This window comes from Peromyscus maniculatus, chromosome 18 (assembly GCF_049852395.1).
Source record: "Peromyscus maniculatus bairdii isolate BWxNUB_F1_BW_parent chromosome 18, HU_Pman_BW_mat_3.1, whole genome shotgun sequence".
NCBI classification, from domain to species: domain Eukaryota; kingdom Metazoa; phylum Chordata; class Mammalia; order Rodentia; family Cricetidae; genus Peromyscus; species Peromyscus maniculatus.
The window spans coordinates 23,088,443-23,232,621 of record NC_134869.1 but is presented as its reverse complement, the minus strand read 5'-3'; the positions used below and the strand labels follow the sequence as shown (position 1 = coordinate 23,232,621).

At 37.1% G+C, this 144,179-nt stretch overlaps 1 long non-coding RNA gene across 1 annotated transcript; it reads left to right on the top strand.

Moving 5' to 3' along the window:
• Positions 1–39,212: 39,212 nt before the first annotated feature.
• LOC121823709 (uncharacterized) lies at positions 39,213–136,240 on the top strand. The gene is made up of 3 exons (XR_006065242.2): positions 39,213–39,315; positions 51,553–51,601; positions 135,446–136,240. It is a non-coding gene; the product is annotated as an uncharacterized LOC121823709 (long non-coding RNA).
• The last annotated feature ends 7,939 nt before the right edge of the window (positions 136,241–144,179 follow it).

Here is a 144,179-nt window from a genome sequence, read left to right as displayed (position 1 = left end):
CAGGGAGACACCATCCTGCCATCCAGAGAGCAACATGTAATGGCACAAAGGTAAATCCACACATGTGGCGACATATAGACTAATAGAAATGGGCTGAGTTTAGTTATAAGAGCTACCTAGCAAGAAGCTTGAGTCATAGGCCATGGCCATATAGTTCGTAATTAATATAAGCCTCTGTGTGTTTATTGGGTTTGAGCAGCCGCGGGACCAGGTGGGACACAGGAAGACTTGTAGCTATACAGGTGGATTGAGCAATTCCAACCATGATGAATCCAGAAAGAAACAATCAAATTACTGTATCTTCCTATGTGTTATTTCATTGCAGTTGGGACCTGATGATTTATGACAGAAACTATCTGCATAGCCAGTGTGTATGTGGGCTTGGTAGGATTTAATGTAATTGTAAGATAATTCATCTCCCCAGGCTTAGATTTAAATCAAACTGTAAAAAAATTTTTTTTCATCAGGAAAGAACGTTTTTCTCTAAACAATAAGAATAATTTGTTCTCTTCTCTCCTTCAAGCCTCAGTAAATTTCTGTTTGCATGCATGCTCACTTCCATCACAAAATGTAGCCTGAAGTTTTTCAAAAACTAGTCTATTCACCACCAAGAACTGGTTCCTATGAACCCTAGATGTGTTTAATCAGTAGTACATCATTATGTATTTAGAATGTCTCAGAGTAATGAAAAATTTAGACGGTGGTCAGCTGCAAGCATCTGTGTTAACATACATGGCTATAGTATTCTCTTGTGTGTGTAGGGGTCTATCAACAATGGCCTACATGTTTTCAGCATCAAATTCATACTTCCTTATAGAGTATTTGTCAAGGCACCAGGAATTCATAACTTTCCTCACACTGCTCTCACACAATATCTAAGTAATTTGAAATTTTAGAGTGTATTTGCAAACATTTATTCTAGCTTGCCTATATTTGCTACCCTTCTCTAAAGAGAAGTAAATGGGCAAATACACAAACAGAAATTTTGTAGCTTTTTACATGGGGTATATATAATTCTCTTTATCTAAAATGGAAGGTTATTAATCATGTATTCAGTAATGAGCTTTTTAGTCTGCAGGAGGAAGGGGTTCTAGGAAAACCATGAGTGATTGAGATCTCCTTCCTTCCTTCAAGGAGCTCATAACCCAGCAGTTTAATTAGGACAGGAGGAAGAACAGTTAGTTTTAACAAATTCCTAGAAATGACTGGAAATTGCTAATAGCTACTTCTACTACACTTTCCACAAACTGGCATTGTATTTGGTAATTGTGATGGACATTCACGACCATCTGGAATGACAGTCCCAGGGGATTCCATGCCCTCTTCTGGTCTCTGAGGCACTAGATTGCAGGTGGTGTGCAGACATAGACACACAAGCAAGCAATAACCAAACAAACAAAAAGACCCTTCCTTCCACATTAAAAACCTGCATGCAGCAACCATAAACATGAAAAAAAAAATTAAAAGTAGTTTAAAACTTTCTCCTTAAAGTCCAGATGTGAGCAATCTCTAGGATTTCAATCAAGACCTTCAGTCATGAAAACCCTAGTCATTTCTAGATTCTGTTCCACTAATATTAGGGTGTGGCTTACTTCTCCATGCCAAAATCAACACTCATTTGAAGGGTCAAATCCTACAAGGCAGTCTGAAGAAAAGAGGCAAGGCAGACATATACTGTCAACTTTTAAAATCACCCAGGAAATACTACACACAACGCTTAAACACCAAACCCATTGGCCAGCTTATATTCATTAAAATGACACCCAACTTCTGAATGGACAGTGGTTACTTCCAAGTTCATTAATACCAGTGGTTTAAGATAACAATTGGGAATTGCAGCAGACAAGTGGGAATCTTTGTCATAGTTTGTATTTAGGTATTGCAACTGTATACTCATGTTCTTTATGTATTAACCTTGAGCAATAATCATTTTTCCTCTTCACATTACAGATATGGGGTACAGTGTATTAGCCTTTGTGTCTTCTATGTGTCGTTGAACTCACAGAGATCCAGACGGATCTCTGCCTCCCAAGTGATAGGATTAAAGGTGTGTGCCACCACTATCTGGCCTCTATGTCTAATCCAGTGGCTGGCTCTGTCCTCTGATCCCCAGATAAGTTTATTAGGGTGCACAATATATCACCACAGATCTCCCAAGTCCAACTTTTTTGCTGATTGACCTTTTGTTATTTGATAATTTCATACATGAAATTATGTATACTGATTTATTCCTCCTCTCAAACCCTTTTATTTTCTTCCTACCCCTGTCCACACCTCTACTCCTTTCCCAGATTCATTATTTAAAGTTGTGCTTTGTGACCCATTTAGTTTAACCAAGGCTACCTGTGTGAACACTGGATTGGAACTGTCCCTTAGAGCCTGAGGACAGCATCTCTGGGTAAGCGAATGAAGACAATGCTTTTCTCTTTCCCCAAATCTATCAGTAGGAAGTAATTAAGCAGGATACTGGGAGAGTGTGAGCCCTGGAGCCTCTACTCTTTCTGTGACTGTCAACTGGCCTATTCTGATGTTTTTGCAGGTAGCCTCAGCTGCACTGAGTTCATGATTGTAGTGACTGTGTCTAGATAAACTCTTGTGCAAACACATTAGCTTTCCTGTATGTGGCAACCTGCTGTTAAAACACTTTCATAAAACTACTAAAAATTAGCCAATGAGGAAACATTGCCCTGGACCAGTAAGAAGGTGGCTCAGCAGGTAAAAGCATTTGCTGTTGAAGTCAGATAACAAGAGTTAAATCCACAGAATTACTGGGGAAGGGAGAAAACCAACATTCCAGTGTTTTCCTTTGCCCTCTGCATACAATGTGCCACCCCCCTCCACATATACATCATACACGTATACACTCAGTGAACACAAAAATATTTTAAAGATGCATATCAGAATCTCAACTCTCTAAATCTGATGGCTTCATTTAGAAGGCTTGAACTCTAAAGTCTGTTTTTTTTTAATTTTTGTTTTTCAAGATAGGGTTTCTCTGTGTAGCTTTGCACCTCTCCTGGAACTCACTTTGTAGCCCAGGCTGGCCTTGAACTCACAGAGATCCTCCTGGCTCTGCCTCCTGAGTGCTGGGATTAAAGGTGTGCGCCACCACTGCCCGGCTAAAGTCTAGATTCTTATAGGGAGTGGGTACTTACTATTTTTTAAAAAAGATGTTAAAACTCACCAAAAACTAAAAAGTAGATTTTAAAAAAAGAATCAACTGACCTTCTTTAAAATTCTTCTTTTTTAGAAATAAATACCTGTCTAGTGATGAAATGGCAGCAGGGTGACATTCTAGTTTTAATGTCATGAAGAGCAGACTGTTATGCACCTGCTGCTGCCCTGGACTAATTTTTTCTGTGGCAGTTCTCTATTGTAAAACACATGTCTCTGCAGGGAGGGAAGTTCTTTAAGAGTATTGCACACTCACTTTCTTCACTCACCACCTACCTTATCTGCCTGCTCTCTGGGATTTCCTGAACCTGATTGTCCTGGACCTGAGGATTCAGCCTCACCATAGGCTTTTTTCTTCCCTACTTAGTGGGCTTAACTATTGAGACACATGACACAAGTCAAGTGTAGGTTGCTGTATAGAGTCCTTTCTTGATTGATTCTGAGTCACATGTTGGATAGGCATGCTTCCACACCCTGGCAGGCATGACACATGTCTGACTATGTCTACTTAGACATCATTGACCCAACAAACCAGCTTCCAAGTTCTGATCTGTATGACTGCATTTGTGCTAAGGTCACAGCTTCTGTAGGATATGTCTAGTCAGTGATTAAGTGTGGTAAGACCATGACAGACCTTTTCTCAGATGTTTGGGACTAGTAATTCTTCCTTTCCCCATTGACTGCTCTGCTTTACTGGGCTTGGGGCTCATAGTAGGCTAAGACAAGCTCATCCACACTCCATCTGTCTTCACTCCATCATACTGGTATCATAATCTAGCTATTTCTCAAAGCTCTCTACTTATTCTTCATTATATTTTAGATGAATTTCCTCTATGGAAATCATTGCATATTTAGTCCTGTTTTAGGACAGGGTTAAATCTGCTTCTCACAAGACCCAGAATAAAATGCAATATCTCTTCACATATTGTTAACTAGGCCTTCAATTATTTCATGTTGTACTCTCACGTTTCCCGGTTCCTTTCTACACTGGATTATGATCATTTTGTCTTTAGGAATTGGCAGCTTTTTCCTCTACTCTAGTTCAATATTTATGAAGCGTTCAATATTGTTTGTCAAATGGAAGACTAAATCCCTCACTTCGCTGAGCTATCAATCCTACAGACAAACATGAATAAATCTATTTAAAAATGACTTACTCTAAGTCATTGTGGTTGCTACAGGATACCGAAAGCTACTAAGATAGATCTCCATTTTTTTTCACATCTTAATTTTAAATCTGGAGAAGAAATATAAATATGTTATTTTAAAGGTGCATACATACAAATGTCTGAGTTGGCATATGTGTATGTATTTGTGTGAAAGAAGTGATGTCATGATACTTAGAGTGAAAATAGTAAGAATTCATCTTGGATTAAAGATAGTGCTCAGTTGGTGATAGTACTTCATGTGGTGAGACACAATTGTTAAACCAGATAGTGAAAACAGTACATAATAAATAATGTGGGAGAACTTCCTAATGCAGGCGATCATGGGGCCAGTGGGCATAAGCAGACTTTGATGCCCACCATGAAGTTAACTGAGGATACTAAGACTATGGGCAGCTTTAAATGCCACACTAAGGAATTGTTTCAGAAGCTCTTTCCTTCTATTCTCTGTACAATGGCTACCAACACTGACCTCTTGCTGTCCCAGGGATACTACATGTAAGTGTACCTCAAGGCCTGTTCACTCACTTAAGCTCCAGTATGATTAATTTTGTCTTTCTTTGGCTTTTTACTCAAATGTTATTTTATTAACTCTTCATTTACAGGCCATTCTTACTAAGTCGTCAAACACATTCTAATACTTTATGGCATGCTACATTAGTATACTCCCCCGTGAGCCTTCTAAATATTGTATAAAGTTGTTTAATTTTATATAACCATTAAAATGTCAATTCAATGAGATCACATAATTATACTTATTCATTATTGTATTTCTATTACAACTAGTAGTTACTATGCAATCAAGAATTAGTGTCTGAATAAATTTAACTGAAGAATCAAATGGGATGCAAATGTGGGTGACAGTTGTGTGGCTTGATCTGTTTGTGGGGCCCTTGGCAGTGAAACCAGGATACATTATCCTGGGTACAAGAAGTAGCTTTTTAGTGCCCATTCCCTATGGAGCGATGCTTTGCTCAGCCTTGATGCAGCAGGGAGGGGCTTGGTCCTGTCCCAACTTGGTATGCCAGCCTGTGTTGACTCCCCAAGGGAGGCGATGCCCCCTATGATGAGTGAATGGGGGGTGAGATGGTGGGAGGTCGGGGGGAGCTGGAGAAGGGGCAGGAGGGGGAACTATGGTATGTAAAATGAAAAAAAAATTAAATAAAAAAGAATCAAATGGAAGTTTCCTTATGAAGATAGGTAGATTATAAATAGTACAGTGAAAAAATGCATGCAGTTATATCATATATATATTTATGTTATATATTATATACTGTATATTGAAGAAATGCATAGGTAGATAGATAGATAGATAGATAGATAGATAGATAGATAGATAGATAGATAGATAGATAGATAGATAACCATTAGAATAAGTCACCTGGAGCCAGAGTTACAATGAGAAGTAAAGAAAGCAGGTAGTAGTTGATCATTCTAAGCCAACTATGGTCAAACTGAACATGGTCACAAATAATAGAATTCAAAGTAGAATCATCATCAGTGAGTGAGACAATTCTAGAGAAATCTCCTGTCTCTAGTTCACATCTACTAAATCTGAAAATTAGAAAATAGTTTGTAAAAGCTTGTATTTTAACAGATTATCCAGTGATTCTAAAAACACTAAAGTTGGACAAAAATACATATCAATATCTATGTATCAATCTGTTTATCTATGTATCTATATATGTGTCTATGTATCTATCATCTATCTATGATCTATCTATCTAGCCATCCATCTTTTTATTATCTAATATCTATCTATCTATCTATCTATCTATCTATCTATCTATCTATCTATCTATCTATCTATCTATCTATCTGTCTTCTATTGTCTCTCTCTTCTCCCCATCTCCTTCTCTCTCTCTCTCTCTCTCTCTCTCTCTCTCTCTCTCTCTCTCTCTCTCTTTCTGTGTATTGGAGTCAGCTTGATTATTTTATTTCAATTCATATGTACACTAACATGAGCATTTTGATATATGACAGGAGATATATGAAGGATATTACTGAAAATTACTTAAAAATTAGGAATCCTGCATAGGAAAACTAACAGTTCCACTTAAAAATGTAGAAATATAGAAGGGTAATTTTAAGGAAAAAACAGTATTTTAAAATTACATTGCAGTTTGTCTATCAATCATTGATCTACCTATTTATTTGTGTGAAGACAGCTACATAAATATATTGTGAAAGGAAACTGTAGTGTTGTATAAATTTTACCAGTTTAATTCATTGCACACAAGGTGTTTACTGAAGTCCAGCTTAACAAATGACTCAGATCAGGTACTTAGAAACTTCAAGGACTTCTTTGAAAGAGTTTGATGATTCCTAAATTTGATGATGTCCTAAAACACCAGCAGTTCCTTAATAATCTCTATGGTATTTTCAGAAAAAATGTTATCAAGTTTTCCTAGATCAGAATCAAAGTTGTAAAGGTCAAAAAGAGCCATGTCATACAGCCAAACTATACAGTAGGATATCAATAATGACAATGTCTCCTATAAAGTTATCTTACCCAGGACCAAGGAACATCATTTTAAAAGTCTTGCATTTTATGAATAAGTTGTATTCCTTAATTTCATTTTTTAAATAAAAAATTTATATTAAAATGTATATCATTCCCCCCTCTCCCTTTCTTCCTTCTAACTTCTCCTATGTATTCCATCACAATCCCTATCTTTGCTCACCCAAATTCATGGACTCTGGTGGGTTTTTTTTCTTTGTTGTTATTACACACACACACACACACACACACACACACACACGCACACGCACACGCACACACACAAACACATACACACACACACCACACACCATGTAGATCAAACTTCCTCAGAGTATATAACGTTACTTGTATGTATGATTTCAGAGGTGTCTCTCTTCTATTGGATGACAAATTGGGGTGGGGGCACTCCTACTTGGGGAAGACCATTTCTCTTGTTCTCAGTATTCCATGGTGCCTTATGGTTCTTTGTCCAGGGTTTGTGCATGTGGCATTTACCCCTTCTGTGTTAGTGTGTCTGTTGTTCTTGTTCAGGTCTTGTTTAGACTGCCTAAACTAATATTTAAAGGAGGAAAAAGATGAAAAGAATCAGTTTCACTTTTCATTGTGGACTAAAACTAAGGGAAGAAAAAGAAGTCCCTCGATATTTTCCCACATATGGATTCATTGTAAAAACTGTTTCCATAAGTGAGCAGAATTCCACAGACTGAAGATTGTTTGGCTTTACTTACAGGGAAGCCACAAAAGAAACCAAACCATTTTGTATTGGGGTGGGGGTGGGGGGATGTTAATCATAATTTCCTTCATGATTCTTCTGAACCTTAATCAATACTTCCAAGCTCAGTAAATCCTTGTTCTATCTTGAGTCTCCATTTCTATAGATGTGCATAATAACAGTTATTTCACAGAACACTTTTCTAAATGCTCATGCTGCTAAATTACTGTGGGAATAATTTAATTCAAAAGAGTAGCTGCACTTAGCAAAGGCGGAGTGCTCAGCTGGCTTCTACTCAAAAACCTACTGTAGAAGCCGAGGCCCTAGATTCCACTGTAGTCTCCAGCTCCTAGCATATTTTAATGGATACTGGAAGGAAAATAAATATAGGTTTACTTGATGAGTGCCTGCTTGAAATTTTCAAATGGAAGGAACAAAAACATCCAAGGCTTCATTTATTTTCTCATCAACTATTTCAAAAAAAAAAAAAAAAGCAGAGAATGAAATGACTGAACATGATGTTTTTATTGCAAAACTGAACTGTTATTGTTTTTCAAATATTAGCTTTACTTTCTCATAATGAGTTTTCACACAGCATTAAAAAATGCTTCAATCCAATCTTATTGATTTATTTAACATGTGATTTTTATAGCTGTAGAAAATTGCATTCTTGCATTATGATTTTCTGCTTTTTTTCTTCATTAGATCAAGTATTTGGGGGAAAAGTTTTGCTTTGTATTTCTAATAAAGCATTCTCCAAAAAAATGACTTAGCCATTTTTTAAAAATTATTTAACCAAAAGAAGAAGGCGATTCTACAAATTTTTACTCCTTTATTTACCAGATGTGGGGGTAAAATTCAGATGATCATGTTGACTTAAATTTATACACAATATGCTAGGAGTGTACTACCCTCTCCAAGAACAATTTGCAGCCATTTTATGTTCTTATTTCATTTGAATCTCAGGGAAAGACTTTAATTAGGAATATATTGTTCCAGTAATTAGAATGGAGATCTGAGAACAGGACAGATAGTTGTTTCTTCTTGGAAATATCATGAGCACTGGTTGCTAGGAGACATTCAATTGTGATTGAAGGTACCGGATGAAATGGATTCTTGGCCACTGAAATCTACACAACATTTAAAATAAAAAAAAACCCTGTGTATGCTCTGAAATATGCATTTGAATTTCCTAATGGCACTAGTAGTAGAAGACATGAACATGAATTTTCCATTGTTAAGTATGAGTTACTTCATTTTTCAATTTCCCCCCAAATTTTCCTGATTGCACTTCATAGTCTTTATTACTATTTATTTGTTTGTTTGTTTGCTTGCTTACTAGCATGCACAGAATTTGCAAACAAAATTGTTTTTTGTTTTACTTTGTCTTTTGTTTGTTTGTTTTTTTTTCCCCCTAACTTACATTGCATCCTCTACTATCCTCTCCTTGTAACCTCCTTTTCATTTTGCTTTTCCTCATGTCGTATTATCTTCCCTGTTCCCTTGGTGCCTCTTTCCCCTCTTGTGGATGGCTTTCTACTTTAATAACCTATACTCAATGTTTTCCCCACTCTCATTAATACATACAAACCTTATATATGTTTTCCATAAGAGACAGAATAGTAATTTTTTTTTTCACTCTTGGTTGGAGCTACCTTGCTTTGTGTAATGCTTTACAGCTCCATACATTCCCCTACAATTTAATGATTTTATTTTTCTTTATTGAATAAAATTCCATTCCATATTTGTACTGTCAACATCCATTTTTCTGTTGATGGTCCTCTACACTGGATCTATTTGTTTGCTGTTTGAATATTGCATCAACATCCTTGGATATACTGGTTTCTTTGTAGTAGAATACACAGTCCTTTGGGAATATGTCCAGGAATGAACTAAAGTCTTATGGAAATTCTCTTTATCATTCATATACCGATTTCCACAATGAGTGTACCTACCATCCTACTCCTATGAGCAGTGAATAAAAGCTCTTCTCCCCCTCACCTCCTCGTCAGCATTTGTTACTGTGTCTTTTCTTGACAGCAGCCATTCTGCTGACGGTGAGACACATTCTCAAAGTAGTTTTAAGAGTCTTAGACATTTTTAACTGATTACCCATTTGAGATTCTTCTCCAGAGAAACGTCTGCACATTTTGTTGGATAAATTTTTGAGTAGAAAGTTTGATTTGGGAGGACTTAATTTTTGCAGTTCTTTGCATGACATAGGAGGATATTAACCTCCTATCTCGTGTATAGTTTTATTCCCATTCCTTAGACTGTTCTTTCCACAGATCGTTGCCTTTGCAATACAGGAAAACTTTAAATTGAATAAAATCCTGGTTGTCAATTGCTGTGGCTATCTCCTGTGCAAATGGAACCCTGCTCAGAAAGTTCCTGTGGATAGCTTCATCTTGAGGAGTCTTCCTTATTTTTTTCCTCTAGTGGTTTCACCATTTTATATTAAGGTGTTTGGTCAACTTTAAATTATGTTTTATGCAGAGTGAAGTTTGGATTCATTTTCCTTCTAATTATTGTGTTTGCTCCAGTACCACTTGTTGAATTGGCTGTCTTTTTTCTAACGTAACTTTTCTGCACTACTGTCAAAAATGAGGTCGCAATCTCTGTGTGATTTTTTGTCTGGTCCTTTCTTAGAGTCCACTGGTCTGGATATCTGCTTTTATATCAGTGCTAAGCGGTCTTTTGTCACTACAGCCCTGTGGTATAATTTGAGATCAGGTATTGTTCATCCTCCAATAGCATACTTTTGTGAAGAATAGCTTTGACTTTGTGATTCTATACCAATTTTAGGATTTTATTTTTGCTCTGTGGAGAATGTCACTGTAATTTGTTGAGTATTGTATTGAACCAGTCTGTTCATTTTGGAAGTATAGCCATTTTCACAATAGCAATTTTGCAAATCAAAGAAAATAATAGTTCTTTACATAATCTAGTGTCTTTGTTTCCTTGTTTAGTGTCTTAGTGTTTTATTGTAGAGTTCTTTAACTAGGTTTATTCCTAGGTACTTTATTTTTTGTTCCAGAGATATTTTGAATTGACTATCTTTTCTAAGCAAGCTCCTTACTGATATATATGGAAGCTAATTATATTATGTCAACTATGTCTCTTGCAACCTAACTGAAAGTGTTTATTAACTCTAATCATGCCAACTGCAAATAGGCCAATAGGTTAGTTTTATGTCTTCCTTTGTTATTTTTAATCCCTTTTATATTTTCTCTTGAGTTATTGCTTTTTCTATGTTTTTGAATAATATATATATATATATATATATACACATATTATTCTATATATATAAGAATAGAAAGAGTAAGCATTCTTGTCTCATTCCAGATTTTAGGTGAAATGGTCTTAGATATTTCCCCATTTTGCATGTTGTTTGCTAGAGCTTTGTCATATATCATTTATTTTTAAATTATCTAGGACAAATTCAATGGCATGTTGAATTTTGTCAATTGCCTTTTCTACTTCAGTTGAATTGCTATTTAATAATTTTCTAGTTTTTGAAAATAAGTATTTGTCACTGGATTGCAATATAAGAAACATTTGTCAAAAGCCAACATGGTAAAGTCAAGAAATAAATTACAAACTACAGCATTCTAATAATACATATTAAAATTAAAAATGATTGTGAAAGATCTATTTTTTATTGTAAGGGAATGGAAAAAATGTAATAAAAGTATAAGCAAAGTGCAATGTAGATGGAAAATCTAAATCGTCAATCATAAGTTAGTTCTAAGTGACTAAATAAAGTTGACTGATTCACTCAAAGGTGGAGGGGAGAGGGAGTGAGAGAAATAAGGAAAGGGAGAGGCAGAGAGTGAGAGAGAGAAAGAGAGAGAGAGAGAGAGAGAGAGAGAGAGAGAGAGAGAGAGAGAGAGAGAGAATGAGAGCATGAAGTTGGGAGGGAAGGAGGTAGATGCAGAAGAACTATTGGAAAGGAGAGAACACCGGGATGGGTTACATCAAAACACATTATACATACTTATGAAATCCTCATTAAAAATTCAAAGGAGAATACACAGGTTGCTAATATTATCGATGAGCTGAGGATTGTTCCTATGGAACTATGAACCAGACATACATCTCTAGAATAACCAAAGGTTGTTGTGAACAACTCTATAAGTACAAACTTAACAATGTATTTGAAAGTGTCCATGTAGCATTCATTCATCCAATCTTAGTAGAATACTTAATAACCATATAACAGAGTAGGGACATTGAATTTACAATTAGAAAATAACATAAGGAGAGAAATATCAAGGCTTACATACTTGCAATGAAATTCATTAATGAATTGATGAAAATAAACATAAAGTCAATAACCTTGACAGAAGTTTTTCCAAAAATAAGTAATATTAAACATGTGGTTGAGTCAAAAGTAGAAATATGCATATTAAAATGGAAGATGGAATAAAATCAGAGATACCAAACTACATATAAAGTGTAAAAACATTTTCAATATAAATGGTGTGTTAAACACTTCAAGATCCCATTTTAGTGATTCCTGTAGCTTGTTTTGAACTCAGACATCTCATATTCTGGTAATGCCTCAATTACAGACCATGACTATTAGCATAGATCAAAATGCTTTATAGTAATCATAATTAAAATGGAAATGTAATATGATTTTACAATTAAATTAAACTTCTTGATTATTGATCTGTTAAAAAAACAATCTAAACAAAAACTTGATTTGAATGAGTACATAAATAAGAAATACGAACAATCATATATAAGGCAAGTGTAAACTTAAGTGGATTAAGGTGCTGATTATAATAGATACACTAGATGAAAATATGTTTGAGGCCAATATAAAGGTGGTGAATCATATTCTTTTAATAAAATTAAAACCAGAAAAAGCATTACTAGAGACTCAGTATGAACAGTAAATCACATAAATCATAATTAATATAAATAAACGAATTAAACAAACCATGATACCAGATAGCTATTCATCATAAATAACTGAGCAGTTCAAATTAAATAATGATATTAGTTGGGCAGTGGTGGCACATACCTTTAATGCCAGCACTCAGGAGGCAGAGGCATGCAGATCTCTGAATTAGAGGTCAGCCTCCACTACAGAGCAAGTTCTAGGATAGCCAGTGCTACATGGAGAAACCCTGTCTCAAAAAACCAAAATAATAATAATAATAATAATAATAATAATAATAATAATAATAACTGCACAAAGTTTGACTGACAAACTTTTTAATAGCCTGGACTTTCAGGCAAGAAACATAAGTTAAACTTATCTACACATATGGAAATGACCTTCTTTAGAAACATTAATTTCTACAAGTTAACAGAGATTCTGTCAACTCTACCATGAAAACTAGCTGGAATCCACATATGAATGTGCTCAGGAGTAAGCAGTAGTTAATGTATGAGGTAAACCACTGTGCAGCTGTGTGGACAGCTAGTTACTTCACCTACCTCCTTTATAACTTCTGTAGAATGACCTTAAGTGAGCCCTTCCTTTCTTGATATTAATTGTGCTTCTTTCCTGACAATAATTTCTGTAGAAAAAAAAATCCAGCTCCCCAGGTCTTATCCCCAGTTTCATAACCAAATCCCAACATAGTTCTTAATAGAACTTGGAAGGACAATATTCAGCTTCATATGGAAACACAAAAATTAGGATAGCAAAAACAGCCCTAAATAATAAAAGAACTTCTTAGAGGTACCATCAACCCCAACCTCTAATTGTATTTCAGAACTATAACAATGAAACAGACATGTTGATCAGTGGTATCAAATTGAAGACTCAGACATAAGTCCACATAACTATGAACACCTGAATTTGATAAGAAGCCAGAAATTCATACTGGAAAAGAGACAGTATCTTCAACAAATGTTGCTTCTCAGTCTGGAAGGCTGCATGTAGAAGAATGCAAATAGAATCACCTTGCAAAAAACTCAACTCCAAATGGATCAAAGACCTCAATATACAAGATACACTGAATCTGACAGAGATAAAGTGGCAAATAGTGTTAAGATCATTGACACAGGAGAAGACTTTCTGATCAGAACACTGATAGCCAGGCACAATTAACAAATTTAAAAAATGGGACTTCACACAGAAAGTTTTCTGTCACAACAGGCACCATTATTTGGAAAAAGCAGCTGTCTACAGAATGGGAAAAGATTTTCCCACTACACATGTGATAGAGGGCTAATATCTAAACTATATAAAGAGTCAGAAAACTGGACATCAAAGAAACAACCCAATCTAAATGGGCTATAGATCTACACAGAGAAATCTCAAAGGAGGAAACTCAAATGGATGAGAAACACTTACATATACAACATCCTTAGTCAGCAGGGAACTGCAAACTGCAACTAATTTGAGATTTCATTTTCCACCAGTCTGAATGGCCAAGATCAATAAAACAAATGACAGCTCAGGCTGGTGAGGATATGGCATAGGGTGAGCACTTATCCATTGATGATGGGAGTGCAAACTAGTGCAACTGCTATGGAGGTCAGTGTGGCAGTTCCCTAGGAAGCTGGGAATAGATACACCCCAAGATCCAGCTATACCACTCTTGGGCACATACTCAGGGGACCCTTCCTCCTACTACAGAGATACTTGATCAGCTGTGTTCACTGCTGCTCTACTCATAATCGTCAGAAATTGGAAACAAGCTTGATGTCTGTCAATGGATGAATGGATAAAGAAAATGCGGTACATTTACACAGTGGAATATTACTCAGCCATTAGAGAAATTATATTATGAAATTCTCCAGGTAAATGGATGGAGCCAGAAAAACATCTGAGTGAACTAACCCAGATACAAAAGACAAATATGGCATATACTCACTAACATGTACATTGTTAAGTCTTTAGAAAGCAAGCTACAATTCGTATCACCACAGAAGTTAGATATAAAGTAAGGTAATGGGGAAGGAGAGGTTAATCTCTTTAGAAATGGGACATCAAAGAGATAGTTACAGATAGGTGGGGGAGGTGGGAATAGAAGGATCAACATGGAAGGGAAAGGAAAAAGAGGGGCAAGGGAAGGCATAGAGGAAGTGACAGCTACTGCTCAGGGCCATTTGAGGGGTAGTATGGAAAAATAATGTAATAGAAGCTTCCTAAATATATGCATTATGAAGGCAATCTAAACGAAATTGACAAATAATAGAGAGACAAAGCCCCAACTGGACATCTCTGTTCACTGAACAATGCTCCTATTGCTATTAATGAGTTACTTCTAATCAAATTGTTGGCCACAGGGACCCCATGGTAATCCTCAAACCACTCAAGCTAAGGCACAGGTTATTTGTTGCTCTCCACAAACTGGAGGTAAGGCCCTATTGCTGAAAACAATGCCAACACAGCCCATTGAGAAATAAAGATGATGCACAGATATCTACAGCAGCCATCCCTATTGGCTAGTATTGCTACTGGAAGGTACTCTACACATTGTCAATGGAGAATGGTAAACTTTAACCAAGCTACAAAATCTTTTTTCTGCAATAGTGTCCCACCTGCAAAGTGAGCTAGGGTAATAGTGGCACAAACTTGTGGAGTAACAAAGTAATTAATATCTGATTGGATTTAAGGTCCACTCCATGAGATGGAATCCATGCCTGATAAAGCTCAGATGACCACAATCAGAGACCAGATTGGTCAGGGACCTAGGTGGAAACCAAGTATTACTGTTCTGCTATATTCGTAGATCAGTTTTTGCTCAGCTATCATTAGACAAGCTTCTTCTTGCAGTAGTTCAGAACAAATATAGAGACCCAAGCTGGATGATTTACATAAATATATAGAAACAGAGAGGGGGGACATAGAGACATAGAGACAGAGACAGAGACAGAGAGACAGGGAGACTTTGTAACACTCAGTCCTAAATGGAATGTCTTCTTGGAATGTCTCCATCAAATTTCTCCACTCAGGGCCCAGGGAAAACTGTGGAAGAGGAGGTAGAAAGATTGATGGAGCCAGAGAGTATGGTATTGTACTCCCCCAAATATTGTGCATGCTAATAAACTTATCTGGGGTCAGAGACAGAGCAGCCACAATATTAAACATAAAGGATAGGCAGCGGTAGCATATGCCTTTAATCCTAGCATTCCAGAGGCAGAAATCCATCTGTTCAAAGATACAGGCAAGCATGGCGACTCACGCCTTTAATCCCAGAAAGTGAGCCTTTAATCCCAGGGAGTGGTGGTAGAAAGCAGAAAGGTATATAAGGTGTGAGGACCAGAAACTAGAAGCATTTGGCTGGTTAAGCTTTTAGCTGGTTAAGCATTCAGGCTTTTGACCAGCAATTCAGCTGAGAGACATTGGGATGAGAACACAGAAGCATCCAGTCTGAGGAAGCAAGACCAGCTGAGGATCCGGCGAGGTGAGGTTAGCTGTGGCTTGTTCTGTCTATCTGATCTACCAGCATTGATCCCCATAACTGGCCTCAGGTTTGATTTTATTAATAAGAACTTTTAAGATTCATGCTACAAGAGAGGATGAAGGACACTAAGAATAAAAGGTCCTCTAAACATGGCAGAAACTACAGACGTATGAACTCACAGAGACAGTGGCAGCAGGCCAAGGGCCTGCCTGCATGAGTTTGTGCCGGATGGTCCTAGCACAGAGAGAAGAGGACAAAGGACCCCATCTCTACCCTTGGAGTGATCTCCAATTGATAACCAATCACAAATGAAAACTCAGTTCTCTCCAAGGGAGTCTCTGGATATACACGCCACTTTTAAGACCAGGGACCATGACCAGCATTAGACTTAAGGTTTTGATGCTGCATTTTTTTTAACTTTACAGATCCTTTATGTATATATTATGAATTACAGTTTTGTGGTTCTGGTGGATTCCTGTGGGTGTGAACATGTGTGTCTCTGAGTCTACTTGTGTACCTTGTGCTTTTTCTTTGTATATTCTTCTGTTTGCTTGTTAGTTTTGTACTATCCTAGGGTTTTGTTGGTGTTGTTGTCTTATTTTGTTTTATTACTATTATTTAGATGCCTGTTTGTTTTCTCATGAAAGACAGGAAAAGGTGTAGATTCCAATGAGAGGGAAGGTAGAGGCATTTTTTTTTTCTGAGAAGTTGAGGGAGGGGAACCATCAACAGGATATATTGTGTGCAAAACATCTATTTTCAATAAAAAAGAAAGCAATTAAAAGAAACGGAAAGCATCCCTTGGATATTGCACATTAGTGCACACAAGCAGTGGATGTAGGTTTCAAGTTTCTACTCCAGAATAGCGGGTAAGGAGTATGTCTTACCAAGTGAGAAACGTGTGACTTTTTTCTTCACATTTCACTGATGCGTACTTTGGATGACAGCTCAGGAGTGCTATAAAGTCCAATTTGGTGAATGGTGAGGCCCCTGGAATAAATATAGTAAGCTCTTCTCGATAGGTTTTTAAATGTTCTCTAGGTCATTGCTAGTTATTTTCTACCTAATTGTCTAATAAAATGCTAGCAATAAATGAATTTTATTTTCATATGAAAAGCTTTCACATGTCATTGGGCAAAGAGTTTTGTATAGGACTTATTATTATGTATTATTAAGAATTGAATTAAATTTATATTTGATTTAGTAATTAGCCTCTCTAGGGTCTCTAGGGAAAATATATTACTCATATAGTTCATGGTCACTTCACACAACCTGAAGAATTCAGTCTTATTTTGAGTGATGATGGACAAATCACCTTTAATTGGTGACTCAAGAAATAACCCGCCTTATTATGAACTAAGTATAGCGAAGCATAGCACCTTTCACTTAGGAGTAATTACAGTCAGACTTCTTATTCAAAGCGAAAGCGGAAAGGCCACTGCCTCAGAGCCAAACATTTAAACTAGAAATGAACAATTGAACTGTATTGAACAAAGTACTGTTACAAGTTCATTAAACGGTGTGTTGTTTGTCTTGGTTGCCAGGAAGTAATTCTTAAGAAGTAACAAATTGCAATTAATTTGTTAATCCCTGGGGCTCTAACATGCTCTGTTCTTTTAGTAATGCCATTTTTATGCAGATCTAAATGCACTAAATATTCAATGTAATTATTTTAAAAATCTCCCCTGAACGCCACCATCATTCAGAATTCAAGAAAATATTTGAATAGTAAGATATGAAATGGTGATGTTTTGATATTCATCAAAGAGAAAATTAAAACGAAAGTCCCAAGGGAAGTAAAGCTGAATATCTTCATTGTAACCAGTGTTGGTTTAGTAAAATAAACAATTAAAACCTTTTGTCTCTCCTGTATTTTCATAAGGCTGACTTAAAAAGTAGTACATGAACACAAGATTGCAAAAACATTCTGAACATTCTCTTCAGACATTTGCGGTAGGCTTGTATCCAATACGAAGACTTCTATTCTTTTGAAGTTGGGTGTACTTGTTCACTACTCTACCCAGGGGGATTCTCCTGTCACATTTAACTAGGATGAAAAAGTGCCCCCTTTCAAAGACAATAACATTTCTGTTCATTTCATTTACTATGTGTCTTCTGTCTGTTAGAATATATGACAATATAATTAGATATTTCACAAATTTTTTAAAAATTCAAAAATGCCAGTCACTGTTAAACATCTAAAGTATCCTGCTGTTTCCTATCTTAGTATTTGTCTTGCTCTTGGTTATTAGTCTATTACTCATGAATATTAGAATTCTTAGATCATACATAATAATAATAATAAAACCCTACAAGATGATTACAGTACTGATATCATCAAACAATAAAACATCAGAAGTACCAACCTTTTTAAACTTATTTTTGTATAGTGTTTTGTATTTTATAGAAACACATTAATAAAAACTGTTCATTAAGCAAAGTTAGAAGTTCATTTACTTTGAAGGAAAAGCCCACACTCACTGTTCATATTCCCACAATAAAAATAGACATAATATATTGAAACTTTTGCGAATGATCATTTTGGCTGGAGATGCAGCTCAGCAGTTGATTGCATGCCTAGTATGTACAACATGTGAGAAGTCCCAGCTTTTATCCCCAGACATAGAAAAAAGTAAAGTTGATAATTTAAATAAATTGAATAAAAATAGTAAAAAAGGAAAATATCAAAAACAAACACTCTTAATTCTATGTTGAGTAAGAGCTTGAGGATTGGTTGAAAGATCTGAAGTATAGTTCATTGGTAGTTAATACTCTCGAAAAATGTGTTCCTTATTATGGAGCACCTGCAATTTATGAAATTAATTTCACATGTGTATATCTTTGCATGTATATTTAGGTGTTTACCCCCCTCCAATTCATTAAAACAGCCCCTTGTGTTTTTTATAGGAATTTGCATTCGTTAAATTGCTCATTTAATTCCTCACCTGGCATGATGCTGAGACAATGATCAATTTTTCATTTGAAGCGATTACTATTATTTCTTTAAATTCACATTTTATTTTACCCCTCTGGTGACTAGTTCATTACTTCTACAACTCAGATGATAATAACAGTAAACTCGAGGACTTTTGGAACTGGGAATTTTCCCCAGGCTTCTTGTTCCAATGTTGACTTTCTGATTGGGCATCCTCATGTGTGCCCATAGCTAAGAAACAAATGGTTATATCAGAGTGTTAGCTGTTCTGGATTAGAAAAGGAATTAAGGTTGACCTTCCTGCTCTCTCTTTTTTTTGGATCTAGTTCATAACCTAAAGAAATGAAACATATTTAATATTTCCAATTTATTATTTATTAAATAAATTTGTTGTTTTGTTACTTAAGATATGTGTTCTCAGTGAAATTTCTTTACTATGAAACATTTGTGAATCGAAAACTAGTTTGGCTGTTTCAGATGTAAGTTAGTTTAACAAAGAGATCCATGAAGTTACTTGTGAAGATATAAGTTTAAATTATTCTGATTGTGTGCATCAACATATATAACAGAGGAAGAAAGGAGTTGGATGACATAGATTGAGTGATGCTCATGTTTCCTTTGATCCTACATGTGAAAATTAATGAGACATTGTTGGTGTAATGCCATAATTGCAGAACTTTAAGTTTTAATATTAAATGTTTCCATTTAAGATTCAAGGTGAAAATTTTAGAGACCTAGTAGCTATCTGCTGAATCCCATGGAAACCTCATTTTCAGAGGCATATGCTGTGTAGTTTCTATAACCCCCATCACTGCTTATTGTAATATTCAACCTGAAACTCTTTATTTTTCATATTAACTGCCTATCCTTTTCAACCACTGTAGATTCTCAAGAAAATGACACTGTTTATGAAGTCTGGTTCTTCCAAAACCACCATTTGAAGATATGTGCAAGAATAAAGAGAAATATTGGACATTTGATGAACTTCATACTCCCAGCATAAGAGTATAGATTTGGGAAAAGTTGTTAGAGAGTGTATTCTATAGTATAATGAGAAAAGGGGGTTCAGTGCCGTGTCTGATTAAGCAGTGACTTAGGCACCACTACACTAGAGTTTAGCAAAACAAATATGAAAATTTTATAAAATCTAGCACCTCTTTATTAAAATGAATAGTATATAACTGCCTGAAGAATTATTATAATGATGGAGAAGATCGGAGCCTAACCAGTCACACAAACTTTTTGATAGTGCATATGTACACCTTTACGGTATGTTGAAAATAATATTTAAAAACCATGATCATACAGTCATTAAGTTATTTGCATATCATTTTAACTTATGCATTTCGAAATAGTATTAGAGTAGGAAATTGGTCCACTCTCATTACAAATGTCTCCCAAAATCCATGGTGAAAAACGGCTGCTGAAGAAATTAAGCTCTGGAATGGAAGCTAACATTTTTATTGAACTTACAGAAAACACATTTTTACAAACACCAGAAATGAAAGTATGAATTTAGGACTACTGGCAATGGTTGAGAGAAAGCCCAAACTGACCTACTCTGGTGATAGGATGGCCAAATACCCTAACTGTCATGCTAGCAATTTCATTCAATGGCTAAAGGAAGCTGTTGCAGAGATCCATGGCCAGGCCTCAGGTGGAGCTCCAGGAGTCCAATTGGCAAGAAAGAGGAGGGATTTTATGAGCAAGAATTGTTGAGACCAAGATTGGAAAAAGCACAGGGACAAATAGCCAAATGAATGAAAACACATGAACTATGAACCAATAACTGAGGAGCCCCCAACTGGATCAGGCCCTCTGGATAAGTGAGACAGTTGTTTAGCTTGAACTGTTTGGGAGGCACCCAGGCAGTGGGACCAGGACCTGTCCTTAGTGCATGAGCTGGCTGTTTGGAACCTGGGACTTATGCAGGGATACAAGATCAAAGACCTCAACATAAATCCAGCTACTCTGAACCTGCTAGAAGAGAAAGTAGGAAGTAGTCTTGAATGCATTGGCATAGGAGATCACTTCCTAAATATAACACCAGTAGCTCAGACACTGAGAGAAACAATCAATCAATGGGACCTCTTGAAACTGAGAAGTTTTGTAGAGCAAAGGATACGGTCAACAAGGCAAAGTGACAGCCTACAGAATGGGAAAAGGTGTTCACCAACCCCACATCTGACAGAGGACTGATATCCAGAATATATAAGGAACTCAAGAAATTAAACATCAAAATTCCCAACAGTCCAATTAAGAAATGGGCTATAGAGCTAAACAGAGAGTTCTCAACAGAGGAAACTCAAATGGCTGAAACACATTTAAGGAATTGCTCAACATCCCTAATCATGAGGGAAATGCAAATCAAAACAACTCTGAGATACCACCTTACGCCTGTCAGAATGGCTAAGATCAAAAACACTGAAGACAGCTTATGCTGGAGAGGATGTGGAGCTAGGGGAACTCCTGGGGGGGGGGGAGGCTTTGCCCTGGAGGAGGTGGGAATGGGAGGTGGGCTGGGGGGAAGGATAGGAGGGTGGGAGCGGGGAGAACAAGGGAATGTGTGGCTGATATGTAGAACTGAATTATATTGTAAAGTAAAATAAAATTAACAAAAAGAAAATTAAGAGTAAATAGAAAGAAATACATGTAAATTCAAAGGATGTTTCATTTAGAAAGTGATATTCACAAAAATCACCAAAATATTACTTATGTGTTTAGTAACTGATAGGCATGTGAGACATCTCTTCAGACTAATTTCTTGTACATTTTTTTTTCAGCACAGCTTTGTGCTTGCATTTTAGCTGTCTCAGTGCTGAACTCAGACTCAGTCTTCGATTAAATGGGGCGATAGTTGGAGAGTACAGAGAGATCCTAGCAACAACCACCCTTAAAATTAATTAATGCTCTTCTGAATTTATTAGCTTCTCTCCATCACAGGCACAGGCAGAGCGTCTTAAGAAGTACTGTTGTCTTTCTTCTGATGTTGCAGGATTTTCTCCAAACTCTCTAGAGGGATGGGGCAGGGGCTGCTACTTATATACCATGCTTTTTCCTTAGCTATTATCCCTGTGACCATCCTGCTGTTTTTAGAAATTATTTCCAAAAGAGATAGGTGAATTTTTGCAGTATGGAGATATGGCTCAGTGATTTAAAGTAAATATTGCTTGGACCTGAGTTTGGTTCCTAGCACCCACTTCAGGTAGCTCACAATGGCTTGTAAGTCTAGCTTCAGGGTGTTGTGGACTCCATAGGCACCTACCACACATAACACTGATACACACACACACACACACACACACACACACACACACACACACACACACACATTAAAATAAGTTAAATCTAAACAAAATAATTAATTCAGAAGTCTCTGAATTTTACAGATTTATACTACAAAGACAAACCTGTCTCATGAAAAGAAGTTCACATATTAAGAATGTTTATTGGGCCATTGAGATTGCTCAGTGTGTAAAGGTGTTTACCACCAAGTATGATGACCTCAGTTGGATCCCACACCACACATGGTAGAAAGAAACACTTCCTCTTTCTACAGGTTGTCCTCTGACCTCCACACACATGCCCTGACATTGTTGTTTGGACTCTTGAGAAAAAGGCCTGAGTCATTTGGTGATGAGAACTTTGAAGGAAAATTTCAGTTCACCATCCAAACTGGTTGAACAATTCCCCTCCTATCCCTATAGCCTCCCCCTAATGTTCTAATATATGTATAATGTTATTTCACTGTGATCTTAATTTTTAATTTCCTTGGTGAATAGCTGTGTTGAGTATATTTCAAGTATGGTTCGTCTTTATTTCTTTTCTGAAATGTATTCAAATCCTTTGAGTTTAAGAGCACTTGATGTAACTGAATGCAAGTTCTTTCTCATATAAAATATGATTTGCAAATATATTCTTCCATGTAATGGATTGTATTGATCCATTTCACGGCATGTTTAAAATGATATAACTTTTAAAATATTCATTCACTGAGATCAATGTTAATATTGAAACAAGGCAAAGACATTTGAAACATAAAGCAGTTGTACTTCATGATCAATTTTCTCAACGAAAGTACTAGCAGTAGAATATAGCTCACTTGTCTCTGTCTCTCTGTCTCTACCCCGTGTGTGTATGCGTGTGTGTGTGTGTGTGTGTGTGTGTGTGTGTGTGTGTGTGTGTGTGAGAGAGAGAGAGAGAGAGAGAGAGAGAGAGAGAGAGAGAGAGAGAGAGAGAGAGAGAGAGAGATGCCAGGAATAACTGGTGTCATAAATTTCTGTCTACAGGAATGCTAGAATATATCTAGAAATAGGACCTTTGCATAATTGGTTATTGATGTTTAGGGGGATCTATTGGTTTAGGATGAGTCTTTCCACGAAAGATACAGGCACGTGTAGAGTGATTTAGGTCACGTCAAGGAAGAGTCAGACACTGCAAAGATGTGACTTGCTGTGAAACAGAGACGCTCCAAGGACATCTGTGTAGCCACAGGAAGTCTGGAAAAGGCAAACAAAGTTTCTTAGCTAGATCCATCAGTGGAAGAACTTGTCTGCCGATGTGGTAATTTCAGAATTCTTGTCCCTAGAACTGTGTAAGTTTCTGTTTGTCAACTCAATTTGTGGTAACTTGTTAAGGAAATCCAGAGCAACAAATAGACAAGGGCAGTTCATCATTTGAAAATCATCCATTTTCACTTACCACATTAACAACTAAATATTACAAACCACAATTATTATGATACTAGCAGAAAAAAAGTGTTTTGAAAAATGATGAAAATCTCCAAATGGCTAGAGCAATGGCTTAGTGGTTGTGAACACTTGTGGCTCTTACAGAGGACCTGGGTTTCATTTCCAGCCTCCACATGTGAACTTACAACCATCTGTTTCTCCTCTCCAAGGGAATCTGATTCCCTCTTCTGACCTCCGTAGGGATCAGGTATGTATGTGCACATACATACAGGAAGACTAAACATGCATCAACAGCAAATAAATAAATAAATAAATAAATAAATAAATAAATAAATAAATAAATAATAGGAAAATAAGAAAAGTCCATTGAGATCTTTTAAAAACTTGCAAGCAACACTGTACTCTCTGCTTTTAGCCTATGTCCCAAACAAGGCAGTATGTTTTCTCTTGCTACTCTCCTGTGACATTATACTGGAAGTCCTACTGTGGAAAGGAACATTAGAGGAGCAAACTCATAGATTTGATAAGCCTGTTTTTGTTTGATGTGGATGTTTATGTAGGAAAACCTAAGGAAAGTACAAGAGTAATTTCCCAAACTTTAAGTAAATGTAGTAGTGTTGTAGATTCAGATGCAGTTAATGAAGCCAAATGTATTCCTTCCTGCCTTGGCTAAGCTGGATTTCTCTATGTATTTGAGGGTAGCCCTGAACTATAGAGATCCTTTTGCCCCTTCCTCGAGAGTGCTGGGAAAAAGATATGCATAGCCATGCCCAGTTGTATTTATTCTTAGTGAAATGTTTTGTACAAAGTTGTGGAAATTAATATATTAAATGTCTATGTTACCTTTTAATTGACCTCAAAATGCAGATGTGTTATAGATAGATTATAATGAGAGATAATGACAGATAAATAGCAGATGGATTTGCAACAAATATAACCCATAACTTGATCCACTGATTGCAGTGGTTTGATCCTTCTTAATCCCAATTTATTTATACCTTCTCAGAATTTACTGCTGTTTTACATTTACAGTGCATTAATGCCACTTTTTGCAATTATACTACCTAAAGGTTTGTCTATAGTTAATATTTTTTTTACCTGTTACAAAAATGTATATAAGGCATAAATATTATTTCTTCTCTAATTAAACTGTTTGTTACTTGTTATTATGTTGGTGATGCATATTGCTGTCGATACGAGTAGCTTTCCTCATTTGTTTGGATCCATTGTGTTTATTTTTATGTTGCACATAAGGTTCTGTAGAGGGGATTTTTTTTTTTTTTTGGTTTTTCGAGACAGGGTTTCTCTGTGTTGCTTTGCACCTTTCCTGGAACTCGCTTTGGAGACCAGGCTGGCCTCGAACTCACAGAGATCCGCCTGGCTCTGCCTCCCAAGTGCTGGGATTAAAGGCGTGCGCCACCACCGCCCGGCCTTGTAGAAGGGATTTTATGAAAACTGTCATCATGAGTGGTGTTTTGCATGTTTCATTATGCACATAGGTACTAGGTTCTCTAGAACAGATTCCTGGACCAGGAGCACCACATTGGTATTTATACTGGTTAGTTTTTATTATCATCTTCACACAACCTATAGCTGGGAAGGGAGACCCTCAATGGAAGAATTGCTTTGATCATACTGGCCTTTGGCTGTGTCTAAGGAATTACCTTGACTGATGTTTGAAGGTTCAAGCCCGTCTAGGTGGCACTATCCCTATGCAGGTGGACCTATCAAAACAAAACAAAACAACAACAACAAAAAAAAAAACAAGCAAAATGTAAGCCAGAGAGAGAGAGAGAGAGAGAGAGAGAGAGAGAGAGAGAGAGAGAGAGAGAGAGAGAGAGAGAGCATTTCCCCTGTGAATTCCACTACAGGTTCCTGCATTGAGTATCTTCTTTGACTTTCCCCAGGACCATGTATTAACACTCTCTCATCATCATCATTAGAGTCATCTTTGTTCCACATCATCTCTAACAATTAATATCTTTGTATTATATGCATCAGTCTGACATATGTGAAATGACATTTTGTCTAATTTATATTTTCTTATTTTAAGTGCAATGGAATATTTTTCATGGATGTTTGTTATGCATTCTTTAAAATTTATTTGTTTGTTTATTTATTTAACATACTGGCTGCAGTTTCCTTTCCCTCCTCCCCTCCCAGTCCCTCTCCCCTGAACTCCACTCTACCCCTCTATCCAATTCTCCTCCATTTCTATTCAGAAAAGGGCAGGCCTCCCATGGATATCAATAAAACACAGTATATCAAGTTGCAGCAAGACTAAGCTCCTCCCCATGTATTAAGGCTGGGCAAGGTGACCCAGTACAAGGAGCAGGGTCCCAGAAGCCAGTAAAAGAGTCAGAGGCAGCCTCTGCTCCCACTGATAGGAGTCTCACAATAGGACCAAGCTACACAACTGTAACATACATGCAGAAAGCCAAGGCCAAGGTCAATCCATGTAGGTTCCCTGGTTGTTGGTTCAGTCTCTGTGAGTCCTTATGAGCCCAGGTTCGTTGGTTCTGAAATTTTTCTTGTGGTGTCCTTTTTTTTTTTTGGTTTTTCGAGACAGGGTTTCTCTGTGTAGCTTTGCACCTTTCCTGGAGCTCACTTGGTAGCCCAGGCTGGCCTCGAACTCACAGAGATCCGCCTGGCTCTGCCTCCCGAGTGCTGGGATTAAAGGCGTGCGCCACCAACGCCCGGCTTGGTGTCCTTTTTTAAAATGTGAGTTGTAAGATTTTATAATTTGCCAGAAACCTTTAAGTTAAAAGTACTGATTTCTAACTAACTTCTAGATTCCTAAAAACATTGGAATTTCATATTTTCAATTGTTTGTTGTCCATATAGCTACACTTAATTAATGGCCTATTTTGATAAAAGTTGTCTCTAATATTACATTAGATTACAGGCATTTCTCTAAGCCAACACATGCAGATCTAATATGCTTTATGTGTACAATGTGTGAAAATTTATCAAAGCATTCCCTCATTGGTAAATATATCCATCAAGGTCCCAGTTGGAACAGATGGTTTGTCCAAGCAGAAGATCATTTAATAAAGGAATTTACTACGTAGAAGTTACAATGATACAAAGGGGCTGGACACTCTAGAATTCTGCTGTCATGAGTAGAAGAAAGGAGCAGATGTTAGAGACTAGAGGTCAGGGTGATTGTCAAATAGGGTATGAGATCTTCCAGCAAAGGAACAACACAAAAAAAAAAAAAAAAAAAAAACAGAAAAAGTCTAGAAAGTAAATTGGTTCATGCTTCTATTTTTCTTGGCCTCAGTTACTCCATTGCATTGGAAGAGCCTCCCAGAATTCGTGGGAATTCTTCACGTGATTCTTGCAAAGAAGCTTCCTGAGTTGTAGACACGGAGAAATGAATAGGGAAGGTCTGAGGCATCCAAAGAGCACAACAACCATTTGTGGTGGCAGGAAGGACCTCGCTCATTTAGATACCACAGTGACATGTTCAATCAGCATGACTAAGTGTTATATTTACATCACAGTGCCAAAATGCTTTTTTTTTTCTTCTTGTGCAGAAAGCTTAAACCAAATATCTTCCCTCCCCACCAATGAGACAATTCATACCAGAAGTGGATAAAATGTTGTGCGATATCCTAAACTAAATTAGGGAGAACTCATGAAAGTTGGATCAATGGCTGTGGAGCCTGCATGGGACTGGACTAGGCTCTCTGCATGGCAAGACAGGTGTGTAGCTTGATCTGCTTGGAAGGCTCCTTGGCGGTAGAATCAGAATCTATCCCTGGTGCACAAGGGGGCTTTTTGGAGCCCACTATCTATGATGGGACACTTTGTCACCCTTGAGACGGGAAGAAGGTCTTGGACTTGCCTCTACTGGATGTGCCTCTCCATGGGAGGCCTTGCCTTCTTGTGGGGGGGTTAGTGAGGGGGGTTAGGAGGGGGAGGCTGGGGGGAGTGGGAGGAGGGAAGAGGGGGATCTTTGATTCATGTGTAAAATGAATGAAAAATTTTTCTTAATTAAAAAATAAAATAAAATAAATAGGTGGGCAATATTGATCAGTTAATTCACTGTTCACATTTCTCTTTCTGTAAATATTTCCATTCTCTAATTACTTTTCTTATATGATGGTGTGTAGATGCATTATAGATTTTAGCACTGTTGATTGCCTCCCATTTTTCTTCTAGTTTATTGTTTTTAATTATTATTGCTTATGGTGGCAGACATATGGAATATGACCACTGAGAAAATTATCTAATATAAATGTTTTAGGTGATTTTGTAGTGGAGTATATTCTAGCAGTAGCTATTTATAATTTATAGCACAACTTTGCCTACATGTTTCAGCACAACATGGCCTTATGATATTCAAGCTGGCAGGAGTGCTCAGCAGCTTAGTGTGCTTCTGAAACTGACAACCTAAATTGGGTATTGAATCCCACAGAGTACATCGTGTACACACAAGTACACACACACACACACACATACATAGACACATGCACACATGCACATACACACTATGTCTATAAATGTCTTAATTTTATGATTTTAATGAATGATATGAATTCACATTTTACCACTGGTAATCCCATGCCTAGGTAAAGTATGTTGGACGTTCCAAGAACCAACTAATCAATAAGGAAGAAAAGGAAATTTTGTGACATGCCAAGGTGAAAATTTTTAGTGTAACCCTTTCAGTCTAGAAACATGAATGTCAGAGTAATTTGTTCCATACTCCCGCCTTCCATCTCATACTCCTTTCTGAATGCCATTAAAAATGGACAGCTCAATCTGAGACTAAGGAGTTTATATCAAGAGCAGCACACCTTTTGTTCTGTCGGCTTACCTATAAATTCTACTGATGTCAACAGAAGTTACCAGGTTACCGAGTCGAGAAAAAGAGGTTGAAATATTTTCACTATGTGTTTCAGAGTTTTGAGAAATTATTTATTTACAAAAGACATTAATTTTTCTCCCTTTACGAGGTTAAGTCAGCTTTTTTTCATTAAAGTATAATAATAACATCAAATTTAAAAAGTGAACATTAATAGAGTTGATGCACTCCCTGGATCTAAATGTCAGTTTGGCTTTTGAGACCCCTGGTAACCAGGGCACATTACAAAAGGCAATGCCATTAATAGCTCTCATGTTCTTTTTCTTGTCTAAAAAAAAATAACTGAGATTATACTTCAGAAAGTTAAGGATTTTAAATAAGTATAAGACATACTTTTTCAACATTAAATGGTAGCCCTTAGGAACTTTTTTCATGTGTGTTTGAAGCCTTACTACAACTACTGAATCATTACATCCTTCATGACCATTTCTTATTTACTAAAGTAATAATTGCTAGCAAACTTTCGCCCCCAGAGGTTTCTCCTTTCTTCCAGAACAAGAAGCTAGAATTCACTCAGTTTAGAAATACATCATGCCTGTGACCAAACAGGTTCTTAGGCAAACAGCGAAACTAATACCAAAGAGTAGTGACTCCATACTAAAAACAAATTTCTAAAGAAAACATATTCATCTTAAAAAAAAAATTCTACTCCACCATGCTCTTTATTTCAGAGACTTTCAAGTTCAAATAATTTCAGTGTTTGCATTTGAAAAGCTATGCTTGGAAGTGCTAATTGCTGATTGTTAATGGACAAGGCAATAGGCAGATGGGAAAGCAAAAAAAAAAAAGATTAGAATGAATCTTACTAATTAGAATTAGGAAGAATGAATTCAATGTTGAGTCAAATTACATGCCAGGAGATGAAAAATAAAAATGTAAAAGACAAACACATACGGATAAGGTGTGAAGCTTCAGCGTTTGTCAGGGGATGTGTTTATCAACAAAATGAAGAACAAAAGCAGAGTATTTGCACAGGGTAACAAGCTATTGGCACTTCATCCTTGGGTAGCATAGTCTTTGTTTATTATTTGTTCAATATGCTTTAAAATAATAAAGAGGATAAAGAGAAAACAAGGGACAATTCTATGCTTACATGCACCAGATAGTTTTCTTGATAAATTAAATAATTTAGTCCTCAAAGATGCATAGAAACCGAATGCTGTTATTATCCCCTGCTAACATATGAAAATCAGACACAAGGATTCCACTGCTCTCTCACAATGCATGGACAGTAAGTATGAGAACATGAATCTGACCTGAAGATGCTGAACTCCAGAGCTTGGGCTGTTGGTACCGATTTTTCACTCAACGGTTTCCAGAGAGAGACTGGGCCCAGTTTCAGTCATGTTTTTAGTGAATGCTTAAGCTCTGCCCAGTGCACACCAATTTCAGTAATTTGTGGAAGACAAAATAATATATGGTTCCTTTGCTTCTTGGCTTAAAAACAAGACACATTTTTTATATTATAAAATTAAATATAAATGATATAAAAATTATTCTGTGTACATGAAAGAAGGGGGAAAGGAGCAGGAAGCTGTGAGAGCTTCTTCCCTTCTGATTTCTCAAATGATAAAGTAGACCATTTACCAGCTCCAGCAAAGTGGTTTCTTCCTTTTGATTCTGCAACAATTCTTCGAATTTATTACAAATGCAAAATGCAAATATTACAAGCACAAATACAAAAACTAAGTTGTAACTGTCGATTTGGTATCTGCAAAAATAATAAAACAGACCACATATTTTTTCAACTGTGAATTCCAGAATATGATACAGTGCTTTTTAGATGGAAGAGAGTGTTACATACTTAAGTTGATACATTAATGATGCACAACATCTAAGCTTAATAGATCTTTCAGAAAAAATTAGACAAAAGAAATTCACTATCTTGGTGATATGTCCTTTAGAAACATTGGGTTTTCATTACACACACACATACACACACACACACACACAGACACACACACACACAGGCTTGAACTTGACAATTTGGATGGGATTTTTAGTAGGTAAACTGCATTGAAGATTCTGAAATAATATAGATGCTATGTTTAGTTAGAGCCTTGAGGAAAAAAATTCTGACATGGGGGAAATGATGTCCTCCAAAAGGATGGAGACTTTCTCATCTCAAGTGGACTTAACTCAGAGACTAGAGCTCCATAGTCTCCGAAACCTAGTCAGTTGCTGTGGGTCCTTTTCTCCCCAACTCAATGTGTTTTATGGACAAGGAAGGGTGAGATTTCAAAAGGAGTTTTACTATCCGGAGGAAGCTTGAAGCAGGAGGATGAATTGCAGAGAGGAAGTAAACATGCTTCCGTATAGTGGGGACACTCGAAAGGGTTGTAGGATTAATACTGGAGGTGGTTGCCAATGAGGAACTTTGTCTGGGGATCAATAGGATTTCTTCCCTTTAAAGGAAGTATACTCAGTTTTGAACTTAGTTGGCCTAAGGTGTGGAAAGGTGGGCTGGCAGGTCCGGCCATTCCACTGAGAGCATTCTATGAGGTGTGTCTAGGCACATTACCATGCTAGTGAGTGTATTGGGGGTCCAGGTCACAATTCCAAGGACCCATGAAGTGCTTGGTTATACATGGTTTCCAGTCAACTTTGCTCATCGGGTTGCTGTCAAAAGATGGAAAGAGATTAAAACCTAAAACAAGGGCAGGATATGAGCCAGTGCCTCTGTGCATCAGCCAGAGCCTGTGTGTGTGAACTAGCACTGCTGAGTGTGAAACAGCCTCTGTGCATGAGCCAGGGCCTCTGTGTGTGAACTAGCACTGGTGAGTGTGAACCAGCCTATCTGCATGAGCCAGAGCCCCTGTGTCTGAACTAGTGCTGGTGAGTGTGAATGAGTATCTCTGGGCATGAACCAGAGCCTCTGTGTGTGAACCAGCCTCTGTGCATGAACTAGAACCTCTGTGTGTGAACTGGTGCCACTGAGTGTGAATGAGTACCTCTGTGTATGAACTAGAGCCTCTGTGTGTGAACTAGCTTCTGTGCATGAACCAGAGCCTCTGTGTGTGAACCAGTGCTGGTGAGTGTGAACCAGTACCTCTGTGCATGGACCAGAGCCTCTATGAATGGACCTGCCTCTGGGCATTATTCTCTGGCTTCTGGCCAGGACAGAACTACTAACAGAAAGAAGGACACCTCTGGCCACGACCAACTACTCATCGAGTACAGTAATAAGAACGGTATTTTCCCCCCTGAGATTTCTGCCCTAACCATCACCTGTTCTCATCATCACCACCCTTTCTGCCTTTACAGGGAAACCTTTTGTAAAATGGGAGAAAGAGGGAAAAAGGGTATTATGCAAAACAAATTAAATTGTAAAGATTCCAGTGCAAATCTCTGACAAACAAATGATCAATTCTTGCTGGCAGAAGAGTCCTGGTTTGTGGAATATTTTCAGTAGACTATACCTAGTTGATATTATTTCATAAGAGATGAAAATTTAGAATTAATGGTTTATATGGTATAATTTTAGGAAAATTTTATTATATTGAACATAGAGTAGAACTACTTCATTATCAAAATAGAAATTCTTGAGGAAATGATGGATACTTAGAAACATTTATTAGTCTGTACCAGACCACATCATGATATAGTAAGAAAGAACAGAGAGTCTTGTTCTCCACCTCTCTAATTTTATCTGTTCCTCCTTATTACTTTGAAGTGATCAGAACAAATTGTGATTGAATGATACCATTGTTTATATATGTCTGATTATTGCTTTTGTTTGGCAGGATTAGTGATTGCACTGATTGTCTCTTGCATGTTAAGTGTGTTCTTTACTACTGAAATGTACTCTTTCCTTCCCTTTAGATGACTGATGTTTTGTGCTATGTAAGGGCCCTATACAAGCTACTTTAAAGATGTTGTGATTTTTCTGAAGGAATTATGAAGTTGTTAGCAATTTAAAACAGAGAGTAAACTGTAGAATAGGATGTACAAAGCAGAGAAATAATATTACAGGTATGTAAGGAAAGTTCATGGTAGCAGACATAGGTACAGTGGTCACGGTAGAAAAAAGAATGGACCTTTCAATGTTATGGCACAGAAGCTATCAGAAATGTTATCATTTAAATTATAGCACAGTAGGGGACATCTACAAGTCGGATTTTTAGGTAAACAATAAAGGGATTCCAGACCAGCTCACAAAGCTGTAAAGAACAAGCTATTAAATCATTCAGGTCCAAGTACAAAATGATGATGTCTTACAAGACAGGGAATTTAAGACATTGTAAGCAGTTTTTTTTTCATGGCTCAGGTAGTATTAATGAGAAGCTGATAGATAAGCTTAGCTTAGTAATCGAAGCTTTTTTAAGGAAATGAACAACAAAGTGATACAGTTTAGTCTTGATGAACTGACTTCCAACCAGATGAAATAAAGACTACCTCAAAGACAAACTCTGTAAACAATATGATCAGGGATACACCAGTCTACTTCCAGAGCAATTTGGTCCTACTTTTGAGGTATTCTACCACTGCATTTTTTTTCTTTAATGTCCTTGCAATTGTAATTAATTTTGGGGAAGTTAAAACATAAATGTCATATGTGTAAACATATGTGCATATACAGTTTCTCTTTATTTATGTTTTCTTTTGAAGAGAAAAAATTCATCCAAAATAATGGAAGAAATTGAAGTGTTGCTAGCATGCAAACCATACCTCAGTAGTTCTGAAATGCATGGGAACATATAATAATCAATTATTTAACCTTATTTTCCTTCTAGGTCATCTCCGGAACACACTATTTGGTCATTACAAAAGCTCTCCCAGTGAATGATTTATGAGATACTCCTTCCATAGGTACAAGAATATGAAGCTCCATTATATTATACATTTGGATTCACCAGGGAGTGCATAAAACCACCGAATGATATCCTGTTTAAATGTAAGGGAAAGTTCTGGGAAAGAAACTGAACCAATATTTCCAGATAGAAGCTACATCTTACACTGAACCTGCTACAAGATTGATTATCTGATTAGTGCTCAATGATGTGGAAAGGTTGAAAATTTGTAAGTCCAGAGCCAAATTATCTTGGGCTAATTTTAGCCCCTTGGTATCTCCATTTACTGCTCATCTCTGTCTTTGACCTATCATCCTTGTGACGATGTAGTAAATTCTTTTGACTGTATATACAGGTCTCTAGTTTATAACAAACCTTAAGATAAGAAGAGTGTCAGATTATATCTGAGACCTTTAACAGAGAGAGCTCTACCTATCTGATGACCTGGTGTTTTCCACTCATGTATCTGAAAAGTGATTTGATTTGTGACTTTTTAATTATGTCTTCTCGAAACTGCTGTCATGTTGGAATAAAGAATTTGAAGTTACCTAAATCTGTGTTCTACAAGCTTGTCCTCAGAATAAAATCCCTTATGCCCTTTGAGAAGCAAGCTATGTTTCTAAGTCAACACAGCAGGAGTTTTCCTAGTCTTCTCTTCACTCTGCAATATATTATATTTGTATAACCAACTTCTTACCCAAGTTCTGGAAGATGACTTGCCTCACAGAGTTGAACTGTAGTGGAAGTGAACTTTGTTCCATTATTGGTACCCTGTCTTGGACGAACAGACATTTCTTCATGCTTCCCATGAAAAGTTAACACATTTTTTTTTTTACTAATACTACAAAGTCAGTTACGTCCTGAAGTGAATCATTTTATTTCTCAGCTTTATGACTTTGCTAAAAAAAAAAAAAAAAAATAAATGAATACTTAGTTGCCATTCGAATCTTTTCCAGTAATACTAATTTCAAAATCAAGGGTGAAAAAGAGTGAACAGATTATAATAAGACTATGTTCAAAATGAAGATCGAAAAGAATAAATAAATTATAAAGATTTGCTAACTCTTAACCTGCAAAAAGACTGCTCATATCTCATCTTTCCTTAGAAAGTCCTACAAAAGATCATTATTTCCTACGTTATCCCCATCCTTCTCTGAGCTTCTGTTGCTTTTGTTGTCCATTGCAGTGTGGTGGTATGTTGTATATCCCACTAAACTTGCCTGACGATCAGAGGACAGAGCCAGCCACTAGATTAGATATAGAGCCAGGCAGTGGTGGTACACACCCTTAATCCCAGCACTTGAGATCTCATGCCTTTGCTTGGGAAGCACATATGCCTTTAATCCCAAGATGTAATATGGCAGGGCAGATAAAGGTACATAAGGCGTGAGGAAACAGGAACTCCCTCTCTTTAGGCTGAAGATTTTTGCTTTGTTTTGATTTGTTTTTTAGAGACAGAGTTTCTCTGTGTAGCTTTGCACCTTTCCTGGAACTCGCTATTGGCATAGTTATGGGGAAATAGGATCTCATTTTTTGTTTTGTTTTGCTTTGTTCTTTGAGACAGGGTTTCTCTGTGAACAGCTCTATCTGTCCTGGAACTCACTTTGGAGACCAGGCTGGCCTCCAACTCACAGAGATCCGCCTGCCTTGTCTCCCAAGTGCTGGGATTAAAGGCGTGCGCCGCCGCCGCCACCACCACCTGGCTAGGCTGAGGATTTTGTAGAGGTAAGAACTAGTGGCTGGCTGTTCTACTTCTCTGATCTTTCAGCTTTCACCCTGATATCTGGCTCTGTTTTTATTTTATTTTATTAAAAGACCATCTAAGATTAAAACAACATTCAAGTTTTTTTTTTTCTTATAAAGTATACGATACTAGGTAAGCAAGGATTTCTTTCCAAGGTTTCCAAGGTCATAGTGTAGTGTAGTATTACTTTGGACTCTGATAACATACTTCACTTATAATTCCTCATTTTTTTTCCCTTAGCAACTCTAAACAAATTTTTAAAAAAATAATGCCTATTATGTATTTGAATGATATGTATATGTAAGATCACAAACCATCTTGGTCCTACCTAAAGCCTGCCTCTACACTCCTTGTCACTTAAGCCAGGTCAGACTAGATCACGTGGTCTGACAACTTGTCTAAACTGATGAAAAGTTATGACTTAGAAACCTCCTTTGTTCCCTAGATTTGGCAAGAGAGGTCCGTTTCTCTCTCCCTTCAAGACCTCATTAAGATTGCCTATGGTCATAATGCTGCATCTCTCTGAATGAAGCTCCTCTTTGGACCTCAAAGCCTACTCTTTCCCTTAAGGGCTGCGTCTTCCAGTAAAGCTCTTCTAAAATGTAATCCATGCCAAGTGAGCACATACCTCCTGGGGATAGAACATCCTTATCCCCAGCTCCTTATGTTACACTTGTGTCTTGTCACTCACTTCCAAACTCCACAATCCACTAGTTAGGACTTTATTCTATATGGACAAATAATTTTACAAGTGTCCTATAAAATTTCATACTTTTGGATCCTACCAATTGGATGGGATATTCTGATACTATGTGAGCTTCAGTTGATATCAGGAGTGATAGTATATATGAATGGGTGCTCATTGAAGCTTTCTGGAATACCTTTCATAACATGTTAATTTCCCATAATTACATGTATTGTGTAGACCAAGGTCCAGCTTCTTTGTCTTGTTCACCACAGTTACTACTCTGAGCTCTCAAAAGTCACTATTACAGTCTGTCACAAGTAAGGCTAATTTACATTCTATCAATAGATAATGATTTTAATATTCTATCAATAATAATGAAACTATTTAATTCTATCCCGTGATGAGATCAAGAGTATAACCATCCTAACTACAAATAATACAAAAAGATATGCTCGGAGCAACAGAAGAATGTAGACAGAAGTCTAAGTGGAAATCCCTGCTGCTTTTGTCAACTTGTATACTCATTAGTTTAAACTGTGGTCCGTAATTTACCAAGTAGCCAGTCCAAAATGTGCTAAAGATAAAAGACTTTCTTCATAACCTTCTTCCTTAACCTTGATCTTATTCCAAAGAAATGGAGCTAAGTCTTCTTCTATCCTGGTGGACGGTTTTAAATTAGGGCTCAGTACCTACTTGAGATATGCTTATTCCTCATAGGAGTATTTAATAGTTTCTTTTCTTGTTATTTTAATAAAATACCCTGACTCGAGAAACTTAAGGTATTGTATGTTCACTTTAGCACAGTAGTAGATCACAAAAGAAAAGTCACAGAGACACTAGAGAGACTATCGCTCCACATTAGTAGTCAAGAACAAAGAACAGTAGATGTATGCATGTTAACGTTCAGCTCACCTTGTTGTCTTTTATACAGCCCAATATCCCATGCCAAGGAAATAGTACCACTCACAGCCAGTGAGTCACATGGCGGGATCAAGAGTACAACCATCCTAACTAAATAATAATTTAAAAAAGAAACATTATTACGATAACTCACTACAGACATGCTCAGACGCCTAGCTCCCCGTGATTCGAGATCGCATCAAGTGTGCAGCACAAACATTAATTTTTATTAATTAAAGCCAGTGAACTAAGTTTTCCATGCCTGGCATTTGCATTTTTGTGAGATCGTCTGTGTATCTTCAGAGAAGCATTATCATTCTTTGTGGCATAACTCCATATATGTGTACATATATGTGTGTGTATGTATATAATGTATGCACATATGTATGTATGTATTTTTAAGTAAGCATATATGATAATATAATTTTTATGGATTGTCAAGCATCCTTAGTCTTACTTATTGCTCTGTATTCCTTCTCCATTTGTATTACCCTCCTTGCCCCTCCCCAGTACAAATATCTCCCTTTTTCCCCTTTGCCCTTCCACTACACCCATGCCACACCATCCTTATTTCTAGAAACACTTCTATGGCATATTTCCTCTTGACTTGTATGAAACCCACATCAATTCCATGGCACCTGTCTACTTTCCTGTCTTCCACAGTTGTTTCAATTATATGCTTAAATATAAAGATTCAGGGCTGGGATACACAAATAAAAAAGAACACGCAGAATTTGCCTTTCTGGGACAGAGTAACTTCACTGTGAATAGTATTTTCTCATTCTAGCCATTTACGTGCAAAATTTATGATTTCCTTTTTCTTTACAGGTGAATAGAATCCCATTGTCTCTAAGGACCACATCATCATTATGCATTCTTCAGCTGAAGGACATTTAGTTTGTTTCAATTTTCAATTGAATGGCAATACACATGTCTGAGAAAGTATCTCCTTAATAAAATATTGGGTCCTTCAGGCTCAGACCAAGGAGTGGTATGCCTGAGTCATATGGTATATCTACTTTTATCTCTAGAGAATTCTCTACTTTGATTTTCATAAGTGCTGCAACGGACTGCAAGCCCACCAATAGTGAATGAGGGCTCCCCTCCCCCCACATCCTTGTCAATATTGTGGTCACTTGTTTTCTTGACCTTATCCATCCTGATTATAATAAGAGGAAATCTTAAGTATATGGTGACTAAATAGTAAAGACATGATCGGAGAATATGTTCCAGGCTGAATAATTTGCATTCAGTCATGGACTTTAGACCACATGTAACTAAACCCAATAGGTGTCACAAATTCAAGCCCACATCAAGTGTTCAAAGTCATAAAATGTAGGAGACAAAAAAATAGACTTTCTAGAATAATAAAATAATATTATGCTCAAACTCTCAGTTGATGATCAACACCAGAGAGCACATTAGTTGGTCACAGTGTCAGAGAAACAAAGTGTAATGTGAATAGTAGGGAGTTTATTTCATGTGTTGTAACGATGCCTTCCTCAGTTCCAATATATAGTGGCAATAATGAATTTTAAGGTCACGTTCTATATTTATCAATTTCCAAGAAGAACCAGACATTGAGCACAAACATTTATTCCTTAGTATAAAGGAAATAGTTTTGAAAAAATGCAACCTTGGGAGATGTTCTCATTATCCAATTATCATAGAATATATTTATATGACAGTCGACTATGTATTTAGACTCTGAGATCTAGCCTATTTGTCCTATAGCACAAACCTGTATAGCATGATATTTCACTGAGTATTGTAGATAGTTGTATGCACTAGTGTTTGTAGATCTAAATAAATTTAAGATTAGCAGAAGCAGAAGAAAATCTTAAGTAAAAGGCAAACCGGTGTATTCATGTCCAGTTTATAGATTTGAGATTTGCTCGAAGTTAATGGACAAATGATGACACCCAGGAAGCTGAGGGTGGCATTATACATTACTGTCGGTGTTAGAATCACGGTGTGACTATTCCATAGGATTCATAAAAATCCTTTCTTCAATGATAAATTAACCTTTATTTATGGTAAGTTTTTACTTTATAAGATTTTAATTTTTTTTAACATTTTGACTCATTTCAAATAATGCTTAGTTTAAACCACAAGCACATTGCATAGCCATAAAAAGTCTTTTCCTTTTCTTAAAAATATTTACGAACAATATAAATCAAATGAAGTACACTGTGTGTCTGGACAGAAGTTAACCAGAATTTTAATCTTTTTTGAATTTCTTTGGGCTGAATTTAGAGAATTGGAATAACTACACTGAAATACTTAGTCTGAAGAAGAAATGAAACATTTTCAATTTCACCTCAGGTAAGAAGCTATATGGAGATTCCAGATGAAAGTAGAAGAATTTTCAAACTCATTTCCCAAGATACCTGCTAGAGAAGCATAATAAAAATGGCTTGTGTGCAGTAGTTTTTTTTTAATATATATATTTTTACTTTATTTATCCAGGCATGGCAATAGCTTTGCCAATAGGCCAGGCCAGGTGAGTTCAGATGCTACGATTCCTGCATCTCAAATGCTGTTTCCCTCCTCTCCTTGCAGAACTGACTTGCTACAGCTGACTACAATTCCCATGATCCTTCACGGCTTTCATTCCACTCAGCTAGCTCTTATTATTTTTTTCCCTACCTCCTTAGAATCTGACAGGCCAGAGAGAATTCTGATTTCAAAGGGATGCTTACATTCTGTACTGATGCGGTCTAGGAATGTAAATGTTCAGTGTCACACTGCTAAGTGGATAAAGGTAAGACAATTTATTACAGGTTTTTATAGTTCTTTTTTTTTAAAGCTTTTGAAGAAATCGTGTTTTCTTTAAAACCAATGTCTTTGTCACTTATTTTTTGTTCCATTTCTGCAAATCAAAATGCAAAAACATTTTGGCAATAGTAATGTATGTGCATTTGAAATGTGACATTAATACGATTACAAAGAATTCTCAGAGAAATCTCCCTTAATAGTATAATAGACTCCGAATACAACTTAGTGAATTGGGACATAAGCTTTGCACAAATGAGTGACCTACCAGAAACAAAAACATTGAGTTGATATTTTGCCTGATATATGTGTCATCATATTAGCAGAATGACAGATGTTTTTCAATTGCATAGAGGGTTAATTGCTTCATCACTAACACTACCTAACCAGTATGAATTAATATTTCCTTCTCAAATCATTTTATCTTAGAAAGTACTTTTGCACACTTTGCCAGTGGGATCTTAATACTTAAGATAAAAACATATTAAGAAAATCTCAATTAATTATAGCAAAATTCATTAATGTGCTAATAAATATCTTTAGAAATCTAAATCTTACTCTTAGTGGATTAACCCTATTTCCCCTTTAGTGTGGACTGTGCTTCTGTCTTAAACACATGTATTCAATGATTGTGCTTGACTACTTCTGCTTGGAATTGGCATAAAACTAGTATGGCAATATGCCATGTATGTGGTTTACACAGTTGCAAATTATTAAAGCAATTTTTATCAATTAACACAGTTCCTCTGAGAAGAATGAGGTACATGCATCATTTTTCAATGCAACTTTGCATAATTGGAATAAAATGCAATTTGATCTATTAATCTAAAAATTAAATGCAAAATACTTAATATAATACAGAGAACAGCACTCTGAAATTGCATAACTATCCAGTGTGTGGTCATTTTCTTCTCTGCCCCTTCTCTCAAAGCACAGAAAAGAAATTCCATAAAATATAGTCCAGGAAGAGAGAATATTAAGAAACAATGAAAGCCACAAAGAAAGCCTGAGGTAGTCAAGGCTGCACCACCTCTCCAGCCAAGCAGAAAACTCACATTTGTATTTAACTCTTTTTCAAGCCTCTACTCTGACTCTGACATTGCACACAGTAAGATCGAATTAAACTGCCCAGATTAATCGTAAATACTTTTTGAGCATTAGGTAGCTTTTCCAACTTCTAATTGGAGAATCTTGACTTTATTAATTTTCATGCTCCTGGGAAGAGAGCAAAGTGGTACTTTTAATGGTCTGTTCTGATTTAACTTATGTGTGCTGTATATAAAATTATGTTACTCTATTTAGAGTTTCAATACCATTTTTTTAACTGCTTAAAATTGTAGCAGTACCTACAATACCTGGTTCTAGCATCATACATTTCTCAGTACCTTTTTGTATTCATCCTTATTTCTTTTAAATTACTAATGACAATGATGATACAAATAATACCTAGTATTTTTAGTGTACAAGAATTAATATAATTAGAAGAACAGGTCATCATAACCTACCTTAAGTGGAATTTCAATGTTTCCACAGGTTTTGTGTTCAGAACCTTTTTTTTTTTTTTGCTTGTTTTTATTTAAGAGAACCTTTCTTTCTTTTTTATTTTTTATTTAATTTTACATATCTGCCACAGATTCCCCTGTCCTTCCTCCTCCCGTCCCCCCCCACGCCCTTCCCCCAGCCCACCCCCCATTCTGATGTCCTCCAGGTAGAGCTCCAGGAGTCCATTCAGCAAGAAAGAGGAGGGATTGTATGAATGAGAATTGTTGAGACCAAGATTGGATAAAGCACGGGACAAATAGCCAAACTAGTGGAAACACATGAACTACAAAACAATAGCCGAGGAGCCCCCAACTGGATCAGGCCCTCTGGATAAGAGAGACAGTTGATTAGTTTGAACTGTTTGGGAGGCCCCCAGGCAGTGGGACTGGGACCTGTCCTTAGTGCATGAACTGGCTGTTTGGAACCTGGGGCTTATGCAGGGACACTTTGCTCAGCCTGGGAGGAGGGGACTGGACCTGCCTGGACTGAATCTACCAGGTTGAGCTGAATCTTCAGGGGAGTCCTTGTCCTGCAGAACCTATGTTTTTAACCTTCCATTGTGTTTCAGTCTTTTTAATGGGCAACACTTCAACATCTCCTCCACCTTCTCTAAATTTATTGAAGAAACGTATCCATGGTCTCGGTACTAACTTAGGTCTTCTGTTCTTTGTTCATAACTTTGCACTCTTTTTTCTCACTTAGACAAAATTCTTTGCTGCTTAGCTAACTACCTTTCACTCTATGCCTTCTCATTTTTCCCAGCTGCTTCATACCAAACAATCTAAGTTGTTTAAATGTCCATTTTGCATAGCAGAGAGATACAAAAGTGATTAGCTGTCAATCAATACATTTCCTGAGAGCATGAATGGGAAAGACACAAGTAGTAAACTGTAAACCATAGAGTGCTGTCCTCAGCACCTAATTCCTTGTTCTAAAGGATAGGTTTGCTGCCAGACATGTTTCCTCAGCCAGATATTTCACCAACAACAGATTTTGTTTCCAAAAGACCATTGTTCAGTCTCTGACTACCTTTGGCCCACATCCGAATTCTTTAAGAGCTTCCAGATTCTCTTCTCACTTCAAGTGCTGCTGCTGTATGTGTGCAGGATGGAGATAGAGTCACAATCCACCTGCATGGCACCAGGGCCTGTTCTAACTTGAAGCAAAGGAGCAGCTGTGTTGATGATGCTCATGTGTCGGGACTGGACAGTTCCAGCCTACTCTCTCCTTCTCTGGGCGCTCTTGCTTTTCTTCTCCTTCAAACAGAGCCCATCTTTGCTTTTGAATTTAATTCTGACTTGGCTGTAATAGTAAGTGAGAATTATTCTTGAGGAAGTTATAGATACACTAACGGTCTAGTCCAAATTATCATCTGCTATTCTACTCAACAAATCCCTAGCTTCAAGACACTGAAGAAAAAAAAAAAACATTTTTTTTTTCTGCTGTAGCTTGCTATTGACTAAATATGGAGAACTGAAAACTGGTAGGCTGAGCCAGGAATAAAGGCTCTGCTCCGGCCCATTAGCTTGCTTGACTGGCAAATGGTCATTCTTTGTGTTAGGCAATAGCATGCATGTAATTAGTGGTGCTTCATTTTTGTCAACTTGTCACAAAATAGAGTCGCCAAGGAAGAGGACTCTCAAGTGAGAAATTGGACATGTTTGTGGAGCCTTCTACTGACCAGTGATTGATGTGGGAAGCCATCGCCTACTGAGGGAGATTCTAACCCTTTGGTGTATGAGAAAGCACACTGATCAATCCTCCTTGGTTTCTGCCTCCAGATTGCTCCCTTGAGTTTCTACCTTGATTTGCTTGTTTTCAATAATGAACCAAATCCTGCAGGTCAAATAAACTCTTTCCTCCTCAAGTTGGTTTTGGTCAGTGTTTTATCACAGCAGCAGAAAATAAATTAAGACACACTTCAAGGCTGTCTACTTCATTTGGTGCATAATTGTACTTATAGAAATCATGACTTAGTATAATGATAGAATATACTCCGAGGCCATACTGTTTAGGTTCTAGGCACAGTGGTGATAATCACAAGCTGTCTGATGTTGGACAGCTTACTTAGTGTCTTACTACTTTGGTTTTCCCAACTATATATTGAGGATATTAGTTTCACCTATGTAATTATTTTTATTAGAAGTGAATTCATATAGTATGTGACCAAATATTGACATACGTTGTTCAACAATGTCAGTGTTCAACAATGCAGTTGCCATTGTTTAGTTAATACTTGTGGGTTGGCTGAATAAAAAAAAGTAACTCATTTGTCCTGGTTGTGAAAAATAACTTAAAAGTTAAGATCTAGTATTATACATCTTTGCATATTTCATATGTGTTTTATTGCATGTGTGCAAAGTTGGGCTAGAAGTAGCAGCCATTAGAGTGACAGATTAGAATAGATCAGATATAAAGGTTGTAAGAATAGCAAAAGCACTGTAATTATTATTTTGGTGGATTGTTCACCTATGAATGCCAAAATCATACCCATGATGATGGTAGAGTCGAAATTAAAATAGTTTGTATATTAGACATTAACATACCCAGGACAGAGAAATGTGTGAACCAATGATATGACATTGAAATTGCAACTGGTGCACAAAGGCTTCATATAACACGGATATTCTTTACATAAAGAATTTTCATTGAAAACGTTAACAACTGGAGAAATGAGGAAAGACAACACTACATAATGTGTGATGCACTGACATCCATTTAAGATGACTATGAACCCTTCATATCTTCCTAAATGTCCTAAAATTGTCATAAAATATATATTATTAAAAGATATTTTTGAGGCAGGGTTTCATCCTGTTTTCTAGTCTGGCCTGAAACTCATTTTGTAGTCCATTCTCTCATTAAACTCATGGCTGACTCAGTCCTCAAATGACAACACAGAGGCATAAGCCATGATTCCAAGATCTCTATTATCTCTCTCTCTGAAAGATATGCAAATTAATACCAACCGTATTGTGAACTGAATTTCTGGGATCCTAACTCCACACACAGCGAGTACCACTGAGGCCGTTGGTATAAATCCAGTTTGACTAATTGATGTACAAATGCAGAAATTTTGTTGCAATCAGTTCTTGGGGGAAAGACAGAAATCTATCACCAACACAAGTCAAGACAGCATCCTCAAAGAAGCCAACACTATTAGTACCTTGATCTCTGACACTGTGGGAAAGTATCTTCTGTGATTGAAGCCACACAGTTTGTGGCATTTTGTTTTATTTGGGCAGATCTGGTAAACTAACACCAACAGGTGAAATAGCCTGTTCTCATAATCCCTTCATTTCAATAAATTATAAGGTCAAGTTAAAAACCAAAGGGCCGTTTTTAATTTCCATGGTTTCCTTGGACAGCGCATATTTCTCCTTCATCAACAAGCTCTAGTGCTACCTTGACTTATTTCCCCAACCAATCACAACAACTCATCACTGTTATTTTAATCTACCACTACGTCTCTTTCATTCACTTCCAGCCCATCTCATACTACTCTGTGAAACTCTGCTATAGCCACAGAGACTTCTTCCTTCTTCATAAGGGCTTGTATTGTTTTCAATGTAGAAAAATTTCACTTTTTCACTGTTTCTTCTGCCTAATTACAGCTCCACATCATTCCACCCAGAACTCAGCTTCTTACAGCCTTGTCTGCATCTTTAGTGATTCTCAGCTAACGTGTTCTTGAGGAAGCATTTTTAAATTTCTTAATCAGCTGGCTGTTTTATATTGGTTTATTTTTATTTATTTATTATTATCTGAATGGCTATGAAGTCAGACCATGGTGATGGTGATAGGGTCTGTTTGATAAAGAATGCTAATTAGGATTTACACTGTTAACTGTTGTTCTCAGAGTTGAAAACAAAAGCTATTAAAAATATTTACTTTTTTTCTTTTTCAGGATAGACATTCAAAAAAAACATCAAAGTTGATTTATAGGCAGCAAAATTGGCCATATTCTGAAGGCTACAACACACAACTACTCTACATAGTGTGTGCAAAATGCCTTTGGAAGAGGAAATGACAGTGGTCCTCATTCTTTCTCCAAACAGTGAAGGGTAGACACTGAGAATGCATTCAAGAACAGGAACTCACAATCCTGCTGACTTCTATGATTGCTCATGCTATGGCATCATTCTGTCTATTGAAAGGGGAAGGAGAATAGAGAATGTTGGATCCACCTGCAGTCTGCTAACCAGCCAGGCAGGCATGTGGCTGTTTCCCATAGGTGGGCATTCCATAAGGACTTCAGTTGACTTGCTTACATACAAGACGTGTGATACTAGTGGTGGGAGGCTGTGGTAAGTAGCAGTGGAGTGAGTGCTAAGGCAAAGAAAAGTAGATAAGTACAGTTTTAATGTTTAAATTCTGGTGTTCCATAGTTAGAGTCCCCAAATGTCACATAAGATCCTCATAACAGCATCTCACAATAGAAAAGAATGCAGAAACCCATGAGACAGGCCATCACGGCTGCTATGAAACACTTGCCAAAAAGGAATCGACTAACACTATTTGGGAAAAGATACACCAGCCCATTTGCTTTTCAGAATAAGCTCATACCCGTGGGGGAAAAGGAGAGAGGGAAGATCATAGTTCCGATAGGAGACAGACGTTTTAAACTGAGAGAAAGTACCAGTCAACAACCAAAAATAAATTACCAAAGAATTATAGATTCTTTAAAAGAAATTCTTAAGAAACAAAACTGGGTTGGGTACAGAGGAAAAGATCATCTTTTCACACCACAGATGGGAGACTTCTTACAGTACTGGCTGCAGCTTATTAGTTTAGTAATTCTTTTCTCAATAGTCTCTTATTGCTCAAGTGTCCCCAATGCTCAGAAGAGTGTATGCACTTGAGAGCAGATGAATTGGAGTCTTTTCAAACTTGGTGACAGCTGAGAACAACAAGAAAATAGAAAGGGAGGCCAGCTTTTATATTCTAGGCAGAGCTGGTCTGTAATCCAAATACTCTGTCATTAGATCAGCTACAACTATAGCCACAAATATCTGTCATTTCAATGTCTACAAAGAAGGATACTGAGAAGTTCCCTTGTGCCTCCAAGACCCCCCCAGTGTCTAAGAATCACCTAGATTTGGAATCAACAGCAAATTCTGCTGTTGATGACTAAATTTCATTTTGAAACTGAGCTGCAACAAAGAATAAATGGTACTGAAGCCACTGTGCTCAGGCAGTGTGAGGGACAGAAGCTTCTTCCTCGTGGTTAGTGGTGGAACATTCTGAGCAAGAGCCAAGTCAAGCTGCTGTGTGAAATCTGGACATCAACATAGATAAGGAGGCACTCTACAGATGCTCTAGTTGTGGTACTTTGCTTACACACTAGACTGTCTTTAAGCTGCATGTCAAAGTCATTTTACCTGTGTATCAATGTGAGGGAGAGGGAGACACATAGAGTTGGAGGATGTGGTAATAGAGACTCCTAAGGGAACACAATCAGAATCCTAATGGGTTCACTCATGGTGTAAATTTGCTCTTGGCCAGGCACTGCTTACCTCCATCAGTACAAGCCAACCAAGAGAATCTTTCACACTGGCCATTTCCGAAAAATTTGTTTTCCTGATTCTCATCTTCCCTGACATTTATTCCTCCCAACTATTTTTTTAAATCCATGACACCAAAAATGATGAGGGAAGGAAGACTCTATGAATGTAATTGATATGTTGCTCAATGCTTTTTACAGTGCAGTACTCTGATTAAAAAAAAAAAAAAAACAAATCTCTTGGTGTGTTAACCTGAACTACAAACTTTGATTTCTCAGGTTGACATTTATGGATTGTTCTTCCTCATTTTCAGTGACCTTTAACACTCTCTATTTTTTTTTTAAGGAATCCCTTTCATATATCACATAGAAATACAGACAAGTAAATAAGTCATTTTCATTTCTTTGCAGAGGAAATATGGTGACTATTTTAATGTGAAGTGAATGTCAAGAAAAACATGATATTAGGTCTAACTGGAATAAAGATGAAACATGAGAGACAGTACAGTCGTTCATCTACAGCACGAGGCTTGGCCCACTTTAGTTCTGGCTGTATTTCAATGGTGTGTAGTTTTGACATTGACATGAATTACAAGCTTGTGTGTGTGTGTGTGTGTGTGTGTGTGTGTGTGTGCGCGCGCGCGTGCGCACGCACACATGTATTAAAGAGGTTGTATTAGAAATGTCCAGTATCTTTCCCTAATGTTACCATCTGAGGCCACTTAAGGTTGGCAGTAACCCAACTTTACAACTAAAACTTGCAACTGAAAGATGGATCTTGTTCGCTATTGTACAATTCCTCAATCTGTTTTGAAACCCCATTAAAGTACATTTCATTTAAGAGTGCTATACAAAACATGTATAAAAATGAGCTACAGTTTTCTGTGAAAAATAATACTTTAAACTCTCATCCCGTAGAGGAAGGTACATTAGCAAGTTATAATGAACGGGCCTGGGGACATGGATCAGTGGTTAAGGGTGTTCACTATGAAGTTTACAGATCTCAGTTTAAACACTCAGCACCCACAAAAAAAAAAAGCAGCAGCACACACTCCTGTTGTAACATTAGTGGCTTAGGATGTGGAGATATGATAGCCAGGACTTGCTGGACTTCAGCCTCAAGTGAGGTTCAGCAGAGGGCCTTACACCAAAGAAACAAATCCAAGAGTACCAGAGAAAGACATTTAGCATCATCCTTTAGGCCCCAAGTCTGCACATGGAACACACATTCTTCATGTACGCATGCATCTTCTCCATGTATAAATGCACAGCTTCTTCACATACACATACAAGTATTCATCATATAGACAGACACATCTTCTTCATGCACACATACACATGTCCTTCATGTACATAATATGCACAATAGCAAAAAAAAACTAAGTAAATAAACCAATCAATAAAAAGTCACGATCAACATAAAATTCACTGAGAGCAAGGTTCTAAGCAGTGCGTGGCTTTGAGCTATTTTATTATATTTAATAAGCAGTCGAATGACTACCAGTTGAATAAAAGAATGCATACAATTTATAGGAGTGAAAAAAAAACACTAGCTTCCTGTAGACATGTGCCACTCCCACCTAGGCTAATATGTACACAGGCAAAACAAACAAATGCAGCCTCTGCTTTAGATATTTGAATATCTGATACCCCTCCTCAGCCATTCTGAATGCCAAAATGAATGCAGGCATTTAATATCAGCACTGGCCAGTAAGTAATGCTCAAGCTGATGCACTCTGCTCAGAATTAGCCTCTTACTGCCCTTTGCAAAGCCTTATTACTCTGAGTGGCAATTTTGAATCTGGCATCTACCTGTATCTTTGGTTTCTGTTCTAAGTCAGTTGGCCATTTTCACCATGCTATGGGTGGAGCATAAGCAGTATTTAACAAAGATGTTTTAATGCAGACTTCAAACATAAGGGCTAAGAGAAAGTCAGGTACTCATGAGGAAGGGTTTGGCACACCTGAGAGCATGGGTTTAGGCCCTCAGGGAGGAATTATAGAAAGTAAGGCATATCCAAGTATGAGTCTGGGCTCCTGGAATGGGGGAACAGGTTATTCTTTTATTTTTCTTTGCTTGTTGTTTTACAATAGCCAATATAAGAATTCGGTGGGGCTTGAAATGATTATCTCTGAAAGGTTGCTAAGAAACACAAATGAGATCATTGGATGGTTTTGGAGGGCTACTGGGTAGGATTATACTTGAGAAGGGAAAAGTTTGGTTCACAGGAACACAGGAAGATAGGCTATCTTTGCTGTACGCACAAAACAAAACAAAAAAAAGCTTTGCTTTAAATTCTCAGATGATGTCTGGGGAAAGGATTCAGGCACATGCCTAAGTCATGCACATTCAGCTCTTAGGTCTACTTCATAGTGATGTTAATAAGAACTGTCCACATATGAAAGGAATATGCACTCTCTGACAGCAGCCTTTACAGCCAATGCCATTAATTGTGCCAGAATTCTTGTTTCTCTCTGGCAAGAAACTTAGTCAGACTCTAGGGTGATTAGCTCTTTTCCTGTCTTATGCTCCCATAATTTCTCTATTGAGCACACACATATGTTACAGCCCAGGTACGTAGGTAAGAGGGCAAATCTGTATTTGTCTCTTGTTGGTTCACTCCTGTGTCATGCAGGTGGGGAAACCAACCAGATCATTTGTCTTAGCAATAAGGAGCCATCTTGATGATCCCAAGTTTGATGTTGTTGTACATCAACCAATGAAAGTAGGCACTTGGTGATAAATTTTGGATGAGCAGCATGATATAGAATCAAGACATGAATCTTGGGACCATTAGTAGATTAGTCCTATTTTATTACAGAGAGGATTGGCTCACAATGGAATTGGTCCTCAGTAAGAACATGTATAGGTACAGAGCTAAGGCACACTTTCAATTTTAAAGACGTGGGAAAAGTAAGAATAAAGACAACTTCAAAGGGAAAGAGGAGGGAAAGGCCTGAGACATGAGGTGGCTTGCTGAACTTGGTACCTTGAAGTTAAGAGCAAAAATTTAACACTTAGGGTTATTTTTGAGAGATATTTGCTGATTACTGCCATCTTGCTTCTTTTCTGGTTTATTTCCATACTGTTTGTTCTTCCATTTGGGAGAAAAAGGAGACTAGTCAAGAGAAGAGGCAGCTGTCAATGGTAATAGAAAGTGAATATGGTCAAATACAAGATACTTGAACAAAATTGTCATTACAAAATCTGACTTTATAATGAATGTTCATCAAAAAAGTAAAATGAAAGAATTCAAAGAATGTGTCCTAGGATTATATACAAAGATGCAACTATATGTACATATGTATATATGTAGACATATATGTGTGTTAATGTATCAGTGATTATTTTTAAAGATGGAGTTATGTTGCATCTTTTGTTTGTTTGGTTTTGGTTTTTTAGAGACAGGGTTGCACCTTGTAACAGCCCTGGTTGTCCTGGAACTCACTCTGTAGTCCAGACTGGCCTTGAACTCACAGAGATCTTCCTGTCTCTGCCTCTCAAGTGCTGGGATTAAAAGTGTGCATTACCATCATCCAGCTGTTATGTCTTTAATGATTAAAAAGTACTTTAAAAATAAGCTATGTAAGAAATTTCTGCAACATCTTTACTCAAGATAAAAGTTTTTAAATAAAGCAGTAAGATTAAAAGAATGAAGATGTTTGATTTCAATTTTTAGCAATCCATAGCTACTATTAAAATAAAATATGGGGCTACAGAGATAGCTCAGTGGTTAAGAGCTCTTGTTGTTTTTGAAGAGAACCCAGACTTAGTTGCCAACACTCACATAGTGCCTCACACCATCTGTAACACTAGTTCTATGTGATTACATGTCTTCTTCTGTTGTCTTGTGGACACAAGATAAACATAGTACACATACATACATAAAAGCAAAAATTAATATACATTAAAATGGGTAAATATAAACAATAAAAAGATATCAGGGTGGAGTTTTTTTTTTTAAAAAAAATCACAATAAAAACATGGTGGTATATCTTGATATGAATATGCATACATATTTACACACACACATACATATATAGGCATAGATGTTTTGATTTTGCTGTGCTTGTGTTTTAATTCCTTTTCTCATGTTTTAAAACCTTCTATGACCAAGAGCAACTTATGGAAGGAAGAGTATATTTTGGGTCATGGCTCCAGAGAGTTGAGTCCTTCAGTAGGGTAGGGAGGCACAGCCGCAGACAGCAGGCAGTGACAGAGGCAGGAAGCAGAGAGACCACCTCTTTAACCATAAGCAGAAGGCAGGTAGAGTAACCTCCAAAGGCAAGGCTACCAACTCTCACAGATCACCCCTAGTGAGGTACTATTTCCAACAGGGCTACATCATCTCCAGAGACTGCCATTCATAGGGGATGAGGTGTTCAAGTACTTGAGCCTACGGAAGGCATTTTCCATTTAACCCACCAAGAGCTGTAGATTGAGATAACTAATGGACTCACAAGTGCTCATCAAGCAATATGCTAGCAAGCACCATCCTTCATTTTGGCTGTATATTTTTAAAGTAATATTTGATATATTTAATTTTGTCAGCAAAAATCCACATGAAAGAAGAAAGAAGTAGGTATTCAAGAGAAAAGTATATGTTGAATGGTTTTTTGTTCCTTCCATTGTTAACAGTGAATAACAGTACCTGTTGAGCCTCTTATTAGGTTGAGCAAATATCTTTCACTGGAGCACACATTTTTATATGCAAACAGCTGACAGTTTCTGCTCCTTCTTCCAACAGATAAAAGTGCTTCATGTTTCTAGTTATTAACATCTGTTGGTTTGACAAAGACAAATTCTATGGCATTTTATTCAAATTACCTATGAAGTAGCTCAATGGTTTTCATTAGATGGAAAAGATGAAAAATAAATAATGTAATAGTAGTTATAATGTGTTATTATTAGCACATGAAAGACAGCAACAACATGGTGTGCTATTGCCTTCCATCTTGATGTACAATGATCGAATTACTGACCATCTATCAGAAGTTAGGAAGAGCTATCAGAGCCCTGTACCAAGAGCTTCTCCAAAAAATGGTGCATTCTTTTTATTATTCTTAAATATTTATTTGTGTATGTGCTGTGTGGGTTGGGGTGCACATGTTTGTGGGCCGTGTGGTGGACAAAAGAACACTTTGGTATCCTCCTCCATTACTTTCCACCTATTCTTTCAGGAAGGGTCTTTCCTGGCACCAGCTCTCCTGTTTTCATGGTTGGAAACTGGTAAGTCTCAAGGATCCTCTTGCTGGTGTTAGACCCATCAGCAAATACTTGGCTTACTTAATATTTGGATCTGTCACCCAGTCCTCAAGTTTGTAGAGCAAAGCTCTTTCCATTGAGTCATCTCTCTAGCATTGGTACATTGAAATTATTAAATTGCCTATGTTGTAGGAAATTTCATGTATGAAAACATAGATGAAAATATCATCCCCATTTGCCATTTGTTCAAAGTCACCTATGTATCGGAAGCAGAGATAGTTTTTGTTTGTTGTTTGTTTTTAAATAACAGATTGTTTATTTTGGAGCCAAAGGTAAGTGGCTTTGGTCATGAAATGCAGATTCAGTTTGTCCAAAAGAGCATGTTCCTATGTGATCAACAGTTTGAAGTTTCTTAGTAATAGAACAAAGTCACAGCCGGGCGGTGGTGGCGCACGCCTTTAATCCCAGCACTTGGGAGGCAGAGCCAGGCGGATCGCTGTGAGTTCGAGGCCAGCCTGGGCTACCAAGTGAGCTCCAGGAAAGGCACAAAACTACGTAGAGAAACCCTGTCTCGAAAAACCAAATAAATAAATAAATAAATAAATAAATAAAAAAGAACAACGTCACAAAGCAAAACACTTTTCAGATACTTGGGCGGAAAGATAGATTAAGTTTGTTTCAATCAATCCGTGAAATCAGTTGAAGGCCTCAGCTGCTCTGATGACATTCTTGGCCTTCGTACCCTAAGACTTGACTTGATCTTCCTGAGGGTGTTAGGTCATACAGGCAGACAGGTTAAGTAGTAAATAGCTATCTAGGGAGTCTAAAAATAGCCCAAGTTAATTTGATTCTGGAACTTTAACATTTCAGCTAATCAGTCATGCAGCCATGTAGAATGTGGATTTTTCTGGGAATGTCAGTTCATATCTGCTTAGCTCTCTAGCTTTCCATTTCCTCTTCAATTTTGACCTTGATTTCTTAACACCTGTTGAGCTCTTTAGTATTTTTAGGGATGTGAGTTTAGTGATAAGTCACTGTGTTCTCATTGAAATGGTGTTTTAGATTTACTGGAAACAGGTCAGTAATGACTCATTACCCAGCCTAAATAACTATAATTGTTTATGTAGATGAGTGTCTTAATATTTTTCAAAAATAAAACCATAGATACTGTTAGTCAAATAAACAGGAATTCTTCCTTAGTAATGGGTTGTTTTCTATTCCAGAGCATATATTCACTACTTGTTTATGTTTTGTTATTTTATATTTTTCACTAATTTTCATTAGCATTTGATGGGAAGTAGTGAGAAGACATCAGATACGATAAATGATGTCATAGAAACTAAAAAGCTTTGGAGAGTCTTCTGAAATTCAAGCCAGTATTTTAGATGGCTGGACTGTAAGTTATATATTTCCTCTGGTCCTTTGTGACAGTTATTGGATTGGATTGTAAAAGAATTGAGATCATATTGAGAACACATAAAGACACACTTTCATAGAGAAATGCAAGGTCATAGCTACAAAGAATCCAGAATCTCAACTATTATAACAGTCTACCTCTGTGTTCTTAAATGAAAATAGACTGTCCTTGCCCCATAAAATTTAAAATGCAATTTGAATCATGGATAATTCTTATTTAAACTTTCAAGGAAGGAATGGTTTCAAATTTTTATATATACCAAACTATAATTAACTTTGTTAATACATACATGAGGCAGAGTCCAGAAGTTTGAGCTTCAAGTAAATCATGCTGCTCTATTAACAGCTGCATGGTAATGTTGATCATTAATCAAAGCATGATGGGTTCTTAAAGCCCATAAAGATCAATTAAAACAAGAGTTCAGTCTTCATATTCTTCTGATATATGTGGTGTCTTCATACCCTTACACACAAAGAAAATACGAAAACACTTATGGGACTAGCTACTACCCCTCCATCATTGGAGTATTTTTTTTGTTCATGCTGGTATAGGGCCAATCAAGTTTTGACATTTATAATTTAAGTTTGAACTCTAAGGATGGCATATTACTTATGTCCTATAAGATTATCACTGAGAAAATTTGAACTTCCATCTTTTCAATTAAAAGTGAAACATTATCTGAGACATGGCCAGAGTCATGGAGCAGTGCCCAGTCTTATCAAATGTTCTACTACCTCCCAATGAAGAGCCCAGGGTTCTGACTCAGCCTGTCTATAGCGTTACTTAGTCTTTCATGATCGGAAACATTGGCATTGCTTGCCAGATTGATGTCATCTGATCAGAATTCTACTTTTCTGGCTTTCTTCTGAGTAAGGGAATCAGACCGTTGGGACCATTCTTCATGCTTAGAAAAAGGGACAAATCAGAGGTCAGTCCTACATTGATCTACAAATGGTTAAGTCTAACATATATTCTGGAATATTACCTCATATTAATAAAACCAATTCAAGTCAGACTTTTAAATTGTCAGGAAGGGAGTTTTTGCCAAAATACCATGGGAACCATTATCTCATTTGTCCTATGGGGCTTGCTTGCTTCATCATCTTTAGGGAAGAAGTTGTACACCTCATATTTTTAAGAAAAAAAATCCAGTTTTCTATAGTTTCTTAAAAAATATCTTAATATCACATCTATATTTTCGAATAGCATATTCATCATCTAAAATAATTGTTACTTATCTATGGTAAATACATTTGAAATGTCATCTTTCAGCCAATTTGATATATTCACTATCATTATTATCTTCAGTCATGATGGACATGGAGAGTTGGGTGCTATGTGAAATAAGCCAGAGATAGGAAAAAAAAGAATCTTGTGATCTTTCTCAGATGTAGACCTTAAAACAGTAGAGCAGAAAGTAGTGATGATTAGAATGGCGATAACCAGAGCCTGGGGGTGGAAGAGAGAGGGGAAAAAAGCAGTCCAAGAGTTCAAAGTTACAATTATATGCATTCTAATGACCCCTGCTCAAGTGTTCACTGTACTTGTAAATCGTCTCACTTGTGATGGATTCCCACTTTGGTCTACCACATCTAGTAGCTCATGAACTCACCTGTGTTTCCCATAAAAATGGATCGTCTCATGAAAGAGACGGATGAACCTATACATGCTTGTTTTCTTGCCAGTTTGTTTCTGTTGATTTTACATATATGAATGGACTTGTAGGTAGTTTTCCTGGGATATCTGCTTTGCTACCCTGCCCATATGTTTGTAGAGAAGGAAAATTATCTCTCTTAACCTACATAAGAATATGTATAAGTATATTGTGGAAAGTGAGTAATGTTTCTAGTATTACCTTATGAAAAAAAGATGCTCAAATGAGGTAAAAGCTAAACTGGATCACTGAGAATTCAATTAGTAGATGGATGGTCTTATACACAAACCACTGCATCGTTTAGCAATATACTTGCATTAATGCAGTAGGAAAAAAGAAAATGAAGCAATTTTGTATCAGTACTAGTAGATGACTTGCATTTCCATGGGATCTGACACCCTCTTCTGGCCTCTGAAGGTACCAGACATACATGCTGTGCAGATACATACATGCAGGAAAACACACATTAAAAATAATTTAATCTTTTTTTAAAAACAGAAACTCCCTTTTTCATATGCTTTGAAATACTCAGGAAAAAAACACAGAATTTTATGTACTATATTAACACAATCTAAGAAAAGAGAGCGATTTAGTCACTGGTATATTTGAACATTAACTTTTCATGACATGTGGTAATGAAATAATGAGATGAAACAACTGCACAAGGCCTTAACAAAAATGTAATTTCCAGTACATTATTGATATCATTTTTCATACCCACGCTCAACTACAAAAATTTAGGTTCCGTTGCTACGACAAAATATTGATGTCATATATTAAATAAAGAGCAGCGGGTATCTATCAAGAATAGATATATTCTCTGATGACCCTTAATGAGATTCTTTGAATTTCTCTATAAAAAAAATCAATATTTTCCTAGATGTGGTAGAGATTATGAAAAGACTATTGAGTAGGTAGCTGATGAAAAATACTATTAAAATATCCCTCCAAACTAACCACGATTTCTTTAGAAAACCACTGTGAAACTGTGAGTCATCGCTGAGAATTTAAGAGGAACAAGGAATCTTACCCTTTCAATTGGTAGTGAGAAAGTTAATGAACCACTTTTTCTTCCTAAATTATAATGATTGCATCAATGAAAACTAGTTCAATGGCCTGTGCAAAAAACACATATACAAATAACCACAAAATCTATTACTGAAAATTCTGTAGCTCATTAAAATTAGTCACGAAATGGGGTAACTAAGGTTTTCAGCTCTACACAGGGATCCTACAAAATGAGCATTCAGCAATATTTTCAGACTCTAAAACACTAAATCGTGTTTGGAGCTCTTGACCCAGCTAGGCCATCTAACCTGTTCAAGTCTCAGGTCAGCACATACACAAAGACTGTGAGGTCCCATTAAGGTAATTGCTTTAACTCCAATAATTTTAGATATAAAAGTTTCATGATTTTAGGCACAAAAATAGCATATGCAATGAATTTTACAATATTGGGTTCAGTGAAAATATTATTTTTCAAAAGTACCAAATGCAAAAGCCTCTTTACGTGTTGTTTCTTCTCAAATATTTATTGTCAATGTCATAAAATATTAAAATTAATGAAAAAATAGAATGTTGAAATGAATTATTCAGTTCTCAAGTAATTATTCTGTTTTGGATGACTTAGGCTTGAAAAGCTAATGGAAAATGAACAGTGAAAAACCAAAAGGAAATGCTGCTTCCCTAGATGACTACTTATAAAGCACAGCTTCACTAGTGTTCAGAGTTTAGACTTACAGTTAACACTAGTCATAGGTTTAAATGTCAGTGTCCACTCTAGTAGTTTTACATAAAAATATGGTGTAAAGGGAAGTAGATTTAAACATGTGTATACACAAAACACTATTCTAAAATAATAGTTTATTTTACCAATTGTAGAATTAGTACAAAGCATGAAATATATGTCAGTTTCCTTTTCTGTTTGGGAAAAATTGGCTCTTGAATCTTAAAGGTTAAGAAAACAAATCAAAGTGGGAAAAAAGTGAGGATGCATGTCAAGTTTACCCACAGACGTTACACATTCCCCACAGAGTAACCATGTCCCTAATGGTAATAAAATCACAACTAACATCTTTATTAAATCTGAATGGCATTCTGTTACAATGAAATATGGAATACCACCGAAGTTCACTCCTATCTGCTGTACTGAACAGATAAACCACCCACAAGACTTAATGGAACAAGAATCTCTTTAAAAATACATGAAGGAAAAATGTGTTTTCTTTATGAGCTCCACAAATTTGATGCATATTCAAGTGTTTTCCTGTGGTAGCTTCCAAGTTCCATTGATTTTGGTGTGGGAGGCTGTTACCAGGAGCTATATGACAGCATTGATTAAGTTCAGCTTTAAGAAAATGAGAGCAATCAGGATTAATTTTTTCCCAGTTGCTAATGAACACTTGAATACAACAATGTCAGGAATGACTGATATATTAATCAATTTGATATCTGCCTGGCTATCTTTCCTTCTTTTTCTTCTTTCCTTCTTTCTTGTTTCATTCTATTCCTTCTTCCTCCCTCTTGTCTCCCTCCCTCTCTCCCTCCCCCTCTATTTCTTCCTTCCTTCATTCCCTCCCTCCCTCTTTCCCTCCCTCCTTCCCTTCCCCTGTCCTTCCTTCCCTACTTTCTTCTAATTTATTTTGATTTTGAGGTGATTTCTCAAATATCACAAAGGGAAGCAGAAGGAATTTTTGGCCACAAAGATACAACAGTCTCTCATTTTCAGAGAAACTGAAGGAAAACACACACAACAATATGGAGCTTCAGGAACTACTGTGACCTGTGATCAATTTTCTTAACAGTTTGTCATACGTGTATAATGTTTTCTTTATGTTTGTTGGAAGAAATGAAACTTTTGTTCTTCATAGTAATGTCACTTGGCAAAGGATGATTGAGAAACATGGTTTTGAGAAAGGTGATCTTTAAGATTTTAAGATTGCCTAATACCTCTTTTCTGTTTTTATTCATTTTCTATATGAGTCTTATCTTTATTTACAAAATTACATTTCTTTGGGAATATTTTTAATTAAGTTTTTAGTATTTAGAAAACTCTATTTGTACAAAAAAATACACAAGATAAGGTCCAAAGAATTCCTTGTGGTTGTTACATTTTCCTCTACCCCATGGAATCGTGTGTCCAACCTGTTATCAAAGCATCATTAAACTGACCTATTTGTTGAAATGACAATATTGGTTACAAATCTTAAGCTTCAGTATAATGCAGATGGTGCATTTCATTACACATGGGACCTTTCCATAGTTTATTGATTGCTTGAGTTCATTGAGACTTTACTCAAATGTACTTGCAATCACACTTTTCAAAAAAAGTAACTTTCATCTTTATTTTTTAAAATGGCATTTGACTCACATCTGATTAATACATTAGCTGGGTATGAAACTCTACTTTTGAACCAGTTTATAATCCTGTACCAAAAGTATTTATACATTTTTGATTATATTATACTTATCTTTATTATCTGTTTTTTTGGTTAAAGTATTATACATTTTATTAATGAAATTTCATGCATTTATAATGCATTCTGACTACTCTCACCTCCCAACCCCTCTTATATCCCTCCTACCGCAGTCAGCTCTGAGGACTTTAGGACCTCCTTAGCCCTAGGTTTTTAACTGGGTCACAGAATCGAGCATGAACTCCTTTCAAATTCAACCACAGAGAACTCCATTGCCCTCATAACAGATTATGCTGCTGTGACAACTGTAGAAATATCTTGCCTGGTTGTTTAATATTGTAGTTCATGGCTCTTCAGCTAGGTAAGATTGCTGATGCTCCTCAGCATCCTGCAGAACACTTTCCAGCATTACAAAACGAACTGTTAGGAAGACACTTTCAGCTCAGGTCCAACTTGAATTTTCTATACTTTGCAAACTAGGTATGTGGTATCTTCAGAAATATGGCCTTATATAGTTATGGTGCCTAACTAAAAGTAGTGGCAAAGGCATATATTGTTTGGGGGGACCTCTGAGGCCTCCACAAGTAACAGTTCATATCATGAGCTATCCCACTAGTGACTTGCAGATTTTTGTTTCAGAACCCATGGCTTCTAGAAAGAACCCTATCCATTATAGTGGTATATTGCCATCCTCATTCTAATTTATTTTTAAAATTTATGCATTTTTCTTTTCTTTGCCCCCTTCCTTACTAACCTAAATTTCTTTCTCAAAAGCAAACAACAATGCAATACCACAACAAATCCTCCCAAAACCAAGAAAACAAAATAAAACACCTCCAAAAAAATGAAAAAATACTCCAAACTATAACCTAACTAAAGTATGCAACACACACAAACACACACACACACACACACACACACACACACACACACACACACAAACAAAACAAAAGAACAAAAACAAAAAACAAAAGAAGAAAAAATCCTAAGGAGTCCATTATGTCTCTCAACTACTTCTGAACATTAAACCTACCTTGGAGTGGTTGGTATACTCAGTGTCACTCCATTGGAGAAAACTGATTTTTTTCTCTCCCAGCAGGTATAAATGACAGTTTAGTTGTTATCCTTTACCATAGTGGCTAAGTTTCCATTCATTCAGTTTTTAAAAATACAGCAAAATAAAATACAGCAAGATTTTTTTTTTAAATAAAAGCTAATCACATTGATGTTGGATAAGACAAGCCAACAAAAGGAAAAGTGCCCAAGAAACTGCATAAAAATCAGAGACCCACTCATTTGCAACTTAGGAATTCTATAAAAAGACCCAACTGGAAGCCATAATGTAAGTGCAGAGAACCTGGTACAGACTCATTCAGGTCCTGTGCATGCTGTTTCAGACTCTGTGAATTCAATTGAACTTTGCTCATGTTGATTTAGAGGGTATTTTCCTGGTGTTCTCCATCCCCTCTTGCTCTTACACTGTTTCTACCTCCTCTTTGTGGGTTCCCTGAGCTCTTGAGGGAGGGATGTTATGGAGACATCCCATTGAGGGCTGAGTGTTCAAGGTTTTTCTCTCTTTGCGTAATGTCTGGCATAATGTGGGTCTCTATATCAGTTTTCATCTGCTGCAAGTGGAAGATCCTCTGATGATGGCTGAAGAAGGAACTAATGTATGAGTCTAGCACAATGTCATGGGGGTCATTTTATAGTTTTTTATTTGTTGTTTTCTACAACAGAATTATTTGGTTTTACCTTAGGTCTCTTGGCTATCTAGTCTCAGGCTCTTGGTCACCAAAGCAATGCCATGTGTAGGTTTAATCTCAAGGAATGGGCCTTAAGTCAAATAAGTTATTTGTTGGTTATTCCTGTAAACTTTGTGCCACCATTGCCCTAGCAAATCTTGCAGGTACTACACCACTGTAGATAAAGGTTTTGTGGGTGATTTGATAGCATGCAGAGCATCTTTCTATACCAAAGACACTGGAGCATAGGGGTGAAGGCTCTGTTTAGGTACCAGCTCAACATCTTTATGTTTGATGAGTTCTGTAGGTGGTGTTTTCTGCAAATCCAGCCTTTCTGTCAGGGTGTAGAAAGCAATCCACAGTTTTGGCAACAGTCTTGGTTGTTTGGGGATTCCAACAGGGCACCTTTGGCCAATAACTCAATTAGACACAATCCAATATCAATCCTGGAAGCTTAATTTCATGATAGGTGATTGCCAGTTGGGAAACCATTATTTGGATTTTCATTTAGATTGTCTTCCTAAATGTTTTAGCAAGTTTCTACTGTATTAGGCTACCATATACTCTCTCAAATGCACCTTAATTTTAGCTCTGTATCCTTCATTTCCTCCTTGATACCCTTCTTCCTTCTCCCTCCACATTTGATCCTGAAATTCTAGCTCTATCCATCCATGTCTATCTATTTTATTTCCCTCTCCTAACAAGATCTGTCTGTTCCCTCTAGTCCCTTGCTCTATACATATCCTCTGTGGTTCTCTAGATTGTAGCTCAGTTATCATTGACTTAAGGGTTAATATCCACATATAAGGAAATGTATATCACATTTTGTCCTTATGGGTCTTGGAAATTTCACTCAGAATATTTATTTTCTAGTTCCATCCATTTGCCTGCAAATTTCAAGATGTTATTTTCTTAACAGCTCAGTAATATTCCCTTGTGTAAATGTCCCACATATTCTTTGTCCATTCTTCTCTTGAGTGACATCTAGGTTGTTCACAATTTCTGGTTATTGTGAATAGAGCAGAAATGACATGGTTAAGTAAGTGTTTCTGTGATAGTTTGAAACAGACTTTGGGTATATGCCCAAGAGTACAACAGCTGGATCTTGAGCTAGATTCATCTCCATCTTCCTGAGGAACCAGCACACTGATTTCCCTAGTGGCTGTAAAAGTTTGAATCCCTACCAGCAACGGATGAGTGTTCCCCTTTTTCCACATCCTTGTTAGTAGGAACTGTCACTAGTTTTGTTCATCATAGCTATTCTGACAGGTGTAATACACAATCTCAAAGCAATTTTGATTCGCATTTCCCTGATGGGTAAGACATTGAACATTATTTTGTGTTTCTCAGCCCTTTGAACTTGTCCTATACAATTTAAATTGGCTTACAAAATAGTGGACTTCCATATGGCCCTTTGACACATAGTTTTTCAATGTTAAATCTCCCCTATCTCCTCTTCTCAAATCTCGACACCTCCTGTATTTCTCCCTCTAGTCCCAAATTACCTATATTCTACTAACCTCTTTTAAGGTACCTATCTCTCTCAATGTCTCCTTTAGTTTCTTAGCCTTTAGAGGAACTCATTTGAAACATACAGATCTAAATAATCAGACGTAGAACCCATATTTGATACAGATTATGTGACATCTGCCTTTCTAGACATGGGTTATTTTACTCAATTTTTTTAATCTAAAATTTCCACTTTTTCCTAATTTAATTTTCAATTACAGCTGTGTGAAACTCCATTGTATATTGCATTAAGTGATCTATTCATCACTTAACAGACATCTAGGCTTGGTACATTTCCTGGCTATTGTGATTAGAATACCACTGAACATGGACGATCAAGTTTCTCAGTAGTATGACACAGAATCCTCTGGGTATATGCCCAACAGTGTTTCAGCTGAGTCCTATAGTAGATCTATTCATAACCTTTGACACCTTCACATTGATTTCCATATGACTTTTCTAGTTTACAATACTATTAACAGAAAGGCTTCCCCTTTTCTGGCATCCTTACTAATATTTCCTACCATTTGGTTCTTTCTTGTAAACTGCTCTGACTGATGTGAAATAGAAACTTCAAGGCATTCTGCTGGAATATGTTTACAATTAATATTCCTATCGATAATGAAAGGAGTAGTATTTATAATTTTATATTGATATTTAAGAAACATCTATTCACTTCCCAGTTTAGAGAATTATAACGATTGAGAGAGCTAGTAACATTCCTAAATAAAAAACATACATTTCATCATTTTTAAGATTCTTTTTTTTTTGACATTTAGAAAACATCTTCTGTTCAGGGGGAAAATATCCAAACATTATGAATAAAGCAGTGAACATTTTACTTACAGTAACGGAAGTAATTTACCACTGAAGTAAGCCACCTTACTGGACTTACTCCCTTGTATCTTAAATCATCTGCTTTTCTATATCTCCATACTCTTCTTGCCAGCACTGCATGTGAATTCCCAGGTACCTTTCCTGCTGTTCATCTCCAGCATCCCTTGGGCTGCACTAAAACCCACAAACTTGAAATTGTATCCTCTCAATCTCTGCTTTCAATATTCATATTTCCTACATTGCTCTGTTTCCATGGTGACCATTGTCCTCAGCCCCGTCCTGGTGCACCAACTTAACACTCTTCTTCTGGTTTGTCAACCTCTTATGAAAACTGCTGTAAAGATTTATCCATCTATCATTTCTGTAACTGCACCCACATAGTTTAGCATAGCTGGAAACAAATGCATTGCTCTTTCTGTATTACCACCCTCCTGGTCCAGCCTCCCATAAACGTTCATCTGACTTCTCTCCTGTTTGAAGACTTATGTCTTTCTTGTACCCTTGCTCCACGGTTGCCCTTCTTACTTTTCATATGACTCACTGCTCTACACTCTGGCTGTCAGTTCAAATATCACTTCCTGCAGAGTCCCTTCCCGACTGTAGAACACAATATGCATATTCTATTTTAAGTTCACATTTTTTTGTATCACATAGTTATTTTCTCTTAAAACATTCCATTCATTTATTTCACAAAATAAAACACAGAGTTCCATAGGAATGAAATTATGCTCAGGTGATGTTTTGTGACATTTAAATTTCTGATACAGTAATGTACGTGCTTTTCTATTAATGCATTTAACCATAAGATTTGGATGTGGATCTGGCAATTACTGTAATGGCTCAACAATGAAGGGAGTTAATGATAACTTTAGACATCTTTAATAGCTATACTAAAATACAAAAACATCTGTGACTTGTACCAATAAAAATATACAAGTAGTGCTGATAGTATTGAAGTTTACTTATAATTAAAGAAATGTCACATTTAAGATATTTTTTTTACAAAAATAAATACAGATTTTTTTTCCTATGACGTGAAGAGGTTGGTACCCATTAGGAAACATCTTTACATAATACGCCTTTAAAAAGTTATGCGTTAGAATACTGGGCCTGGTGTTGTGTAGAAAAACAAACTTCCCCTATTTTAGAGAAATTTTGCAAAGAAACCTCGCCTATTTATATATGAGTAGCTGGGATTCTCTAAGGGAATCTTTGAATCTTTCTGCAGGTAGGTGGAAACTGAAATGTACAAGATGAAGGGCGGAATTAGGAGAGCAGGTGGGAGGAATGAGTGAGATGCTGTAGGCAGGAGCAACATACAGCAGCGAGCTGGGAAGATATTTGACCTGGGGGTGGGCAGGGAGAAGGAGGCAGTGAGTTTTAGGAAGAGCACTGTGAGCTACTTGGTAGAGAACCTTAGGAAAAGGTCCCTTAGAGCAAAGACAGGAAGGTCAAGGGCACAGCTTGAAAGAGCACTGGGCTGTGACTAGCACACAGTGGAGAGACCTGCCCACTCAATCACACTGCTGCCGGTATGGTGAACGTCTCTTCCATGGATACCTAGGGCAGCTATTTCAGGACGTCTTCCGGCACCATAAACTCTCTATGCAATGTAAGGTTCCTTGAAAATAAGGAGAAATGTGCGCTATCCAATTAATTCAATCCCCTCCACGAAGTTTTCTTAAAGACCTCTCTAGATTCTACCATGAATCAGGAGCGATCCTAAATTTATGTGGTTTGGGGTCCTGTTCTGGATTTCCTACTTACTGTATGCGGTGCAGCTCAGTTTTCACGAATAAAATGGGTTAATGGAGAACCCGGCTCACCAGATAGTTAACCCCCTAAAGAATCGAGCACTGCATTTCCTCAATTTCTCTTGCTAATATATATTTTATTGTGTGTCAGATTAGAATCTGTTTGTTTTGACTTGTTAGTTTGTCGTTTTATCATTTTTTTTCTCCCTGTATTAAGAAACATACTTTATGTAATTTTTTGTTGTTATTCTACAAGTTGTATTTATGTTAAAAATCATCAAATATAGTTGAGTTTAGTCAACATTTATTAAGAATATTGAGATTAGTCGGGCTGTGGTGGCACACACCTTTAATCCCAGCACTCAGGAGGCAGAGCCAGGCAGATCTCTGTGAGTTCGAGGCCAGCCTGGTCTACACCGCGAGATCCAGGACAGGCACCAAAACTACATGGAGAAACCCTGTCTTGAAACTCCCCCCCCCAAAAAAAAAATGAAGATTGAAAGTTTATAAAAAAAATATGGAAACAAAGAGAATAACATTAACTATGCAATGATACAAAATGACCATAAAGTAGTATTAGGTTGTACAAATTCTTCTTAAAATTGATTTTGTTGTTTCTTGCTAATGTCCGTTAAATATGGCTTTTACCTAATTCTTAAACATTAAACTGACCTGATGACCTCTTGGGGTAGGGAGAGATTGCATTAGTAGAAAGCTTAATTTATTTAAAATGAAGTTTTCACAGTCTGTATTAGAAATATACATAATTTCCAATACTGATGTGAGAAAAATTATACCAATATTATGTATAATAGTCCGCAACTGGAAACAGCTTATGTGTTCATCAAGAATAGCAGAGAAAATTCCATATCACATAGGGATAAGAATATTAAAAGTTAACAATTTTGAGAGCAAAGGGAGGAAATCCCATGAGAATCATATTGAATGAAATGATTCAGAGACAAAAAATGTAAGATGTAATTTCATCCACACAAAATTAAAAAAAACTTGATTGACAGCTGCATCAAAGTTGTGTTTTTAACTTACTCTGCAGTGGGACTGGATAGCAGAGGAGGAGGGGACTATGCCGGGGTGGGGCGGGTACAAGGACACATCCCAGATATCGGATGCTTCTTGTGCAAGATTTGCAGCTGCTTGCAGATTTACACTCATCGTATGAAAACTCCTAAAGCTGCATGTTTCCAATTATTATTATTATTTTTTTTTACTTTTCTGTTTGTAGTAACTTAGAAAGCTAAAGGTACTTTAAAAGTTCCTCCTGAAATAGCCACTAATGGACTCTGCGTTGGTATATGCAGGGAAGGTGAGGCAGCCCAGGCTTCTAAATGTAGAGTTTATTCGAAGCACAGAGATAGGACATTCTGTCATCTAAACTGGCAGCCTTAGTTGACATCTTCAACAAAAATAACACCTTTGGTTGACTTCTTCCTGAATATTCAATTTCATTTAACTGACAAAATACATCATGGGTAGAGTTTGAACTACTTAAATAGATCATTCAAATTCTATATAAAGTAAAACATGGTCTGGATCTTTAGTTTTCTTTTTCTTTTACATTGATGCCACAGACATTTTGACCCCAAGGTTTTATGTATTCTATATTTTGTTTTATTGAGTACTTCTGTTACACCAATATTTTGCAAAGGAAAATCAATTGAGTAACCCTCTATTTTATTTTCACTCTTTAGAAGGATTAAATTCTGTGAAGTATTGGGTTTCTGAACCTTAGTCATCTCCTTTGCAGAATATAAATAAAATATATCACATTAAAATAAATATGAAACAAGAAGAGAAATATACAACTTGAAATATTTTAACCTAAAATTACAAAATTAAATCTTAAACATTGTAGAAGCTCTCATCTAGTTTGTTTATTTTTGTTTTAGTTTTTATGGAGATAAATTAATGTTTTTTTTCTGTCTGCATGTTTTACTTTATTTTTTTAATTTTTTAGAATTTTTTTAATTTTGTATCTCTGGCCATCATGGAACTTTTTAGGTATATCAGGTTGGCCTCTACCTCACAGGAATTGAGCCACCTACCTCTGCCTGCCTGAGTGCTGAGATTAAAGTCTTGAGCCATCATACCCAGCTTGCATATTTGATTTTAAAAAACCTATCAAAGTCAATTGATAATCAGTCTGTTAAATATTTTGTTTAAATATTTTAAAAACTTAAAGGATAAACAAATTTAGAAAAAATATTAAATATCAAAAACTGATTAGACAAATAGATTGATTTACAAAGTAGATTTCAAAGTTTTACACATACCATCTGTGGCTAACAAAATTCTAAGCTTAAATACAGCCCGGGAAGATGATTTATTCTTTTGAGTACAATATCAACTAGTTTTAAAAAGCATTATATGTACTATGCATGCATGCACACATGCGCATGCGCACACATACACTCACATTGTGTACTTTGACACTTCTTTTTTTCAAAGTATTTTATAGCATAGCTAGATTTTAAACAATAGATATTCATCACAACTGTGGCAGTTTTGTCCACTTGGCACATCCTAGAATCACTAGGAAATGAGTCCAGAGGGACTGTCTAGATTAGACTGGCCTGAGGCTGTCTCTGTGGGGATTGTACTGACTATGTTAATTTACACAGAAAGACACAGACTAAAATTGGATCACACCATTCCCAGGTTTGGGTCCTGGGCTGTATAAGAAAGTAAGGGAATGAACTGAGAACAAGCTTGCCTCTAGTAATTCTCTCTGCGTTCTTGACTACCGGCTTCACAGATGTGACCAACTGCTTCCCTTCTCTGCTGCCCTGGCTTCTCTAAAATGACAGACTGTAGCCTGAAATCATAAATATTCCATCCTGTCTCCCTTAAAGTTTCTCTTTCATGGTGCTTTATTGTAACAACCGGAAAGAAAACTAGATCAACGATCAATTCTCAGTTCCTTTAATTGATGTGAAGACACCCCTCTCACCTCAAAAGGAAGAACAGAGAATTCCTCCTCCAGGCAAATATGATTTGCACTGACTCTGGAGCCCAGGTTCAGACTGCTTCAAATACTGGTTTGCAGTTGGGTGGCTGCTTTGTGAAGATGTTCTAGAAACAAAAGAAAGTCATAAAGACATTGAAATGTATTAGTGGGGATATCAGGCAAATGAATTATAGCGAAGGAGGGAGAACTCTGGCATAGCCTGGAATGTTTCTGGTGACATTCTTTGCTTTTGCATTGGTGGAAACCAGGGTTTTTTTTTATAGAGTCCAGAAGTGTTTACCTTCTATTCACAGTGACTCTAAGGCATGCACAGAGGTGGACAACATATTGCTGACAGTGAGAAAAAACTTGGCTCTAGATTTGCAACATTCTAACCATCCATAATCATTGCAGTCCATGAATCAGCTCCATAGTTGTCTGATGTAGCATCTTTTTTTTTTTTTTGAACTTCAGTTAACAGTTTGCATCTAATCCATTAACCTCACACCAAATTCTACCAAAGACTGTAATGACATTACCATCTCAAAAGTCATCTTCAATTTTGGTTATTGAGTTTACATTGGCTCTATAAAGAACATCAGATGCTGTATCTAAACCTCTATGTAACTTATTTAAAAGGAATGAAATCATATCACAATTAGTAGAATTCATTTTTTTCATAGTCTACACAAGGTATCTGATGATATAATGGTGGAATTTGTGTGGCATTAGTATTAATGACAATATTTTGTTAATGGAGCCACCAGAATAGCTTTGTTCCACATTTCATAGACTCAAGAAATTTGGAATTGAAAGTGCATGATGTGACCTAATAAAAAATCCATCCTTATAAAGTAAACTATGAATACAAAAGCAAACATCCGACTTTCTGAAAGAACTCCAACTTCTAAAGTATATTTTTACATCAGTTGTATCTTCACATATTCATTACTATCTGTAGCAAATCATGAATATCAACATTGTACTTAAGTTAACGTTTATCATCAGTTTCTTAGAGAACTTAGAACAAAGCATGTATGTTATTAAACACTGACTCTCATTTACTTCAAATCTGTTGCTTCTAAAAGCTTACTGTAGGATAAAAATAACAAACATTGGTAAAATAACTATAGCAAGGACATAAAGAATTTTCTCAATATATTCTCGGAAAAGACCGCACAAGTTCTAGCCTTAAATTTATTTTATATAAAATCCAAAGTTGCAATTGCCCACCCACTTCACTGTGATAACTTGAAATCCACTGTTAGGAATTTTACGTATTTGCCCTCAAGGTTTTTGTGCTGGAAGGCTACTTCTTGGCATGGTGAAGTTAAGAAGTGGTGATCGATTTTTGTAGTTGGTAGAACCAAACATTATTGATACTGAATATGCTTTAGTGGGCTAGGCCCACACCAAGAAATGACTGCCATTTAACAGAATGGCTAACTATTAAATACAACTATTCTCAGCCGGACAGTGGTGGCACATGCCTTTAATCCCAGCACTCAGGAAGCAGAGGCAGGCAGATCTCTGTGAGTTCAAGGCCACCCTGGACTACAGAGTGGGTTCTAGGAAAGGCGCAAAGCTACACAGTGAAACCCTGTCTTGAAAAACAAAAAAACAAAACAAAACAAAAAGCAAACAAACAAAAATACAACTATTCTTCTGTGAGACCATTTGTAGTAAATAATCTTTTTGTCTTTAAAGAGAAACATAACTTATTTTCAGGAGACTCATAAAGTTTTGGCATAATTTATTTCAAAATAATTCAATTTATAGAAATTGTAGTCTAATATTATTTTGCCTTCTTTATAAATTGGATTCATAAAATAGACATCTGTTGAAAATACAGTGAGATAACTTCTACATTTTCAGACAATTGCAGACAATAACAGCTTATTATTCCAATTTCCTTGCCATAGTCACTTCCAATGTTCCTCATTGAAATTTAATTTAATCTGTTAAAGTGAAGCATTTTTGTATGTCCTTTTATTTTTCTAACTGATTTTAATTTCATGGATGTCTTGTGACATGTCCAAATTTAACTGAATAATTGAAGTCTTTGTATTGCAATGATGGCCATTATATTGGCTGATCATCACATAATCATTTGGCTTGTTCAATCTAATCTTACTACTAGGATGGGAAACATAAGTCACAAACTCAGCAGTTAATTGCTGATTTTTCTAGTAATTGAAAAAACTAACTAGGGCCATTGACTTTTTTTTTTTAGATCTCAGTATGAAATCTCAATTTAATTTTAATAGTTTCAACTCCTTATAAAAGATTTGAATGTAAAGTTCTCTCTAGATGTTACTGGAGGAGTCAAGGAGTGGGGAACAAGTGGAGGGAAGACCATTCTTTTGTGAAAATTGTAAGTATTAACCATTCCACTATTAACTCGTCTCACTTGAGTAAAGCTATACCACATCATGGAAGTTTCTCCACCCAATATATTGCTCTTTTTCAGTTTTCTAATCTACCTCAAGGATTATCTAAAATATCTTATTATCCTCCAGTCTGCCCAGATGAAGTCTCACACAGCATTCTCTGATTCATCTTTCAACACAGAACAGAGCTCTTACCTCAACAATAATTACTCATTTTTGAGGCAGAGGAGTGACCATGATCTGGGAACATAGATTTAGGCTGACCCAAATAATGAGTTAGAGTATTAGTTACTTTCATAGTGCTCTGATGAAACGCCATAACCAGAAGCATCCCGTGGAAGAGGAGTTCATTTGAGCTTACAGTTCCAGAGGAATGAGAGCATGATGGCAGGAGGTATGGCAGTGGGTAGGAACAGGAAGCTTGGAGCTCACATCTTCAAATGTCAAGACAAAGCAAGCGACATAAAACTGGAAATGGCACGAGGCTTTAAACCCTCAAAGACCCCCTGCATTCATTTACTTCCTCTAGCAAGGCTGTGCCCCTTAAGCCCTCTCCAAACATCACCACTAACTGGGGACCAAGTATTCAAATACCCCCATGCCTATGGGAGCATTTCTCATGCAAACCACCCCATTTGGTTTTAATTGTCAACTTGACACAATCTAGAGTCACTTAGGAGGATAATATTATTGAGAAATTCTCTACAACATGCTGGCCTGTGGGCTAGGCTTTGGGGATTGCTTTGATTATGTTAATACATAAAGGAAAACCTAGCCTAGAAATTGAAAGCACTCTTTTCAGGAATTGGGTCTTGGACTATATAAGAAGGGAGAACATAAATTGAGTAAGCAAAAGTATGTATGAATTAATTCCTTGTTCTCTGCTCTTGACCATGGATGAAATGTGATTAGCTGCTCCATGGTACTTTGACTTTCTCATAAATGATACACTACAATTTGTCACTGTGACCTTCAATAACACCCCTCTCCCCATATACACAGCAAGTTTGCTTTTGTCAGGGTAATTTATCACAGAAATAGCAAACGAACCTAATGTGAATATAGTTTTATAATTTTTTTATTATTTGTAGAACAAAAGCAATTCAAAGCTCAAGCTACTTTCATTGGTAGAAACATGAAATTTAGATCAGAGCAAGGAGAACTCTTCTACAGGCTTCAGATACTGTCTGACAGCAACCTCAAATTAGTTAACATTTCTCCACATTTACATATGATGGCTACAAGGATGTGAGGCAAGATACAGATAAAGGCATTGAGTATCTATTGAAAGGAATAAATAAAACTCAAGAAATATTTTGCTTTGGTGTCTGTGGCCTTCCAAATCCCTACAATCCTGGAGATCTGTAGAATCAGGTTTATGGGATCTTTAATATAAATGTAGGTTATTGTGGTAAACTTCATTTTGCAAGTCCAGTCAGAGAAGCTATCAATTCCCAAGAACCATCCATTCCCTTGAAAAATCCTTCAAGACAGATATGCTTTTATTTCACTTAATATCTTCAACATCTATAATAGTGTGCATCATTAATAAGGGTGCAGGCAGTCTGTTAAATGTTAAAGACTTTGTATAAAGGTTTTAGTGAGGTACAAATTAGAACTAAATACAAAACAAGTAAAGGGTGTGTCTTAGTCAGGGTTTCTATTGCTGTGAAGAGACACTATGACAACGGCAGCTCTTGTAAAGGAAAAACGTTTAATTGGGGTGGCTTACTTTTTCAGAGGTTTAGCCCATTGTCATCGTGGTATGACGTGGTGGCATGCAGACAGACACGGTGGCAGAGAAGTAGCCCTGTGTCCTACATCTTGACTTGCAGGCAACCCAAAGTTGTCTGCCGTGGTATACTCTTTTTGTTTGCTGTGACTATGTGTCACTCAGTTTGGTTTAATAAAAAGCTGAACAGCCAATAGGTAGGTGGATTTCCAGGGCAAGGAGAATGCTGCGAAGAAGAAGGGCAGAGTTGCAAGGAGACACCAAGACTCAGAGGGAGCAGCATGGGCTGTAGGGAATAAAGATAATGAAGCCATGAGGCAGCAAGTTAATGAATAGAAATGGGTTAATTTAAGTTATAAGAGCTAGTTAAAAGCAAGTCAAAACTATTGGCTGAGCTTTCATAATTAATTATAAGTTTCCATGTTGTGATTTTGGAACTGACAGGAGGGATAGAAAAAGCCACTTCCAGTCTGTCTCACTGGGTGTGGCTTTAGCATATATGAGATGTCAAAGCCCGCCTCCACAGTAACACACTTCCTCCAACAAGACCACACCTACTCCAACAAGACCACATCTCCTAATAGTGCCACTCTCTTTGGGGTCCCTTTTCTTCCAAGCCACCACAGGGTGTAATTTACACTAAGTGCAAATGTCAAAGTTGAATGTTATTTATACACTGTCAAATGAAAGTTGTAAATGCTGTTAGGTTTGTTTCCCTTAAATATTATTATTTGTGTGTGAATGAAAGTTCCTGGAAAGAAATGCTCTTTACCCTAAGTCTACTACCACAGGGATTGTTAACTCATCGGAACTGGAGTGGCATGGAGAGACTGAAATGTTGCAAGTCTAGAACCACATTGTATTAGCCCACTATTTACTCCATTAATAGCCATTTATTACATCCCTCTTCATGTGATCTAACATCTTTTCACCATTAAGTATATTCTGGAGTATATGAACAGACTTTAGCCTCCACCAACCCGAAGGCTGAGGACGCCATGAGTCCATAGCACAGAGTTCCCTGATTGGCTGAAACCCAAACACCTGATGTTTCCACCCACACATTTGAAAGGCATCTCATTCATGACTCATTCATGACCTTGATTATTCTGTCACCATGGATCATCATGAGACTGTTCTCACTTTTAGACGTGGAATTTGTGTTCCTGGGCCATGGTCACTCATAGTTATCTCCAGTATTAACTATCTGCTATCCCCTCTAAAGTGAGAGCTGTGTTTTTTGTCTTTGAGAGTTGTTATATTCTGATTCCATTTTCAGTCTGTAGATATGAGAGAAAATAAAATCCAGAAATTGTGTACATTTAAGAAAGGGAGTAGATGGGTTGAGAATTTAGCTCAGTGGTATAGTTCTTGCCTAGTAAACACAAGGTCCTGGGTTCAATTCTCAGCTCTCGGGGGGGGGGGGGGGGGAGAGAAGAATTGTATAAGTTGTTTGGCTGGGCGGTGGTGGCACACGCCTTTAGTCCCAGCTCTTGGCAGGCAGAGGCAGGCAGATCTCTGTGAATTCAAGGCCAGCCTGGGCTACAGAGGGAGTTCCAGGAAAGGCATCAAAGCAACATAGAAAAACCCCTGTCTCAATACCTTCCCTCCCCCTCCAAAAAAAAAAAAAACAGAAAAAAAAGAAAGGGAGTAGATAGTTCAAATAAGCACCAATGTTTCTTCCAAAAATAATAATTGCTCATTTCAATAATAACCTTTGAAGGTATGCATGCGATACCTACATGGTCTGCTTGAAAAATGAACTTCGTGTTAGAACTTCCCACCAACATCATCACTTCTGTGACTGTCTTGTGTTCTGAGTGGTAGTGAAGACAGATGGATACACACACACACACACACACACACACACACACACACACACACACTCACACACACACATGCAAGATGAGAATGCCAGGTAATGCTGTCTTCTTTGCAGTGCTATAAACAGGGCTTCATGCATTGACAGTGAGCTGATCAGTAAATATATCTGCTAGGGAGCATGTGGGGAGCTGTGTGTGGAGCACAGTTATATATGGGATTTGTTTTATTGCTCACTCACAATGTTCTAAAAATGTCCCCTTTCTATGTATAAAAGGTGACAAGGCACCATAATTCTTCTTGCTCTGCCTTGAAGTGCATTCTTTAGAGCAGAAAGGTCAAATTCAGTGAATTGCACAGCACAGGAAATGAAAAGCTGGTTCTAAGGAAACAGGTTAGGAATGTTAAGTGTTTCAGGGCATGAGACAAGGCCCAAAGGAATTTCCTAGCAGAGTTCAGAATACAAAGACAGGAGCTGGCATGATGAGAATGATCGAACTTAATCACAGACACTCTGCAGGAACCATTCTCTACTGATCTAATGACCTCATACGTCGATTTACAATGAATTCCTCAGAATAAACGAAGGAAAACGAATCTTGCAGTTTTCTATGTCTCCTTTCTTGAACTCTCATCAATTGTGCAATTTATCAAAACTTGACAAAGCCTGTGGTACCATGAAGGCTGTCCAGCCAGTTACGGAGCTGCTTTAGTATCTGATCAGAACAACTTGACATAGAATCATGTTAAATAACTTGGTCATGCCATTGTGCTATAAAAAGACCAGTATATAATTTGTAGTAATAAACTGCCCTGGTTCAACTTCCTCATATCACTACAACTACAATTCATTAATAAGCATGAATTCATGTACAAGAAATGGAATGTGCAAGTAGATGCTAAGTTTAATTCCTGCCGACCCAAGCATGTCTGTTCCGCACATGTGAATTTTGATTTCTATTGGAAAAATCTCTGACTTCTGAACATAATTGCAATATAGTAGGTATCTAATGGCATTAGAGGCAGTTCCTGACTTTGAATGGCACTCCTGCAAATTACTCATTTTAATGTCTAGGTGGCAATGTAGATAAAACAACAGGTTAACAGTGAAGCCTGGGCTCCTTTACCTTTTGTTAATGGAAGTTCCTGGGGCAGGGGACTCTGCACCTACATTAAACTTTTTACAAGGCTGATTGATTAGGACTTTCATGATTGTGGAGAGTTGGAATGTTTCAAGTGCAAAGCCAAATTATCATGATTTAGCTTAGCTCCCGAATAGCCATGTATTACACACTTCTGTGTGCAATGTAACATCCTCATGACTACCTGGTGAAACAGTCCCCCACTTTTGCCAACCAAATGGCTACAGATGTCATCAGAAAACATGAAACTTGAAACTTGGATTGTCCTGCTTGACTGTAACGACTTGTGTTTCTACAATGTAAATTGTCTTGATGCCCCACTTCCTTTGTTCTACTATAATAAAAATGATGAATCCATTAGCATGTTGGAACATAGTATTTGTGGTCATATGAATCTAACCTGGCCATGGTCACTTAGGATCAATGTGTCTTTTTTATTTAATTTTATTTTTTTTTATCATTTTACATACCAATTCCAGTTCCCATTCCCTCCCCTCACCTCTCCCCATCCCACCCCCTACCTACTCCTCAAAGAGGCATCCCTTGGAGAGTCAACAAGTCTGGCATACAGTTATGTGGCTAGATCTGTTTTGAGAGACCCTGGCAGTGGGATCAGGACTTATCCCTGGTGCATGAAACAGTTTTTTTTTTTTTGATCAAAGTGTCTCATTCTCCTTGACTTAAGATCTATATTTTGTGTTGACACTTTCATATGCAAACACCACATGATTTCAATGTAAATTAATGAAATATCAAATCGAAGAGCATTATAGACTTAATCATTGCAAATATTTTAATATCTGTATTCCAACTCTGCCCCTTCTATATATGTCATGATATCAGCCCAGTGTGGTTAAGTAACTTAACCAAGATTACAATAAAAGAACCTAGAAATAATTTTTCTTTAAATGTATGGCCTAATTCTTTATTGTAGTTGTATCTTCAAAGGTTCTGATGCCTTTAAAAAATCCTTGTGTGCAGCTTCCTAGCTAATTAATGATTAGCTTACCTAACCCGCAGATAGTGTTTGAGGTCATGGGAATTGTCTCAGTGGGTAAAACATCTGCTGAACAAGCCTTGCAATCTGAGTTCAGATCCTAGAGCCAATGTAAAAAGCCAGCTACAATATTGTATGTATCTGTAATCCCCAAGATCCTATGGGAACATGGGAAATATAGGTGGGAGAATCTCTGGAACTTCATTAGCCAGATGGCCTCAAATGTGCAGCAATACATGATGTGAGACCATGCATCACACAGGTGAAAAAAGAGGACACACATTAAAGATTGTGCATGCCCTCATTCACATATGAACATGCAGCCATACACAGATGAAAGTAAACACACATTGCTCATAAGCATGCTTTATCCATACTCAGTATACAAGCAAGTATGCATGCAGAAACACACACAAGCACACACACACACACACACACACACACACACACAGGTGGGGGCAATGTTTGAATTTCTTTTGTGTATACTCATTGGACTTACAAGTCACCATAAAACTATTCAGTGCCACCGACGTTCTTTTATCTTACACAAAAACACTTTCTGAAATAAAGATTCATAAGACTGTTTCTTACTCTGGAGCTACACAAGATGCATTCAGACCACGATACTTTCTAAAAAAAAAATCACCAAGGATAAATGACGTTAACGTTTGATAGTCTCAAATGCCAGTGTCCTTTAGAGGATACATTAAGAAAATTCTTTTAGATGAACAGGTAAAAAGTGAAACAGGAAAGATTACGCAAGCAACCTACAATTCTTTGTCCTTAGACTCTGAGGTCCCTGACAGAACTCTGACACAAGCTCACAAAGCCTGGAATCCAGGTCTAAAGCATCTCTCTGGAGTCACTTATTCGACTATTGTGTGGGAGCATGGCTGAAGGCAGTGGTATTATCTTTGATCCTACTTAGGGATAAATTCTCATCAGGCTGAGTTAGTAACTGCTAGATTGAAACAAAAACCCTGGGAGAGGGGAGAGGGTGGAAATGGAAGGAGGAGAAATTATATAATTATATTTTAAATAAAATTTTAAAAAATTAAAAAAGAGAATCATACTTCTATGTTCAGGTGAATTTCCCTCCGAGGGAAAATAATTTGTTATTGATCTTTTTGTCCTCATACTATGTTTCTGAATCCCCAGTAGCTGTTTAACATCATTGTTTGCATGAATGATGACAAAAATGAACCCTAATCTTAAATCATAGAAATAATTCCAGTTATTGGTTAGAATATACACACGTAGCAAGAATCCTTGGGATGGTCTTTGCATAAGAATTCCTGTTGGTTTTTTTTCTATGTTATTTTAGTGTGCATGCAGGGGCTGATGTGGTGCTTGCCATAGCAGATATGTGGGTGTCAGAGAAAAACTTGTGGAGAATTGGCTTTCTTTCTCCAGCATTTGATTTCCAGTTATTGAACATAAGTAACCAGGCTTGGACACAAGTGCATTTACCCTTTGAGCTATCTGATCAATTGATAAGAATGAGAACATTTTCATGAAATGTAGCTCTATCTATAACTTCACCAATTCAGGCAAAATATTTAAGATTATAGCATGCCAGATGGCTACGCTTTAATTCCAACACTTGGAAGTGAAGCTGAGAAATTCAGGAGTTCAAGATCATCCTTTAACTACAGAGCCATTGTGAGGCCAGCCTGGGCCACATGAGACCCTATCTCAAGAAAAACATAAATCAAGAAAACAAAACAGAAGAAAAATTTAAGGTTGAAAAAGATGCAAAGCCAATCATAACAAAAGATGGAATGTCTCCCACTTAAAACTGCATTAGGGACTGTGTAGATTCAGTGACAACTACATGCCAACTTCTGCCCACTGTGGTGACTAGAAATTTCTGTGCTCAGTCCCAGATGAGACCTCTCAGTCAGTGGCAACAGTGTCACAAATACAACAAAACTCCATCAAGAGACAGTAAAAATACCAAATCTTTTTTTTTTTTTAATCTAACTTTGTAACTAGGCATTTGAGATCAGGTAGATGTTCATGTTACTTTGGACAACTGCTTTCTCTATAAGAAAATGAATTTGTGAAGTCTTTTCTATCCAGCGCAAGATCTTCCTTTAGTAAGGAAATTATTTTTAAAAGCAATAATGACTATGAAATATATCCTCATGTGGAAGCCCACAGAGACTCCATAGTGCTGTGGATATCAATCGCTCTGTATGCTGTGAATGTGTTGCTCTGATTTGGTTGATAAATACAATGCTTATTGGCCAGTAGCCAGGCAGGAAGTATAGTATAGGTGAGACAAGCAGAGAGGAGAATTCTGGGAACAGGAAGGCTGAGTCAGGAGATGCTGTCAGCCACCGCCATGAGAAGTAAGATGTAAAGTCCCAGTAAGCCACAAGCCACGTGGCAACTTACAGATGAATAGAAATTGGTTAATTTAAGATATAAGAACTACATAGTAAGAAGCCTGCCATGGCCATACAGTTTATAATATAAGTGTCTGTGTGTTTACTTGGGTCTGAGCGACTTGGTCTTATTCCATCTTGACTCAAAGTCAGGGAGTCTGAGCTTGTTTTGCTCTTCAAGGATGAATAACAGGATATTTTCCCAAAGACATGGTTACCAGATGTCTTGAAAATTAAGGAGGTGCTTACACTTGTTTGTACTTTGAACCATGATGTCATTGAGAGGGGGAAGTCTTTTACCCCTGTTGCTTAGGGTATAAAAAGGCCCTGAGAAATATACTCAGGGTGACTGTGGTATTGACTCAAAGCCCTCCTGATGCTATTCTGTGTCTGTCCTTTTCTTTTACATCTGTGTCTCTATTTTTCATATCTATTATTTCTCAATTCTCCATTCAAGACTGTTTGATTGTCAGGTGGAACCCAACACCCTTGTGCTTCCAAAATAGTATTTTTTTTTTTTTGATTTTTCGAGACAGGGTTTCTCTGTGTAGCTTTGTGCCTTTCCTGGGACTCACTTGGTAGCCCAGGCTGGCCTCAAACTCACAGAGATCTGCCTGCCTCTGCCTCCCGAGTGCTGGGATTAAAGGCGTGCGCCACCACCGCCCGGCTCCCAAATAGTATTTTATATCCATCTAATTTCAATACTCCAAACAGCCCAATGAGGTTGTGTCATTATTTCTACTTCATATTTTGTAAAGGAGAAAACTGAATCCAAATGATATATAAATAGGTGGTAGAAAGTCAGAGAGTGGGAATGAAAGGTAGGCCGGCTGTATGGATTATAGCTTCACTCTTTTCACACTATGCCAAACAAATTCCATTGAATCATAATATATCAAAGATAATTTAAGGTGTCCAATATCTATTTTCTTCATGATAGGTTTCCTTATGAAGACTCTCAGAAATGTCATTCCTGAAAAAGAACAGAATGTAAGAAATCCCAAACCCTCTTGAGTAAAGGAGTGAGAGTATTGGCTGTCTATTTCAGTAAGATAAATGTATAGTGCTATTCATTATATTCTTCTTACCCTCCAATCTCCATTGTTAATAAAATATTTATAGTAAAATTTCAGAATCATTGCTGGAATGTTTCAGTTTCACCTGAAGCAATATGAACAATCTTCTCTTCATTCTCTTCTGCCTTAGTTTGCTCATCAAAAAAATGAGAATATAGGACTGTCCATGTATTGGTTTCTAAAATGAGCAACACATGTTAACATGTCTAGGATAATGTATACGATAGTACACAGATTATGAAGGTTGTTCATAACTAGCTTGGAAATATGAACAGCTTCTTCACCCTCTAGGTAATATTTAAACTAGAAAGAACAGAGAACATTGTAAAGTTATTCCAATTTCTCAGTGATAAGTGAATTATGGAGCTCTAACCTTATCAGGTGTGCATAAGAAAATGATCTTTTACTATTAATTATTACTGTCTAGTCCAAGGCTTAGGATACTAGAATAAGAATTTTTATGTGACTTCTCTTTTCAGAACAGAAGCATTATTTAGGTATTGTTGTGACAAAACACTATGACCAAGGCAATTTGTAAAGGGTTTAATTGAGCTTATAGTTTCAGAGAACTAAGAGACCATGGTGGTGGAGGAGCAAGGAAGAGAGCAGCCAGCGTGCAGGGCAGCTGAGAGCTCACATCTTGATCCCAAGTAGGAGGCAGAGAGGGGAACCCTAGGAATGGTCCATGACTTTTGAAACTGCAAAGCTTACTTACCCTCACGTGACTCATCTCTTTCAACAAGGCCACAATGCTTTTTTTTTTTTTTTTTTTTTTTTTTTTTTTTACAGAGACAGGGTTTCTCTGTGTAGCTTTGTGCCTTTCCTGGAACTCAATCTGTAGCCTGTACTGGCCTTGAACTCACAGAGATCTGCCTGACTCTGCCTCCCAATTGCTGGGATTACAGGCATGCACCACCACCACCACCACCACCACCACCACCACCACCACCACCACCACCGAGCAAGGCCACCACTCTTAATCCTTGACAAATAGTTTCACCAAATGAGGACCAAGAATTTGAATGTATTAGCTATGAAGGTCATTCTCATTAAAATCATCATAGTTATTTACCAGACATAAATGTTTTGTATACAGAAGGTTCTGTTTTTGCCGTTTATAATGATAAAAACTCCATGTTCTCAATAAGCATGACTGTGCTGTAATAACATACTGAACATTTTCCTGGATAAAGAGTTTAAAATACTGAAAATACAAAAAAAGTAATGATCAAAATTAAAATCAAATATGTAATTATGATAATAGATGTTATCTGGGAGGTAAATTATGACCACACAAGCAATTTTCTAGTCAGTTCTGTACATTTAATTTGCAATAATATTTTCTCTTTCCCTATAAATTCTTAAGAAACCAATGAAACAATTATGCCCCTTATTTTATTTCTGCTCTTTGAAAATACACTTAAGAGAAAGAAATACAAGAGGAAAATAACAGAACTCCATCTAAATAATTAGGGGAAATAAGATTGAAGATAAAGATTAACCAGAGACAAAGCATTATCTCTAAGTACTCAGAAACCTTTATGCAAAGATCTGAAGGGAGCACTCTGAGAAGGAGGAAATGAGTGTTGTTTGCCCTAGGTTCTTCGTGTAGCCGAATTGGACAGTGATACCAGTTGATTCCTTACTTTAGAAAGGAATATGATACCTTCCTTTCAGGCCTGCCTCTCCCCCAATCTAGACTCTACCAAGGGAATCTGACTTTCCCATAGGAAGTTCTCCAAAGATGAACCACGTGGCCTCATTGCTCAGCATTAGCAGTCCTCTGTCAGAAGAGAGTGTGAATTTCACTTTCTACACAAAATCATACTGTTTTAAAAATGATGCTTTGTAATGACATCAGATACATTTACATTTTAATTCATTTTATTGTGTTTTAGACTACACCATATTCATGTGAACGGAAATTTTGTTTTCCTGTGTCTATTTTTCTTTTTTGAATAGCTGAAGCCAATATATGAGGAAAATAGTCTGTAGAGGCTTTGGGTACAGAGGACAGACCAGGTGTCCCTTATTTTCTCCTTGAGAAAACTCCACAGTTATCTGCTATCTGCCAGAGTGCAATCTGAAATTCCACTCCCAATTTGGCACCTCTTGAAAACTTGACAGAATAAAAGTTAATCATTTCCCAAAGAAAAGATCAATTAATGGATGAGAACAAAAAATATAAGAATTAGAATTAAAAAGTTGACTACATGAAATTAAATGTAGTAGATATTATAAGCCAGGAATATCGTACTCAATTCTTAATTTTACCCATTGGGTTATGAGTATGTAAAACAGTAGTTATAGATAACTGGGAAAAGGGAGCAAGAGACTCAGATCTTGTGAACTTTAGATTAGAGTTCAGAATAGTTTCAAAAACATAATTATTATGTTTCTTTCCATCATTAATATGATAGAGTTGAAATTAGATTTTTCTCTACTAAAATGTCTTTTTTATATTTCTTATAAAATCAAATCACAAATTACAATATTTGTGAGCTCCAATATTCATGTGTTTGTTCCAACCAAGCTTCCTTACAAATTCTTTTATTAACAAGCTGGGAGTAAAGGAAATAATACACATGAAATATTGTTTCATTAGCTTCATATTTTTTTCTGGAGAATTACCAGATCCAGAGTATCCTAAAATATTTTTGAGAATGTAGCACACCAGCATTTCCTTGAGTAAGTTCTTCAATACATGCAGTGCCTTTCTGCATCTGAAATAAACGCAATTGTAATTACTGTTGAAAAAGTATCAGGGAATTCTAATTTAACATTCTTTCTGAAATTATTTAGAAGCAGGAAGGTTATAAAGAAGACTCCTTGTATGGATCACACTGGATAATATGTGTGAAACCTAACTGAAGCAGAGCACAAGAGGAGTTACAGTAGGGGTTGTTGGAATGATCTTGTTGTTAGCTTTCTCTCCAGGATGGGTTCTGAGAATGATGGACTGGAAAGCACAGGGCATCTCACATGTGTGACAAGGCTTCATGCAAGCATGAAACTTGGCAGCTCCAACAAGTCTCTATTTCCTTTGGAGATAGGGAAAACGAGGTAATTGTTGAGAGGACTATATAGTATAATATATTATATTATTTAGGATAACTGGTATCACACACAACTCACTTAATGACAGTGTACTTCACCATCTACCTCTGTACAAAACTAAGAGATTGAATTCCTCTTTAACAATTTATTATAATATATACTGAGAAAATACGTTCTACTGAGATTTAAGTTCCAGTGTATTCACACTCTGATTCACATGGCAATGATGTCTTGACTGCCCTTGCACCTGATAACCTAAGGATTAGTAACAAGCTCCCTGAAGCCCTGAAGGCGAAATTAACTATGACTATTCCAGTAAACACTACCTGTTAAGCTAGAGGGTAATTGCATCTTATTGTCTGATGTTTTACTGATCTGAATTATTTTTTAACACATTTTGACTTTATTGTATTACCAAACAGAATAGTCCAGCCTCTTGTTACATAAGTACTTAGCACACCATCTGATATGAGACACTTAGTAAATATTTATATACTTGAAAATCAAAAAAGATTTACTGATTTTATTTTATGTATATAAGTGTATTACTTGCATGTATGTTCAGTTCCCACAGAGACCAGAAGGGCCATTGGAACTGGAGTAAACCACAACACAGGTGCTGGGAAATAAACTTTAGTCTCCTACAAGAGCAGTAAATGCTCTTAACCACCCCATCATCTCTTAAAGTCATTAATGATAAAATCTTTTGTAGAATGAATAAATGAATATGAATTATATGTGTGCATATATATAAAATATATAAAACCTGGTGAGTCCATTTAGTGTACTTTATGCATGTATGTTTAGGGCTAACCAAATGGGATTGCAGAACCTTTCAGGGGGCTTACACCTGAAGAAGACTTATGTCCTCTCTTTCTGCAGCCTGTAGTTGTAGCTCTTCCTCTATCGACGGAGCCTTAAGAGGTTTCGTATCAGCTGGCATATCAACTGATAATGTTACTTTGCAGATTTCATTTGGACTACTATACTGTTGAGGTTTCATGGGTACAGCTTCCCTGTCATATGTAGAAGGCACTATCTCCCAAGAGACGTTCTCGTCTCTTCCTTCTTGAAATATTTCTGTCTTCATTTCCATAACATTCCCTGAGCCTTAAGTGTAGATGCTGTGTTGTCAGTGTCGCAGTTGGGTTTAGGTGACCATGTATAGTTGTTCTCTTCAGTTTGGCCAGTTTTGAGTTTCTGTAATTATGTCCCTTTGTTGTAAAAAAAATTTTTTTTAAAAATTGATGATGGATGTAAGCATCACTTATCTCTGGGCATAAGGGTAAGTATCTAAAATGCAATTGGAAAATAATTTCTGGTTTAAGAAAGTAGTCGTAGTATGTTCTTCTCTGGAGTCCATGGCCTCATTAGCCATGGGTAGTTGACTAGGGTCATAGCAGCAAGTATGTGTTCCCTTCTATTGAGCAGGCTTTAAGTACAATTAAACAGATGTTGGTTATCCAAATGGTAAAGGTGCCTCAATTGTTCCTTTCTTGTTAGCTTGCCATGATGGCCATTGTTGGGCTCATATGATTTACACTTGAGTAGGACTCTGTTGATTGCTTTCTCCCTAGAGAGCTTGCATGGCACCTTCCTGTAGGATGAGAGACAGTCCTTAAGGGTGCAAAGTTAGTTCCAGTGTGATTCTTCCAATCATGTCTCTGAAGTGTGTGTGATTTCAGCAAGGGTCTTATCTTCAAATTCCAAGTCAACCAAGAGCAGCAGCAATACCCTGTAGTTTTGGGGATCTCATGGACTACCCTGACCCGAATTTCAAAGGGATGCTTCTGATGCTTGGAACAGAGTTCTTTTCTTTTCTTTTTCTTTCTTTAAATTTTATGTGCATGTTTGTCTGTGTGAAGGTATCAGATCTCCTGGGACTGGAGTTACAAACACTTGTGAGCTGCCATGTGGGTGCTAGGAATTGAACTTGGGTTCTCTGTAAGAGCAGCCAGTGCTGTTAATTGCTGAGCCATCTCCCCAACCAAAAAAACAGGGGTTTTGTTAGATTGTCTCTGGTTCTTGGGGGAACCACTATCACTCCAACTGATGTAATTTCATTTACTCTATCTATCTATCTATCTATCTATCTATCTATCTATCTATCTATCTATCTATCTATCTATCTGTATATCTATCTATCTATCATCTATCTATCATTTATTTGTGCATCATTTATATATCTATAATCAATCTATCTATCAGTCTATAAACACATGCACATATGCATATACATAGATGAATAAACATCATACATTATATATGTGTTTTTAGGAAAATATAAAGTATTTCCCTATGATGTTTCAAACATCCTATATGCTATTTATTTCTCATTTTGATTTTTGATTTTTGATATCTTCTATTCTCCAGTTAAGGCTCTCCCTAAATTATTCCCTACTACAACACTTGTGTTCTATTCTCTCCCTTTCTATTATTCCTTCTACTCAATTGACTCATGGACCTTTTTTATTTTCCAAGTCTGCACGTACTCCAAGTTGCATACTCATATCTAAAGACTCTAATATATCACGCACAAATAAGAGAGAACCTAAGTCATTTGTCTTTCTGGGTCTGACTTACATCTCTTAGCATGATATTTTCCACTTCTGTTTACCTTCAAATTTCATGAATTCAATTATCTTTACAGCTCAATAGAATTAAATTGTGTATGTGCACAACATTTTCATCGTTGAAAGACATTTAGGTTGCTTCCATTTCCTACCTATTGTGAATAAAGCAGCAAGGATTGTGGATGAGCAAGTATCTGGATAGTAAGATGTTGAGCTGAGACCTTCGGGCATATGCCAAGGTGTGGTACAGATAGTTGATGGTAGGCCTGTGTTTAGTTTTTTGAGAATTCCCCACACTGATTTCAATAGTATTGCATCAGTTTGCAATCCAATCAGCAGTGAATAAGGGTTTTTCTTTCTCCACATCCTCACCAGCATTTGCTGTCAGTTGCTTTCATTACCATAGTCATTCTGATTAGAATAAGGTGAATTAGTATAATTCTAATAAGTAATTAGAACTAGTGAATCTCCAATTTCTAACTAAGGATGTCGAACACTTTTAAAAACATTCCTTATCCATTTTTATTCCTTCTTTTCAGAACCCTGTTCTGACCCATAAATCATGTTTCTTCTTTGGGTTGTTTGTTTTCATGACTCTTTGTTTTTTAATTCTTTGTCTATTCTGGGTATTAAACTCTATCAGATGTATAATTAGCATATATTTTCCCCCATTTTTTCTCTTCCTCTTTACTTGATCCCCTCTGCCTGCCGTACTATACAGAGCTTTCTGAGTTTGATGAGGTCCCAACTGTTGACCTTCATTCATGAACAAAAAGACTCCTATTTGGAAAGTTCATTCCTAATCTTACATTTGGTAGGACACTGCCCATGTTTTCTTTTATCACTACCTTTGACAGACAAATAAGTTTGAATATCATCTTCATGGGTTTTGTGTGCATTCTACCTTCCAAACTTTCCTTTTTGGTTCTTGTATTGTTTCTGTAGAGTTTTTTTTTTTAAGAATGTATTTTGTAAACAAATATATAACTATGCATAAAGTACATTTATGAGCTTGTTTATGATTATTCATTTGTTCATTTAAAGAAATATTTAGCTGCATCCAGTGACTTTCAATGTGTTTTCTTTTCCTTATCATTCAATAAAAGTGTTTTCCTAACTCTTGGTTAAATATTTTTGAATTGTGGTTTACTTACAAACAGGTCACATAACATAAAAATATGTGGGCATATCTAGATCTTTTCTTATTGTTGACTTCTCATTTAGTTCATGGGTACAGTTTAGGTTGCAGTTTTCAAGATTTTAATCTTTGAACAAGACTCATTTTATTGGCTAGCAGAAGGTCTGTCTTGGGCAATCTTTCAGGTTCACTTGGAAAACTTCTATTTTTAGAACTTCTTGTAGTGTTGTAAATAAATTATAATTAGATCAAGATGCTTGATAAAGGTATTCAGACTCAACGGGAAAAATCTTTCCAAATTTGCACCATCCTCCCACCAAGTCTTCACTATATTGGTAATTTCTACTGTTACCTATCATTTTTCTTTGCTCCCGCAAAAACACTAAGATGTGCTTCACTCATCACATAATTCTCTTTGAACTCCAAACAAACTAAACATGACTTACAGACATATCTACTGACAAAAGCACAGTGCATCATGGAATCCTTGACTGAGTGCTACCTGTCCCATGCTTCCCCTAACATCTGCATCCCAGAGGAAAGTCAGGATGGGCTCCATCACCCTCCTTTGACTTTTGTGTTGCAACTGAAATGACAAAACTATATCAATCCCACGAGATCCAAAATTTTGCAGGACACTGTACTTCTCTAACTCGTCTCTAGTGTGCTTTCCCCTCTTTCCTCATTGCCTAGACACACTGCCTTGTATATTACTCTTAATATGTATAGGTTGAAGGTTTAGCACTATTTTTTTTCTTCTCTTGAACTTAAATACCCCAAGCTACCTGATTTTCTCATGGCTGCTTCTTCCTGTTATGGAACTCTGACCATAACTATAACCTATTCAACGGGATCTTCCTTGACTTCCCATAGTCAAACACTACTCATCACTACCTTGCTATGTGATGTGAAATGATTTTGTTCTTATATCCATTATTTTCTTTTACATTGTAATATAATACTGAAAGTAAGAACTAGGTAAATCATGTTATGAGCTTCTTTTGAGCACCTGCTCCTTGTTACAGTGTTTACCACATTAGTAATTGTGTGTAAATATTTATTGATAGATTAACCTTATTCTCTCTGAGTATTTTTGAAGGATGCTAACATGGTTGACTTAAATATCAAAGATAAATATCATGGTCAGTAGGTCTATGGCTCTTGAATACAAAGTCTTCGAAGGGAAGATTCATGGAAGTCTCCCGCTTGTTTTATGACCTTCATTTTGCTGCTTCACCTAAACTCTCCACTATATTTTTAAATGAGTTCCTCCTGTTTCAAAGCAGTGTATGAAGAACAGATGGCTGCTTCTCTTCCCATCCTTTCTCTCATTCCGAGACCATCATGAAACCAGACTTCTTTCTTTGTTGAGGCCTAAATAATTCTTGCATTTTTAACACTTCCTGAAGTTTTGATTACCTACCCCTTAATTCCTTTCCAGTACTTTCTGTTTGTAGCCTTGTCCAGTAGAACTTTCCACCATAATAGGAACACTCTACATCTGGGCTGTCTAATACAGTAACCATTAGTTAGTGACATGTGATGAATGAGAACTTGAAATGCAAAGCATCGAAGGGCTGAATTCTTAAATTGTATTTAATTTCAATAAATTAATATGTAAATATCCACATATGGGTAGGTTCTAGCAAATTACCACAGCTGTTACATGCTGTGGAATATTCTGTGCACTCATTGTCAGTAGCACATTTTATTTACTATTAGGTGGCTGTAGTAAATATGCATTTAAATATTTAAAAGTTTGAAGGAGAAAGGTATAGCACAATGCATAAGACAAATTTTAACTACAGGGTCTTCAGTTTAACTTCAATACAGTTAATTTAGCTCTTGTCAATTATATTTTATGAAAGAAGCTGATAGTCTTACTGACCTGATGCTTAATATGTCAGATTTACAATAGTGATTTCTAACTTTCTTCATCTTTAGCATTTAATATTCTTATAAAAAGTATATATTAATTTCTTTTCAATGTATATTCCAATGGAAGATGAAGGAAGGAGGAAAGGAACAAAAGATGACCTCACATAGTCATCTCCAGTTAAAGCTGGAGAGTCCTGGGACTAAGATGAATATATTTGGCTTCCGAGTAATGGGCACACCCTGGACCCTTCAGGCTATGAGGGCCTAATATGATAATGGTACGTATATATAATTATATATAATTATATATATATATGATATGTATATACATGTATTCATTCTTAAATGACTTTTCTAACATTGTAAAACTTTGCCTCTGCATGTACATTTTTCTCAGATGTCCAGAAACAATGCTATGTTTAAACTTTTAACACTGATGCACCCTTTGACATTGTGGTTATTTTCAGACATCGAGGTAGGGGATGTGCACTGATTAAAGACAGCCGGGAGCATTTACAAATCAACTTCAGATTTCTGAGTCATGGCTGTCTGATCTCTTCCACTATGCTCACTGTTGAGAAGAATTGTGTTCACTGAGCAAGGAAGAAAAGATGCTATCAACTCTAAGTAGTAAACACATTTCCATGATTCCAGATTCTTATATTGTATTTCAGTTCAGATTCAGGAGAAGAAACGTGACTGTTCTCCTTTGTTTTCTTTTTTTTTTTTTAATTAACAAATAAAATGTCTTGATTTAAGAAAAGAACATCCTCCTGGGAAGCTTGTTTAATTGAACTCTGCTTAATACATAGCCCAAATCTCACCTTCATATTCTTAGATATGAAGTATAAAAGGTGCCTTTTATATTGAAATTTTATTCTTTCTGCTTGCCATAAAGCATGGTTATAACTTTCTCTGTCATTTCTTGCAATATGTCAACATTTTGGCTCTAAGATGGAGACTAACAGCGGCCATCAGAAAGACAAATCTCAGAACAGTAGATGCTTCATAATGTCCCCTGTCTTCTCTCCTCTTCCATATGTGAATCACGGAATGGAGAGAATGGCAGACATTGTATTTTTAGCATTTCTGGAATCCCCTATCCTTAAATTCCTTTTGTTTAAACTTTTCTTTGTATTATATAGCTATTTCCAACACAATATGGCAAAAGGGTAACATTTTTAAAATTAGCATTGAAAAACATGTTTCAAAAGAATTAAAATAGCTAATTCATCATCTTAGCTCTGGAATGTTAATGGCTGCAAACAACACAGTTTACCACCATCTGTCTCCCTTGTCTCTCCCTCTTTCCACTCTGTCTCACAGATGATGTGAATAGCAGTTTTAATAAAAGTCAGGCTATCCACATACTATACAGTTGTATTCCTTGGTTTTTGATGGCCCAGAGACAAAAACCTAGCTAAAATAAATATTCAGTGTCATTTTTATAAGTCAGTAGCCTTCAGACAAGCAGGAATTATTTTTCAGCAGTACAGATAAGTTAGACTTTTCAAAATCCATCAATTTAATTAGCACATGGTAAACTGAATAGTGCAACTCCAGCACTCACAAACATAAAACAAGTCTCACAGTCTTTAGTGGATGAGTTTTTCATCTCCTGAGAACAATATGGTTTCATTTATTCAGAAAATTTAATAATATTTATAGGACTTTTAAATATCAGTGTGGTTGTAACATATCTGATATAGGTATTTATTCCATTACCAATTATTAAAGAGAATTTTTGAAACTGTTTCTTTAGAGCTATGGAGATAACTCATAGATGAATCAGCATCACTACCTCAGACATAAATGTCTGTCATTTCCATGCTCAGTTAGTGAATCAGGGTTGTTGGAACAATTCTTGGTGAGGTAGAATAGCCAATTCAGAGATCGCTAACTTCAGTGAGAGATCATACTTTAAAAAAAAGAAGTGGAGAGCCACAGAAGAAGACAAGCAATGACAACCTGTATTTTCCATATATATGTGCAGACATGTGTAGTCCCATGTATGTGTGCTCATATACATGTGAACAGATATACACAACAGCTCACATGCGAGAGAGAGAGAGAGAGAGAGAGAGAGAGAGAGAGAGAGAGAGAGAGAGAGAAATTATTTTAGTCTTATCTTATTGATTTCTGAAAGGCAATTGATCACAGAATATTGATTTTCTTAGCCCCGTGATGAATTCTAAGAATTGTATGTGGCTTATTTTGGATATTAACTTTGAATCTCTCAACATTGTTTGTACTGCTTGAGTTTTCAAGTGGGAAAAAAAATCTTTCATTCTTATCTTAAGCTTATTTTAAAAATAATTATGAAGGTCTGAAATTTTAATTAAGTTTCCCATGTATCTGTTAACCTAATTATATACTTCTTGTTTTAATTTATTGTGACAGCATGAACTAACTGGCATTCTAATTTTACTAAGGTTTAACACAACATGGCCATGGTATAATTTTTTATACAAGATTTAGCATAAAACTCTTTTAGGTAGTGAATTAACTGTGCTTATGAGACAGCAGCCTGCAAATTTTCTTGAAGTGCTATACTTCTTAAGCTTTTTGTTATTTTACTATAGTTTGTCTTCTATTGTTGCTCTTTGAGAATTTATATAAAGGACTAGAATTATTTAGCCTTTAATTGAAGACATGAGTCTGAAATTGAACTGAGAAATTTGAAAATGTTATTAGATATCATTGATAAAATCTTTTATGCCTCAAGTCTTTGGGGGATGTTACACTTTTCAGGGATTAGTTATTTTAACTAGATCTGCTACATGCTGTCTCAGTGTTAATGAGATGCTGTTTACTATTTGTTTAATCTCTACAAAAGTGATGCCTGCCTTATTCCCCATTTTCCGAATCGCTGTGTCTGTGTCTCTGTCTGTCTGTCTGTTTTCTCTCTCTCCTCCCCCCCCATCTCTCTGTGTGTAGAAATATACAACCCCCTGTCTTCGTTTGGGTTTTATTGCTGTGAAGAGACACCATGACTATGGCAACTCTTATAAAGGAAAACATTTAATGAGGTGGCTTACAGTTCAGAGGTTTAATCCATTATTGTCATGGTGGGACATGGTGACATACAGGCAGGCATGTTGCTAGAAAGGGAGCTGAGAGTCCTGCATCTTGATCCACAGGCAACAAGGAGACACTGTCCCACTGGGTATGGCTTGAGTATCTATGAGACCTCAAAGCCCACCCCCACAGTGACACACTTCTTCCAACAACTCCTAATAGTGCTATTCCCTGTGGGCCAAGCATTCAAACACTTGAGTCTGGTGGGTCCATTCCTATTCAAACCACCACAACATGTGTGTGGAGAACAGACATAATGCCTTTCTCTGTTGTTCTCCATCTTAATTTTTGGATGCAAGTTCTCTCATTTGAACTGGAGGTCACTGATTCACCTAGTTTTGGTGGCCAGCAGGTCCTAAGGCTCTTCTTTTCTCTACCTTCCCAGTGCTGTGGTTATAGATGTATGACAGGTGTGGCTGTTTGATTTTGTCACTTGTTTTATTTCCTTCTTTTGTTTACATTGCTATTGTTAATATTAAAATGAGTGCTAACAGACAAAATCAGGCTTTTATAACAAACCCTCTACCCAATGAGCTATGTTTCCTAACCCTACTTTGCTCTCTTTACCAGTTTCATCTAGAAGTGTCAGTGATACTTTCATGCACAGCTCATATTTGGCCTTTTGGAGTGACTCCTTTGTTTTGTATAGCAACATCTTTTCTGTTTGATATTTTGCAGTTTTTATCTTTGATTTTTATTTTCTTTTCTTTTCTCTAGCTCCTTGAGGTGACTGGTTCTATACAGGCTTTGTACATCCTTAAAAAGCATGTGAGGTTTTAATATGGTTTATAATTACCACATATCAACAATACCCAATTGTCAATAAATATGATTTCTAATATGAATCAAATCATAATGCATGCCCTCCCAGTTCCAGAATCTTCTATTGTTCAGTTGCTTATGCATTATTTTTATTCTTTTTATTGATTTCTCATCAGCATATAAGGTAATAAGTTTCATATATACATTAATATGCATATATAGGCTACATTTCTAAATGTTTTGCCTCTTTCACTATCTGGACCCAGCCCCAAGGTAAGCAAACTGCCAAATTTCTCACAATGGCATAAAGTATTACATTTTCATCTTCTGTTCCCGGATGAGTCTTCCCATTCTGGCAGAAAAGACCCTCCCAAAAACATCTTCTGCACCAATTAAGGATCAGAGGGATTCTTCATATAGAAACGCCCACAATTATCTGCTCTGATCCCCAGTGTGTGCACTCTTTCAGCAACAAATGTTCCTACATGTGTTACCTTACTTTTTACAGTGCCCCAGATGCTTACTTTTGATGTGCATGTGTGTGCACACATGTCCATATGTGTGATGAAGGAACATTCCAGTGTCATCACCCTGTCTGTCATATTTGGAAATACATGCTGAGGTATTTAGCCCAGATTTTAGATCTAGTCTAAAGTCATGTTTCCCTAGTGTTTTATTGATGCTAATGGCAAATGGCCATGGATAGCATTAATAAAGAAAGAACACCTTAAATTAATCTCACTTTGTGAACTTCTTACACTATCATGATGATGAGGTTTTGAGTTGGAAATCTACAAGTAGTTCAGCATCAGCAACCCTAGGAACATTTTTCTCTTTGTTCTAGCCCTTTGTAACGTTTCCTGAAATCCATGGGACTTCAGGGATTAAAATCTGTAGGTTTTATTTTGGTGCCACTTTCATACATTAGATTGGATCCCCAAATCTAAATGTTCCTGAAGGAAATTCTTTCCCTGAGATGACTTGCTCTAGGTATTCTGGTTTTCATCTCATCTTCCATTCAGAGGCATTCTCAAACCTCAACTGAATTTTTCCAGGTTTGCAAAAGGACAATAGTGTCCAAGTATATCTGCTCCCAGTTTACTCATTACCAGACTGAGTTTGTATTAATGACAAATTGTTTTTAGTCATTTGCTTGTTTGAGACAAGTTATGACTATGTAGCTGAGGCTGACCTTTAATCCATGATTTGCTTTCCTTTGTCTTTCCTTCGCCAGTCTTGGGATTAGTAGTCTGTACTGCCACACTAATTTTGATGTTACAATTCTTTAATATTATGTCAGCCTTAGGAGCACTGAATTCTTAATTCTACTTAATAATGCTGTTTTTGGTGCAAAGTATATTCCTCGCCATACCTTGCCAACCATATGGAAGCAAGTGGAACTGACAGCGTACCATGAAGGCACCATGACATTGGAGGCAACTCTAAAAGGATGGATCATAGCAACCACCCCAGGGCCTGGATTTGGGACATGGTTCTTGACACATAAATCTGTCATCATCGTGCATTCATTTGAGAAATAACTGAATTTCTCCCATGTCATGGAACAGTGGCTGAAATAAGCCAAGACAGCTATTGCCCCCCCCCCCCAAAAGCCCTACCCTCAATGTGGCGAGCAGGCAAACAAAACAAAACAAAACAAAACAAAAAAACCCAGAGAAGTGCAATTCTCTATATAGTATTATGTAATGATATGAAAGATAAAGAAACACTACAAAGAGAATATGTATATATATATATATATATACATATTTAAAAGAAGATGTTAATTAGTAAATTGCTATTTTCTGTGGGTATGTTCAGAAAGTTCAGTAGGAAGCATATGACAGAATATAGAACATGGGATAAGGCAGCCCCAAAACAAGTAAATGAATGCTGATCATAAAGTCTTTTCTATGACATAAAATGTTTAAAGTTAACTCAAATGTCAGCCAATTTTAGGTAGGAAGAATCTTAGGCTGGGCGGTGGTGGCACACGCCTTTAATCCCAGCACTCGGGAGGCAGAGGCAGGCGGATCTCTGTGAGTTCGAGGCCAGCCTGGTCTCCAAAGCGAGTTCCAGGAAAGGCGCAAAGCTACACAGAGAAACCCTGTCTCGAAAAACAAAAAACAAAAACAACAACAACAACAAAAAAAGAATCTTAGTATAGGGGACTATACTAGATTTTAGGGGGAAAGGAAATCAAGAAAGCTATCACTTAAGCAATCCACTAGAGCAGTGGTTCTCAACCTTCCTAATTCTGTGACCCTTTAATATATTTCCTCATGTTGGGGTGACCACCAATTATAAAATTATATTCATTGTTACTTCATAACTGTAATTTTGCTGTTGCTATGAATCGTAATATAAATATTCGATATGCAGGATGGTCTTAGGTGACCCCTGTGAAAGGGGTACCTTGGAGCCCCAAAGGGGTCATGACTCACAGGTTGAAAACTATTGCACTAGAGATATGATGTTAGATTTATCCCTCAACACCTCAACAGCAGAAGATATAAGAAATGACAGGTCTAAGGGGCACACTTTGCCTTGAGGTGTCACTGTCGGTGGCTTCTGGGAGAGTGAGAGTCACTTACATTTGGGGATATAGTCACATCCAGTCTCATATAGGAGGCTCTGGATGAACTCAGTAGATTAATTAGCTAATTACTTTTAAAAGGAGGTCATGAAGTTGGGAGGGGGATGTGATGGAGTTCCTGGGAGAGTTGGAAGCAGAGAGTTACAATAGAGAAAGATGGTAAACATACAAAAAATTCTCAAAGAAAACGAAAGGCACATTTTGTAAACTGTTTTCAAAGATGAATATACAATAAAGTACATCATATTTGAAACAGATTCTACCCTGGAATGAAGAGACCATGTTGAATAATTAAAGAAAAATTCATTCCTGTGACTCTATTATTGTGAGACATGGAATCATTTTAGAAGATTCTGAAGAATACAGAACCTGAAGTAATGAGGTAGTCAGTTGAAGCAAGGGCAGAGTGAACTTTGAAAAGATGACACTAGAATGAAAAATAAGGTGTCTAATTAAAACCCAAAGTTATATATATATATATTACTACTCATGGCTCTCAAGCTTGATAAGTTTTTTCACACTAGGAAAAGTCATGTGAATTAAAAGGAGGGGCAGTGTCAGCAAGGCTGAAATAAATGCAGGAGTTTAATGGAACCATTGCTTGAATTCTGGATGTAGGCAAGGGGACCTCTAACAGAAAATAACACAGATAATAAAACACAGACAAAAGCAGAGCAATGAGTGGCCCATGGTGGTGTTATGCTTTGAATGCTTCGTGAATGATAATGTGGTAAAGGCGTACTCAGGTACTATTGGAAAACAATAAAATTTTTGAGAAATGGGACCTGGCCATAGGCTTTAGGTAATCTAATCAGGCTTGTGTGCTCGAAAGGATTAAACAATCTGAAACTCTTTTTCCATATTTCCTGTTGTTTGCTCTATGGTTGTCATGGGCACACCCACTAGAAACCAAAACAGTGGGCTAATTGAACCAGATCTGAAACTTCCAAAATTGTGAACCAAAGTAAATTCTTATCTTTCTAACTTAACTACCTAAGGCATTTCATGAAGGGAAATTAATTAACATAAACACTGACTCCCATGGATGTAGGAAAAATTTTATACATATCCAATTATGAAAATTTATGTTCCTGAAAAGAATCTCAATTTTGAATGGCCTAAGATTTATTTTCCATGATAATAGAGACGAAAAGAAAAAAAAAAGGAATTTAAAGCATTCTATAATAAAATAGAAATATTTTAAGATGGAATTTGACTGTGAATGATGACCGGACACAAGATAAAAATTACAGAGAGGTAACAAAGCATGTCTATATGAAATAACTTGTTCTAATAAATGACTTTCAGGTAGCAAAACTAAATTATACAACTAGTACAAATGAGATATGGAAAACCTTCTTAAGAAATACTGTTTCATGCTTATGGGGTATAACAAACTAGGGTTGGGATAAATCTTGAATTATTCACTTTAGCCTCGGTATTTCCTCTTTATAAATATGGCAATTATGTTAATCACCTCTCATGATGGCATAGTGCTATGGTTTGATTCCATATGTATCTCATTTCAACTTAATGATTCCTCTGGGGAAGCATGGAAATTTCTGAGCTATATACCAAAGAAGAATTGATTCGTGTATTTATTGATAAGGCAGCTTCTGCTATCCAGAAACTGAGAAGAATACAGTACAAAACTGTGTATTGATTTCAGATCCAGTACTAGAAGTAATAATATATTGGGGTAGATGGAGCTGGTTTTCTGATCCTGAAATAAACTTGGCTTGTTTGAATTCATGTTTATATTGAAGGAGCAATCAATATCTTATGTGAAAGTGGATGGTGTGCAGAGGGAAGCAATTAGTAAAGCTGTGTGTATCAAGATTGAAGCCCTCTGATGCAACATGTTATCAGAGAGAGAAATGCAAGTGTAACTTAAGCAGTTACACATTTAAATGAGATCCTAGAAGGACAGATTGTATTTGCTTCCTCACTCCCATAGGATTGGTAAAGGTTAAAGATAGTATCTAACGTCTCACTACACAGATACAAATAAAATAGTAAAGCTATGGACATATAAAAAGTGTTTGATATATAAACAAGATGAATAAAATATGGTTCTTCATTAAAGCCTTTGGGTAAATATTTGGCTGTTTGTGTGACCTTAGGGAGACACTGAAAATGAGGTGAAGAAATATGGTCTAATAGAAGAAAGCCAGTTAGGTTTATTGAATAACATCAAAAAAATAAGAAGTGTGTGGAAAGGTGAGCATTCAGCCATAAATCCATTGCAGAGGATGAGAAAGAGTAGTAGATTGGAAGTAGGTGCTTAGCCAAGTCAAAATCAGGAATAAAAAAATATCCAAATTAAGAAAGAATAACTCACCCATTAAAATTATAGGTCTCAGAAACCATTGCAGCCTGTAGGAGAACATGTCAGCAGTGTGGTGGTGCCAGCCAGTTCTAAGATGATTCAGGTGGTGGAGAGGACAAAGGTGTGATTCTGCAGACATCTCTGTGGAGGTGGGCATGGGGAGGAGAGTAGAACTGAGTAATTGCAGGGAATAAACAAAAGTCCTTTTAGCTTGTGTTCTTGATAATGGGAGAGGAAGCTCCACATTTGGACAAGGGGTAAAAATGAGAACTGGTCTTGAGATGATCAATGAAAGAAATCACACACTATGTAGATGTGGTTGTGATCCATACTCCCTCAATTTATCATGATCTGGAAGGAATCGGAATCTCAAAGAGCAGATTCTCAGGACCTCATAGCATCTGTTACTTCAAAGGAACACGAAGAGTTATCTGTTGATGTGAATTCAATGTAGTGGTGAGGATCGAAGCCCAAAAAGCTAGTTTAACAAGAGGAGTGCAGGAAAAAAAAAACTTACAAAATAGAGTGGAGGAAAGAACCCTAAAGGCAGGACTGAACAAGAATGCAATTGTTTTATTGTTGTTACCTTTAGGGTATTTTTGAAACTGTACCAAGAGACCAAACTCCCATCAGATTCCTCTCTTGAATCACAAAAAATCATCCTCTTAAGGTTAAAAAACCTTCTGGGGTTGATTTATGTCAAGATGTACTCCGAAATTATATTTTCTACTTACTATATTTGAAAGCAAATTGCTTATTTTCCCTTTACTTTTCTGTTATCAAAAAATACTTTCTACTTCCATTATTCTAATGTCTTGATGTTACATTCCTTGTGCTGTTTTCCCCAATGTCATTTCAGTAATTTCCTGACTCATAAAGAAAAGGAACTCTAGCCATGCTCTTAGATATAAGAGCACATGCTCTTAATGTCTAAAAATGGCTACGCAATCGGGTTTTCGGGAAGGTTGAATCCCAGACTTTAAAAGCACTCATATACCTCACATCAATGCCTTGTAAAGCCTCCAAACTCTTCGGAGCAGCCACGAATCTAGGAAGCTCAGATGTAGAAGATGAAAACACATACTAATCTTTATAAATATGAGCCAATCATTAAACTGTTAAATTAGTGGCTAAAGGCAATGATTAAGGGGAAAACGGAAGGGCAGATAGGATGAAGAGAGGTCATTTCTAGAAGCAATGAAGATGTAAGTTATAAATCTAAATTAAAAATTGCATATATTAAAGTCGGTCAAACTTCTCTTTGTAATCCAGGGGAAAAATAGAAAACTTAGAGAGATCTTCAGATTGAATGATTATGGATCAGATAGAAATTGAAGTGTATAGATAGAAATTGATAGCATTGTTTGCCCTGGAAAAAATTACATCAACTTGACACAAGCTGGAATTATCTGAAAAGAGGGAGCTTCAATCAAGAAAATGCCTCCATAATATCCAGCTTTCTTAATTAGAGATTGATGGGTGAGGGCCCAGACCATTTTAGATGGTGTCATACCCTGGCTGGTGGTACTTGGTTCTAAAAAAAAGTAGATTGAGCAAGCCAAGATGAGCAAGCCAGAAAACTTACAATTGGATTATCCATAAATTCTGATCATTTTAAAATCTATTACATGTACAAAATTTAGAGTTACAGCTAAAAAGCCACAGGGCACATGGAAAGGAAAACTGAAGTGACTTCATCTGTCAAAAGGAAAACAGAAAACCAGGAGCAACAAAATAGGAAACTAATAATAAACAGAAAAAAAATAGCCATGGCAGACTTAGAATATCAATAAATACATTATCTGATGTAAGTGGATAAAATATAATTTTTTTCAAGAAATAAAGATTTCCAAACTATGTAAAAATCTCTGTAGCTGAAGTTTTCTTGTGTCCACCCTTGTCCACAGTCGCTCAGACCCAAGTAAATACACAAAGGCTTATATTAATTAAAACTTCTCAGCCATTAGCTCAGGCCTACCAACGACTAGCTCTTACATTTAAACTCAGCACATTTCTGTTAATCTATATATTGCCATGTGTTCCATCACTTTACCTGTGTGCCATTACACGGTGCTCCCTGGATGCTGGACTGGCATCTCTGCTCAGCCTTTGTCTTCCCAGAATTCTCCTTGTCTGCTTATCCTGCCTATACTTCTTGCCTGGCTACTGGCCAATCAGTGTTTTATTAAACCAATGTACAAAAGCATTAATCCACAGCAAATCTCAAACTTAAATAAATGTTATTTATAAATAATATACCATAAACTTTAAGAACATCAACAGTCAAAAGAAAAAGGATAGAAAAATGGATTTATTACCCTTACCACTAATTAAAATAAGGAAGGAGGCCTGGAAGAACATGGCTGGGCTGCTGGAGGTTCTTCATATGGAAGGAATTAGTATAGCTTTGTGTGACTCCAGTTAGTCTCTAAGACGTAAGTGTCATCAAAGGTGAGTCTGGTGTCTTCCCATTCATGAGATCTCTCTTGCATGCACTTGAGCCATGGTGTTATCTGCCATTTTACCCTCAGTAGAGGCTGAACCAATGAGACTGCCCTCATCACTTCTGAGGTTGCCGATTCATTTTAGTACTCTTCATTTATCATCTTCCCAATTATTAAGAATGTTGACCTTGTAGCTAGTTGTGGTCCAGTGAAAGTCATTTAACTTCTCTGGATCCCAGATTTCTCAGCTGCAACATGAATTTAAAAGGTGCTTCTTTGGGGAGGATGTCTTAAGGATTAAATGATGTGAGTAAAGCCCTGGCACACTTACTCAGCATTCAGCTCCATGATAACTATTGATGGTTTCATATTTCACTGTGTAGTTTCTCACTGTGTAGTTTCTACTTTCAAACTGTATGTTTCCCACTTTCTCTCTCAGCCACTTCTGGACCTGCCTAGGACATCTCAACTATTCTTCATTATCAGTCTTGAATAACCGGATTTGTCCTTTATCTTTTATTCTTGATTTCTATAGCATTTTGTTAGGGGAATGGCAGCCTGAATACATATGGTGCCAAAAGATAAACCATCCTGAACCTGGTTATTTTCTTCAGAGGTGTAAATTAGTGACTTAGATGTTTTGATTTGCTATACTGAGGGCTAATCAAGATAAGGAGCATCGGTTTATTCTCTAGGTCAGTTGGGGTTACAGCAAAACCATCTTTCACGGGTTCCGGATGTGCTGTACTCTTGAACATTTGTTTACTAAGTGAGCGGAAGAGCTGGAGTGAGAGGAGTGAACTCTATTATAAAACCAAGCCACAGAGCTCTGTGCTCTATCCTACCAACCGCATCATCCTAATATTTAAGGACAGGGCACTTCTCCACAGACACCTTGGGTGTGATCTGAGAACAATATAGACGACGTTAGAAGGCAACAACAAAGACAAAAGACTTAGACAACGCGGCATACATCATGACCTTCAACATAACTCATTTTGGTGTTTGTCTAGTTCTACATTGTTTTAAAGAACAGAAGAACATTGTTACCTTTCATAATTTCTCAGTTGATCCCTTTGTAAGAGGTTCCAATGAACATGTACTTGACATTTTCCTTCTCAGGCCAGCTACATACACACAGCATGGAATATAGACACAAAGTTCTTCAGTTAATATCACAGATGTGTGCTGTCATTTCTCATGATTTGTCTTTCTTGATTATTTTAACCAGAAAAACCTAAAGGAAACTTTTCAATGAATTAAGTTTAATTGAAGAATTTGAATTATAGCCACGGAAGGACAGATTTTGGCAAACCATTTAAAGACTCTCAGATCTCTCATCACCTCCTGAATTCTAATTAGGCAAATAGAAATTGGTTTCTCTGTCAGAGCACTCTGCCCCAAAGACAAAACTCCACCACTAAAATTAAAAGGAACAAACGTCAGCAAATCTGAGACATGAGGGTTTATAGTTAGAAAAAATTCTTCATTAAAGGAACGGTACTTTTCATGTTCTGTGTTTATCACCTACCAAAGAAAATAATGAGAACTATTTTTCAAAGATAGAGAATGAAGATGTCTGTATGTGAATGCTATGTGTATGTACATATATACATATGGGATTTGATCAAGTTACAAGCTTTTTATCTTAGATATACTAGTGAAGTTTATTATGATAAAAAGTAAAAATTGGAAAGTTTTTTATTTGCCAGTGATCGTCAATATTGTGTTTTGTTTTTGCTTTGCTTTTCATTACACTTATGCACATGCTGTTTTATCATTTATCCATTAAATCTATGGTCACTTCCTTTAGGAAGTGGAATGTCAAATTTTAAATCTTCTATTTTTAAGGTGAATTCATGAGCCAGCTACGTTAACAGTAAGGGGATCTCTATATGAAATGTTAATTATTGTATCTAAGCAAGCATGTGCTAAGAGAATTACTTAGGAAGTTTGTGTGCTTTTTTATTGTTTGTTTATTTTGTTTTAATGAAATGAGAATAAGGATGATGCCCAGGATCCTTGATGTTCTTTTTGTGGGCTACCTACTACATGGGTTGCAGAATTAATCCACCTCTTGTAGGGGTTTGGTAGGGGTCAGACTTGGTTCTGATATTTCAAGGCAACTGTATGAGCCGAGGGCCGTGGTTATTCTTCCTGGAAGCAGAGGCCATTTCCATATTCATTTCTATCTTTGCGTCTCTCATGCCTGTTGCACAGGAGTAGGTCATCATAGTGACTCCATAAATAAATCCAGCTTGGAGATACCTTCTTTAAGTAGGTTTCATATTACCATAGGATCATATTGAATTCTATTCTCTCCTTCACTGTGAGCTCATGCTTGTAGCCCTTCTCCCACAAACATATGCATGAGGTCATCTAACATGACCTTCATTATATGACCTGTCTTTTGTCTACTCCGAAATTTCTCATGATTTGTCCTTAATATCAAGAAAAGCATAGTCCTTCAAAATTCTAAAGGTGCCATGCACGTTTTAGCTCTCCACTTTTATACCAGTTTTGAGACTTCCTGATCAGACTACCTCACAAATATTTTTAAAGCCCCTTTATGTTTTTATGTTATGTATAAATTTTATGACACTTCATACATTTTATGAGGATGAACGGGCAATGAACACACTCAGATCTGATCATTTATCTTCCCGGCTATGCTCTGTCTAGCACAATGCCATCCACATACGTATTCAGTGAGTGGCTTATGGAAGAGCTGACCAGATAGAAGAAATCCATATCCAAAAATAGAACTGAAGGGCAACGGAAATGATAAAATACTTGTTTGGAGTCAGTAAATAAGAACAGTGATTTAGAAACTCTTGCATGAAAATATTACCCAGTGGTGATAAAGGACAGAGAGGCATAACTCCATAAATACCACCTTGCTTTGAACTGAGTTAAAGGACATAATTATTAAGTTAGCCACTCACTGCTTCTGGAGCAACAGAAAGTTGAGATTTAAAAGTTAATTTCATCAGCAGGATTTTGTGGTGCATGCCTTTAATCCCAGAACTTGGGAAATAGAGGCAGGCAGATCTCTGAGTTCCAGGCCAGTCTAGTCTACAAAGTGAGTTCCAGGACAGCCAGGGCTACACAGAGAAATCCTGTCTTGCAAACAAAACAAACAAAAAACAAAAACCAACAAAAAGAAATAAGAATTAAAACAATAAATTAGTTATTAATTTTTCATAGGAAAATTCCTTGCCATATATATGACTATATTCGCAATTATTTACAACCAACATAAAAAAGTTGTCTCTTGTGGTTTTAATGAAACAATCTCTCAGGATCAATGGCTAACTCAGGAAATGTCCAAGTCAACATAACATTTTATTATGTATTTTTATTTGGTTAAAATTTCTCTACTGTTATTTACAAGAAAAATTTACAAGGTTTAACAAGAAAATGTATCCCTATCACCTAATACATTCATGTCTAATACATAAACTAGAGATATCCTGTACACTTTCCAGCTATATGTGATTAAGAAGTAAGTGGGAATGTTTAATAAGTCCAAGAACAATGCTATTCACTGGTCCAAAGTCAACTATACAGAGAAAATGAACAAATATTGTACACCATTTTCATTGCTGAATAGTTTCTCAGTAATTTGTAAACATGAATATCAGTTGAGAATCTGGATCATGGGGCTGCACTGGAGGCTATCTTGTTTGCAAAAACATTAATTTAGAAGGTAAATATACCAATGAATATGGAGTTTTGAAACTGAATGATCCTTTACTTCTAAAGCCTTGTTTCATTTCAGGAACAGAATTAATATCAGTGTCTATCACCTTTCATTTAGTGATGGAGGGTAAGGGGTCATATGATTCATGCGATGTCCCTATTCACACTCACTGAAAATTACTTATGAATTAACAGGGTTAGCTTCTAAATAGGGAATCATTGCATCTCTTCACCTTTAGGGGTATACAGTTCCCATTCTGAGGGATTTATAATAATACACCATTAATACTAACAAAGATATTTCAAACCCTATAGGTGATGAGTACAGACTCACAGTAATCATAAGAAGGTTTCTTAACTTTTGCAGACAAAGTCAAGGCTTAGAAAGGTTAAGCAAACAGATGTTACATAGCTCATGTCACAACCAGAACTTGAACTCAGCATATTTAGTACCAAGTCCATGCAATTAACCTTAGTGGTTCTTCTACTCCCTAAAAGTTTTCAGACATATCCAGCTGTCATTAACCTAGAAATATCAAATTAGCTCCTCATCTAATACTGTACACAAATTACTTTGCATCTATGTTATCGTAAGTGTTGATCAGAATGGCCAGTCATTCTGAGAAGTACAAGAATGGAACACAGATTAATTGTATTATAAAATTAGTGTTTCCAGAACATTCATTTCAATGAGAAGAGACAAGTTCTAAAAATAAATAATAAATAAATAAAAATTCAAGCAGGGCATAGGAGAAGACAGGAATATTAGGGGATGCATTTTAGACAAGAGGAGGTGGATGAGGAACCTAGGAAATAACATTTAATTCAACTCCTAAGCGATGTAAACAAGAGAACATGCCTTGGCATTATCCAAGTGACAAGTAGCATGTCTGAGACTGCAAGGTGATGGCTGAGTTATGCAATCAGGGATGTGTTTGTGCTGGGGCACAGTGTCAACAGCAGGACACAGAAAGAATGGGCTGTAGTACATAGAGATAGGAGCAGTTATATGAATTAGAACAGAGGATTAAAATGATGGAGGATATTTTGCTAGACACATCACTGTGTATCAAGAAAATAATTCTTTTGTCCTTTTTTTATTAAGAATTTTTTTTTTCATTTTACATACCAATCACAGATCCCCCTCTTTCCTCCTCCCACCCTTCAGCCTCCCCTCCCCCATCCCACCCCCTATTCCCTCCTATAAGAAGGTAAGGCCTCCCATGGGGAGTCAGCAGAGACTGGTACATTCAGTAGAGGCAGGTCTAAGCTCCCTCTCCTGCCTCAAGGTTGTACGAGGTGTCCCACCATAGGTAGTGGGCTCCAAAAAGCCTGCTTATTCACCAGTGATGGATCCTGATCCTACTGCCGGGGGAGGGAGGGAAGCCTAAGCAGATCAAGTTACAAAACTGTCTTGATCAGTTTTGTATCAGAGGGCCTGGTCCAGTCCCATGGAGCCTCCACAGCTGATGGTCTAAATTTCATGAGTTCCCACTAGTTTGTTTTGGTTGTCTCTGTAGGTTTCCCCATCATGATCTTGATACCCCTTGCTCATAGAATTCCTCTACTCTCTCTTTGACTGGACTCCTGGAGCTCAGCCTGGTGCTTGGTTGTGGATCTCTGCATCTGCTTCCATCTGTTACTGGATGAAGGCTCTATGATGACAGTTTGGGTGCCCAGGGATCTGAATCCTGGGGTGAGCCAGTTCAGGCACCCTCTCTACCATTGCTAGTAGTCCAAGCTGTGGTCATCCCTGTGGACTTCTGGGAACTTCCCTAGCACCCGGTTTCTCTCTATCCCCATGATGTCTCCCTCTATCATGGTATCAAGAAAAACCGAAAAAGCCTAAAGCGACAGGATAAGAGGCAGTGAGTCCATAACAACAGTCAAGTCAGAGAAGTGACTTTCCTGCTGTCATCATGAAGAGATGCTAATGACTCAGTGAAAATGACATGGTGTGAGTCTGACTATGTCTTAAGAGTGGATAGAGAAGAGTAGACTGGGGTAGCAGAATATGCATTGAATTAGTAGCTAATGGTGCCTCCTCTTCTGAATCTTAAAAAGTTAAAAAGTGATTGCCATTTAGGCAATAAGAAAAGCCGTGAGAAGGGATTGGGGGAGGCAAGAAAGAGATCAGCAAAGCTGTAAAGTGTTCACTATTTATTTTTATTACATAGGTTTATATACATGTAATATATAATCAGGATCACGGTACCCATTGGTCATGGCAAAGAGCATTATCAAGAAGGTAACTCAATATATGTGTCTGGTTTAGAGGTAGATATTTGGAGCCTTCGAACAGGAAGCTGGCTCTTTAGGTACATATAGAGAAGAAGGTGCTGGGAATTTAGAAATCTACTAGGGTAGATTTAGGAGAGGTTAGCATTAGATTTATAAATTTAGAGGTCAGAGAAATTAGAAGGCAGAAAGGGAAAAAGGAGAAGACTAACAGGGGAGGGAAACAAGAACAAAATCAGTCAAAGAAATAAACAAAAAACAAGATGGTAAATTGAAAGCCAAGACAAAAATGTTTCAAGCAAGAGGCATTGTTTAGCCAAGTCAGGTCCTGCCAGTTGCTAAGGCCAAGACAGCTGAATACTACTGGAGTGGATCCTGAATGTCACTGTATTCCTTGACAGGCAATTTCAGTCAACTGTTGACTTCTAAGCCTAAGAGGGAAACATGTATATAGAACCATTTTGGCTTTTTTAAATATATTTATAAAAGTGAAAATTTGATTATCACAAGTGTTTTATGTTGCATATTTTATCCGTTTTATGTTGCATATTTTATCCGACCAAAGAAAGAATTTGTTTTTAATCAAATAGCAAGTTTCAATTTTTCTAGATTTCTATTCCAGGACACACATATTGATTGATGGAATCATGGAAATAGTAATTATTAGATTTAAAAATTATCCTAACTTCATGTTTGATTTCAAAATGTCCTCCCTAGGTTCATTCTTGAACATTTATTCTCAGTTTATGGTGCTATTTTGGTGGACTCTTGGAGGTGAAGTATTGGCTGGCAGAAGTAGTTCCTCAGGGACAGGCCTTCAGAGATGATAGCCAGTTCTCGATTCCAGTAACATTGTGATGATTCCTTTTGCACAACCATGTGAACAAACTCTACCAAATGCTGTTGCAGCCATGAACTGGGGGGCTCCACTGTCCATACCTTCCCAGCATCATTGGCTGCAGCACTCTCAAACTTTGAACTCAAGTAAATTTGTCCTCAAGTGAGTTCTTTGTGGGGTATTTTAGTGCTGGATACGAAAGTGTCTGATAAGATTGGTGGCATACACTATAATGCCAGCTATTCAACAGGATATGGCAGAGGGATTGCAAGTTCAAAGTCTCACTGGAGTAGATTGTTAATACAAGGACAGCTTGGGATACTTATTGTGGTTCTGTCTCAAAATAAAATTTAAGGACAGGCTTGAGATATTAGCTCTTGGTTAGAGCTCTTGCTTCACAAGTACATGTCCCTCACTTCAATCCTAAGTAATATAGAAAAGATGTAATGATTCTATCATACAACAGGAAGAATAATGTACTTAATGTTTTTTTTTATACTTTGATCACTTTTGTTTTGTTTTGTTTTGATTTTTTGTTTTTGTTTTTGTTTTTGTTTTGAGACAGGGTTTCTCTGTGTAGCTTTGCACCTTTCCTGGGTCTCGCTTTGTAGACCAGGCTGGCCTCGAACTCACAGAGATCCGCCTGGCTCTGCCTCCCGAGTGCTAGGATTAAAGGCATGTGCCACCATCACTTTTAATTTGATGAACTATTTAGTTTTATAATTTTATTAGGTGTAAAATGATTCAGACCATGAATCTGTACTTAATATATTTGACTACATTTATTTAAAGTTTTACTTTAATACTAAATGAAAGCTATGTCATCATGAAGAAGCAGTATTTTATGAAAAACATTCTGGGGAAAGAGATCTGGGTGTTTCTCAATGATTAAAATTGCATTCATTCTTATTAGGTAAAAATGAAAGTTGAAAAGAAAGAAATGTGTATGTATTATAAATTATGTTTGTTTTATATGGCATATGAATGTTATATAGTTGTAAACAAATCATGTAATTCTAAAATGTTACTTACAAACATAGTGTATACATGATATATAATATCTGTGTATATGAGGCATACATATATGTATGAAATAGACATAGTATAAGTGAGCATATGGAAGGCATGATCTGTATAAATACATTGAAACTTTATGACATTTATTGTCATATTTTTCATTTACACATACATTTAACTCTAAGTACCTCACAAAATACAATTTCATAATCTCATGTGTAGATATGTGGGTCAGTGCACATGTGAGTGCAGGTACTAGCAGACTCTGAAAAGGGCATCAGATCTCCAGGAGCTGAAATTATAGGCTGTCATGGACTTCCAGGTGTGAGTACAGGAACCCAACTTAGGTCCTCTACAAAGCAGTTTGTATACTTCTATTCCCCATCCTAAAATAGCCCATCTTTCTTAATCTCATGTGTAAAATTTTCAATTTACGTATTTAAGAACAGTACAATTCACACTCTGAAACAATTTAGACTTAAATTGTCTGTCCCTATTCTTTCTGCATTCCATTGGCTGCTTGAGGCTAGTTCCGTCTGAAAGATTCCCAAATGTCATTGTTTTGCTGGAAGAAGCAAGGGAGAAAGGGATGTCTTAAATTAATTCTTTAGACCATATTTATGCCAGATTTCTTTTCTTTTCATATCCTTTTCTGCCTCCGGTGTTAGTGTGGTCCTTTAAACAAGGCCTGGAGCTATTCATTGCTAAATGATTCACCAATAAAGAATTTATTACATTTTTTACTAAAAAAATTAATCTGGTTTAAGGAAAAAGAAATTAGAAATTATCTTTTGTAATCTTGTATCACAGGAAAAAACAAAAGCAAGCTTTGCAAACACTTTTTAAATGGGTAAAAATTGCATCGAGCATTTTATTTTTGAAATTTATAATCCTTTAAATATAATTTCATCATTTCCTATCTTCCTGTTCCTCCCTCCAATGATGCACTTTATTTGAAAGATTTCCCCATGTCAAATCACTATGCTTTTAGATAAAACCATATCTTCCTTTGATTTCTAACAAAGATATTTTCTTTGAGATTATTCTACTGGACTAGTCTGTACCCTTTAGACCACGTTATTTATTATCAGACCTTCTTGGGACTGAATCCCCCATTTTGGCATGCACCTGCTTATGTTAGTTTAGGAAGAATCTTTTGTTTTCTGCGTCTCATCAAGCTATATTAGGACAGAATCCTCTTAGGTCCCTTGAAACAGAAAGTCTTCACCTGACCTTACCTGTGATGCTTCCTTTCACTTTGCTTCATTGTATTTAGAATTGAGGCCACCTCTAATATGAGATCTCCTTTTTTGCCCCATTGAAAAAGTTCCTAAATAGAATCTATTTTGGCATCTTGCTGCCTATCTCTGCACTTTCTTTGACAATTTTTTTTTCAGATTCTCCCTAAACAAAGCAGTTTGGTGGAAATACAGAAAGTTTAAGTGTATATATTCTTAAGTTTAAATGACAAACACTTCTAAGTTTCTACTGAGTTGTTTGCTACTTCAAAACAGGTCTGCTTTTAAAATAATTATATTAATTTTTCTTTTAGATATTCTCTGTTAAAAAGTCAACATATTAGAGGGACGCCCATACTTCAACCTGTTTTATATTCTGTATTTGTTTTTGTCTTGTGTTTTAAGCTGAACTCTGGTGAAGCATGGGTAGTTCTTTTCACATGTCTTGTACATATGCTCTGCTAAAGTTCTGTAAATGTATGTAATAGAAGTGTGTCACCAACATTTCAGCCCTCTGGACACTTAGCATACATTGATTGTTTACAGAATTGAGCTAGGCAACAATAATTTAAAGTGTCTTGAAATCATTACACAATTAAATTTCCTTGAGTTCCATGTCACCCAGAAAAGTCTCTCTGAAGGACCCATTTTAATCTCTTCCGCTGGGACTGATCAAGAAAATCAAAAATAGAAACCTGGAGGAGGGCAGTGTTGATCTGAACTACAGACATTGTTTAAAAGAGAATGCCTGGAAATGGCTACATAGTACAATCGTTCACCCAGACCAGATGCACAATGCAAATTGTTTGCTTCAAAGTTCAGTGCTTTTTATAAAGTCCCATTTCCATTGAATACATTCTCAAAAGAATGTGAGGTTATTTCTCTAAAGGATAAGCATGTGGAATGTACTTGATTATGTCAATGAAAGCTGATTTAAACTTTTTAACACAAACAATATCATTAAAAATCATTAATGTTAAGGTCTATGTAGTGATCAAATCTGATAGGACCAACAACTCAATTCATAAGCACAACATGAATATCGATCATATTTTGAGATATACCTTAAACATATACTGTGTGCTTGCTGGCTGTAGAGTTTGTGAAGGAAATAATTATGAGTTGATAAGATGTCTCAGCTTTGCCTTGTGAGCACAATAGGGATTCCCGAGTCCAAAGAAAGCATGTATCACCTAAATTGTATCATTTTAATTTTAGTCTCATCTTTGGAGTTTGAGGGCTGTATGTAGTAAAGAACACAGCAATACCATCATTGTGATCCTTTCCCTTTATTCTGCTGGTGTTCTAAAAAGAGCAGCAACATTTTCCCAGTTGTTGCCAATTTCAAATCAGGAACAATTAGAGCAGCATCATTTTAAGCCCAGCTTTTCTCAGTACCAGTCTGCTATCCTTTTATTTTTATTTTACGTTTTGAACACAGGTAAAACAAAAGTATAGAGGGAGAACACAAGACAGAAAAATTTAAGCAGGGAGTGGGAGGAGGATGGAGGAAATGCAAGGATTTGAAGGAATTAATCCATATGAAGACCCGTATGAAGGGCGTATAAAAAAGCCACAGGGAAACGAGTTTTAACCGAATTAAGTAACCTAACTGGGGCGATAGTAGAACACAGGTGTTGTGAGAGAAAGTGGAAAATGGTGGGTAGTGGTTTAAATGGTGATGGGAGTGGGGAGGCATGTAATGGGTGAGGAGTGGGTAGGGGAATGGACTAACCAGAATAAAAGATGTAAGATGTAAGAAAAACTCTTATGAAGACTTAGTATCCTTTGTGTGTGTGTGTGTGTGTGTGTGTGTGTGTGTATGTGTGTGTACATATATGTGTGTGTATTTATGTATATTTACCAATCTGCCAGGGAAAACCACGCTGACTGATGCAATTGTGACACACGTTATGGGTATAGCCAACTACTTTCTGTTTAGATTTTTGACCTACTCAACGGGAAAGAATTCAAACTCCATGCTGCAATGCTTGTCCGAACCCCACCACTGGGAAGTCTTCTGCCCTCAGTCCATAGAATCCTGAGATTGAAGGCACGTGTCACTATGCCTGGCATCAGTTAGAATTCTTGGTTATAATAATAGCTACTGGCTCTGACTTTGTGTACTTCTGATGGTCTTTCCTGTTCCATAGCCAAAGCATGCTGTACAAAAGGAATGTCTAGAGAATCCATTTCCAGTGAATTGTTAAGTGACAAGCGAGGTTATTCTGGATGATTCTGGGGCAATGCTGAAGCCCAGATAGGAAGAGTTAAAATGATTGTATCCATTGGAAGTAAACTACCCACTCAATCTTTGAAACCAACAGTCGATTACAAGTATATTAGCATAAATTTCTGATTTTAAAAGCAGTTGCACAGAAAAAAAACTGCATTGGAAAAATATCATAACATGGAATCACAAGACAAAATTTGCCAAATAAAGAGACCAATTTTATATTCCCTAAGGCATAAACATATCTTAAACACAACATCAAAAACAAAACTTTGATTCCTAGCCACAGATTTTTATTTTTAATTTCTCTTTGGACAGCAGTTATGTACACACACAAACATATGCACAAGCATGCATACATGTACACACATTACCCCCCCCACACACACATACACACTTACTTGAGAGACTTCCCACGAGTCCTGAACATTAGCAAACTTGTCTTTTCAAACTCAGAAGTGGCGATGAGGGTGGTGGAGGGTGGGAAGAGACACTGAGAAGCTGATTAGGACTGCTAACGTATGGAAATGTTTGGCTAGAAATACGCTTGGGTTTCAAATGCAGTGGGTTCCAGTGTGGCATATGTTTTTACTACTTATACAAGTGATACTTTCAGGGTATGTGGAAAATATAGGCAAATGTGAAGAAAAAAATAAGTGTCTGTACATTCTACTACGTGTTACTACTTTGGTTCTCTTACTCTTTTTGCAAGTCATTTTTTCTATGCATGTATGTTGTCCAGACATGTGAAGGAATACAAGCAGAGCCTCACATTGTCAGGTAGTCCCTCCTAAGGAACACGTTCTAGAATACCTACCAATTTGGAAGGTAGCTTCAACAATGTTACAACTTTTTATTGTTTTATCTCTTTCCTGGACTTAACCCATTCCTGGATTAAAAGAGGGTGGGGGTGGGGAAGAAACTTCTCATAGCAGAAATGCTTCATGGGAAAAGAATGACCACAGTCATACATGAATGGATTAGTGTACACCTGGTGGAATGTCTACTCTTCAGGAACAGGAAGTATACTGAACCACAACGAAGCTTAGAAGTCAGCTTTCCAGTCATTGCTTAGGGGAAGATATGTGCATCCTTTCGGGTCACCGCTCTGATACTCCAATGCTCGCCACATCGTAGTTATCAGAGAGCTTGATGCCACTGTAAAATGCAGCGTATTTTATTGGGAACTAGGATGTATTAAACTCTTTATGCAATATTTAGACATCGTCAAAAGGCAAAAAGAAAGGACTGAGTTTTATTGAATAAACCACTCGAGGTCGCAGGAGAGATTTGTGTCTGGAACCCAGATATCCTAACATCAAAATATGTGTTCAGATTTTTCTTATTTCAGGTTTCATGTATTACTCTTTATAAATAAAGGGAATCTACCAATATAAGAGTAGTTGCTTACAAAATAAATATAACAAATTTAACATAAACTCACAATATCACTATCCTTGAGGATGTATATTTCAAAAGAAAAAGAAAATTAATATAAATTACTGTCTTTGCTCCTACTACTAAGAGTTTTCAGGTCATTGGGGAACACATTACAATATGTTATGGGATCTCAGTCTTTTCTACTTCGTTTCTTTGCCTACCAATCACTATAAGGTAAAGGACTTGTGCTTAAGCCATGATGTGTTGTCTGGCAGTTGGCCCAAAAGCAATAGAACCAAGAAATCACAAATTAAAATCTCCACAACTGTGGGCCAATATCAATCTTCCAAAGATGTTTACCTAAGATATTTTGTTACATTAATAAAAATCTGCCTAACAGAAGTAGAGGTATCTAATCCGCCAGGGTCTAGCTCCAGGCATTTATTTCCTGTGTCATGGTTTATCTCGCATCCTTTATAACACTTGCATCCCCATCAATCAGACTTTCCTCCAGCACTTTAGCTACCATCTGTTTATCCAATGAATCTTTCCTCCCTGCATAAGAAGTCCAGAGGTCCTTGGCGCATTGTAATTCCTTGAATCGTAAAATCGAGGAATAATGATTACACTGTGCCATGAATAAGATATTTAAGATGGGGTACTAAATTTTGTCACCATAAAAATGTTTTTCTATCACCTATATCATAAATAGTACCTTTCATGAAACCAGTGTTTGAGTAACTGAAGAAAACTTTGCAATTAGAGAAGAAAATAATATTTTTCTTACAAAAATAAAGGTATCCTATCCCAACATCATTTTGCTAGAAGGCTCAAATGTCCCTGAATCCTGAGCTAAAAAAGTCAAAAGGTATGTCATTTCCACACAACTGTGTACTTCAAGGCTGTGTAGTGGGAAGGACAGGACTGCTGCATTCACCACCATGTCACTGCTACCAAGATTGGAATGAAGTGCCCACTGACTTTTCTTTCTCAAAATAAAATAGAATCAAAGCCCAGGCTTTGGAACAAAGACACCAGAGATTTCCAGTTTCCAACTGGAGAGCAGTTGTAAGCTAATTAGTCTTTTTGCTCGGATATCTTTAGAGCAGCTGAGAAATGAAGTATTCATGAAAGGGAAACGTATCAATGATCAGAATTTCCAGTGTTAAAAGTTGTTAGAAACACTAGAATGCTTTACGTGGTGGGAAGGATAATAAAATATTGTATTCTTCTTGGTCCAATACGTTCTGACATACTCATCCACAAACAGAGTAAGAAAAGAGAAGCAGGAGGGATGAAACTCTACCTTACTTCAACTGCAGTTTTTTCCCTGTCCTTGTTCCCTGACAATTGTTCATTAAGTGAGGAAATCTATGGGCATACACAATCATTTGTTCTTTGTGTGATCAAGTGCAGGGGTGGGTCATATACAGGATCTGTCAGAGGAAGTACATATTACAGGTGAACAATTACAAATTTCATGAAGATATAGTAGTGTGCATTCATCCACAGTTGCTTTTGATGAGAGCCACAATTTTCATAGCTGCTTGCTACTAGGTAGGACTGATCCGTAAAACGTACCTGTTTTCTTGTTTTTCTAAAAATTTTACTCTGCCTGAGTGCCCAATGATTTGAACATTTTTAAAATTCTGCCCAAGTTTAACACTTAACATATATATGGTATAATTTTATGAGCATCTGCAGTTATTTAGATAATGTTTTATGCTTTGAAATCAATGCAGAGACTTTAGAGCTGTGCCAAATTTGCATATGCAATAATGAATTGACTTCATTACTTCTAACAGTTTCATTTTGTAAATGCTCCCAGTGCCCATTCATACTGTTTAAAGCTGCAGCAAGAGAAGCTCTCTATAGATGTAACTAAAAGTAAAAACAGTTCAGACTAAACTGCCATATGTTTAATTCCTGGTACAGTACCAGTTGACGTCATAGGCATCTTAAGTGTACTGCTCTGATGTGAAATGCACTGTTCAGGGAGTGCATTCCTACAGACGATTTTATCTAATCCCTATCAGAGGAAGTCAAGATCCAGGGACAGATGGATTTATCGTTTTGATCTGCACAATCTCCGTACTTCTCAATGACGCACAGAAATCGTTCCATGCACACTTAACCTCTCAGTGCTCATAGTTGATTGCAAACAATTGCACAGCTCCTCCAGAACTCTCTCACTCTAAGAGCATAACGTTTCTAACACATTTTCAGAAAAGCCAAGGCCATTAGAAGATCAACCCCACGCTCTACTGACGTCTGAACATGTTTTCATTCTTCTCCTAACTCGGGTTGTGAAAAATGGAATTCTTTTTCTCCAGAATTTTACTCTCTCTGTACATTTTATTTATCACGTAATTTTCTAGCTTTCCATACCATATTAGAGTAATATTTGATTGCAGACTCTTAACTTGTAACATGTTATTTAATGCTTTCTCCTGGTCTTCATTCAGCTCTGGGAGCAGCTGATATTAACAAATACAATCAGTTCCAGAGAACAGGGTATCTTCCCAGGAATGTGGGGTTGAAAAGTTTGCTCTTCTGTGACATTCATTTCTTTGGGTAGCTGTGGTAATAGCATCACTCTTCTTCCCATCTGTCCACTTTCCTCTCATTCCTCTCCTCCTCTGCTTACTTCATTTCTCTACCTGTTGAGTCTTCCCACATTCCCTTTCTTCTCCTTTGTCTCTTCCTCTACTTTCTCCTCTTTATTCTCTCATCATTTTTTTGTTGTCTATATTGTCTTGCCATCCCTGTTTGCTTTTAATTGCCATGTTAAAAGATATCTAGTGTCTTATCCTAATGGAAACATACTTTTGATTTTATATTTGCAAACTTCTTACTTGAGCACGGCGTCTACGTCACTCCCATTCATTCATCTTTAAGACCTCCCATTTCCAATTCTCACCTTTAAAAATTATTATTAACACATATTGCTCTTACACTCTTTCTATCCTCTCTACTATAATATATATATACATATATATGTGTCTGTGTATGTATGTATATATATGTATGAATGTGTATGTATACATACGTATGAATGTGTGTATATACATATGTATGTATGTACATATGTATGGATGTGTGTATATACATTTTTATGAATGTGTATTTGTTTATACATACATATGGACTGTGTGGGCTTGCATATACATATGTATGAATATGTGTGTATATATAAGTATTAATGTGTGTACACATATGTATGAGTTTATGTGTGTGTGTGTGTGTGTGTGTGTGTGTGTGTGTGTGTGTGTGTGTGTGTGTGAACTGATTCCATCTAGTGTGCTGGTTTTATGTACATGTGTCTATCCTAGGCTGACCTCTTGAGACTGGACAATCTATGTGGGAGCTCTTCCCTGAGGAGATTGATACTTCCTTTCTCCACAGCCATTGACTACTTGTAGCTCTTCATCTAGGCTTAGGAATATGTGGAAGTTTCCCTGTCTACCTTGGCATGTCAGTTGGTGTTGTCATGTCTTGTTTAGACAGGCATATTGTTGTGATTTTATGGAAACACTTTCCTTGTCATGATTATAGGAAATTATCTAACAGCATTCTGGACCTATGGCTCTTACATTCTTTCCATTACATCTACTGCAATTTCCCCTGGACCGTGGGTATGAAGGTTCCATTGCAGATGTATCAACTAGGGAGGGACTTCCCAGTCACTTATTCTCTGCATTTTGAGCACTGTGGATCTCTGTACTTAAGGCCATCTGTTATGTAAAGAGGCACCTTTAATAAGGGGTGAGACTTATAATATCTGTGGATATAACACATTTTTAGAACATATTTAGAAACTATACTGGTTTAGGACATAGTAGCAGGAGGTCTACTCTAGGGCTTATGAGCTCTCCAGCCAAGGGTAGCTGGCTAGGTTTGTAGTACCAACACAAATCTATTCCTATCAAGTGAGTATTCATTTTAATTAGACAGCTGTGGGACCCTCTTAAGATAAAAGTACCACTGTTGCTCCATTTTCAATATTTTCCTGGTCCCATCATTGGTCCACTAGTTTTACAGCTAAGTAGGACTACCAATTGCTCTTCTTGTTTGGCATCTTGCATCACATCTTCTGATACAATGAGAGCCAAGCCTCAGATAAGAGGCTTCAGGTCAGTTTCAGCTCAAGTTCCTTAAGTCATTTGCCGGAAGTATGTAGTATCTTCAGGAATATGGTCTTACCTTTAACTTCTGAAAGGCAACCAAGACCATTGTTGGCAACTAGTGTATATATGTAAAATGAGACTCCTATATTCTTCTGACAAACAATTAAGGGGAGGATTTCCATGATGGGACTTGGGCTTTGTGAGATAATATCATGGCGCGCGGGGGGGGGGGGGGGGGGAGGGGGGAGCAGGAAGTATCACTACCTCATATGGCATAACTCCATTTAAAACATACACATGTGTGTGTGTGTACACGCAATATCCTTAATGTTATTTTATCTTCTCCCTCTGCATTACCCTTCCCCCCCTCCCCAGCTGAAGTACCTCCTCATTTTCCTCATTATCATCTTGAAAACCCCTGTGTCATACCATCTCTTTAGAGCTCCTTCTTCTCCACTTTTCTCATCATCCCTCCCTACTTGGCTGTCTCCTGGGACACTTCAGGCAGTATACTCAAATCTAGAAAATCAGGATTAGAATCCACAAGTAAGAATGAGCATGTGCTGTCCATTTCCTGGGTCTGGGTCAGTGCAATGTCTTATCAAATAAAATTACTCGCTTCTATGGTGTAGCCTACACGCTTGTATCACTAAAATTTGTCTATGTATAATTTTAAAAAGCTGTCTTGTAGAATTAGTGGTCTTCTGGGAAAAAATACATAAAGTAGGTTGCTAAATATTATAGAAGAAAAAGGTTTCTAGTCAACTCTGTTGCTGAAACACCATTTATATAGCATCCATGTTCAATAATTAATTATAGATATTAAGACTCTTATTATCTCTACTCATTTTTATATTGAGCACATAGTATATATTTTTGTATTTTTCTTTTTTTCTTTCTCTAGCGAGGTGCTTTTATTTTTTAATTTTTTTCATTTTGTTTATTTTTTATTTTTGTATTTTTCATTTAAAATAATATGTCCAAGAAACTAAAATTTGAGAATCAAGAATATGCAGAAACCTTAAACTAAACACACACACACACACACACACACACACACACACACACACACATCTTTGTGCTAATGAAATATCTGAATCAGTAATGACATTTCCAACCTAAGACTTCCTTGGAGTCCAAAAAGCTCTGTCTCTGTCTGATAGCCCCTACATTTCAACTAATTCTTGGTAATGGACCTTTTGTGTGTAGCGAGAACATCTACTGCTTTGGAATAGAATGGAATAATCAAGATTGTGATTGTCATGCCTATCTGGATATAACACAGTTTCCGGTAAGTAAGCTTGTCCTAGTGGAAATTTCTATCTTCCAATGATCTTCTATACTTTCCAATGGCCTTCTTTACCTTAGCAGATGACTTGATTGAACTATACACTCTACAAGCAGAATCCGTATGTGATCTCCACATTGCTTCTTTACAAGAAACCTGTTCCATTCTGTTCATGCTTGTGTAAAAAATATTCTTCAGTGCAATATTTCAAACTCATTCTCTTAAACACCTCTGTTACCAGCACCAACTCTGGACAATTTTATATCTATATTGCTAATTACTATTAACCTTTCCTCTTTTCTTTTGTCAACAATATATAACTTCATCCTTATTCTACTGAGCTGAATCTGTCAAGATCATCATTTACAAAAATTAATTTAAGTGTCAGATTTTTCTGCCAATGTCCTCATTGCCTGCCAGCTGAAACTCAAGCTATTTATCAAATATTAATGCTCAGATCACTATTCTTCATTGGGAATTCTCATATTATAGTGGAAATATTGGCATTTGAGTTGAGAAATAATATATCAAAAAGTTTTGTTTTCTCCTTTGATCTAAGTATGGGGGTAGTTCAACAAGCATACCAGATGTAGATAACTCAAGGACATCTGTTGATTATTTGCTCCATCATTTTGGAAGCTTTAAATACCACTCTTGATGGTATTCTTCATCAGATTCACTTAGATTGGATTGGAGTTTTGTATAATTCAAAATCCAACATAAAAAGTTTTCTCCATGGATGATACATATGATTTACATCCCAGTAATGCCAAGTACTATATTCTATGACCCACACAGTCACACAGGCTTGCCAATCATTTTCTGAAAGCATAAAATAGTGCAATGGGATTTATTACTCTGACCCACTCAAAGGGCTATTATTGGAAACTGTTACCAGTTTTGAACTTCTGCAGCAACGGTAATAACTTAGCTATATATTCTTTATACAAATATAAATGCAGAGAATGGTCATCTGGCTTTCTGAAATCAGACTACAGTTGAAATCTAGCACTTCAAATTCCTGTCTTCTGATCCTAAATCTCACCTCTGATGAAATGAATAATCCAAAACAAACCTGTCATTGCCTTTGTTCCGAAGCATTTCTCTCAGGCAGAGTTAATGGACTCTTCTGCATCTTCAGCATCCTATTAAGACATGCTCAGCATGTCTGGAATGCCAATGATGACCTTGTATTTTAATTAGCTGCTTGCATGTCATTCGCCCAGACTAGACTTTAAATGCCTAAAGCATAGTACTGTATCCTTTACATATCTTTGTGTTCAACATACAGGCAAGATAGAGCTGTAACACAGCTCAGGAGGTATGCAGTTCTCATTTAATAAAAAAAAAGTATTATTGATGTTACTGATTACATTTTTAAATGACCTTTCCATCTCCCATTGTATGTTTTCTCTATTCTATTATGCATCTAAGCACATCTTGTGCCTATAGATGGGTTCTGCAGTATTTAAAGCTCTTTCTGAAGCATTTGATATTCATAACCTCACTAGGAAGCAGACAGAGCTGATATCATTTGTCTCAGTTTAGAGATGAGGGCACTGGCATTTAGAAGAAAGAAAACAAAGCTATGATGACATAAAACAAGACCTTAACCCAGATATTCCGGCCACTGAAAGAGCAAATGTGATGGACTCTAGCTTGTATCCATCTACCACAAATAGGCAAGAGAAAATTAAGATTCTATTATGAAGTCACTCTCAATAAAGAAAGAAATACAAAATAACATGGGGTGGATCGCTGTGGATAATATTCAATTTATGAATAATGGAGACTGTTCTGAGGTATGTTTTTAGAATTGGTTAAGTGATCAGTTGAAGATGTTCAGATAGCAGGAGCCCCAAAGGAAACGAATATGAAGCCAAGGAGAACAGCAAGAAGATTTTTAAGGCCACTATACTGTTTAGCTTATTCTATAAACTTGTCCAAGCCTAAAGGATTTTCCCCAAACTGAACAGTTCCTTCTCAGGTTCTCTCAACCAGAATACTTCTTATAAAGTCCACAACTATCTGCAAATCCACTGTTCTTACACTTGGATTAGTTGAAGATCCTTGGGCATACTGAACTATGTTGGAAGTCTGAGTATCAAACAGCAAAAGCAACAACTTTGCTGATCCCCCATATTTCCTTTCTCCGAAGACTTGCCCTCTTATGAGCAGTTGCTCCAGAATTCGGTCCTGCTGTCTGCTTCTTCCTGTTAGGCTAGATTTCATCCTTTCCAGGTGCCTCTGTCCTCGTTGACAAGAATATTGATTTCTGCCCTGTTCTCTCTGGCTTCCCAGGCCATTCACCTACGTTTCTCTGCCTGTTTCTCCTTTTTATCTCTGGGTGATCTTAGCCTCTACTGGGGCACGTATTTCTACAGCCTCATGAGACTTCTGATCAGCAATGTAGAGAGCTTCATCCAGTCTGGCAAATTTATGTTTATGTGAACTGTCTGACAGTTTTTCTAAGGGAACTCTATGACTCTGCATTTTCTCAGTTGGAAACAAACAAACAAACAAAACAAAGGAGGAATCTTCTTTTACTCTTGTTACTCCTGGACAGTTGACTTCAGACTCAGATAACACATCATAAGTACAGGGGGAGGAGGCAGTCCAGGGGAGTTTCCTACTAATGAGTCTTGGGGCCCCTTTGGGTCTTTCAGGATTTCTAAATAAACCTCTGTTAGGTCCAGAGTTGAATGCCACTCCTTCTGAGATGGTGTGTATGAGATATACCAAGCAGAATCCAACTTATCTGCTGTTCAAGGCAGCATGGCTCCAGTAATGTTCTGCAGTAGGGATTTCTCTAAGGATGGCCTTGTCTTTTTTGGTCATTTCTTTGATCACTTTCTCACCAGGTCTTTTCGTGTTCAGATCCTCTGCATTACGATCTTCTTGGGAACCAGGTCAGTGTATTTGCTCCAAGCGGTCCTATCCTTTTACTGTCCTTGCCAAGCAGTTGCTTCACATTTAAATGTAGCTCTGTAGGATCTACCCAAATGGCCTTACATTCCACGTGCTTTTCTTTTGCCCACACCCAGTGGATCCTGAGTCCATGAGTTTCTGGAAAAGCATTTCCATGTCACAAGCACTCTAACAGGCCAAGTACCCAGACTTTCTGGATCCTCCACAGGGAATGCACTTTTTCTAGAGACAAGTAAAGTTGGAACGGAAACAGCAGAGGAGGCACAGGTAAAATGCTGATGAGCGCCATCAGCAAGAGACAGCATTGCAGGGTGGGTCTTTCCCACCATAAGGAACTGAAAGCTCACAGCACAGGAGCTCTAACGGCAGGACTGTCTGAACAGGACTATGCCGGCCACACCCAGCAGCAGAAACTAGGGAAGGAGAGGCAACAGCAACTCCCCTAAACAAAGAAATTCTTGAAAGTTATGAGCTCTACAGGGGAGGGGTTTCTGAGCTCATCAGATTAATGAAAAGCAATTAATTATAAAAAGCACAGGGACAAATAGCCAAACGAATGGAAACACATGAACTATGGACCAATAGAGGAGCCCCCAACTGGATCAGGCCCTCTGGATAAGTGAGACAGTTGACTAGCTTGAACTGTTTGGGAGGCAGCCAGGCAGTGGGACCGGGTCCTGTCCTCAGTGCATGAGCTGGCTCTTTGGAACCTGGGGCTTATGCAGGGACACTTTGCTCAGCCTGGGAGGAGGGGACTGGACCTGCCTGGACTGAATCTACCAGGTTGAACTCAATCCCCAGGGGAGTCTTTGCCCTGGAGGAGATGGGAATGGGGAGTGGGCTGGGGGGAAGGCAGTGGGGGGGGCGAGAGGGGGGAGGACAAGGGAATCCGTGGCTGATATGTAAAATTAAATTAAATTAAAAAATAAAAAAATTATAAAAAAAGAATAATTAATATGAGACCTCAATTTAGGAAGCTAATTCTACTGTCTCAGCCTACCTTGTGGCTGTTACATGCTAAGAGTTTAGCAGCTTTGGAAAGGTACTAGGCAGGATATAAGGTGTGGTTGTTTGAATGAAAATGGCCCCCATAGGCTCATAGGAAGTGGCACTATTAGGAGGTGTGGTCTTATTGGAGGAAATGTGTCACTGGGCGTGGGCTTTGGGATTTAAAATCCTCAAGCCAAACCCGGTGTCACTCTCTCTGTTGCTTGAGGATCCTGATGTAGAACTCTTAGCTACCTCTCCAGCACCATTATCTGCCTTTGTGCTACCATGCTTCCTGCTCCGATGATGACAATGGACTAAACCTCTAATCTTGTAAGCCAGCCCCAAGTAAATGCTTTTTAGTTGTTGTTAAGAGTTGCTGTGGTCATTGTGTCTCTTTACAGCAATTAAAAACCCCAACTAAGACATAAGATGTGGCTGATCCTTTCTATAGGGGTAGCCTCTGTGATCTAACAGCAACATAGGCAGGAGCATTTGTACTGAACTCAAAAGTTCAAATACATCACTTCTTCTGCTTAATGCTATGCCTGAGAGTGATGTTTTAACCTCGGTTCAGGAAATGTATTATTTCCTAAAGTCAAGTGCTTTGTGTATTTGTGGGGTGGAAGGAGGTGGAGTAGTGTTCCCTTGTGGTGGAACTTGCCACCTATTGCCATTACCATGGGGCTTAGACAGCTTCTCACTCAGAAGTGCCCTGTGTAACCCTGAGTTAGAATGCGAGAAACAATAAATGCACTAAACGCTGCAAGAAAGAGTGGAAATCATCCTCAGAGACCCCATGGACTAACTTGATTCTTAAATAGCTGAGGCTCTGTGGCTGCAAATAAGGTAACTTGACCTAATTAGTTTATTTAAAAATTCCCAGTCTGGTGCACTATTTACTTTGTGGCAAACCATCAATCAAAAAGACTTAATGTCTTCTCCAGAAACATCTGGCTCTCAGTGTTTTCCCAGAATACCCTGTCATCATGTCTAAGAAGAGTGAGCTTTCTTATAAAAATCTGTCCTTCCCTGGCTACCATTTCCAAAGGTACCTATCCCACATCCTATATTGGACAGCATCCTGGCAGAGTCTGCCCTTAGCTAGTCTACAAAAAAAAAGTCTCTGCCGCTGTCCTAAGGGCTTACGGTTTTTATCAGTGACAAAAGTCAAAATAATAAATGTTATTAATTTCTCTTATTTCTCTGATGAATAAAATTCTTATTTAAAATAGATTTTTATCTTTTTTTAGTTTTATGTATTTACTCACAAACAGTAAAATCTTTCCATTTATATAAAGAATATGAGTTTGGAAACTGTATACATAAGGCTATAACAAATATCCAGCATAGTTTTAGCGGGGCCAACATAAGAAGCTTATGAGTTCTAAGCCATGCCCAGCTGCGGAGCAGATTAAGAGTCTCCTCTAAGCTGCACAGAGAAAGGGACAGAGGTGTACTTCAGCTGGAGAACACTTGTCTCAAATGACACGAGAATGGTCCTGAACACTGGAAAAACTGTATGCTAGTATATATGTGCATACATGATTATATATACTTCTACATCCTTACTGGGTAGCCTTGGCTACCACTAGTAAGTTCCTTGCTAGTAGACTTTTGTCTTTGTTAGTATTTCACATAAATTGTGTGTGTGTGTGTGTGTGTGTATATACTTGTTACTGACTGTATTGTTTCTTTTCCATTATTGATCGATAAATGAAATAATATGGACCCTATTGCTGTTCCTAAATTTGTTTCTCCAAAACCCTTGAGTACTCATTAGCTGAAAAGTCTGCTGCCACCCACTTTAACTCATTAAACTATATTGTTTCAAAAATAGCAAAGTAGATTTATTTAGCCCTTTAGGGTTTGGGGGATTTCCATCATCTGTGTAGCACATAGAGCTACTGGCTATTAAGGAAGTAGAATGTTCTAGAAATGAGACCCGAAGGAGATCACTCATGTTGACTCCCAGGTTTGTTGCGCTACTGTTTAGTGGCATCATCTGTCCCTTCTCTTTCTGAACCCTCCCTTCTCTGGAAGTCTCCCTTGTGACTAGAGGTCTCCTCACCCAAGCCCTCAGGATAGTCTCAGACTATAAAGAATTGCTCTTTTCATTCAGCCTATCCACGCACTAACACATCGGTGAGAGGGTCATGTGTAATGTCACACTATCTTGGGAGCTCTGGGAATCAGAAATCCTACAGAAAATGCCACTCCAGGGGAGAAAGTGGATGACCCCAGGTGCCCTGACCCACAGCAACACGAGAAAGACTCATTTCCAAAGAGAGGCTCTAATCTGCCAGTTCTGGTAACTGAATCAGCTTATTTGGATGTCCTGGCCTTTGTTTCATATATAATTTGTAAAATTATTGTAGGTGAGGTAAAGAGCAATGGAGAATTCCTCACTCCCCAGGCATGGTCAATCTACTAATAATTCATACACACACACACACACACACACACACACACACACACACACACACACACACATTCTTTTTTTTTTTTTTCATAATACAGGGCAGCATTTGGATCCAGAACTAGACCGTAGAATCTGAATCTCTAATAACAATATTGTTTTCCTTGATAAATCCCCAAAGCCTTCAGATGCAAAGTAGTTTTCCCCCTGCAGAAACTGACCAGTTGATGGACATTTGTATTGATTCTAATTTTGTCTGTTTTTCACAATGTCACTTTTAACACATGTCTCTAAGTCTCTGTGGGCAGATGCTTTCATTGCATTTGGGAAACTACTGTGCCTGAGTCATACAAAAAGTTATGAGACTGCCTTCTAAAGAGGCAACATAATTCTTTTTTTTAACTATATTTTTAAATGAAAGTATTCATATCATCTCACTCATTTCCTTTCCTTTATTCAATCCTTTAAATTTCCAACTCCTACAATGTGGCCCCATCTCTGTCTCAAATTGATTTCCTCTTTTTCTTTGATTATTACTGTTATACACACACATACACTCACAGATTGTTGAATCCATGTTTCATGTTTATGTATATGTGACTTCAGAACCTCAGCACTTGTGTTTTAGCCAGAGTGCTAGCTTAATTTTATGTCAACTTGATACAAGCTAGTCATTAGGAAGGGGAAATCTCAATAGAGAAAATGTTTTCATTGGATTTACCTATAGGCAAACCTGTGGGACATTTTCTTTTTTTTAATTTTCATTATTAAGAAACTCTATTCAATTTACATACCAATCACAGATCCCTCCTCCTCCCTCTTTGCCCCCAACCCACCACCCATTCCCAACTCCTCCAAGTCAAGGTCTTCCATGGGGAAGCAGCAGAGCCTGGTACATTCAGTCAAGACAGTTGTTTAGTTTGAACTGTTTGGGCTGCCTCCCAGGTAGGGAGATCAGAATCCTTCCCTGGTGCATGAGCAGGTATTTTTAGAGCCCAGTGCCTAAGGTGTGACACCTTGTGCAACCTGTGGGACATTTTCTTGATGAATGATTCATGTAAGACGGTCCAGGTCACTCTGGGCAGATGGTCTGGATTGTTTTAGAAAGCAAGCTGAGCAAGCCATAGGGGGTAAGCCAGTAAGCAGCATGCCTCCATGACCTGGACCGTCTTACATGAATCATCCCTTTAGTTCCTGTCCTGACTTCCCTGGATGGTGAACTACAAGCCATAACGTGAAATAAACCCTTCCCACCTACCCAACTTCTTTTGGTAATTTTTGGTTATTATACCAATAAAAACCCTGAAGCAGAGGTTGGTACTGGGTTTATAGTGTTTTTGTGACAGACCTAACAATATACTTTTGGGGAGATTGTGGAGTTATTTGAACTTTGGGCCAGAAAAGGCATTGTGTCCTAAGAAAACAGTGAGCTTTTTTTGTGTGAACTTGGAAGACAAGAATTTTGAGAACAGTGCAGATGATGGAGGGTGGGCTTGTGACATTGCGGGGAGGGGGGGGTGGATTTGAGAGACTCTTGAAGACTATGTTGGGACTATTCAATATTTTAAATTAAGATAAAAGAAAGTGAAAATTTAGCTTTACCAGGACAATTAATGCTGGGTAGCTACAGATGAAGCATTAGCTTTGATTAAGAAGAGACCAGCATCATTGAAGTGATTTCACATCTGGAAGTTGTTTTCACAGAATCGACATACAGAACCTATGGCCAGAGAGGGCAACGTCTCTACTGGCAGCCAAACTTGGTAGTGTGTAAGAGTCTTGCTGGTGGTACTGGATCAGGAAGCCTGAAGGGATAATGGAGAGCAGTTGACACTAGACCCCATATGAGGTTAGGAAAGGTGAACTTGGATCTGCAATTGCAGTAGAAGCTCCAGGATTGAAGGGGTCATGGAGAAAAGTTGAGGTTTGGTACTAGACGGCAGAGCCAGAGTCCCAGAAGGCACAGGCCAGTTGTGTGTGTGATATTCCAGCATTTTGGAGATGCCGGTACCATTGCATAACAACCAAGGACAGCAGCACATATGAATTAGATCCAACCGGAGTCTAGCAGACAAGTTGCATATTTTGCAAAAAGTAGAGGTGTAAAGGTGGCCGAGGCCCCGTGGAGTCCAGAAGATGGTGAGTGAATCCCAGATGCCTGACACTGAGAGTTTTACATGTTCCTGCTTTTATTTTGCTTTGATTTTATTTGACCATGCCCTCATTCTTCTCTCTTGGAATAACAAAATATTTAAATTATTTTTTTATTTTACAAGAACCCACTGTCATGACACCTCAAATACTCCATAGGAACATTGAACTTTTAGTGAGACTTCAGATAGTTTGTAGAAACTGAACTTTTAAACACCTAAAAAATTGCCTTCTTGTGGGGGGGGAATGGGGGCATTTGGAGGGGGAGGCTGGGGGGTAGGAGGAGGGAAGAGGGGGATCTTTGGTGTGTAAAATGAATAAAAAAGATTTTCTTAATAAAAAAATCAGAAAAAAATTTAGACTCTTGGACTTTTAAAAGTTGGAATGATTTATATTGTGACATTTATATAAACATGCCATCTTAGGGGCAAATGATCACTAGCCAATTTACCAGACAAATACATCACACACACACACACACACACACACACACACACACACACACCACTATTTAGAAGGCACAGGGTAGGATTTGTTTCAGCTCTTTAATTCTGGAAGCTTCTGTAACAAATTTTTCCGAGAACAAACACTGTATATATTAACCTCTTATATAATATTTAATAAATTGTTTTGCTATTTTGTTAGCTGTGACAAATACTATAATAAAATTTTCATGTCTTTGTCCAATCAACTAACTGTTATTTTTAAACCTAGTTTTCCAATGGATTATAACTCTTTTCTTCCCTAAAGATTTCAAAGAGGTTGTTAAATATGAAGAAGACAGGTTTAAAGTCTGTGTTGAACAAATGGATTGAAAAAGTTGGGGAAATGCACTGTGGGGAGAGGAAGGCAGAAAATTAAGAGTTTGATTTTTGACATGTTGAATTTGAGATACCAGGGAGACATTCAAAGTAGATGTAAATTAGGCTGTTGGAAGTTCCAGTTTGGAACTCAGAGGAGAGAAGTGGGTTGATGGTATAAATTTGGTCGTCATTAGCATAGGGATGGTAATTAGAGTACTGGGAAAGGATGAGGTAATGTAGGAGGAAAAGGTAGAAGGCAAAAGCAACCAGGGCTGTTCCCTAGAACTCAGATACTCAGAGTGGGCTGAGTGGTACTTCTCTGAGAGGTGGGAGTGGGCAAGTCCCTGATGTACCCCATCTGACAGGCATGGCCTAGGCCTGGTGGATTCTCTAGGTTAGTTGATTCTGAAAAGAGGAAACCACATTAGGGGCTTCTTAAGTGAGGTTTTAAGCAGAATGATGTCTGATGGCATACCTTACAGCCTTTGTCATTTTGAGCATGAATGTGGCATGCTGAGTCATTCAAAAGGATGACTGCTGCTAAAGACATGTATTACCACCCTGACAGACTTCTTTGTCAGCACTAGCTGTTCTGTGTTTGAGGAACAAGACCCATACCCCAAACAGTGACCCTATAGACCTAGACTCCTTGTCGTGTACAAAAATACACAAATATTCACACACATGTGTACGTGTGTGTGCTTTGCTTTCTGTAGTCTAAAAAACTTTTACTGAAAGTAAGCCTGTTAACCATCTGTTTGAAAAGGACCAGGTAAAGCAAGGATAAGTTTTTGAAGCAAGAACAAAGGTTTATTCAAAATCTTAGTAAAGTGAGCTGGAGGATTATTGTCTGGAGATGCTCCCCTTTGTTCAACCTATGTTTCCAGCTGATGTTATCCTTAGGTATGGAGGAAAGGTAGGTCTTGGGTTAGGAAAGAATTGATAACTGGAGGCTGGGCCATCTAGAATGGAATCTTAGCACTGGTACTTGATGATCTGTTGGCCATGGTGCCTCTGAGTCCTGTGAATCAGTTACTCTTGGTTTTTCAGTTTTAAAGGAGATAAGGAGAACAGTGGCATTTGAGGTAAATTAACCTTGTATGAGACAAATGTCACATAAACGACTGCCACGTCTCCTTACAGTGTTGAGCAGAAACAATATGACCCAATGGCTCAAGTGACAAAGGAAACACATACCATGGAAAGATGAGATGCCAAGCCTTTTCACCTTGTTTTTGTCGTGCATCAGAAATCTGCCTGCCACATGGCCTTTAAGGCCCTGAAAATTATTCTAGGCAAGTATTTCATTATAACCCACACATCAAAGATGTTATTTCTGTCAAAGCTGATAGGAGGCTAATATACTGCTCATCTTCCTGTCTGAAAATCTATCTATTTATATCTTTAAATCATTTCTTTCTACCTATCTGTCTGTTTGCATATCTATCTATCTATCTATCTATCTATCTATCTATCTATCTATCTATCTATCCATCTATTTTTCTAATCTATCACCTATCTATATATCATCTATCTACTGTCTATTCTTATCTATTTTATATACCTATCTACCATCAACCTATAAATCTATCATCTATCTATGTACCTATTATTTATCCACATATTTATCTATTATATATATGACCAATATACAAAATCATTGATCAACCCTCTATTATCTGTTATTTAAACACCTATCTTTCTGTCATCTATCTATTTATCTGGCTATTTGGGATAAATTTCAGATTTTCAAAGGATCAGCTAGCACATTAGCACTGAACTATGCCCATAGTCCAAATTAATGATTTTTGAAGGCAAATAAATGAAAGAGTGTAATGCTAGAACATTTACTTAAGGATTACTTTGGCTATACTCTTAGGTTGCCTACTCTCTGCAGATAACAAATATAAAGACTGAGAAATTAAACTCAAAGTCTAAAGCCAAATAACAGCAGAACACTTGAAGGGCTGGGAGAGTGCTTGAAGCCAAGCAGAGTCTACAGAAAAGTAGAAATGTGGAGGAAAGGAAATAGCATAAAAGGTAAAATTTGCATATTTCTTCTAATTTTAGTCTATCAGAGGAAATCACTGTTCTCCAAAATTAGATAAACTTTACCAAGCCCAAGTTCTTTCCAGTTAACTAATGAAGTAAGTTCAGGACAACCACTTCTGTTTGGAAGTGAGAGTCTCAAAGAACCTAAAGAGGACGGACTTGAATTGTGTGTGTAAATTCTTTCCAGTATTTTGACTGAGCCCTGAATCATACATACATACATGAAGCTGACTGAAATCAGTTCAGTTGAGGAGGAGACTGGAGAGAAGGAAGAAATGAGCTGAGATTGAGACTACCCCAGGATCTTGAGTTGGCCACTGGCATGTGGTCAGGTTGATTTTCTGCTTAAAAATTAACCCAAATATAAGTTATATTGGAGAAATACAAAAAGATCTAGAATTTCTATTTCAAGAAAGCCAAATGCCCAGTATATAAAGCAGAATTACTGATGAATTAGCATCTGGGAAAGAAAAAATTCATTCTGAAGAAATATGACCACCCAGGGAGATAACCTCAGCAAGCTAGATGTTAAAGATCTAGATATTAAATGATTGGATGAGGATTTCAAGTCATTGTTGATGAATAGCACACTTCTCACTCCAAAAGAAATAAATTTTTATTCTGAGATGAATGCAAGGGACCATGGCCAGGGAACAGAAATTTAGTTGCCTCAAATGACATGTTCCACATTGAAAGTAGTCACATAAACTTTATAAGCACAGAACAAACGTGAGTATTAAGTCAGTACATTTTCTAAACACAATGGGTTGGGGCATCAGATAGACAAATGATAGCAAAGCAGGTATGCTATAATCTCAGATACTGGCTAATGATAGTCTTATCTTTTCAGTTGGTGAGAGTTAATGGTATCCTAAATTAAAACATTCTAAATTTTTTTTATATAGACAAAGGAGGTGAGGTAAGACACAGGGATTGTTGATATATTTATAACACTGAAATAAGTGTGGGTTTTAATCTGCAGCACTCCAACTTCTTTAGGAGTTGGTTTAATACTATATCCCATTAACACATTAGCAGCTAGCCTTGAACAAGGTGAGCTAGTTCCTGGCTCACCTGGTACCCAGTCTTTCTAGTGGAGTGAGTATCATATCCAACCATACAGCTCTTGATTACTGTGATGGCACTCATCCCACCACAGCACCAGTGGGACACGTCTTGCCAGGAAAGTCTTTATTAATAGTTTGAAGAATTCACAGGTGGATAAAATTGATAATTACTTTCCCTCAGTTCAGTGGCAGCTTGATTGTTCAATGTTGTATGACTTAAGTACGGACCTTCAGCAGTGGAGTCTTATCATCAAGATCTAGACGGTCGTCGGGAATAAGAGCGACAGCCTATAATCTGAGGCACCTATGGGAGGGACCTCACTAGCCAACAATGCCAACAGAAGTAACCCATCTCTAACACTGGGCTTCCTATTTGTTAGCCTGTTGTGTATAATAGGGGCATTCTTGCCCCACTCTAGGGTAATACATATATATATATATATATATATATATATATATATATATATATATATGTATGTATGTATGTATATATATATGTGTATATACATACATATATATATGTATATGTATTTTAAGAAGGTCCTGAGGCAGCAGTTTTCATGTAACCTTCTCAGAAGTAATATCTCTCCCTGACTTCCTTCCTCTACCTACCCTCTTACCCCATCTCATTTAATCCTTCTTGTTTTTTTTTTATCCCTCTCCACTTTTAGTCACTGTGCTCCATTGTCCATCTCCTTAAAGCCCCTCTCCCTTACTAGTCTCATGGCCTCTGTGTGTATTCCAAAGGAGACATAGTTGTCTAAAGATCCAGCTATTAAGGAAACAAGAATTTGTGAAATATGCCTGTAGATGGACAGATCTGGAAACAATTCATTCTGAGTCAGGCAACTTGTAACTCAGTCCCCAATGGACAGGTGTCACATGTGTTCATTCACTTGTGCATGTTAGTTATAAATTTTTAGATATGTGTGTGCCATTAGGAACACCCATAGAGACCTTTCCTAAGACAAAATTCTCTACAAATTTGATTCAACATAATGTGTTTGTTACTTTAGAATTTTTTTTTTTAATCATGGGCTGTGATGTTTAGATTCACTTGACATTCCAATACAAAAACATTCCCACAAAAAAATATCCCAGTGAAAGTGCAGTTTTCATTGATTCATCTGTACCAGCCATCATGTGGCCAAGTCACCTCACAGTAGTAGGACATGTTATTACAGAGATATAATCATGTTGCAAAGGAAGTGTATAAGGTAACTCTATGACAGCAGAGCAAGTAGTGAACTGCAACTGTGGTGAGGAGAAAGTCCTTTGCCAGTGCTCACAGAACATTGCAAGGGTCAAGCTCACAGTGTTCCTTAGCTGCCTGCAGTTCTTTGCGTAGGTTGAGGCCTCATTGGCTTTCTACTGTCCACTTTGGCATCGTTGTCCTTATTCAGCTCCCGTTTACGCTTTCCTGTTCGTAACACTTTATGGGTGTAGCTTCTGACATTTCTAAGAGACACAGTCTCAGAGTATGTTTCATGACCTTTTGATCTTCAAATCCTTCTTCTGCCTTTTCTGCAATGATCCCTGAGCCTTAAATGTAAGAGATTTTTGTAGATGTACCCTTTGGGGTTAGATTTCACAACTCTGTATTTTGATTGGGTGTGATTTTTCATCATCCCTGGAAGCATATATGCAAACAGAATTATACAAGCTTAGCAGGCTGTATTTAGGAATGTATGCGTGTATACACACATACTTATTTATATATCAACAATCAATAAAAAAAATAGAGATCGTGAATTTGAAAGAGACCAAGGAGGGATATATGGTAGGATTTAGGGAGAAGAAAGGAAAAGAGAACTATATAATCGTGTTATAATCTCAAACATGAAAGAAACAACTTAAAAATGGTTAAAATATTTTTAATGTGATACATTAGATCTGGATGTAGCTTCAGTTTGGTAAAAGCCTAGACACCTCAGTAGTACATTTATCTACAGATTCTCAAACACTTTCCTTTTGTTATATCCTCTCATCCCTACTTCATTGACACATCTAGCCCCGCCCCTTTAAATTAGATTCACTTCATTACATTTCAGTTAAGGTCAACTTTGACACACTGAGCCTCACTTAATTTGCAATATGTAGTGCTAATGATTACTTTCCATTTATATCATTTTATTAAAACACTGGAAGACACAAATACAAAAACTGTACCTTGATCTTATAGGGTTGCCCTTTCATGTTTAAGACCCAAGATCCTGTCTGTATTCACCTGAGTGGTCTTACAACTTGGAATTGCCTTCACTGCACAGTATTTTACATTACATTCAATATTAATAGCTAAAGCTGAATCACTCTCTGATGTATAGACTAAAAAGTACTGATTGCATTCTCAGTAGAGTGAACAAGATAGGTCCATGTCAGTCCATAAGATACTTATGATATTATGGTGTAGGCTTACTAAAAGGTGTCTTTCATTTGTTGATGAATGTGTAAAATCAGCTATTTAAATGAAACATTGCAAGTCAGTGACAACATTATACTGATGGAAGACTTTTATCTTTTATACCATCCCTTATAGATCAAGACAGCCACCATTTAGACAATCCAACTTCTCAGTATGACACGCACTGAAATTCTTCAGTCTCAAAATTAGAAAATATTAGTCGATCATTTTGTCAAGGTTTGACTGGGAAATGTCAGTATCAGGTGTTTGAACACAGCTACCTCCTTCAGCACAGTTTGAGAAAACTGTGGAACCTTCCAGAGGTAGAATGTCACTAGAGGAGTTAGGCAATTGGCATGCACACTGAGGTGTCATAGCAGGCCCTAATTCCCTCTTCTCCATTTTCTGTGTATAGATATAAGGTGACCAGCCAGCCTCCTGTCCTTGCCACCATGCTTTCCCTCCATTTAGTCACATCTTCCCTGTCATGATGGACTGTGTCCCTCTGGAGCAGTAAGCCAAAATAAACTCTTCTTCCCTTATGTTACTTTTGTCAGGATATTTTATCATAGCAACACAACAGAACTAAGGTTCACTAACCCTAGTTAAAACAGATAAAAGATAAAAAGGAAATATAAAATCAGCTCCCTCTGTTCTTTTATTCCAGTGGCATACTTTCAAAGATTAAAATTACACAAAATATACAAGTGTAACATGTGTTTAAAACTTTCTATTGCTAATAAAGAATTAATTCCTAATTCTGGGTCCAAGAGTTAACTGAAGCTGGAGAAAAGCCTAGCCTCTTTGTCTTCATTTCATATCTGGCTCCTTTACTTTGGGCTAGACTACTGCTGAACCTTCTAGGTAGACATGCCAATTACTCAAGGAGTGGCTAGCCAAATACTGGAGACACATAAACTAATTTACTGGACCCCCTCCCCCATACATACAAACAGAGAAGGTTTAAGGTATAAAAATTAGAGTAACCAAGCCTCAGTACTCTCAGCTTTTATTGTGTCCTGATCCACATCTCTGAAAGGCCATAAAACCTTCCACTCATTCTCATAAACCATCAGTCACCTTGGATCCCAAGATCCAAGAAAACCGAGCAGACCTGCCTGGGTCACATGGCTCAATATCCCATGAAGATCTTGATACTGCCATATCAAGTAATAAAGACCTCTTCAAACCCTTTGTCGAGCCAAAACTGGAAAAAAAATGGTCAACTGGATTACACCTTGAACAAGACTGCCTAATTATGTTTTCCTCTGGCACAATGATTTTTTCACTTAAAGTTCAGATGGTAACCTAAAGACATAGCTGGAGTCACTGAACCTCTTTATCTTACCGACATGTCCAAGTAGATTAAATCTCCTTTATTTGCCTTCATCATTAACTATTAACTAATTGAGGCATTGAGACAGGTGACCCAGCTAGGTCTGCTGGGTTTTCTTGAGCTGGGCTTTTGCCCTGAAACTTCCATAACAGAGACAACCACTTTATTTTTATTCAAATCCTGTCTTCAACACTTTTGAAACATTCTGTAGCATATCCTTTGGAATATTTGGCTACTTTTTATTTTTCCTAAAAAAAACTTACATAATGTGGAGCATTCTGAAATGTAAATAATAGGATTGTATATGTCACAGGGAGTCAAGCTCTTGGCAAATGTAATTGAGAGATCTACCATTAATCTCTGAACACAGCAAAGTCATCATTACAATAGCATCTCCAGCCTTGCCCCAGAAGTGGAGTTTTAATATGCACAGAATTCTGTAGGAAACATTCCAGCTTAGGTAAGGGATCAATATGATATCTGGAGCCCACTTGCAAAACCTTTATCACTCAAGACTGTATGGAAATACTTGTGATTTTGTATGTGAGAAGAATCTCCATTTCTTCTTCTCCCTTCTAAACTTTCATTCAGCTGTGTCAGATAGTGTTCAGGAATGTTCAGGGTTTTCTTTTATTTTCAAGTTTATATCAACCATGAATTCTGCTTACCTCTGTACCAATAATTGCTTTCATTTAAAACATCAGAACAGATTTTTTTCAACAATGATAAAAGCTATCCTGTATTACACATGTACTTCATTCTTTAATATCTATCTCACCTAGCTTTGGTAGGTAATAGTTTTGGTTAAGATAACCTAATGTATGTGATACTAGATTTTAGAGATGATAGCAAGAACTTTGAAATATCAGGCGCTATACTTAATATTCCACTTGGGCCACAAAACTATGGAAAATCTAATGCCGAGCCAAATATGCAGTTCTCACCAAAATAACTTAGGTTGTTTGCTTCAAGAAATTCAATAATTCAGATTCACATATACACGAATATATGTACATCTCTATATATGACGTTGCAAGTTGTGTATCTATATAGATATCTATATAGATCTACATGGAACTAGATCTCTCTATAGATATAGATATAACAAAGTTGTGTTACAGAAAAGAAAGTTTGATGAACAAAGACACTTATAAAGCACTAGGTAACAGGTTTCTTTATTCCCTCAAATTCTCCAATCTGATAAATTTATCATTGTTTATTCATTTTATAGTTGAATATCATCCAAGACTAAAAATAATCATAGTTTTATTGCCACACAACTGAGAAACATTTGGAGTAGCTCAGTTTTAGCCCCGTGGTGAAAGGGGAGAAGAGAAATAGTTTCATTGTCTGACATGCTAACATTAACTCCAACCTGTCAGGACTCTAGAGCTATGTTTCAACAATAAATCAGACTATGGAGATTATTGACTTCTCTTATGAGGTTCATGAATCTGACCTTTGGAAAGAGAATAGTGCATGGATCCTAGCTCACTACCAGACCCTAAGTAGTAGCTGGGTATTTATTGTTTATGGTATACAAACATGAATGCACATTCACAAAGTATAGACATCCTAACAGAGTGAGTCACTCTGATTTCCTGATTATTGCAATAGAAACCAAAAGTGTATTTCATTGAAAACCATCTTAAAGGTGTTCTAAGAGTTTATGACAATCAGTACCTTCATCAAAGTGGTGCGACTACTTTGTGTTGCCACCCTTTCACTTCCTTCTGTAAAGAGACCCCCTTCCTGTTCATTAAAAGAACATTCCTTCTCTACCAATCCAGGCGTTTAAAAGACACTCCGTGTTCTTGGTTTCTGTTTGATTTGAAAGAGACCTTGACTTTCACTTCTCAACATAATGCTGAACAGCACAGACCAATGACCAGAGGGAATGTTTCAAGCTAATTAGCATCCAGAGTGATTAGGTAGGGATCTTCCTTACTGACTTGCCGAGAGAATCTGGTGTGATGTTGCATCTGATAATAAACTATGCCTACCTTACTGCCAGCAGAAATCCTTTCCTAGAATTAGTATGCTACCAAATGGTGATTGGTTTTTCATGTAATTTCTATCTGAACTTATAAAGAAACTTTAATTGCCTGTCAATGCACTGCTGAGAACTTAAATAAAAAATGTTCTACTTATAGCTTGCATGTTTTATTAATACTTAAGTTTAAAAGTGACATATCCCTTGATACATAGATTCTACTTAGCATGCATATTATTACTCTAGGCATATTTTCCCTAATATCTAAAATATCAGAAAAGCAACTTTTGAAATTTATTGCCATATTAACAAGTAACCTTTCATACTTGGAAATAAGGAAGCTCAGACTATTTTACCCAAGGCTATTATAATTTAAAGTATGAAACCTACTTTTATTTTTTGTCGTGTCTGAAGTGAATTAAGTAGAACAAAATAATTTTAATGAGAAGGAAAACTTCTCAAGTAGCATTAGAAGAAACACTGCTGTGGTGTTTTCTATAGTCTACAATGTGTAAAGTGTCACTGGGTCATAGTCTACAATGTGTGAAGTGTCACTGGGGTCAAGCTTGAAATGATTAAAGCAAGGAGTATATTTACAGTGTACACTACAATGACTCTAAAACACAAAACTGCATATTTGAAAAACATTACTAGTTTTTAAAACTAACTAATAAAACCAACTTCTACAATCAATTAAAAGGAGAATTCATAACATCAAAATATCAGCAATAAACAACTGGAAAACATTATTAGAAATACAAAAGCATTTATAGGAGCTCCTCCAAACTAAAATATGTGAAGTAAATATTTACCAAATGTACAAAAATCTTCTTCAAACTTAAAAATGCTCATGATATAAATTTAAAAGAAAAAACATAAAGGGGAAACATAACTTTGTCATGGAATAGAAGAATAAGTATTGTGCATTACTATTTCACTAAATAAATTGCCAATACTTCTTGTCCAATTCTAGGAAATCTCTCTGTAGTCATACTGAAAGATGGTAATAGAGGAGGACATCACTTTGAGCAGCTGTTCATATATGGAAGAACCTTCCTCAGCACTGAAGAAGCCAATTGAGACATCACAGCTGTTGGTTTAGCATACGAGAAAAAAGAATCATTGGAGGAAACAGAAAAAAGATCTGCCCTGGTTCGTTGCAACATCCAGTTCTAAGCTGCAGAGAGGTATGACTTGCAGTTTGAATGAAGGAGAAAGAATACAACATGGGTCTTAGACTTGGAAGCCAATATTGCATCCAGAATGGAAAACATCAGTACCTACAAGAGTCCCATGATCCCTGGCTGAAGGCCAGTGTCTGTAAAGGAAACCTCTGAATTAGCATCTATCTGATAGCTTGGGAACTGTCAGAGTTAGCCACAACAAGAGCATGGGAAAAGACTCCATTCATTTGAAGGTGGGAAGGACAAGTATGCATAGGACTTTACATTCAGGGGAGCACTTACTGCAGAGAAAATGAACACCCAGCAAATATCTGTAAAACAACTGCCCATGCCAAAGCTGATGGACATGGGCTCTGGCCCCAACCTGTTAGAGTCATGGGGTCCCAGTGGGATGGACTTGTCTTCTCACCAGCACTACTTCTGGCAACTGCAGATTTCTTCAGACACAGCTCTGGACTCCAGAAGCATGGCCCTGGATCCTATCCTTCTGTTTGTTGTTAATGGTGGGTTCTGATGATCCACTATGAATTTGTGTTGTAGATCTGGAAGTTAAAAGGCTCCCAGGTTCATTTTTACCACAACTCTAACAACCACGAAGGAGAGACCCACTAGCTGCTTGGGAAAAGAGGAGTGGATAGATGCAAGTGATGGCTAAGGGCCCTAGAGCTAGACTCACCACCAGAGGGTCCCACATCAGAATTTTATGGCTCCTGACCCAAGAATGGAATTAGGAGATAAGGCTGGACCCACTCCAGCCTGAAGCAGGCATTTGGGGATGCAGGACATCCCTTTGAAACACAGCCTCCCTCAGTCTTGAACAGCACACTAATTGTAGGTTTATGACAGACTTGGTGTGGAAGCGCCCTCTAGTGATGAAATAGCTGCATTTACCAACAGGCTCAGAGAAAAGCATCCAGGAACAGTTAGAAACAAACATAGATTACGAAAATGAGAACACATAGCTAATCTTTCAGTATGTGTATGTCTTTATTTTTGTATTTTCTATTATTGAAAATAGTTTTTTAATCAAGAAATTTTCTATTCATTTTACATACCAATCATAGATTCCCCTCTCTTCCTTCCTCCTGCCCAACCCGAGCTTTCTCCCCCAACCCATTCCTCATCCCCTCCTCTGAAAAGATAAGACCTCCCATGGGGTGTCAGCAGAGCTTGGTACATTCAACTGAGGCAGGAACAAGCCCCTCCTGCTACATCAAGGCTGCGCAAGGTGTCCCATCATAGGTAATGGGCTCCAAAATGCCAACTCATGTATCAGGGATGGACCCTGATCTTACTGCCTGGGGCCCCTTAAGCAGATCAAACTACACAACTGTCTTGCTTATGCAGAGGGCCTAGACTAGTCCCATGGAGCCTCCACAGCTGTTGGTCTAAATTTCATGAGTTCCCACTAGTTTGTTTTGGTTGTCTCTGCAGATTTCCCCATCATGATCTTGATGCCCCTTACTCATAGAATCCCTCTTCTCTCTCTTCCACTGGACTCCTGGAGCTCAGTCTGGTGCTTGGCTATGAATCTCTGCATCTGCTTCCATCAGATACTGAATGAAGGCTCTGTGATGGCAGTTAGGGTATTCACTGGTCTGATTACTGGGGTAAGTCAACCCAGACCCTCTTTCTACTATTGCTAGTAGTCTAAACTGGGGTCATCCTTGTGGATTCTTGGGAACTTCCCTAGCACCAGGTTTCTCCCTATCTCCATGATATCTCCCTCTATCAAGGTATGTCTTCCATTGCTCTCCCATTTCATCCCTGTTCAGGCTTGACTATCCCATTCCCTTATGTTCTCATCCCCCATCCCCTGCCCTCCATTGCCCATCGCTCATCCCCAGTTTACTCATGGAGATCTCATCTATTTACCCTTCCCAGGGAGATCCATGCTTCCCTCTTAAGGTCCTCCTTGTTAGTTAGAGTCTCTGGAGCTGTGGTTTTTAGTCTGATTGACCTTTGCTTTACATCTAATATCTACTTATGAGTGAGTACATACCATGTTTGTCCTTCTGAGTCTGGATTACTTCACTCAGGATAATATTTACTTCCATCCATTTGCCTGCAAATGTCATGATGCCATTGTTTTTCTCTCCATTGTGTATATGAACCACATTTTCTTCACCCATTCTTCAGTTGAGGGGCATCTAGGTTGTTTCCAGGTTCTGGCTATTACGAATAATGCTGCTATGAACATAGTTGAACAAGTGTCCTTGTGGTATGATTGAACATTCCGTGGATATTTGCCCAAGAGTAGTATCATTGGGTCTTGAGGTAGATTGACTCCTAATTTTCTGAGACACTGCCACACTATTTCCAAAGTGGCTGTACAAATTTGTACTCCCAACTGTAGCATGAATCTTAAAGAGTCTTTGTTAATAAAAACAAACCTGGAGCCAGGTATTGGGGTGAAGGCTGGAAGATCAGAGAGACAGAATAAGCCACAGTCACCTCACCTTGCCAGTTCCTCAGCTGAGCCTGTTTCCAGAGACTGGAAGCTTCTGAGTCCTCATCCAAATGGATCTCAGCTGAACTGCTTCTTGAAAGCCTGAAAGCTTAACCAGCCTAGTTCCTGGTTTTTACACCTTATATAGCTTTCTGCTTTCTGTCATTACTTCCTAGGATTAAAGGCTCTTGTTGCCATGCCTGGCTGTTTCCAATGTGGCCTTGAACTCACAGAGATCCAGATGGATCTCTGCCTCCCAAGTGATAGGATTAAAGGCGTAAGTGCCATCATTTTCTGGCCTCTATATCTAGTGGCTGTTCTGTGCTCTGACCCCAGATAAGTTTATTAGAGTGCACAATATTTTGGGGAACACAATACCACCACACCCACCACCAGTGGAGGAGTGTTCCCCCTGCTCCACATCCTCTCCAATATAAGCTGTCTTCAGCGTTTTTGAGCTTAGCCATTCTGACAGGTGTAAGATGGTATCTCAGAGTCATCTTGGTTTGCATTTCCCAGATGACTAAGGATGTTGAGCAATTCCTTGAATGTCTTTCAGCCATTTGAGATTCTTCTGTTGAGAATTCTATGTTTAGCTCTGTGGCCCTTTTTTAAATTGGATTGTTTGGTATTTTGATGTCCAATTTCTTGAATTTTTTATTTATTTTGAAGATCAGCCCTCTGTCAGATGGTCCTAGGGATTCCAGGTCCTGAGGCCTGACAGCAAACACTGTCATCCACTAAGCCATTTTGTCTACCATCACTAATATTTTCATAAATAGGTGCTACAAAAACATGTAAAATGAGGATGAGAAATTCAAAGTGTAGGAGAACTGTGGAAAAATATGAAAATATTATCAGTGTTTTCTCCCATTTTTTTGCTTCTTTTTCTATCTATACAATTAATGTTAAGTTGCTACCATTTCAAAATAGCTTGTTATAATCAATAGGAGGCTGTTTTTTAGCCTCATGGTAACTGCAAAGCAAAACTTTGTAATACATACATATAAACATAAGTAAAACACATGATAAGAGAAAAATCACCTAACCTCAAAGGGAATTTCACAAGACAAAGACATGAATTACACTAACAAAATGAGCAGATCCATATAAAAGCAACATTATTATACTGAAACAGTCATTACCTGTTGATCATTACCTTTCATATAAATACTTTAAACTCTTCCAATAGCAGATACAGAGTGATGATACCTGGAGTGGTGGCTGACACTAGGAATCTCAGCAATAGTGAGACTGACACAGGAGGATTGCTATAAGTTTGAAACCATTATGGGCCATGAAAGGGGACCTGTCTCAACAAACAACAAAACAGTGCATGCATTCATCAGGACATGAAATGAGAAAGAAAGACAAAATGGAACTTTCCTGAGGAGCCAATATATGCTACACACAGGAGACTCATTTATCTGAGGACACACATAAAACGAAAGGGTAGAAATGTTTAGTTCATGTAAATAGAATACAAATATAATCAGGAGAATTGGTAGAGGGAATATATATATATATATGTGTGTGTGTGTGTGTGTGTGTGTGTATTCTATTTAAGAAGAGGAAATGACAGTTAATTATATATGTCTAGTATCCAAGTATATAAAAATAAGCATCAAAGATGGAATTAAAGGTTAGATAGACTCCAGCAGATTACAGTAAGAAGAGGGGACATGAGTACCCACTTTGAACAAGGAGAAGACCATTCAGTCAAAACTTAGTTAAGCTAGAGGGGCATGCCATTTAACACCAGAAAAACATACATTTGAATCCATAGCACATGGAATACTCTTGAAGATACAGAAAGTGGTCAGCCACAAATGATTCTTAAAATAACATTATACCAAATATCCACTCTGAACAGTGTGACAAAACTATAAGTCAGTAACAAAAAACATGCAGAAATTATTATGTACATTGAACTCAAACAAATCATTTTTGAACACCAATGAATTAGGGAAGAAAAGTAAAAGATATATTTTTTTTAAATCTTGAAAGTAATAAAAATGAAGACAGCATATTCTTCCCAATGGGTAGAGTCAACCCAGTCTTGGAAGAAAGTGAAGGTTACAGCATTTATGATGCATAGGGATCTCTAATAAAAGACATGTTTACATCTAAAGAAACAAGAAAAACAAATTGAACAAAAACAAGTAGTTCAAAAAAGACTAGAGGTAAGAGTAGAGATAAATATTCATTTTAAAATAATACAACTAATAGAAAATGAGTTATCTTTAAAAACGAGCAAAACTGAAAAACAGCTAGATTTTTTTTTTAAGGAAGAGACTCAAACTAGTGGAATCAGAAATTAAAAGGACACATTGCAGCAAACACAGGACAAAACGAATTGAAACTACCTCTGACACCTGTATACCAACACACTTGTCAATAAGAAGTGTGCAACTCCCTCACACTTACCCACTACCAACACTGAATCATAGAGGAAAACTGAACAAACTATTAATGAACAAAAGAGAGTGAATAGAATAAAAAGTCTTTCAACAAAGGAAAGCCCTGGACCAGATGACTTCACTGCTGATTTCTATCACATATCCAAAGAATAACTTGTAGCTGGAGTTATTTCCAGTCCCGCCCAGGGCCCTACAGCCACTCAGACCCAAATAAACACACAGACGCTTATATAATTTAAACTGTTTGGCCTAATGGTTCAGGCTTCTTGCTATCCAGTTCTTATATCTTAAATTAACCCACTTCAAATCAATCTATAAGTTGCCACATGGCTTGTGGCTTACTGGTACTTTTACATCTCTCTTTTTCTGTGTCTGGCTGGCGATTCCTGCCTCAGGCCTCTTGTTCCTCTCTGCTTGTCCTGCCTGTACTTTCTGCCTGGCTATTGGCCAATCAGCATTTTATGTATCAACCAATCAGAGCAACACATTCACAGCATACAAAAAATATCCACAGCAACAACTACTATGGATTCTTCTCAGAATAGTTTAGTCTTTTTCTGAGAGGATTCTATACTTAGGCATCAAACAATTTCACATTTATTCATTTGTTGTTTTATTTTGTTTTTTGGGTTTTTTTTGGTTTGGCTGTTTGTTTTTGCAAGACAGAGTTTCTCTGTGTAGGCCTGGATGTTCTGCAACTCATTCTGTAGACCAGGCTAGCCTTAAATTCAGAGGTTTGCCTGACTGCCTCCTGAGTACTGGCATTTAAAGGACTGAACCACAATCTCCTGGCCCACTGTTTTTTTTGTTTGTTTGGTTTTGGTTTTTTTTGAGGTTTGTTTTCAGACAGGTTCTTTTGTAGCTCAGGCTATCCTTAACCACATGATGTAGTCAAATATCTCTTGCAACTGCTGATCTTACTACCCCTACTTCCTGAGTGCTAGGGTTACAGGTATGTGTCACCTTGCTTGGTCGTTATAAGTTCTTGACAATGATAAATTTTCCAAATCCATACTATAAAGTCCCCAAATAGACCATTAAACAAGTGGAAAATTATAATCCAATGTCCCTTATGACTATAAATGTAAGCTAGAATCTTTCACAAAGTACACAGGGTCCAGCAGCCAACTGGGATGACTGTTCACCATGATTATGTAAGATTCATCCCAGGCCTGCAGGATGAGTCAACATATGGAAACCAAATAAGCCTGAAACACTACATCAATTAGGATGAATAACAGAAATCTGAAGACCATCTGAATGATGAAGAAAAGACATTTGGTAAATTTAAATAAATCGTTGTGATAAAAAATGCTTAACAGATTGGTGACAGGGTGGATATAATAAAGTCTACATACATTAATGCCAGCGTTAATTCACACTGAATGGGGACAACAAAAAACTGGAAGGAAATGAGGATGCTCACTTCATCACCTTTATTCAAGTCTTAGCAGAGAAACAGAGCAAAAGAAAGAATGAAAGTCACTCACACAAGAAAGAAGGAAATTCGGTTGTCACTCTACACAGATGACATGATTCTATATGCAGGAAAATGTCAGTGACTCCACCACAAAGGATTAGAACTAGTAAACAAATTTAACAAAGTTACGGGCTAGATATACAACATACAAAACCTACAGCATTCCTATGCACTAAGAGCAAATGGCATGAAACAGACATTTTAAAAAAGAAAGCCCCATTTATAGTAGTTACTAATCTTACACTACCTAGATACAAATTTAGCTAAAGGGGTGAAAAGTCTTCAAAATTAAAACTTCTGTATTAGTTACTTTTCTGTTGCTGCGATAAAACACCATGGCCAGAGGAACTTAGAGAAGGAAGTTTATTTTGCCTTAGGGTACTAGATTAGTAAGAGTCTATCATGGCAGGAAGGTGTGGCAGAAAGCAGAAGGAAGCTGAGATCTCACATCTTCTAATGCAAGAAGTTGCTCGAGGCTTTTAATCTCAAAAGCAGGCTTAACCACCTAAATCACATCAAACAGCACCTTTGACCAAGTGTTCACACTCATGAGACTCTAGGAGACGTTTTTTTCTCCCAAACAGGACAACTCTAAGACATTGATGAAAGAAAAAAAAATTAACACAACCCATGATAATACCTGGAAAAGTCAGTGTTATTTATCCAATGTGGTTTGTAGATTAAATACAGTTTTTGTCAAAATATCAATGACCTCCTTAAAAGAAGATGATAAAGATTTTGATAAATGTATACAAATAGGCCTGTGTTCAGAAAATGTTACAAGAGAAATTTCTTCACCTTCCTTTAAATTTTTTCTGAACATAAACTACATCCAAAATGTTTTAAAATAGTTGAAAATGGAAATAGGATAAAAAAGACAGATTTTTTTAAAAAATTATGCATTTTTCCTCAAATTTGAATAAAAATCATGCCTATTTTAAAATAGAGAAAAAGCAGAAAAAAATATTCAGAGATTTTTGTCACAAATCTCTTATGGCTATGTAACTAAGTGGTGCTTTTGAATAAATAAATATTAAATCTGTGCTTTCTCATCACATTTAATTTCATAAATTCCATAGTGCCAAAGCGATTATTTTCCATACTCATCATTGTCATAATTTTCTTGCTTATGCAACTTTTCAGTTCTTCTTTCCAGTAATTTGAAGTATCGTGTTATTAAAAATGATGGAGGGAGTGGTCAAGAGAGTGAAAGCTATGCTGGTATTCCCCAAAGGAGACAGGGGACAAAATCCCCATTCCCAACTCATGATCTCTAGTACCAAGAAGTTCTGTTTAGAATGTAAACAACTTTATCTCATAATTTCCAGAGAACAAAAGATAAGCATGTGTCAAAAATTTACCTACTTCATTAAAGAGGGAACTAGCAACTTGGAAAGGCAAGTTCAAATTACATTGGGATGAACACAAGTACTTTTGTCAGAGGGAAAGCAGGCTTCAAACCAGAATGCTAATTTAAATACAAAACTGGTGTAGATACTAAGGGACCTTGGGTCACCCAATCTAGCTGAAAGAGTGGACTCAAAGTTCAGTGAGACAGTCTATCTCAAAAAGACAACATGGAGCATGACAGAGGAAGACATGCGGCATAAAACACTGACTGACAAATATCCATGAATAGGTTAGCCCACATGTACATGCATCATACACACACACACACACACACACACACACACACACACACACACAGACAGACACACACACAGACACACAGTCACCCATGACACTTTTCTTTATTATTGTCAATGCAGTTAGTTTTGAAAGAGCCTTTCCCACCAGGTGATTGGAAATGTAATTGGTATTATTTTCACTATAAGATAATATAACCTGCTTTCTCTTGTATGACCATGTGGTCCAAAAAAAAAAAAAATAGATGGAAGTAGGGTCACAGGTCTGTAGACCTTTTTGCAAAGAGGGATAGCATCAACTATTCTGTTCATATTTAATTACAACTTTAGGAAAGGAATTCCATCATCAGAACTCAAATTGTCATAATTGGTGCAACTTGCAGCAGTATGCGCTCTAGGTCTTGAGAGATCATCTTCCCAATAAGGCTGCTCCCCTATGAGAGAGACCAGGAAGGTTATTATCCCCTGAGAATGACCATTTTCCACTGTCCACCTGCAACAAATCATAGCTCCATGTTCTGAAAGAAC